Here is a 144179-nt window from a genome sequence, read left to right on the forward strand (position 1 = left end):
CTCTCATTTCAAATTCTCTAATTAGATCTTTCTTTCATTGATCTATAAGATGATCATCACTTGTTATTAGTAAATCATCAACATATAGTATCAAAATTATCATATCATCTTTATCCCTTTTATAATAGAGATTTGGATTACCTTCATTCTTGGAGAATCTTAAACTGGTGAGATACTTATCAATTCTTTCACACCCTGCCCTTGGAGCTTATTTAAGCCCATAGAGAGCTTTCTTGAGCCTGAAAATAAAGACTTTAGGGTTATAAGTTTTAAATCCTTTAGGTTGTTCCAAATATACCTCTTTTATAATCTTTCTATTCAGAAATGTTTTTTTCACATCCATCTAATGTACTTTCCATCCCTTCGATGTTGCAATAGCTAGAACTACTCTTATAGAGGTGTATCTAGCAATTGGACCAAAGGCTTCTTCATAATCAATTCCCTCATTTTCAGAGAATCCTCTAGCTTCAAATTTGGCTTTATATTTTTCAATGCTACCATCATTAGTATGCTTGATTTTAAATATCCACTTAGAAGAAACAACATATTCTTCTTCAGGCCTTGGAAAAATTTCCCAAACATCATCCTTAATAATGGATTGGTATTCTTCCGTCACAGCATCCTTCCAAGCTGTATGTTTAATAACATCTAAAACATTGGTTGGTTCTAATTTAGATAAATCACTCATGTTTGTTGCATAACTAGAAAATATTTTGGATCTTTTTCTTTCTCTAAAGGTTCTAGATGGTGCAGTGAAGTCTTGTGCTTTCTCTACAGTCTTGATAGCCCAAATTGGTATTTTCTCAAGATTTTGAGTTTCCTCAAGATTAAGATTTTGAATTTCACCTTCAATTTCTTCAATATTCTTCATTTGAAACTCAGATATATGATTTTCTTTAGAACTAGGTATATGTGTAGGATCTTCAGAACTTAGGGTTCTTTTCAATGCTAAATCTTCTTCAAATATTACATCCCTACTAAGTTCAATGTTTTCTGACCAGGTTGGAAAACTCTATATGCTTTAGATGTTTCACTATACTCAACAAAAATATCTTTCCTCCCAAAGGGTTCTAACTTAGTTCTCTTTTCCTTTGGAACATGTATGTATATTAGGAACCCAAATATCCTAAGATGACTTATATTTGGTTTAACCTTAGAAAAAACTTTTTTAGGATTTTTATCTCTAAGATGGGAGTGAGGACTTTTGCTCTAAATATAGACAACAATACATGAGGCTTTTTCCCAAAGATGATATTTTGAATTTTGATCAAATATCATAGCTCTTGTTGCTTCTACAATTTTTTTATTCTTCCTTTCTACTACCCCATTTTGTTGTGGGTTATAAGGAACAATATACTCCCTCTTAATTCCTACTTCTTTACAAAAATATTTAAACAAACCTGAAGTATATTCCCCTCCATTATTAGTCCTAAGAGTTTTAACTTTGTGTCCTAATAGGTTTTAAATTGAGGATTTGAATTCTTTAAATCTTTTAAGAATTTTTTTAATTTCTTTACATTTTAAGAAGTAAATTTATCTTTCCCAAGAGAAATAAATCTAAGTGGACTAATTCTAAAACATTGTTAGTTTTTCTAGTGCTATCTTGAAATGGACTTTTGGTGTTCTTACCTAAAGCACATCATTTTCATATGCTTGAATGATCTTTATTCAGCTTAGGTAAACCAATAACCATCTTCTTCATAATTGATCAGGCTTTAAAATTTAGATTTCCTAACTTTCTATGCCACATTTTGTTTATATCAGTAGCTTCATCAATTAAGACTTGAATACGTTCTATATTTAATTCATACAAGTATCCCTTTCTTTGACCAATCAACTTTGATTTCTTAAATGAAGACTTCTTTGACCAAGTCATTACTTTACCATCCATGAATGCAACATTATGTCTATCATCTTCAAGTGTTATAACAAATATTATATTCCTCTTTATTCTTGTTACATAGAGTTGATGGAGGGTCACACCACTCTACCCACTCACAATCAAGAATGAAACAATATGAAGATAGAGATGACAAAAATGCTTCATAAAACATCCATTAATACTTGAAAATTCACTACAAGAGCTTACACTTGAAGAGCTTCTATTTTCTGAACTTGATTACAAATGATAATAAGCCTTGCTTAAATAGGCACTTCTAACCCAAGACATTACAAACACAACCAATGTGGGATAAAAGGTAAATACAACTACCTTTAAATAAATATTAAATTCCCACCCAAATACAACTAAGCACCCAACAAATATTAAATACATGATTTATCCAAAACCTTCTAGAATTTCTACCTACACACCTCGATTAATGGAATGACAACTATTTTTTTTATTTTTCTATTTACGCCACCTACGCACCTTGAAAATAGAGATTCCCCTTTTCTTTTTCTTTTTTTCTCCTTTTTCCCTTTTTTATTTTTTATCATTTCTCCTCTAATTTTTGTCACTTTTCTCTCTCCTCCATTTATTTATTTTTATTTTTATTTTTTATTTTTTTTTTAATTTTAAATTTTAGATTCAACACGTCTCCCCTTTATTTTGGATGCAAGATGCTCCTGCATCAAGAGTACTCTTTTAAGATGGAGAGAAATACTTGACTTCAGTTTCAAGGTGCAGTTCCCAATTCCTTTGACTAAATGAGTGGAGTTATCACCTATGGTAACTTCATCATTAACTTCTTCTTATATTGATTCTAAAACTTCTTTATATCTTGTAATGTGCTAAGATGATCCACTATCAATTGCCCATGCTTTTCTTGATACTTCGTTTGATAGTGTAGAATACAATACACATTTCTTAGGATCATAGTTTCCCTCTTTCCTAGTAACATGTGCATAGTTTACTTGTTTCTTTGTATTCTTAGGGCAATTAGATCTATAGTGTCCAAAATTTTCACATTTAAAGCATTTTATTTTCGATAAATCTCTCTTAGGTTTGTCATTTCCTTGATTACCCTTTTCCTTCTTCTTGAACTGATTCTTCTTACCTTTATAGGAATTTGTGTTGAGAATATGAAGTTCTTCATCTTCAATTTTCAATTTTTTGCCTTTCTTGAGTTGCCTAGATTCTTCTTGAAGGCAATCTACTTTAAGTCTATTGAAGTCTAGAAGTTTGTCTCTAACACTTACTCCTTGTGAGAATATTTCCCATGAATCTGTTAATCCATATATTGCCATTAAAGTTAATTCTTCATCATCAATTATGTACCCAATGCTTGTAAGTTCATCAAATATTCCCATTAGACTAGCCACCCTTAGGCAGTATGAATTCGTAGATTCTCCCTTCCTTATTTTTATATGATTTGACTACCTTTTTAGTGACAGGTTTTTGATCTTATTAACAACCTCATATGCATTGATTAGTGCACTCATCATTTTGAATGTCATTTAATGTTTCATTAGCATAGGTACTATATCATTTTTTACTCCATCTAATATGATTCTTATGGCCTTTTTGTTTCCTTTGATCTAGCTAGTTTTATGAGGTTCAATATCAAGTTGCTTGGATTCCTTATCAATGAACTATGATACATCATTTTCATCAAGAGAAATCATAATTATGAATTGCCCTGCAATGAAATGGTCTTTACCATCAAATCTATTTTTGTGTCTAATTGCATTATCTGTTGTAGTCATTGTAGGTAGAAGAATGATGCTAGATATGAATTAAGTCTAACTACTAATTTGTAGAGCCAAGGTTTGACTACCAAAGCTCAAATACCATGTAAACTTTCTGCAAATTATGTTATAAATCAAATTGATATAATGTCTTTCTTTGTTGCTGAAGATGATCTTGAATATATAGAATTGTCTATGAAGTGTTACTTGGAGTATGATAATTATTCTGAAAATATTTTATTATTATCCCTACTATAAATCACATAAGTCAATAATGTAGAGGAGTGGATTTAATTGTATTTGTGTGTACTCTATCCTCATTTTTACCTCATAGTTATTTAACATGCAAGAGGCATGTCCTTACCAAGGACATAACTCTTTCTAAATCGGCCCTTATGTATAAACTAATGATAATATTCCAAGATCAGTGTCTCCCAGAATGCAAATTAGTTAGTAATTATACTAACAACAACTATACAAAATAGAACATTAGTAAATGCTCCCAAGGAAGCCTCTGATTAGGTTAATCATATAAGTTTATTAAAGAGGAAAATCTTATTAAGGATATTCATGCTTTACTAGATATGTGCGATATGTAGTTCAAATTAGTTATGATTATCAGGGTTATAGAATTAACAACACAAAGGACTCTTGTCTCTAGCATCCAAAGCACTTTTTCCTCCCTTTAAGCTCGTGTTTTTATCTTTTTCTCAGCTTGCATTTGTGTTTCTCAAACATTTGTGCCCTAGTCACATTTTTTATGCGTTTTATATAGACTTTATAGTTTTCTTTCATCTAATGCACACATTTTCTATTCTATGGATTTTAATTTGATTTGAATTATCTATTAAGTAAAGGATGGGAATTCATAAAAAATAAGAAGAAGAAAAATTTAACATCCATGAAACTAAACATAGCCTATGGGATAATCTGTAGAATTCAATAAAGAAATTTAATTTGTATACAAAATGATGATGAGGGCCCCAAACTTATCAAATTTTCATTTCTAAATAAGTTATTCCAAGAGAAAGCTGTTAGAAAATTCATTAATTTCACCTTGTTGTCCTTATAACCATAACAATTGACAATAATATGGTGCTTGGTTATTACATTTCCAAAATTTTAAAAGGGACAAACTATCCCATCCCATTCCTATTTTTCCCTTTTCCAATGCTTGGTCTCATTATGAAGCTGATGTAAGTTAGTCCTCAATTGAGTAATAAGAATTTTTTTTTTCTAAGCAATATTGGCTCTAATGTAAGGTTTATGAAGTTGGTCACATGTGGGATTAAAATCATTGATATGGTATTTTTTCTTCCTACCTATCCCTTTACCCCAATTCCTCTTATAAACTTATTCAAAATGAAGACCTCAATTTCTTTTTTATTTGTGTGACATGCGTTGAAATGAATATTCCATCCACTTGATGTTTTGATGCATCCATATCTTCTTCTCTTTGCACAAAACATCATTAAATGCAATTTTAGTCCATCTACCATTTTCTATTTGTTGGGTTCTTTTAAGATAGCATAAAAGACGAACTGTAGTCATAGCCTTAATAGGGGCAGCTCCCATTTTTCTTAGCATGGCATCATATAGGAGAGTGCACTAATTTTGAACTTGATAGTGATCAAATGCCTTTAAATACCCTCTATTTGCTTCCATTGGAAAATGGAAGAGCTACTAGGCCACACCTCACAAGCATATAGAACAATCGGTAACACTTTAGACCAAAAAGGGTTTGAGTAGCTCTACATCTATTTTGAAGAGCATAAAAGGCCTCCCAACCTCCCAAAATTCATTTTTATTGCAACTTCCCCCCTTTTGTTCTTGTTAAATTCCATGCTGAGATACTTACAATCCTTTACTTGTTCAAGATTACTTCCATTAAAACAAAAACTTATACTAATTCTATTTTTTGCTAGTGGAGAATGCCATGATTTTAGTTTTTCTAATGCTAACTTGCATTCCCACCATAGTACAAAAACCCTCAAGAGTATATAAATGCTCGTGAAAACCTTAGGAAAATTTGGAATCAAAATAAGGACATCTACATAAAGGAGCATCCTAATAACAAATTCCCCCAACTAAACACCCTCTCCATTTTGCATATTTAACCACTCATCTATTTTGTCAATATAAAGAGCAAATAATTTAGATAACATAGGACAACCCACTTTTACCTCAATAACACTCTTAAAACATTCAGAAGTACTTGTAGAAGTTCTAATTTTCACATTGACCTTATTACACAACCTATGAGTAGTATCTCTAACATGCAAAGGAATCCCAAGTTCTTCCATTCTAAGCCACTTTAGACCAAAATTCTTATGAACCTATGGACCTTATCAATCATATGGACCTTATCAAAATCCTTAATAAAATCCACGAAGTAGCAAAATAATTCATCCTTATCTTCCCATTTCTTTTTCCTTGCATAATCAAACCTTTGCTGATATAAAATGTTATTATCATCTTGCTTCTTTCTTACAAGTGTTGATCTCAGTTTGGTTTTGACAATTGAGTGTCAACACACTTAACCACTTTTCATATAAGAGTCGAGTATACTATGTATGTTGAGCATTATAAAGGTGTCGAGTCACAGTTGATGCCGAGAAAATCAGAACATTTCATATGCCAAGTGAGCCAGAGTCATACATGTGATGAGCAAGATAGAATGCAATAGGTGCGGAGCAAAGTAGGATAGCATATGTGCCAAGCACCAATAGTCCAGTATGTGTCAAGTAACACAGAATCAATATATGAGTTTGTCCCTTCACAAATTGAGATATAAACCATTTTTTTTTTAGCCGAAATAGGCGGATTTAGAAGGATAATAAGGATAAGAATTAATATTTTATATTTCCCATGCAATCACCATGCAACCAATCATAAAAATGGAGAAGGAATGCAACCAATGAGAAAAATGCAAGGAATGAGTAAGAAGTCAAGATTCAATATAGATCATAGATCCATACCTAACCCTAAGTCTAGAAGTCTTTAGAAGAACGCTTAGACCCCATGATTTTATGTTGTTGAAGAGAAGTTAAGGAAGTTGCTAAGTAGATAAGAAAAAATTGCAGAACAAGGCAAACAGTAGGGGTATCATAGACTTAGTGAATTGAGCAGCAATTACACATCTAGTTAATCAAAAGAGTACAAGGGATACAAACAGATATCAGATCAAGCAAGGATCACATTAGAATGAGTAGATCAAGTGCCTAAAATCAGCAATTGAAGATTGCAAGCAATCAGGTCAAAGGTTTCTAATACTCTCTAGCCATTGTATTAGATAGTGAAAATCCTATGATGATAGGTTAGCTTAACAGCTATTTTGTAGATCCTTTGAAGAGGTGACTAAATCCTTTAATAGGGTGACACTTCATATAAAGTGTTTGTAAATCTTTTAACCAAGTCACTATTGACACAGTGTAAATCCTTTAACAGGGTAGGCCTTTCATAGGGAAAACCATCAAAAGTGGTCAAACAATTATTGTTGCAGTAATTTTGTGGGTATCATCCCCACCCTAGTTTTACTTTCATATTCCTAGAGGCTTTCTGGGTTTCCAAATCTAGTGTTATGTGTGTTGATGCATGTGTTTATTTTATGTTCATTTAATATGCTTACATGCATGTAGTTTACTTTTAGTTATTTGTTTTAAAGGATTTGAAAAAGGTCAAAAGTGTGGTACTTTTGATTCACCCCCCCTCTCAGAAGTACTCTTCCCATTTGAATATTCCAACAATTGGTATCAAAGATGAAGGTTCTCACAAGAAGAAGTCTAATAGCTTAGAGGAAAGATCTGAAGATGGAAGTCCTTAAACCTAGGAAGATCATAGGCAATCAAGTGATTGATGTGCACCTCACTCTACACAAATTGGAGGAAGTTAGAGAGAAATTGAAAAAGTCCTTAAAAAGAAGGAAGGATATAGCCATAGCTGAAAATGACATACACTACAAGGATATTGATACCACACAAGTGTTTTCCAATGGAGATCCCAAAGAATTTGATGTAGAAATAGAAAAACTGATGGAGAAAAATAGAGCACAAGTTGAAGAAATCAGAATACTCAAGCTTGAACAAGAGTCACAAGCCATAATGCTTTGTGAAGTGACTAAACAAAAGAAGAAAGCCATTGAAGACAAGGCCATGATAGAATATGACAAGAGAAATCTTACCAATAGATTGGAGGAGAAGACAATTGAGTTTGAAAGAATCTCAAACATGTAGCTTGAAAACTTAAGCCAAATGATGAATGCTCATCATGAACTAAACATGAAAGACATTGAGATCTCTACATTGAAGTTACAAAATGATCAACTGCAAAATGAATTGAGAAGAGAGAAGGAGATAGAAAAAAGCTTCAACAAACCCAATGAGGCTATCAAGTACTTTGAGCAACTACTGAAATCACCAAGGGCTAGTAATGATACTTTAGGACTTGGTTACACTAGCACTGAACAAGGAGAATCATCCAAGACTACAGAAGAAAGGAGTAACAAAGGTAAGAACACTAAACCTACTTGTCATTTCTATGTTAAAAAGGGACATACTTCTAATTTATGTAGGAGCAAGGATAGTCATCAACATGATAAGCCTAAGAATACAAGCTACTATCATAAGTGCAAAAAGAAAGGACATCAAGCACATGAATGCAAAACCAAGACCATGAGGACATCAAGATTTGAGGGTCACTACTATAACTGCAATAAGTATGAACATAGAGCATTTGAATGCAGATCAAAGCCTATGTGGACACCTAATCAGCCTACAAGGAAAAACAACCATGCACACCACTACAATTGGGATTACAATACCAAGTATAGTTGTCACTATTGTCAAGAATATGGACACATTTTTGAAAATTGCATAATGACACATTTCAAAGGAAACTACAATAGATGGTTGAGCCAAACCACATATTTCAATTACTTGAAGATTGGTCATATCAATAGGAATTTCCCAAAAAATTCAAAGGCACCCAAGTTAGAAGTCAACAAAGGAAAAGAGAAGGTAGAGGTTGAACAAATCAGAGGGCAAATGAACAAGACATGGAAAAAGAAAGGTGAGAGCAGCACATCAAATGGAGGGATCACTTCACCCAAGAGGTCAAGTGATCACATCTCATCCAACTAAGCATGAATAGGTGTATGGGACTAGTATACAAAGTTATATCATACATCAGTCCCAAGACAAAGAAGTACTACAAAGAAGAAATCAACATGAGCAAAGATGCCAAGATGAAATTTGAAGTTTTTGCAAATACTACCAAACTATTCTTAGATACCGAGTAAAGCTCCAATGGATGCCGAGTTGCTAATAGCGACCAAGTTGATAGTTGATGCCGAGTGAAGTGAAAATCTAGTGGAAATCAAGTCATGTTGAAAACTTCAAGTGCCAAGTGTACAATTGTACGTACTAAGAATTTAATGCTAGGTTTTGAATGGTATAAGGTCAAATTTTGTTCATTTTTTTATGCCATTTGAACATAGAGAAAAGATAAAAAGAGTGCAGAAGCGATCAAAGAGAAACCTTGAAGCCATCTATATTGATTTCAACAGCGATTCAACATAAATTTTGACAATCTAAGGTATTTATCAAGTGCCCAGCTATGCAGTGTTGAAGTTTTTAATATATTAAAACCCTAGTTTGGTATAATGGCCTCTAGTTCTAAGAACCCCAAAGGAAAGGAAAGTCATGAGGTCCAACTTGTCAGTAATGAGATCAAACAACCTGAGTTTAGGCCAATCCCTGTAGTCACCTATAGAAACGACCATGTTGGAGTGTTGTCCATTATTCCACCAAAAGTTATCATGGTGCAAGACATAAGGAAGTTTTATAACTACAAAATAGGAGCAACAGGTGATCTTGAAATATTTCAAGCCTATGACAAACTCTGTGATAACAAAATTTTGAAGGACAAATATCAGATAGTTGAGAAGGACGGTTTTAAAAATGCCCTAGTTTACCCTACAAGTTTCAAAAAGAATGGATAAAGATTATTTTGAGCAAGATTTACAATGGATGTTTGTGCTTGGAAACAGGACCAATTAAGATTACCAAGAGGATAGTACATAAGGTTATGGGTTTTCCAATCCTAGATCGGCCTAAGACCTTGCACAGTTATTCAAAAGAGATCATTGAAAGGAATATAGGAGCTAAGTGGAATAAGAGGGGTATGACTATTGACACTGTAACTGATCCTCTTCTAGATTTTGCAGTGAGAGTGATATCTCACAAATTCTACCAATCCAGCAGATTGAATAGTGTGTCGTGTATAGCTATTGATGTAGCATACAAACTTGTGAAGAAAGATCATACATATGATCTAGTAGAACTAATATTGCAGCAAATAAATGAGAACCTAGGAGCAATAAGGAGATCAAAAGGTGCTCAATGCAAGTTTGGCTCAGTTCTTACGTGCATATTCTTTTATGTCATGGAAGAGTTTCTTTCTATTGGAAAGGTGAATTGGAACTTAAACAAAATTGCAATCACACAAATCAACGAGTTCATTGATCAGATGGGTGACAACTTTGAAGCCCAAATGACAAGCTATTTTGAGTATTTTAAGAAATCCATGAAGCAAAGGGTATGAATACCAGTTTCCCTAGTGGAAAAACACATCAATGACATATGCTTTTTGGTTGACATTGACTATACCTATATCTAGGCAGCAATTCCAAGGGTAAGATGGCTAAGGCCATCAGGTTATGAACTTGATGTGGATGAAGCCTCAGTAGAAATCACAACATTTCTTGTAGAACAGATTGATAAGGAGGCTCCTCATTTTGGCACATATGATGTTGTCAAATCCAAAGTTGAAACAGAATTGAAGACAGCCTCTATAATTAAGAGGAAAGATAAATTAGTGAAGAAGATAAAGAAGAAATTTGGTGCAGATATTGAAGGAGAAGTAGGTGCTGAAGAGAAAGAAGAAGAGGAAGGTGAGAGTGAAGAATAAGAACAAGGGCAAGGTCAAATGGAGTTGACCCGAGGCTTAGGAGAAGACAAGGAGGAAAGTGCAGAGGAAGAAGAAGTCAAGTCAAAGAAGAAAAAAGCTAAAACTCGGCCTCTAGCTTAGTCCAAACCCAAGAAGGTGACCAAGCCTGCACAAGCCAAGCTAGCACCAGCAACAAGAGATAGCACAAGGGCATCTACTCAAAAGGCCAAGGAGAAAGTAAAAGAAAAGAAAAAGGCCACTGAACAGACCGATGAAATGCCAAAGAAAAATAAGAAAGTATGTGGCACAACCAAACACTGATGATGAGGAGAGAACAAAATCATGGGATATCAACCAATTCATAGTGGTAAGGCATCCTCCCAAATCTGCCATAGATAAGATTTGTGAAAATATTAAGAATGCAGATTTGAATGATTTGAAAAATCTTGATTTCAACAAGCTAAGTAGAGAAGAGCAAAACAAAATAGAGGAATATGTATATACCATGATGGTTGAATTCAAAAATACACCTCTAGAGCTAAACAATACCATGCCTAGAGAACTATATGAGATAGTTGAAAACAAATGGCATTATTGTCTAAAAATGGAAAAGGAGATCAAAGAATCTACCTTAGCACAAGTGATGCCTAACTTGACAATAGGTCAAATAACAAAGGCTAATAAGAAACATGGTGGAAAATTTGCACCTAAATATAGAGCATTTAGCATCCTACAAAATAAGATTGAAGTAGTGAATAAGTCCACACAATTATGGAAGACGATCTATCAAATAACTGATGGCAAGGATGAAGAAGAAAATAAGGCAAAGGCTAGTGCCAAGGAGAAAATAGAGGAAAAGAAAGTGGAAGAGAAGCAAGAAGAAGAGAAGGAGGAGGAAGAGAAAAGAAAAGAAGATAAGGAAAAAGGAGAGGAGCAAATACAAGAGGGAGAAGACATGGCAACAGCTGAACAACAGCAGCAAGAGGAACAAAGTGTGCAAGACACACAAATGCTACCCCCTAGCCCTCCTCATGTAACCATCACACCTGCAGATACAATAACTATCAAGGATGTTCCTAAAAATTCTGCTTAGAGCATCAATCCCCTAACTGTAGAGGATCTCTCCAATATCCTTCACCAATCCACTCTACAGGCACAATTATGCACCAACCCTGTATTGGTGAGTGTAGATGAGCTACAGAAGGTAGTAGCAGAACCAAAAAGAGACAAGGTGAAACCACAAGAACCACCTTTCATCTATACAGCTAATAGCACTCAAATTTTAATGCTTCCACCACCACCTCCAACAATTGCAATAGCAACATGTGACACCATTCAAAAGCCAAGTGCAGAAGAAGGGAAGTCTAATGAGAAGGAGGAAACATCAAAGGAAGAGGAGCAGGCCGCTATTCTAACATTGGTAGAACTACCAAAAATAGACACACCCACAAAGACTCCTCAAAATTCGAGAACTGAAGCCATACCTTTGCAAATTGCCACACCAAGCTCGAGCTCAACCAAGGTGACCAGGGTACTTCACTATGGATACCCTGAGTTAGATGAAGAGATAATCATTCCTTATTATGACTCAAAGACTATCACAATGGAACAAATTATAGAAATGCAAAATGCATTAAATAGGAGGCAAAGACAAGAAATACTCATAAAAGAGTATAAACATAAGCAAGCACTACATGAGATTAAGGAAATCTTTATGGATGCCTTCAGCTTGCAATCACCAGATGAGTCAAAGCCCATAATGGAACAATTATCTGATACAATTGACCAAGTGACTAGTGAAGACTAGGATACAAATGTTAAACTTATGGAATGGTCTAAAAAGAAGTTTCAAGGGAAGATAAATGAGAAAATATCTAGTGGTATAGCACTTGAACAAGTAGAATTGGCCAAGAAAATTGACAAGGTCAAAACTGTACTTGAGAAAATTTTCTCACTGTACAAAAAGTTGTGTGATTTTTCCAACTTCACACAAGAGATAGGTCAGAGGATAATGAGCTTGGAAAGAAATTTGAAGATTTCCAGCATGCAATTTCCAAGTGATCTAGCTCAATGTGAGAAGCATTTTACCCAATCGCTTCACACTCAAAGAGAGTTAGCTACACTAACAAGTGAAGAGGCCAATATAAAGGCCAAATTAATGCAAATTCAATCCTCCATAACCCCACATCTAGAGGTCCTCCACAAAGAAAAATTCTATGTTGAAACTTTCTTAAAGAAAGATCCTAATCTTTATACATTAGATGGACTTGTACATCTTACTGCAGAGACTGCCATCCAACATAAGTCACTAGACATTGCTTTGGAGAATTGGGATGCAGCTCTAAAAATGATAATGGAGTTAAATAGCACATTTTTGGCTAAATATGGTATTAATCCTTAGAACCCTTTGACATAAGTGTCAAAAAGGGGGAGAAATAATAAAGGAGATAAGGAGAGAGATAATAATAAGGAAGATATGACTAAGGGGGAGATAAGACTTAAGGTGTAAATAGACATGGGGGAGAAATAATGTTTTGGGGGAGATATGAAAAGACAAAGAGTATCAGGCACATTCAGCATAGAATTTTGGTTACAAGAATAAAATGGCACAATCAGCTCAAGGGGAGTTATAAGAATTTTAAGGTATTTTGAACTAATTTTGAAATTTTGTACATATGTAGAAAAGATTGAATAGGGTACTCATAAGGTTAGATTAGCAATGTTTAGTTAAGTGTTTTTGACACTCATGTCAAAGGGGAAGATTTTTGGTCTTAGATTGGTTTTGACAATTGAGTGTCAACACACTTAACCACTTTTCATATAAGAGCCAAGTACACTATGTATGTCGAGCATTATATAGGTGTTGAGTCATAGCTGATGCCAAGAAAATCAGAATGTCTCATATGCCAAGTGAGCTAGAGTCATACATGTGTTGAGCAAGACAGAATGCAATAGGTGTCAAGCAAAGAAGGATAGTATACGTGTCGAGCACCAGTAGTCCAATATGTGCTGAGTAACACAGAATTAGCATATGAGTTTGTGCCTTCACAAACTTAGATGTAAACCATTTTCTTTTGAGCAGACATAGGAGGATTTCGAAGGATAATAAGGATAAGAATGAATCTTTTATATTTCCCATGCAATCAGCATGCAACCAATCAAAAAAATGGAAAAGGCAAGCAACCAATGAGGAAAATGCAAGGAATGAGCAGGAATTCAAGATTCAATATGGATCATAGATCCATACCTAACCCTAAGTCTACAAAGTTTTTATAAGATGGCTTAGACCCCACGAATTTATGCTATTGAAGAGAAGTTAAGGAAGTTGCTAAGCATATAAGAAAAAATTGCAAAACAAGGCCAATAGTAGGGGTATCACAGACTTAGTGAATTGAGTAGCAATTACACATCCAGTTAATCAGAATAGTACAAGGGATACGAACAGATATCAGATCAAGCAAGGATCACATCAGAATGACCAGATCAAGTGCCTGAAATCAACAATTGAAGATTGTAAGCAATTAGGTCAAAGGTTTCTAATACTCTCTAGCCATTGTATTAGATAGTGAAAATCCTATGATGATAGGTTAGCTTAACAACTATTTCGTAGATCCTTTGAAGAGGTGACTAAATCCTTTAATAGGGTGAAACTTCATGTAAAGTGTTTGTAAATCCTTTAACCAGGTCACTATTGACATAGTGTAAAGCCTTTAACAAGGCATGTCTTTCATAGGGCAGACCATTAGAAGTGGTCAAACAATTATTGCTGCAGTAATTTTGTGGGTATCATCCCCCCCCCGAGTTTTACCTTCTTATTCCTAGAGGGTTTCTAGGTTACCAAATCTGGTGTTATGTGTGTTGATGCATGTGTTTATTTTATGTTCATTTAATATGCTTACATGCATGAGGTTTACTTTCAGTTATTTGTTTTAAAGGATTTGAAAAAGGTCAAAAGTATGGTACTTATGATTATGTTGAATTTCTCTTTTTTTTACTTTCTTAAAAAAATCTATAGCCATTTTGCATCCCTCATCAAACTAGGCATTGACAAGAAAACAACTAGTTTTAGACTTTTGTTTTCTTTATCTTTTGCACTTTTAGAGAGCCCCATAAATCAACTTTATTAAATCATGACTATTGTTAACATGCATATGCATTGTCTTTTCCTTATAAATCTTATCAAGTGTAGCCTTGAAATTATTTCCATTCTTTTGAGTTGAAAGAATTGTGCACTATAAAAGTGGTTGTTGAGAGCATTTTGTTTTCACCACATACTACTCCTTATCTGTCCATAAAAATTAATATACTTTGGTTTATGATCTAACTTCAAATCCCACATGTAGTCCCCAATTATGACTTTCTCAATTCTCTCATATAAACTATGCGCACAAATTGCATAATCAACTACACTTGAAAAACCTAACTTTTACTGCTTAGCTAAACTATTGCAAATAATTAGAATTGAAAGTGTCACTTAAGCTAATAAAATCTTCACCAAAATGATTGAATCTTGTAGTGTCCACTAAGATTATTTTCCATTGTTTCTTTACACCTCCATGAGATAAATAGGATTATAATTTTCATTGTTGTTGACAATACTATCTTGATCACTTATTGTCCTAGCATTAAAATCTCTATCAAGGATAATATCATCTTGTTGCAAGAAAACAACCTCCTTTTTTAAGGCTACAAAAGGGTATTTGTTATCTAAACTATAATTTTTGTACATTTTTTAGACTTGATAGACAAAATAACAAGTTGCAATCCTGATCAATTTGCTATTTTCTGATATCTTGAACCAAGTAAACATCTTATTGATGTCTTATTTTTCCAACTAAATTATATGACCTACTTTTTATTTTACTAAAACCACAATAATCCCGTGTCCTTTACAATTATCTACTACTTCATTCCACCCTACAAACTTCAAATATACCTCAAATAGAGGATTCATATATCCTTCATTGCCATGTATCTTAGTGAGACAGATAATGTCTCTACCTTTTGCAATAGGCCCTAACCCAAAAATCCATCCCCAAGAATAATATTTACAATTCCAACAACTACATAATGAAACCTATGTAGAGCATAATTTCTATATATTTTTCCCTAAAAGACTCAAAATTGAATCTTCACACCTATGTGATTGATTTGAGCTTACATCATAGTAATCTACCAAAGATTTTTATGCCAAACCAATGATGCCTACTTGCTTCCCTGAACTAGAATGATGTCCAAAATGAGAAATCGCAACTCTTTCTTTGAACAACCATGCCCTTTTACCATCATTTCTAGTTTTTTAAAGCTTTTTCCAATTCAATCCTTCTCTCATCATGTTGTCTCATATTTAAATCTTCTTCTAAAAAGAAATGCAAACCTCTCAAGGTTTATTCTTTTCCTAATAGATTTTGTTTTTCATGAGGATTAGACAACACAACCTTAATAGAATTTTCCTTTTCCTTTGATAACTTACCAACCCTCCAAGATTGGTAGATTTGACCTTTCCAAGGCAATATATAACACTCCGCCAAGGGATCCAAAAGAATTAACCTAAAGTTTAACTAAGTTTGCCAAACATTTTTTTGTTAAGAACAAGAAAGAATAGCATACATGTCAAACATAAAGTAGCAAGCAATAACATACAATCATACATAAGCAAACATAATAGATTACATTCCTTAAGGATCCCAAGATGTTGAGTCACATTTAAATTTTAATTAATACTAAGTCTAAAAAAATACTACATCCACATGAAAGAATAATTAAAAGTCCAAAGTCCATTTAAATAAAATACATTTGTTCCAAAAGCCACTTGGAAATAAAATTCAGAATGCTCATTCATCCACTGTACATGTCACAAGGTATGAAAGGCTAAAAGAATATACATTTATAAAAAGTAGATTACATCATCCATTTCAATTGCATGATACAAAGTACAATACAACAAGTGAAGCCATCCATCATAAAGATATAACCATCCATTATAATGCACAAGGATAGAATGAAAAGAAATGCAGACAAGGAACTCCAGCCACAATATCATCAAACGGATCTCAATGGTAAGAGTAAAAAGCACTACCAACCAACCGCATGGTAACCCAAAATGGCCCACTCCCACAGCGCCGAGGAGATAGTCTCTAGTCCCAAATAGGATATCAATCCAAAATCAAAAGTAATCTCTAAGTCCAAGAAACCCTAAAAGTAATCTAACTCAAAGGTTCTAAGATACATCGACATCTAGACCCAGAGGCACACAAAGACAAGTAGGAAATATATACTAGTAGTAGGCAAGTGTCATCGTATGAATCCAACTCTAGGGTTACCCGGTGAGTCTTTTAATCCTCCAACCCCCTAGTGACCCTATGCGGCACGAGTATCCTTTTGTACTGACAAGGCATACTAACAAGTCAACTCTAGGGTTACCCGGATAGTCTTTTAATCCTCCTGCCCCTTAGTGACTTCCTATGGTACCAATATCTTGTTAATTCATTTTAAACCCATTTAATGAAATGTTATCACTTATTAAACTACTTACAATGAGTTACCCTGGCAGCCACTTTAGGCCCCGACCCCCATTGCAAGCCACTTCACAACTTAACATATAGATTACCTACCCTAAGCTAATAAAAGTATAAATCAAAGAATCATAATATATCACCTCAGTACTATACAAGTGACTAGAAAGCATCAAAAAGATAGTCATAATAACACATCAGTTCTCTATGAGCAACTGGAAAGCATCCCAAAAATATTGATCGAAGACTCAAATGATTAAGTCAAATATGTCATAACATTCACCTTAGCTTCACATAAGAACACTAGAAAGCAATAACAAACAATAAATACAACTCATCATAGAGCATACCAACACATTACCATGGCTAAGTTTTAAAAGATCGAGATCAAAACATTAGCATGACATCACAAACACATAACCCTTAAGCCTCTAGTAACATCCTAATATTGGTCAAAGCTAGGTCAACCCAAAGCCCAAACAACATACAAACAACAATGTTGGTCAAAGTTTGGTTTGATTTGAAAACACAAAGTTGAGTTAAATGTAAGGTTTTAGTTTCTAGTTTAACGTATGTTTTCAAGTAAAAATGTCTCACAGTTCACCCTTACGATTAACCCATTCTTTTGCTCGAATAAAATAAAAAATTACCCCCCTTTGATTTTACATCAATTTCCTAAAATAATCCAAGAGTAATTATTTACTTAAATTATTAAAATAATAAGTTATTGATTCTAAATAAAATTCTTTACAGTTTTATTAAAAATCAATCTTATTGATAATAATAATTAAACAAAAAATTTAAAACTTCATTTTATAAAATTCATTATTAATTACATTTAATTAAACTAAATTTAATTAAATTAATTATTAATTTTAAAATAAGAACTATATTAATATTATTTAATTAATTATTTAATTAATGAATATTAATAAAATTTATTAATATAAATTACTAATAAATAATAATTAAAATTTGATAACTTAAATATAATTTAATTTAAAACTTATTAAATAAACTAATATTAAATAATATTAATTAATTAATTGATTAACATTAAATAATAAATGAAACTTTTTTTTTTAAAAATTACAAACCATGCGATTTAAATCGTAGGCTTGCATACAGCAGGCTTTCGTACAGCCTATAAAGGCTACGGTGGCCTTTGTTGCCAATGCAGTATTGTGGGGGGGGTGGGGGTGTCACGGCCCCACCTCTCTTTTTCATATACTAATTTGTTTTTTTTTAATTATAATTTTATTTCTTTTTTTTAAAAAAAATATTTTGTTTAAATTATATGAAATTTAATTTAAACAAAAACCCCTCCTTATTAAAATTTTTAATTTTTATAACAATCATAGCAAATCTCTGATAGGGAAATTACGGCCAATCGGTCAAATTTTCTATATAAATTTTCAATTTCAATACAAAACCCTTCCCTGTTTAATTTTCACTTTTGAATCTATCGAAGGAAGATTATTTGATATATCGATCTTTCCGTATACAGAAGATTTAACATGCATACTAGAATTTCACCATATTGAAACACTCACCATAGAGAATCAATCTGAAAACCATTCGTAGACACGAAGAAGAGAGGAAAAGAAGAAACGTAATAAACTATGTGAATAATCACAAGCATCTACCTAAATTCTAATGCTAATTGCTATGCCCAAGAAGATCGTGAGAGAAATTTCTCCTCCCAAAACCTTCTTTCTTCTGAAATTCTTTCCTCTTCCCAAAATCGTTGTCCTTTGAAAATGAACCCTCAACTGGTGATAAGGAGTTCTCTCCTAAATTCGGGGCACTAATTGTGCAATCACCCGAGAGAACTCTCTACTCACCAGACTTTAACTCTTTATAAACTTTTCTTTATCTTTTCTTTGTCTTTTACATGCACGTTTATTGAATTATAAAATAACTTTATTTAATTTTCATTTGACTTCTCTTTTTAATTAATTTAATAAATTTTAATCTCATGCACACATCATGAAATCTTAAAACTTTTAATAAATTAATATCTTTTCACTTCTTAATTTATTTTCTAATGTTTAATTGATAAAATATTTTATTAACTTAGATAATAATAATAATATTTAGCATTTGTTTAAAAATGAACTATAAATATATTATTATTAAATTAAATAAATATTACCATGTTCTAAAATTAAACTTATAACTTTTATCCTTTAATTTAATTCTTTTTATTTAATTAATTTTTTAATTAATTAATATAATTAAAAATTAAAAATATCATAATAATTTTTCTTTAAATTAAATCGTTAATTTAATAATTTAATTTGACTTAATTAATAAAAAATTACCAAAGACTCATAAAATAAAATATGAAAACCCATCATAGAAAAACACATACAAGATCAAACTAGAGGGATATAATCATGAATTAACGTCATTCAACGCATTCAGAAAGTAAAAAACTTGGACACTTATCCTAATTTTTTAGGAAAAATGGCTTAAAGGTTTAGGATTTGGACTTAAGAATTTATCTCCCCTTTCTTACCATTGAGATAATGTGATAGGGTGTGCTCATTCTGGCAATTCAAGGAAGTCGATACCCACTACCTACAATCTGCATAAAATTCACGCATGTACAAACACAATATTCTAAGTTAAACAAACAATGGCAGGAAGTGGTGCATCGTGTAGATCCTGACTAGTAGGTGACTATGACTCCCTTCCTTAACCACATTAGAAATGTCATACATAAAGAAAACATACACGCACACCATACACATGCAGTATGGGGTAAGTATCCATAAGAAAACACATATGATAATCCATCTAACTAATCATCATCAATAACTGAAAACACTATAATAATCATCATACATACATGAAGTATAGAGTACCAAGTAATCTCATCATAAATCAACTGAATATGAAACAATATCTGATAATCTCAAACAATGCTACTAATCATCAAGCATAAAACTACCTTAAAAGAGTTCGGCGATAATAACAAAATGTAAACTACGGATAGGCACTACACAATACCTCACTTAAGACTTACTTGGTAATATCAAGAGTACATTCATTCACTGCACAATCCTTTACACCCTTGATAAATACATTTTTCACTCATGTTTGTCTTTCTTTGATCTCTTTATGAATGACCAGCATGCTTGCTAATTTTGTCCCAAGATTTGGTAACTTGTGGTGAGAAAATGAAACTCGTAGAAGATCTAATAATAAGTTTTTTATGAAACTTTCACTTGTAATGGCAAGTATAAGACTCGATTGCACTTGGCTATAAGAAACATCTTTGCAATTTGTTTACACTTGCAACTCAATCTTGATAAAAATAAATAGATACAAATGTGATCTTACAAGCATGGAGAATGTTTTCATACGAATTATAATAGAAAGAAAAACATATGATAGTCTTGTGAATTGATGCGATCATCACATAGGTTTCAGGGATGTTGTATATCACTGTCAGCACTATCAGAAAGATGAAAAACCTAATGCATAATCTTAATAATGAGCTTAATGCATAATCTCATCCAAAAATGATAGTAATAAGGAAATGTTGATTACATTTTTCATAATGGTCAAAGCAACAAACATTTTCATAAAGTCAAAGTGCTACAAAGCATACATAAAGCAATGTTTTAGAAGTTTCATACATTGTTCATTGATACTTTGAGTCTAAAAGACCTAACAAGAGTTCCATGAAAGGTTTTAGGAGCAAGATATGAACATGACATAAAGTGGAGATACTAAAGACATAAATATTTCCAAACTAGGTAAACTAAGGAGTGATCCTTGGTTTTGTAGTGCAACCATTTTATGGGTGATATTGTGAAAGTTTTAGTCAACCCTACAAACATACTTTCCAAAGTTTGGGCTTTCCCTAAGGAAATATACTACCCTAGGAGATGGAAGAATGATTTTCAAATTGAACACAAAAACACAAGCAGGCTCTTCCCCTCATTCGCAAGTTGCAACAAGTTTGTTCTTCCCCTCAATATTGCAAGTTCGTGAAGGTTCTTCCCATGATTTTCCAACTTTTGTTATGTATTCTAAGACTTGAATTATTTAGACATATTGATAATTTTGGGTTTTGAAAATATCATTGCATATGTTATAAATACAATAAAATAGTTCTTCCCAAATCTGTAATGGATCTTCCAAGAACTAAATTTGGCCTTGCAAGATATATTTATGCTTTAAAATATAAAGTACTTCCCACTACTTGTAATTCATGTTCCAAATCTAAGTTTGGGTTCAAATGTACTAAAATGTCACGTAAAATTGGGTCTAAGACACAATTAAAGTGCAAGTTGGTGTACTTCCCATAAATATGCGAAGTACAATAATATCCTCCCATTTACAAATGAAATGTACATGTTCTTTATAGCTTGCAATGTACTTCCCAATATCTGAAATTCATTTGTGATTCCATTTTTTAGCATCTCTACATTTCTCCCATTGATAGTGTGCAGTTTCTCTTCTGTTGGTGTCATGTAATTAAAGAAAGAAGCAATCAGTGGCTTGCTTCATTATTCAAGAAAGCAAGAATAGAGTTCCCTCCAGTTACATAATGATATCAAATTCATATTACGCAGGTTGAAGAAGTCTAGTAACCTAAGGAAGATCAAGCAAGCTTCTGCAGTTGTAAGTCGTGGAGCTTAGATCGAAGGAGAGGACACTATCGAAGAATTGATAGTCATCCACATGTCAGATGTTTAAGTTTTTTGGTTCAGATAGGGATTGCAAATCCATTTTGTGATTTATGGTATGGCTCTGAAATTATGTTCTTAATATGTCAAACAGTATAGGTTAGTTATTAGGATTGGCTTTGTGATTTAGACTGACAACTATGTTATATATAATCTAAAAAAAATTCTTTAGGGAAATTTTGTTTGTTAAGCTGTGACTTAATTTGGAATATATATATACTTGTTTTGATTACACTAGAGAACAGGTTTGTAATTAAAATAAGCCAATAGTATGGTGCATTGCTATAAGATTTTATAAGGTGTGGACTAGTTTTAATATAGTTAGAACTCCAGGGATGGACATAATATATTTTATATTGATGAAAGTAATTTCTTAATTATGATATTTGGTCTTTGTTACGGTAGTCGAAAGTTGAAAAGGTTGCAATATTTAACTCTTCTTGTTTCGCCTCATGAAATTAGATAAAATTTACAATTACTTACATTTCTTGATGTTTTTATTTTGATTTCTTTGATTGTTAATTGGTCTCTATAGTGAAAGAAATCATGGGCTTTGAACAAATACAGTTGATTTAAGATTTAAATTTTAGACTAATTTAAATTCAATAACAATAGGTGTCATATCAACATTTATAATAAATTTTATGATAGAAAGCCTCTATCGATTATTAGTAAGTTTGGGTATGTTTATTCATAAGTATTGTTCTGATTGGGGGTAGCCATTATTATTGCCAAATTTAGATAAGAATTTGTAAACTTTTAGAACAATTGCAAAAGAATCAAATCATTCAATTTAACTATATCAATTTGTTATCTTTAAAGATCTCAAAAAGAGTATATAATCAAACTGATCATTATTGCTTCAAATTGAATTATCTTCTCTTGAATTAAAATGTTTAACATAATCCCTTTAAAGGATTGATTAAAGATTCTTAGTTGTTATAAAACCAATATCAAATCATTATCCCTTCCTCTGAATGTTATTATTTAGATGTAGTTTTATCTTTCTAACACTCAGTTCCTTTTTCAGTTTCTTTAAAATCGTGCATTTTTTTTCTTATATCATTGCTTTTCCTTATCTACGGCTCTCATTTTTAGAAACTCTAGTTTGTAGTATTCTTGTCAGAAAAAACTAAATGTTGTTTTGGCAGTGATGCCCATTATCTAGTATAGTAATCTTGGCTAGGGTTTAGCATTTCTTTGTTATCCTTGACTTCTTATTTTTCTTTTTCCGGTCTTATTACAGAGTATTGGATCCTTTTAAGGGAATGAGGTTTTTAGTGATATCATATGTTTGAGAATCAAGATTTCCCAAACATTACGATATCCCCATAAACAACTTTGCCTTGGCCTCTAAAGTATGGCAATTCTTTTTGTCTTCATGTTTTCATGTTTAGGTTTAGTGTATTGACGATTCATTGATAGCTATAGGAGTTAGTCGTTTTGTTCATTTCTCTCACTTTTTGGTATTGTATGTCTTCAGAATTGTTTCCTTGTTAAAAAATGGGTTTGGCCTATATATTTTCCTTGGTAAGATATACTTTAACAAGGCTCCATTTGAACAATGAATTTTTTTTGAAGCTCCATTTAAGATTGTTTGAGGTTGTCTTTGTTGACAGATCGTCTTCGATGGGACAGCTTCCTCTTTTGTTGGTGTAACCTGTGAACTTTTCTTCTCAGATTACACCAAAAATGGAAAGGCTTTCTTTCCTAGACTAATCCTATTTTATCCTAGTTTTTACCTTCTTCACAAATAGACTTTTGGATTTGGAAATAGACTTATTGATTAATATGATGTTTTTTTAATTTAGTATTGGAGTTATATGTTGCTCTGGATATTTATGGTTGTAAGATTAAACTTGTACTTAATTCCAGAAAACCTTTTGAAGATCTTTTATTTTGCAGATATATAATATATATTTCTGATTTGAAGGCATATATAATAAATATTATTCATTTTATCAAACAATTCTTATTTAATAATGATAACAAAGTTTTCATTCAACTTAAGACATCTGACAAAAGATCTTAGTCAAGATTGCGATACAAGTTATGTAGTGAAGGATAAAATATTTAATCAAGGTTATCAATGAGGAGACAATTGGGGTAAAAAAATGTCTATCAAAAAAAATATTGTTATTATTTATCAAGCTCGGGTCTTGAACCCAAGACCTCCTAGATAAGAGACTTGCAATGTATTATTGTGGTGCATATAGACTACGGTAGATCTTACATTGCATTTATGCACTTTAGTTCATAACAATTCAAATATACTCCTGATTTGTGAGCAATACACACTTTTTTCTATTATATTGGCTATTTGTGGAGGTGAGAATCACCAAAACAAGGGGTTGACGAACAAAAGCCCCTATATAGCCACACACACAAATCCATATTATAGCCCTTTTTTTAAAAAAGAAATCGAGCGTGAAAATAGTAAAAATCAAGCGGGAAATTTAGAAACAGCCGGTCGGTCTGGGAAAGTTCACTAATATAAGAAACTCACAGCAGCATACAGCCAATCGGTCGGGAAATTTCACTAATATAAGAAACTCACAGCAGCATATCATTTAGAAACAACCAGTCGGTCGGGAAATTTCACTAATATAAGAAACTCACAGCAGCATATCATTTAGAAACAGCCAGTCGGTCGGGAAATTTCACTAATATAAGAAACTCACAGCAGCATATCATTTCACCTCTTGTTTATTTGAAAAAAAACTGAGGCGATTTTCCTTTTGTATACGTAGTTTTGTAAAAGCTTCGCAGTTGAACATGGAGAAGGTTTTAGAGGGTTATTTCAACAGATTTCACTGGATTCTGTGGATTCTACTGGTTAGACATACACTCTTCACCTATTTACATGTTAACTGCATTATCAACCGGTTTAAACCCCATATTTAAATACCGACCTTAAATTTTTCAAGAACATTGTACGCATTAACAAGTTTGTTGAAATGATATGGAATTTATGTTTTTTTACAGGTTATTGCTAGTGTTGTGTGGAGTTTATTTTCATGAAAACTGCTGTCTCAATCGAAGATTAGCAGAAAAAGAAGTCATTTGGCCAAAGAGAAGGAGCGTACAGAAGAAGAAGATACAGATGAAGGTCTGGAAAGAAGAGCCAAAGCAGCTGAAGAACAGGTTGTATTGATTTCACAAGAGTTAGAATCGATGGATTTGTATGAACGCACCGGATCCGATTCTATGAAGAAAAATGCAGATTTTTTGTGGAGAAGACTGAGAGAAGTATGTGAAGAAAAAAAGAACTTAGCAATTAGGGTTTCATCTGAAATTCAGAGCCGCAAAAAAGAAAGATCTCTGGCAATTGGTGCCCGCAGTTTGATTGAGAAAGAGTTGGAATCTCGAACAAAGATATTGGAGATTGAGAAGAATGATCTGCAGAAAAAATTAGAAAAGGAGATTGATAGGAGATCGAATGAATGGGCTTCTGTTCTGGAAAAAATTAGGGCCGACGAGAGAAAGATGAGAGGGAGAATAAAAAATTTGGGGAAAAGAAATGTGAAATTGGCAAGAGAAGTTTCTTCTTTGAATAAAGAGGAAATTCATGCAAAAACCATGGTTATGGATGATTTGAGAAACAAATTTAAAGATGCGGAGGATGAGATTATGAAATTAAGGGAAATCCTTTCAGAATCTGTCAATAAGGCTAAACAAGTAGAAGATGAGCGGGATTCAAACAAGAGAATCTTGAGGGAAAAGGAAAGGGAAAATTCTGAGTTGCAGAAATCGGTTGTTAGATTGCACAGACTTTGTAGAAATCAGGAAACAACAATTGCAGGATTGTGGTTACAATTAGACAATGATGTGAATAATAATCCACAAGAAAAAGAAAAAGATGTTCGTATTATCGAGCTACAGAAGGAACAACTCAGATTGGTTGGTATAGAACATGGGTTGCGCAAGGATTTAGAGAATTGCAGGTTGGAAACTGAAGCTCTGAGGAAGAACAATGGCAGCCTTCTTGAGAGGGTGAGAAGTAAAGAGAAAAGTAGTAGTATTGGATTGATCAAACTTGATCAAGAATTTTGGGATTTCCTTCATACTCTACAAGCTCAGGCATTCCCATTGCTGGATGAGAATGTTCAGCTTTCTTTCAAGTTGCTTGGTTTTGTTAAAAGGGTGTGGGAAATCAATGAAGGGGAACACTCAAAGGGTATGTTGACTTCTGGACAAGAAAGAGATCATGTCCTTGAATTGGACGTGATGGCTCAAAGTTTAAGGAAAAAGGTTGAATCTTGGAAGGAAAGTGTGCATAGGCAAGAAGAAATCTTGAAAGAAAAATCTCATATTTCCTGTGATGAATCTCTCAAGCAAGATTCTGTTGAAAATTCAGAGGCATATCAAGAAGAGCAACAACATATAGAGGTAATTGGAACTATTTCTTTTGTTATCTTGAGGTTTTTGCATTTTTATCCAGCTTTAGAGAGACTGGTGGCTTAGAGATAATTTAGCCCATAATATAAATTCAATAGTTCTTTTTGGAAAAGTTTAAGGCGAGCAGTCTTATGAATGTTTTACTGTGCTTCAGCTTAGAAGTTTTGCGTCTTAAATTTAAGGAAAAATCTTATAAATTTTATTTTTTAGCAAATCGTTTTCAGTTTTGGTAATGATAAAGTGTGCAGATTTTTGACATGTGGAACTAACTACAATGTATGGCTCAGACTATCTGTCCCTTTGATGAAACCACCATCTAGTATTCTAGTACATGGCATGGCTGAATTCCTTGTATCTATGCGTAACTCGAGTTCCATGCTCAGTTTCCCCGACCCCACAGCTTGTCTGGTTTCAGAAAGTTCTATAGAATTGTTCTCTTTATTAATTTCGATAGTCAACTTCACCGAATCCAGAGTTTTAGAGACAGAATTTGCTGGTTGAGTAGCAAGTTCACTCCGTACCATCATAGGATGAGATGCGAGGATATTCATATATCTATTTCATTCTGTTCAATTTTAGATTTTTCCAAGCTATCAGAATCCTCAGCATGACAGTTTTCATCTTTTGTGTTACCTTCATCATCTTTCAAAGGTTGAATAATCATTTGTTTCTTTTTCACCACTATGTTGTCCAATGTTTGTTTCCATCTTGAGCTGATCAATGACAGATAATGTCATCTTATTTTTGTCATGGTAAGGTCTGAAAGATACAACCAACGGATCATATGCTTCCCGTTTAAAGTTTTTAATGAATTCAAGAACCCTATAACTGCAAACACGGGCAGTCTGTGATCGTGGTCTGTCTTGGGTATGATATTCCCTCTTTACCAGATCTACAATATTATATACAAAGAAATCTTCACACAGTGCTATTCCTGGGTAATGGCACCACCTGCTATAAGAAATCTCCGAAGTATCCAGGAGGTTCCTGAACAAATGTTGATATAATATCCCGCAGAGTTACAACACCCTCTAAATTGCCATGACTATCAACAACATAGATCCTTTGAATTCTTGCATTATCCAACTTCAATATGACATTTTCAATAGTATCAGTCTTTTCGCACGTGATCACGTGTTCCAAGGGAGATGATGCCTCTTGCTTTAACCAGAGGTGAGATCTAACTGTCGTACAGAAGACCTTTGCTGTAACCGATCTGAATTCTTTATATATCTCAGGGGCCATCAGCAAAAACTGGATGTCCCTTAAACTTATGTTCCCCACAACTTTCTTTCCTTCTTTCTCAATAATTGGAAGCCCTCCTACACGCTTTTCACTCATCAATTTGAATGCTTGGAGAACAGGTTGATCTTCAATCAACTTGACCATTTGATCCGGTTTCATTACTGGAAGGCCAAGTTCTGAAAGTGTGTTGTTTCCCCAGGTCTCAAACCAAGGGAGTCTGACACACTTAGAAAGCATATGCACTACAGCAGACTGTGTAACAATTTTTTCAATCTTTCCCTCACCTATGTGAACCACAGGGAGGCTCTTCATCCTGTACTTCGAAAGCAAGAGAAGCATTGTAAAAAATGAGTCAGATGGCTGTACAGATAGGAATGGAGCCCAACGGAAGGATCCTGATATGTCTTTGACCTTTGTCTCCCCATAGAATTTTGAGGATGTCAACATTTCAAAGAAGTGACCTCCCTTTGCAGCATCAGCTTTAGGATATGAGTTTATTCCAAACACTTGAGACTGTTGAAGTAACCACGCAGAGATTCCTACAAACTCAACAATCTCGATATACTTGTCAATCCAAGTTGCATCATCTGGCGCATTTATATCCCTTACTGGTGCACTCAATATCTTGTTCTTGGCAAGCAATTCGACCACTTCAGCAAGACTGGCATCTGAATTGATCTCTACCACTGGAGATCTTCCAAATTTGCAGAGCCCTTAGTAACTAAATGTCTTTCTGGATTGCACATACTGCTTCATGAATCTCTGAAATAAGAAAGATTTGTATATCCTTTATCTAAGAAGGTCATCAATAAAACATGATATCCTTGCCGGACTAGGAGCTATCACCTACCCGACATGACAACACTTAAACCAACCCACCTGGCAAATAAATGAGAGGTCAAGAGAAAGGGAAACCCGACAAGGATGGCCTACCTATGAAGGACTTAGACCTAGACACCAAACTGACTTGACATTGAAAAATGATGGGTGACCAAAAGTCAGGCAACATACTGAAAAATAAAACTATAGACCCCCATTAAACTACTGTCTAATTACCTTTATTTCTCCTTTCCCATGTTCTTATTTCTTCAAGTTTTATCGTACATCTTCAAACTCTAATGCTAGATATGATGACAAACTCAGAATTTTAGGTTAGAGCTTATGTATATGTTTGGTTCCAATATTGTTGGTAGAAGGATGGTTCATTTAGACTTTGCCATCTCTATTTTTATGTACTCTTTCTTCTATTATCAGTAACATTTAGTATCTCAGCTACTTTGTCTTGATAACTAAGAGGTACTTTTACCATCAACTAATAATATTTGATTGCTATTTCAGAATGAGGAGGGGTTCAAACAAGTTCAACATGAACTAAGAGCAAAAAATTTGCTTGTCAAGATTCTAAGGGAAAAGTTATTTTCCAATGCAATTGATATAGAACAACTTCGAGCTGAATGTACAATTTTGGTAAGGGGTCAAGAGGTTTTGAGAAGTAACATTGAAAGCCTACAAGGTAGCCTCAGTAGCTCAAATCAGAAAGAGAAAGACTTGGAAAATCAAGTATGTGTTTTCATGCTTTCAATTGTTTCTATTTAGAATGTCAAAAGAAGATTATACTTACTTTTGAAGAGCATTATTATATTTAGAATGTCAAAAGAACATTATGCTTACTTTTGAAGATCAGTATGTTTCTTCTAGATAATGAATACTAATGCTATGATATATTTTATATATAGCTTGCAGGTAAGGGGAATACCATCAAAAGTTTACAAGTTGACTTACAAGAGTGTCTTAAAGAACTGGTAGTGGTAAGAGGAGAGATGGCCAAAGTTTAAAAAAGATGCATAACCAACTACCTGGGAAATCAATGAACTCATTTGAGAAATTCAATGAGGATGTATAGTTAGGAAAGCCGAAATGCATAATTTTGTAGTATTTAGATTCATTCGTCTTTCCATTGGTACCCATCTAAACATTCAACATTCTTGTTGGTTGTATTCTATTTCTTGAACAAGTGTAATATAGCTGATTTTCAAAGGTATCTAAACATATTAAGAGGAAATCTTTTATTATATAAAATTTCTAGTTGAAAGATGGCACTAGGGCATTCTGAAATATTGATATTTATACTGTTAAAATAAAAATTAATTTTTTTAATAGTAAGTTTGGTATTTGCTTAATTTTGTTTAATTTAAGTAATTTATATTAATGATTAAGAATATGTATTAATGTATTTAATCTTGTTTATTTGAATTTCAAATTTGTATAATTTAATTTTTGTTTCAGATAGTAACACCAATTGTCCTTGAATGATTGAAAGTATAATTCTAATTGAAAGATGACATTAAAGGCCTTCTCAGATTGAAATGTTGATATTAATATTGATTACTTGAAAATTTAAGTTTTTGCACCATTTCAAGTTCTCTATTGGATTAATTTTGTTATACCAAATATATTTAAGCTATCTATATTAATGATTAATAATAAGTACTAATGTATTTAATTTTGTTTTTTTGAATTTCAAATTTGCACCATTTACATTTTGGTTTCAGATAGTAACACCAGTTTACTTTGAATGATTGGAATCATATTTTTGTTTTATTTTAAGGATAGATTTGTTTGGTATAATTTTCAATACAATCATTAATCAAAGAGTAAAATAAATAATATGGAAGCAATTATAAAACTTGTGCAGTTATTGAAAACATGGTGCACAACCATTTGAAAAGGGTGACCAATTTAAAATAGAACAATTTTTATCTATTAAAATCTTTGTAACCTATGGGAGAAAAAGATTCACATTTTGATACCAAAGTTAACAAGAGCAAGCGTAGTGAAGTTTGTTGAAAATAAGGATCTAGTCAATGATTATCAAGGCCCCCTTTTGTCATAAGAGGTGTCTTATGTTCTTGCACCCAACTTTTCTTGCAGAGATATGGAGTGCAAAGATTCTAAGAGGCTGAATCTATCTTTTTTGAGCTCCTTTGAAGACTAAATAGTAAGTGCCAGCCTTTGTTGACAAAGTCACCCCATTTTTTTAATTCTTGTGTAAGAAGCTTGGACATGTACAAAATCAAAAAAGGAGGCAAGGGAGTTTGCAAGCAAACAAGACATTGTGGATGAAAAACCAAAAACCATCCAAGAAATCTTCTCGCCACATTCTAAATGAAGATTATGTCTTGGAACGTAAGGTGTTTGAAGGCGCATCACAAAAACATGTGCTGAGGAATGTTATTTGGGACTACAAACTGGATGTTGTTATGATTCAAGAAACTAAAATGTCTAAAGACAAATGGAAATGCTCTCTTTATTCAAAAATGGGAAAGTGGTTGGTTGTGACTCGAGGGGAGCTTCAGGTGTTGTTGTTTGTGTTTTGGAATGACTTCCTTATTCAAGGTGAGGTCATTTTTCTGAAAATAACATTAGTTGTACTAAGTTTACTCACATTAGAGAAAAATATCTCTCGATTCTTCCAAATATATATGCACCCAATACTAAAAATGATAGTTTGGGTTTCTAGGAAAGGCTTGGAGATCTTACAAAGTTCTTACTTAATGAGCCTTGGCTTGTTATGGGGGACTTCAATTCTCCTATTAATGTGAGTGATAAGATGAGAGACTAATGCAACAAGGATCCAAAGGTACCCCTACTGGAGGTAATCTGGATCCCTACAAATAACTACATAGTGGAAACATAACACCAAGGCAAGATTTGATAACAAATCACAACACTTTATTCATAAATAAACTGTTTCCATGTAATATGCCCAATTGTAAGGTCTTCTTGGTTAGTTCCAAATACAGAAAGAAATTACAAAGCAGTTCAACAAGATCCCTCATCAAGATCCAACTCCACACTAATCCCAACCAGTTTAAATCCACACTATGGCAAAAAACCTCGAGGAAATCTCAACTTGTGCTTGCAAGCCCACCAAGCAATCTTCTGGTTTATCAAGCCTTGGCTACTAGCCCTTCTCAAAATTTTCTCGTACACTTCATCCTCTTCTCCAAGTTGGATGATCTACCTTCTCCTCAAGACTCCACAAAATACCCCTACTTATACCCAACTAAGCCACAAGTAAGCCTAGCCCATTACAAATTAAAATAAAACCTTACATTAAATGTTTGCATAAGCCACAAGTTGGCTACAACATAAATTAAATACCCATACACAAATTAAATGCTAAAAGTCAGCTCACAAACAACTCGGGCACCACAGGGACCAAGACCAAACCGAGTGTTAGAGAAAACCATGCCGAGTGTTAGCATTTCACTAGACATAATCGAGTTCCTTCAGTAACCAAGCACCAGTATGTGTTGAGTCCTCCAAAAGTAGCCGAGCCCCTTCATAGACGAAGCTGACTCGGGAAACACTACTGTCAAGCTCCCAGTGCAAACCGAGCTCCCTGTATTTGCTGAGTACCCCAAGTATCGCCAAACATCTTCATTAACCAAGTTACTTGGTTAACACAACAACCAAACCAACTCAATATCAATTGATTCACACTTCATTCTTTGACCAAGTCCTCCAACTCCAAGGTCAAACCACACCAACATGCAGGAATGCAAGCCCACCAAGGATGCTTCTACATCAGAGTTTTCAGTAGCTAGAAGAACATCTTTTGGGATTCAACACATAAATGCCAAATTGGTTCTTCACATACATATCCTCTAAGTCCTCAACTTGTACACTCGTTCCCTTGATCTTCTTCTACTTCTTCACATCCATCCGCAGTGTACTACAAGTCTACTTTCCATGTTGATCTCCAACCTTACTAGAATCCTTTAACCCAACTCGGCTAGCAAAACTCAGGTTCCTCCTACCGAGCTCTTCATTTTGTAAAAGAATTAGGGAATTCTTTCTACCACCTTTCACAATGGAAAACAAATTCTTGACATAATCATGCACAACCCTGCAATCATAATACCAAGGTATACTAAGCAACACATGACAAATGTTCATGTCGACAATATCAGACAACACTTGATCCTTATACTTTCCAATCTAGAAATCAACAAGGCATTGCTCCCTCACTTCTAAAGCATGTTCACCTTGCAACCAACCAACTCTATAAGGATAAGGATGTTTCATTCTTTTCAAACTGAGTTTTTGAACCATCTCCTTAGCAACAAGGTTGTCAATGCTACCACCATCCATAATCATATTGTAGACTTTACCACCAGACTTACAACGAGTCCTGAACAAACTAGTCCTCTCACAAGAATCTTGTGTCCTTTGACAAACTAGTACTCGCTGAGCTAGCAAACTCTCTCCTTGCTTAGGTTGACTGGCATGGCCTTCAACGTCATTCACAACAACTCTTTTGTCGCCAACCTTTGGACATTCATAAAATATATGTCCTACTTCTCCAAATTTGTAGAAAATAACCTTTGCCTATCCTTCTCGTCTAGTCAATAGGTTATGGTTCATCTTCTTCACTCAGTTTAGCTTTTATTGAGCTATCCTGCTTCTCCTTCCCTCTAGAGTTACCTTTATTTTTCCTCTTCAACTTATCTTCTACCTTTAGGGCATATTGATAAGCATCCTCAATTGAATCAATCTTCAATATACCATCCTCATCTTGGATATTGAATCTCAAACAATTAATGCACCTAGCTACCTTCTCCTTTGACAATTCTCTATACCCAGAGCGAATAGTCAACTTGTAGAACTCCTTGATATAATCTTTCATAGTCATATCTTTCTGCTTCAAATTCTATAACCTCTTGAATAAATCAAGTCCATAATCAGTAGGAATGAACTTAGCCTTCAACTTAGTTACCATCAACCTCCATCTAGCGATCTTCATTTCACCTTCCTCCTCTCTGTTTCTTTGCATTTCTTTCCACCAAAGAGTAGCATGCCCTTTTAATTCCATTTATGCCAACGTTACTCTAAGTGGATATCCAATATCCTCTAACTCAAAGTAGTGTTCACATTCACCAATCTAATTAATCAGGTCTTCAGGATTCAACGTACCCAAGAAATTAAAAACCTCCATCTTATGCTTTAGTTTTAATTGAGATCTAGGTCTAGCAAACTAACCAACCCTATTTCTCATATTTCTCTTCACACAATCAATTATGTGCTCACCACTCGATCTAGAAACTTAAAAGTTTTCAGAAACTTCCTCATATCCAAGATACACCACCTATAACACTTACAATTTTGGTAATCATGTCACTCTTCATCAATGCAATCTCATATTAGAATTTTGCTTTAATCTTCTCTGAGATCCTTTCCTCCACAACATCACTAAGATCATCAATTGCCCTACGGTCCAATCTTCTTGGAGGCATCTTCCAAGATCCTTTGCAAACCCAAAGTAATGAATCCATAAATCCAAAAGATCGAACAGCTCCACGAGATCAACCTTATCTTCCAGCCTTCACCCAAGTCCTAGTGCAAACTGCCTCAACTTGGACGCTTGGTCTACACACTCAAGAACAACTGTGCTTTGATACCACTTGATGCAACGAGAATCCAAAGGTACCCCTTCTAGAGGTAATCCAGATCCTTGCAAATAACTACACAATGGAAACAAAATACAAGTGCAAGATCTGATACCAAATCACAACACTTTATTCATAAATCAACTATTTACATGCAATATGTCTGATTGCACGACCTTTCGGGTTAGGGAAAAATACAAAAAGAAATTAAAAAATAGTTCAACAAGATCGCTCAAGATCCAACTCCACACTAATCCCAACTAGTCCAGATCCAAACTATGGTAGAAAACCTCAAGGAAATCTCAAATTGTGCTCACAAGCCCACCAAGAAATCTCTTGGTTTACCAAGCCTTAGTTACTAGCCCTTTGTTATCCATTTTTTGCCTCTCGCCAAAAAATTTGAATTCGAATGCTTAATCCCACCCAACAGTCTCTCCCCCACTTTTATATTATTTAAATGGCTTGGAAATATCAAAAAAATAAAACGATAAAACCTTATTGTATTTTCTTATTTCCTAAATATGTTTTCGCTGGCCTGCACTTTCTGCGCCATCAGATCTAGCACAAATCTATAGTGGGTGCTTTCTCGCATTTTGAAAATGCACTACCTTTGCGTAATGCGGGGAAGCCCCTTTGCAACATGTGAATCAATGGGTCCAAGTTCTTCTTGTGGGCTGCAGAAAGGAGGAAGGTTAGTCCAACTGGCGATTCTATTGGCACCCGCTTTCCCACATTCAAAGTTCTGTCAAACTTCCTGACAATGCAAGTAAGTGCTTTTTGGCCGCGTGGTAGGTGGGTCCATCTTCTTTGAGCAGCTGTAGATAGGGTGGAAAAGGTGGCAGGGTGAGTTGGCAGTTCAATTGGTTCCCGCATTCTTGCATTTTGTCTTTTGTTAGGCTTTCTGACAATGCAGGCATGCCACTTTGTGACACATGTCCCATGACATCCCATGTTCCCAGTTGTACCTTCCACCATTACATCTATCGAGATCAATGGCTGGTGCATGCCCACAATATGAAGATGTGAGGTAGTTAAGGAATGCAAGTATGCGCCCTTGCAACGCGTGGCATGATGTGACATCCTAGGCCCGCTCTCCTCAAGAGGAATAAATATTTTTGTTGTGGCACTTGTTAGAACACGTGGGTTTGAAAAGGTGATATTCTATTCAGTAGCAAGATCCATTGTCTGATGCAATCATATCAGTGGCTAGTGCATGCCCGCAAGATGAAGTTGCAAGGATGTTAAACAATGCTGGCATGCCCCTTTGTGATGCGTGGCTGGTGGGCCCACCTTTCTTAGAAGGTGATGACGACTCATCCTTGGTGGCAGTTGTTAGGTGAGTCAGAGTACAATGGAGGCATTTCATTGGCCCATCTAGCTAACTAGGTATGCAGTCCAGCATGATTTTATGATCACCATAGATTTAAAGAAGATCAAGGGTTGGCGCTTCCCCACATTAACAAGATGCAAGGAAATTAAATAATGCGGGCAAGTGCCTTGCTACCGCATGTCTCTGTGGGACCAATTTATTGTGTGGGTCTCTAGGGTGATGCCAGTTAGGGCCGGGTCAGGTTGAGTTAGATGTCGATGTTTCATCGGCCCAAAATTTTGAAGAGCAAACACAGTAATATGGGGGTCTTTGACGATCGTTGATCTCACAGAGATCAACGATCAGGGCTTTGCCACATTATGAAGTTACAAGGAAGTTAACCAATGTGGGGAAGTGCCTGAGGGATAGGTGTCCTTGCGGGCCTGGGGAAATACATTACAGTTAAGGTATTAACAAATGAGCTAGTGGTTATGTGACTGTCACGGTCAGGATTTTAAGGAGGTAGCACAGTTAGTAAAGAAGATGTTGGTCAACCACGTGGAGACCTTGCGGGGTGGAAAAATAAAATGAAACTACTAGCCCACTTCGCTCATCCTAGTGACAGAGTTAGGTTGACCTATTGACTTCGCTGATTCATGAGCTAGAAACAGGGAAAATTGAGTTTTGTTGTGCGATCTGATCCTTGTGATCAATGCCAACCACCCTTGAATGACTGCTAATCCTAGGAGAACACTCCACCACCCTAGTTGATCTATCTACTTGGTCAGACAATTTAGTGGCATCATTTCTATCTTCTCAGGGCCTTGTTTCAACAAAGATCATATATCATTGCATCTGGATCTATGCTCAGATCAGATTTTCTTCAGATCTCCATGATTATTCTTTGTAAGACTTAATGGAGGTGGTTGTGGAGTAACTTTAGTTAGAGGACATCTCAGTTATGCCTGAACTATAAAGGCAATTTTTGTAGATTTTGTTCTAGTCGACTCTTCTCTAACTTCCCTGATATTGCTCTACAATTTCATGTGTAAATTCCCTTTTCCTCTGAACTATATGACATTCTACCTTATCTCCTTCAACCACTAATGTAAAGTGCAATAACTATTTTCCTCTCACTGGTGTATTGTAGATATCTGTAATCTTCTATGATTGTATCTCTTTTGGCCTATGAATAGTATATAAGTGAATCCTCTCTTTCCTTGTGTCATTCATTTGGGTTTTCTAATCTGTATATGATTTTTAGATTAAAGCAAGTTTGAATGTGTATATCTTTTGGTGTCATGATGGTTCAATAGTGCATGTATGGGCAGAGATTGGTTTGAACACTCTATTTTGGTGCATCACCCCTTTAGGTTAGAATAGGTAGATTTTCTTCTATGCATTCTTTCTCCCTTTTCCTCTCCAAGAGTAGTTAGGTGCACCCTAATCATAAAGGAAGTCGGCCTTCTCTAGAGACTCAACCTCATAGTTCAAGTCCCATAGCTTGGAGGTTGTTTCCATGTTTCACAAGGTTGTCCTTAGGTAAAAAATTTGGACGTGGGTGAAAACTTTTGTGACAACACCCTTCTCAAAATTTACTCCTACACTTCATCCTCTTCTCCAAGCTAGATGATTTACCTTCTCCTTGAGACTTCGCAAAACACCTCTACTTATTCCTAAGACAGTTCCAATTTTGTCTATCCCAACTCTAGTATTAGGGTACAAAATAATGTGGTTGTTATCTACGTCCAAGATCTAGGTCAAATTTAGCTTGTCGTTAGGTGTCAGTTGGGAGATCTCATATTTATAGTTACAGGTGTCAGCATTCTTCCTATCTTCATTCTAGGTGAACAAAAATCCCTCATAATTGCCATTTATACATTATTTATAGCTCATTAAGTTCATTTCTTATCTTGTTTAATCATTTGTATAAAAACATTAATTATCTCCTCCTCAATTCTAAGCAATAAATAAATAGAAACTTCGAGAGCATAAATATTACATTGGCATCCTTCAATCAAGTGGTGGTAATCATATTCATCTTATGGTGTTATTGTATTCCAAATGTTCCTTAGGATTGTGGGAACTAGAATCTTATGTGATCCCATTTTCTTACTATACAATTTCTAACATTGTTTTTCTTTGAAAAAATTATGTACTAGTAGTAGAATCATCAATGAGGGTTCTATGAATAGTAAATGGGAATCGAACCCCCATGGGGTATCTATATTAGGCCATAAATAAGGCCAAAGAGGTGGCTCAACATGTATATGGGTCAGGAAAATTAAATGTAAAGCCATGTGGCAAATAATTGACCAGAGACTCCACCAACAAATTCATGTTGTTGCCTACTTTTCAAACCCCAAGTTTTATATATTCCCTACTTTCAAACTGCATGTAGAGGTTCTTGTTGACCTAGATAAAATATTCAAAAATTAGTTGCCGACGAGAACCTTCGAGGCCTTATACAAGAAGGCCCAATGGACCATTGTTTTTTCCACATGATTGCATTTATAAAAGAGCCACTGTGTTGTGAAGTACAGAAAAATAAATTCAATATTATTTTACCATTTATTTCCCTCTTTACATTTATTGAAAATCTTTACCAAAAACTGACAATGTTTATCTTCATAGGTTGTGGTGGGAAGTTTAGTGACCCAATGCCTAATCTTCAAAGGCTTTTTATCCATATGTTATCCTAGCCTCATAAAGTTTCTAATTTTAAGTGCAACTTGTTTTTTACGCCATTCGCAAAAAAATGCACTATAAGTTGACTCAAAAGCACCATATATTAAGTCAAGAGTTCTTAAAAAATCTTTTCTATGTGTAATGCAACCTTCTATTGCATGAAAATAAGGTACAAGGTCAAGGTTCACATGAAGCACTAGACTTGAGTAGCATTAATCTGTATTCCTTAGATTAGATTGCTCAACCTAATTGTGTTGATATTGATATTGATCCATTCTTTACTTATAATCACTTAGTTTAGTTGGAGAGACAAGCAATTGAGTGAGAGGTAGGAGTGGCAACAAATGAGGAATAAGCGGGGTTTTCATTCAACATAGGGAATCCCCTCAATAAAATAGCCTAATCCACCTACCAGGGCACTTGTTCAGAATGTTGTAATTGCTCGCCCACACAACAACAAACTATTTTGAGCTTTAGTCATACACAACACTAAACATCCACACAACGACAACAAAGTCTTTTGAGCTTTAATCATAAATGAAATTTACAATTTCTAGTTTTCATTCATACCAAAATTTGGAACTTAATTTGTATTAAAAGGTAGTTCTCTTGTGGTATACGACAACGTATTGAACTCAAACTTATTCAAAGGTTGCACTTGTTTTTTTATCTATAATAAATATTTTAACTCAGTCTTTGATTATGTATGATGAAAATTCCTAATATGTTATACAAGTCCAATGTGTGTTTGTGTTTTTTAAGACTATTTATGAGAACATATTTTCAAAATTTTGACGACTTTGGCAAGTTATTGCCAATTTTCCAAAGCTTTTGCCTTGTCCTAATTTTTTTTTGAAAATTAGGTCAACAAAGTTGTAGAGTCCAAGTTGGACTACTATGGCTAGGATGATAAAGATGACCTTGATCATATCATCAATTTTTATATTGATTTACCTAGATAGGTTTTCCTTCCTTTTGGGCATAGTAGTCCTAGCTAGCATTGGTAGTCTATGTAACATCATTTAGGAATCTACTAACTCTAGGTCTTTGTTATTATTATCTAACATTATAGACTTTTTCTCTACTCAATATTAAAAAGGCTTTACCACTTTTATTTTCCCCTATGTGGTCTCTGTGCACATGCTTAAATGGTTGAGCACTTTCCACATTTCGATCAAAGACAACTTGGTTGTCTAAGACATTTACCTTGTTTTTTAGATTGTAGGAACCAAATAAAGCCTCTTATAAACTGTAGTGTGTTGAGAACTTTTTTTAACGTGAATAATGACATTAGCATGGCTTGTCCCAAACTTTACACAATTTGGTGGAGAGTAGATCTCAAGGTCTCATCCCTACCTAGGAAGCTCTCGCTAATCAGCCCTTTGAGACATTTACCTTTGCCCAATATCTTCAATCAAATAGCTTTAGCTTTGGCATCAATCATAAGCATGATTCTTTTGAGACGGGTATTAAATGATAATAAGGTTATTTACAACAAGGTAAGGGACAAACCATTAATAACACTAGTAGAATGGTGATTAACAAACTCAAGAATTGGTAAATAGCTCACTCACAATGTGGGTAGGAGAATGAAAACTTGAAGAATGATTTTCCTATGCCATCAAACAATTGTCCAAGCATATTTATTAAGGAAAATAGGTTTTGAAGGGTGTCTGAAATCCTTTACAAATCAAAATACTTTCAATGTAGCTCGAACAAAAGATACAATAGACCAAAGGAGAAACAGGTCACCAACCAAAATAAGGTGGCCTCACAGGTAACACAGTACACTTCTACCAACCAAGACAGGTTTTGAAATGGGTGCATAAAACCCCATGGTTGCAAAAGAAATAGGCATTAAGTCCTAAACCATGACAAACTACAAAGAAACAACAAGCCAAAAAGGCCAGGTGAGCCAAACAAAAAGGGACAGTGTCAAAAGAATAGGTGAGCAACAGGTTTTGAAAGGACCTGAAACCTAATACAAAACCAAGCCTCAAGATTTACATTTCAATCCCATCTTCTGAGAACATAAAGACATATCAAACGAAGGATTGGAGAGCTTGACTTTTTTTCCTTTTACTATTGTCCATCCCAGCAGCCTTCTGCCATACAAGGTCATCAACTCCGCAACCAACCCCCAACACCCTTGCGGCAAGAGAAGAAACAACACCACCACACGATTTCTAGACCATAGCAAAAGGGATAACAACACCAGCCTGAGACAAAGCTGCAAGAGAGGCATCAAATGAATCAATAGTTACAACAATCAAAGAAGGGACTGCTGCAACATTCTTGGTCACCACCATAAGGACATCATTTGAAACATCAGAGACAGCAACAGAATCCTTCATCAAAACAATTGTACAAGTGTTACTATTACTATAAATTTCCTATAGCAAGTGGTGGAACCCTCTTGGAGAGACTTTCTGATGTAGGAGCATCTTGGAGAGACTTTATCAAATGTTGCATCACCCAAAAATATTTCTATTTCTATTTCTATCTTTTCAATAAGGGTTATTTCAATGCAAAGTTGTTTGTAAAAACTTGCTAATTTTATTAAGTTGGTCATGTGAGCTCAAAATGTTCTAATTTCATGAGTGGAGGTTCATCTTAGATATATCAGTCTATCAGATGAGTTTCATTGTCATATCATATGTATTAGTAAAGTTATTGTAAATTTTCAATATGAATTTTTTATATCAAAACGTCAAGCTCAATTTTGAAGGCCTAGATGGCTCCAAAATGAGGTAAAACCTCAAATGACAAAATTGTGCACAATCAATCATTGTAGAACAGGAGCTACCATTTCCAAAAGGGGTTATAATAGCCAATCAAGGCATCGGTTTGCAAGTTATAGTCTCCAGAAGTTGGGCTAACCAAAAGTGTAATTTGCAAATTGTCTTGAGTTGATTCTATGTAACAAAGTGTAATAAAATAATATAATATTAGATTGGTCAGCGTCAAGAGTTAGGGTTAAGTTTTTAGATCCTTCCTGGATGGTGGAAATGCTTATATAAAAAAGGCTTCTCGGTTGTCTAGGCCAATTTTTGGTGGTGGTTCGCAACTTTGTCTTACTAAAGATTGTAAGGAAGGCACCCATGTGGATTTGCATATTGTATTTCTAAGTTTTGTAACTCCACACATGGAGAGATAATAAGCTCATATTTTGCTCTCGCAAATTGTTATTTTTCTATTTTTTATCGTGTGTGGTATTAAGGGGAGCACCCTTCATCACTTTCAAAAAGGGGCAAAGTGTTGGTAAATTGGCACATTGTCAACCAAAGGTTGCAGTCACATTGGAGTAGCAAACTAAGAAAGGTTCATACATTCAAATAAGGTTGCACCAACAACAATTAGGGTAGAGTCCACTAGGTTTTGGAAGACCAAAAGAGCATCCTCTTGAGGGGAGTCACCATCAACCTATGAAGAGTCATCAAAAGAAGAATTAGATGTCGAGACAATCAAATGACCATCATTAATGCCTTTCCACTAACTGGTGACAACTTTACAATGCAAGAGAACAATCTATTATTAGGTGACCTTTTGAAAAGCATTGATGACATCAAAAAGGGAGGCCCTCATTATCCATTAAGTACATGGTTTATTCCCAAACAAAGAACCACAACCCTCAAAAGAGACACAGAAATACCAATGTCAAGTAGAATGCATGCAAAACTAGAGTGAACCAAAAGGTCATAGTATCATCCACCTATAAGAAACGACCAATGGCCTCAAAACATGAACTATCCCAAAAATGTAGGGGAAGATTAGGAAGAGGAACTCACACTAGACGCACTCTACGTGGTTTTGTAAGAGTTTTGAAGGAGAGTCTCAAACATTTTGCGGAAAAAGGAGTCCATGAGTCCATAATTGCTCAACATCAGATCTTTGTCAACATAAAAATAAAAAATAGCAACAAAAAAACTCTTAACATGGGAAAAGCACATTGTTATCAGAAACCTAGGGTCTCTAAAAGAATCTATTACCAACCCATGAAGTTCCGAAAAAGAGGGCAATGAGGGGTTTTAGTAATAAGTCTTTTTATTACTACGCTCTCCAAGTTTGTGATGATACATGTATGTTAGATGTTAGGATATATAAATAACTAATTCTCACTTAAGTCGATTATCGGTTGAGAATAGACTATCATTAGTCCCAACCATTGTAGATTGAAAGTAACTGTAACATGTGCAAGCTAAAGTTGGAACCTCTCTTTATATTGATCTTGACGACTCCCAAAAATGAGCACCCCAACTTTGGCCCAAGCTTGTCACTCAACATGCACTCGAAGCTTCTGACCAGTGCCAATCTTGAAGCCACCCTGCACTACACACAGACAAAACACCTGTTTCCTTGACATAGAGAGAAGATTGGAAATATTCTTCGTTTTATTTATGTATTAGTTTCTGATATTCTTATGAATATTCACTATCGCTAATATCAGCTTAGCACATAATACTCTTGTTTTAGATAAATCTTTTGAATCTCAAACATTTATTGAACCAAACTTAACCAACTAAAACTTGTCTTCAAAAAGTAGAACAATTTGATACGCTTAAAATAATTATAAAGTTGCTCACAAATTCACTTCTTGATACCTTAAACGATATTTATTGATTTAATAAAATTTATTGTAGTGCTCTTCACTTGCCTTTAAGTCAATGAATCACATGTTAATCATAAAACACGGGAGGAATGCTCTTGAAATTGATTTGCAATAAACATACTGTGCTCACATGTTTAATCATAACACATATGAGACATGCTCTTGAACTTGATTTGCAATCAAAATAATTTTATGTAAGCGGTTGTTTTACGTTTCTTAGTTGACTTCCTCAAGATATTTATCTATTAGATAATGATTCTTAAAGAAACATCATGTGTGCTCCTCCTTCCTTAGAAGATGGATCTATGGCCGTTAATTGGGCCCATGAAATCTACACGTCTCTTTGGAATCTTACCAGAACGGAAAAACCAGGTCACCGAAAAAAAATCAAATTTCAATGAGTGCCAAATCTTAAAGCTATGAGATCTTGAAGAGGACCACTGTACACAACAAATAACTTGCTCATCCATCCTATTAAATGTCTTTATTCTTACCTGATCAACGAAAAATGACCAGGTAAGTTAACATTAAATTTGAGATGAGAAGTTATGTCTATTAAAAGGCCTGATTCTGATCGGAGCTCTTGCACAACTGTTACCAGTCATATATAGCCGCAACAGAACATAATAGAATACAAGTGTCAATCAAAGCAAGAGCAATTTTTCGACGTTTTGCTTCCCTCTTTTACACCATATATGATTTTATTGCCTTGCAAAGAAGCTGACATCAGTAAATACCTTCCGCAAGCTTTCTGTCGTTGTTTTTCTCAACAATAGTTGTTAGCGTTTGTTTGCTTGTCATTATCCATATAATCCAACAACTCTTCAAATTCTGGAGCGGTATGTTTTTTATTGCATACCCGGAGATGTGTATTGATTTTGACTGCTTTTCAATCTCGTCACACAAATCAATTATTATTTGCATCACTTATACTGGATACTTTGTCCATGGTGACAGGTTTCAGATCCATGACTGGTTCTTCTACAGGCTGTTTAGTGCAAGTTTCGATCTCTGCATGCATAGTGACCAAATTTTCTGGAAGATTTGGTTCTGAATGTGCACTTTCTGTTTTATCAAAAATGCAACCAGCATTATCCTCTTGACATTCTGCAACTTCTTTTCCTATTTCATGGAGAGGATCTGCCTTTGGAACATTTAAAGCAGATGCTTCTGAATTTCTCTGAGCATCACCTATTTCTTGCATGTCATTTGGACCTAGCAAGATGGATCCCTCATCCCTTTGCTGATGATGGCTCATGTCAATCTCCATACTTTCTTTTTGTTTATCCAGCTTGTCTGGTGTATGCTCCATGGCCACATTACACAGTAACAAATTTTTCTTTACATCCAAATCTCCACAGGTAGAGTTTTCTATTTCCTTCTCAATTCCACTATTTTCATGCTTATTGGCTTTCCTAGCTCCATGGACTATTTCACTATTTTCAGCCAATATGGCTGTATTATCAACATCTGTTTCAATATTGCAGATCCCTTGAGCCCTTGACTGAGAATTGATGATAGGAGTATCATCAGTTTCCATAACAGACACTAAAACTGGTTTATCTGAAGAACTCTTCGACTGATTATTGAGCTCACCGACAGAAGCTGGCACTGGTATAACTGAAGAATGCTTGGACTGGTCATTGGCTTCTATAGCAGAAGCTGACAATGGTGTACCTAAAGAATTCTTAAACTGATTGCTAAGTTCAGTAACAGAAGCTGACACTGGTGTATCTGAAGAATTCTTGGACTGGCGATTGACTTTATTAACATCAGTTGACACTGTTGTACATGAAGAATACTTGGACTGGTTATTGACTTCGTTAACAGAAGCTGACACTGGTGTACCTGAAGAATTATTGGACTTCTTATCAACTTCATTAACAGAAGCTGGCACTGGTGTAACCAAAGAATTCCTGGACTCGTTATTGATTTCATTTGCAGAAACTAAAACTGGTATAACCAAAGAATTCTTAAAGTCGTTATCAACTTCACTAACAGAAGCTGACACTGGTGTAATGGAAGAATTATTTGACTTGTTATTGACTTCATTAACGGAAGCTGACACCTTGAACTCATTATTGACCTCATTAACAGAAGCTGACACTGGTGTACCTGGAGAATTCTTGGAATCATTATTGACTTCATTAATAGAAGCTGAAACTGGTGTACCTGAATAATTTTCAGAACAGTTATTGGCTTCATTAACAGAAACTGGTGTACCTGAAGACTTTTTGGAATGGTTATTGACTTCGTTAATAGAAGCTGAAACTGGTGTACCTGAAGAATTCTTAGACCGATTATTGACTTCATTAATAGAAGCCAACACTGGTATACCTAATGAACTGCCCTCTGTACTGCATATACCAGAAGCTTTTGGCAAAAGAGGTGGAATTGGTACCCTCCTTGGTCTGCCTCGTCCTCGCTTTACTGGCACCACTTCATTTACACCTATTGCTGGCCCTGATTTAACTGCACTTTTGGTTTTACGATCTTTCCCCATATCATTATTTTTGGGAGAGTCTGGAGCTCCAGCTTGACAAAGCCTTTCAAACTCTTCCTCTGATAATTGATCACCATACGAGCGTACCTGATAAAGGCAGGAAGAGTGTCAATTGTCAGCAAATGATCAATTTATCAGTGATTATGACATGGCATGATAGAAACAACCAAGACTTCTCAACTGACCTCTCTAGCTCGTTTACCCCTTCCATAGTGTTGAATATCCAGGGCAGATGAAGACCTCTTTCTTCCACCATTATGTGCATTGTCATATGCTTGCATTGCCGCAACAAAAGGCTTCAACTCTTCTTCCCCTAACAACCTAGGAGGTATGGGCGTTCCTTGATCATCCCCATTTCCTTGTATGCACTTCAACCACTCTTCCTGGAACACATTGTTTCAAGGAAAATCACTAGTATCAGCAACATGCAACCCCATTTAGTGGTTGAAATTGAAATACTAAAGAATGACAGCACCATGTATATTTAAACATAAAATGCATTACTTGTTCAACTTGATGTCTCTGCTTATCAATAGCCTCGAAGATGTCAATCTCGGACTCACTGGCAGTAAGAAGATCATTTCATCAAGGTAGTCAATAGTGCTTCTTAGAACATTTTAAAAAGGTACAAAATAATATTCAAGAACAAAAGCTACATGTCAAACAAACATCACAATATATATGTTGATGTTAAGAGCTTTTGAAATGAAATCAAGAGAGAAGTATCAGTTGATTCAAATATTGCTGCCAAAATGACAAAGCAGACTATCACTTTAGATTTGTTGAGCTTAGAAAATTTAAGACTCCCAAAGAGAATGCCAAAACCCGCACAACCTGCGAGCTAAAAGATAATTTAGAGCTTCATCATCTGGCACATGGGTATCTTCTTCCTTTTTAGAACCCCTCAAAAGTTCTTCCAAGTACACTCTTCGGTCTTCCGCACTGCAGTGGAAAGTACAATAAAGCATCTTCACCATTCAAAATTTACAAAATCGATTTTCTATTTTCTAAATCAAAAGCATGACAAATAAATTTCCAGGGTAACTAGCTAATTGAATGAGAATAGACCTTGTATTATTGTCAAAGAATCCAGCAGTAATACTCTGATTAGCTACTCCGAGTTTATGCTCTGCTGAAGCCCTAACTTGTTCCTCTACAGTATGAACCTGATTTAACAATGTCAACAATGTGAGTACAAATATAATAATCTGTGAATGTTTTGACTGTTTCTAAAGAATTCTATACTGGTCAAATGTGAGAAGGAATCAGTACAAACAAAAAGATGAGCATGTCACATTCTCTTCTTTATTAAAAATGTACTGTAGAAAAGCCGCTCCATTTTTTCACATTAACAATGTATGTATCACAGAAAATGGAACTCCAGAATGCAAATAATAAAGAAATGAATAATCAATTAAGGAAAACTTTTCAGGCTAAAATATTTTTAAAAGCTTGAAATTAAACATACTGTTTTTTAGTATATTAATCTTTTCTTGTCAATTGCTTTAGTTTTGAATCACGTGATATTTTCCAGTGTTTTTATTCACTGAATACAGTTTGTTGCAACTATAATATGCATGTAATGGAGTAATCATCAGAAAAAAAATTCTCTTGCTTGGATTATGTTAGTAGTGCCAACTGCTGAGATTGGAATAGCAATTCTATTGCAGTAGTATATTCATACTTTCCAATCCTCCTGCAATGTATCTGTAAGGTGTGCTAGGAACACCTTAAATTAAAAAATTGACAATATATTTCAGGATTATTGTGCTGTATATGACCCCATAAAATCCATAACAATACAAAAATGAGAGGATAATGTATTCTTGTACCGTTTCCAAACGCAATACTAGTACATCACGTTTCTGGCCAATCCTATGAGCTCTTGCTTGTGCCTGTAGATCAACCTGAAAAACAGCAACTTTAACTAATAGATAAGTGTCCACTTTTAAGTTTTCTGAATTGACAGCAAAGATGTTCAAAATTATTAAAGAACCGTATAGAAAAAGATTAATTGTCCAGCATCTTTCTCCTAACTTGCCTGAGGATTCCAGTCGGTGTCAAATATAATAACTGTATCAGCAGCTTGCAAATTGATTCCAACACCTCCGGCACGGATACTGAAAACAAAATTGGTAGCATGAGCCATCAAACAAAAAGATGTTCCCAGGATGAGAACTATGAGATCAAGATCATCTATTTCATAGACGTTTAGATGTGCAATTCTAACTTGAGAGATATCATTACTTAAGGAATGTTCTAGAGTCAGTTAAAATATATGCAAATACCAATGTAAAGTTGAGAAGACATTAAACAGGCAAGACACCTGAGTAAAAATAAAAAGGCTTCCGAATCAGGTCTATTGAACTGCTCAATAAGAGCTCCCCGATCATTTCCACTAGTATGTCCATCCAGGCGAAGATACTGATAACCTTTCCATGTCAAGTACTCTTCCATTACATCTAATAGCCGAGTCATTGTAGAAAAAAGTAATACCTGTAAAACAAAATTAGAAATGATGAGATGTAAGTGAATTGCACAGCTTCCAGTAGTTCAATCATCAGAAACGTGAATGATCATTTTGAAATTGATACGTACAAAATTTGGCCTTACTTTTATATAGGAATAACTGCAAAGCAGCCAAAATATTTTGGGGAAATATTGGCAAACCAAAAGTTCAAGATTTGTTTAACAAAGTAGATTTGATCGGAAAAAAAATTAAATTAAATATGTAGAACAAACTAATAGAATAATAATAATAATAACTGCTGATCTTCAAATTCAAATGTATTTTAATAGCATAGATATATACAAAGAAAATAAAAATGAGTCTACCCCATGAATCATGAAATATAGACAAGTTAATGTATCCATTTGACGAATAAACATGTATGAAAATAAGGAATCTCCAAAAAATTATTCCTTGTCAAACACTTTTTCACTACAACGCATGTATTATGTAGCACATAGGTGCAGGTATATAGGGGCCTAAATCATTTTGTTCGTAAGAACCAAATAAATGTGAAAATGGAGCAGTACACATCCAAACATTTAAAGGAACACACCCAACAAAAAAATTTAATGTAAACAAAGACAATGCAAACCAAGGTTGCTAGGAAACTAATGTTGTTACCGCCATTTTCAAAGAAGAAAACAAGGACTTCAAGATGTCATATTTTATATACACACACACACTAAGATACCGCTGCAGCCTCTTGGAGGCTGGAGGCAGAAGCAGATATGGACGGATGCCCTCTGAGTGCCACCTGAATGCCACTCACAGGCACCCGGATCTAGACAGACGCCAGTGAGTGGCATCCAGGTGGCACCCAGGAGCATCCACAGGCTTCCTCGCCGAGAAAAGAAAGACTAACATTTTTTTATTTTTTTTGACATGTGGCATGATTCTGCTAGGCTTAAATCATGAGTAAAATGAGTGAAATAATTAAACAGTTGTAATGAAAGATAAGAGCCGATACAATAGATTTGAACAGCAACGAGACAAAGATAACTCAGAGAAACTATTTGTGGGTGAAAACTTCAACCAAATGTGACTATATGCTTAGTGCTTAAAAATAGCTTACAAAACTGATTTTACAGCTCCTTTGGCTGTCTGCAAAACTCCAATAATGTCCAACTCCCCACAAACCAATTAAAGTTGGATTCTTCCTTTTGAATTGCCATAGGTTTCTTTGCAAGGGTTTCTTCTGGGCTGCTGGCTAGTTGAGCATATATGGAAATGCATTTTGCAAAGCTTTTCAAGTTTGATGGCATTTTAGGTTGTCATTTTTGTGACAAATAGTGACAGGAAATTCTCTCTTCAAATTATAGGCCACGATTTTTTTAAATTAATCTATTCCTAAAATCTGAAACAAGTAAACAGATTGCAGAATATGTACCTCATAAAAATAACTTTCTAGGGTTTTTTCATGTAAACAAAATATATGAAAGAAACAATGTAGATCATCTTTTGATCTTGAAGGTAAGAATACCGGACTGAAATTCTCATTTATTTGCATATACATATACTCTCTCTCTCTCTCTCTCTCTCTCTCTCTAGATAGATAGATAGATACGCATTTGCATCCCCCCCCCTTAAAAAAAAAGAACCCACATCTTCTTTGGAATCCACATCCAAATCGGTAACTTTGTCTCGTGTGTGTGTATAATGGAAATCTTTCGAAATTTCACAAGGTTCAAGTTTGTGCTCATGTTTGGAAACAATAGAATTTGGATGAAGTTCAACAAGAAAAAAAATTTGCCTTATACAAAGTTGGTTGTAAACAAATTATTAAAATAATAAAATATTGCTAAATATACTTAACTTTTACAACTATACACAGATTCATAGTCTAAAACTACAAATTAATTTTACATATCAAATATATAATATATAATACTGTAATATCCTCCCCTGATTTGAACTTTGACTTGCAGAAATTTAACTTAAGGAATATTGTCAAACACTTTGTATGCAAACTCATAAAGCTGATTTCCTCAATAAATTGCTTTCCAATGAGTAGATTTACGAACAACTATGAAGTGACATTAAAATGCATAATACACATCATAACATTTTCACAAACACTTGGCACACATTCAATAGTATATGAAAAATCTGGAAACTCTTTCAATCTGCTAATAAAGGGTGATTTTTAAATGTAGATGTGCACTTACAGCTGCCTTAAAGGCTGCAACAACTATTCAGACTTGTATTCAACAATTATTATGCAAAATATCAAAATTTGACAGAAGAAACTTGGAATTAGTTGCCGTAGTATTTTGCAGATGTAGTCGGCCAGCCCTCCAAACTTCTAATCAGCCGGAAAAACAAGTAAACTTGATACCAACACTGTTCACGCCGTACTATAGAAAAATATTGTTTATGCCGACTGTAGCAAAATACTGTTCATGCGGCACTATAGCAATAACTAACTTCAGATCTGCACATCAAACCCTTGTAAATTTCTTTATGCAAACGCCCCAAATGTAACCCAGTGTGTTTTTTGAAGTGAAAACACCCTTGATCCTCCTGAGTGTGTCTTCCAACAGCGAAGAGAATGCTAGCAAAGAGGGATTCCGTCCTCCAAGCCCGATAATCAGATATCCAGCAACATAACATTAATCTTCATCCAAGCATACAAAAAAAAAGCTCTTCCATTTCTTTTATAGTGTTCTCACAAGAGCTCAATCCTTCGTTTTCTCAATGTGGGATAAAACATAACTCCCTTTATGTACCTTATGTCTCCAATGTGTTATAAAAATAAAGGGAACTCTTTTAATTTAAATATTTCCCACAAACTATAGTCTATGCATTAATAAAGTTAAATATTTAAATTTAACTTTATAAAATGGCTTTATCAATGCATAACAAATCTTATCAATGATAAATAAGTCTTCCTGTCGATTTTAAACAATTACCATCGACATACCACTGTGACTGAATGTCCGACCATGTCCAAGATGACTTACTATAAATAGTAAGTATGCCCAAAGTTGCCTCAAAACCCCTCAGAAAGACCTGCAACTGAAACTGTCTAGGCCAAATGGCCTCTAAGCCCCTTTAATGTCCTAGTTAGCCTACGGGACTATGGGGAAATAGGCTAACTACAACATCATGCTATGAATGCTGGAAAGGGGACATTACAGTCCGCCCTTCCCAAAATTGCTTGTCCTCAAGCAATTTCAGCTCTGGATGCTGCAATATCTGCTCATTTTCCCAAGTAGCATCCTCGACAAGTAGGTTCCTCCACTTCACTAGATACTCCCTGATAGTCCTCTTGCGAAGCACCCTCTCCCTGGAGTCAAGTATGGCCTCGGGAACCAAGATAAGCTTTCCCTCATCATCAAGAGGTGGCAATACTACTGAAGGCACCACATTGTGACCCAATGCCTTCTTAAGGCGTGACACATGGAACACATTATGCACTTTACTGTCTGCAGGCAACTCCAACTCATAAGCTACTTCGCCCACTCTCTTGATTACTTTGAACGGTCCATAGTAGCGTGGTTTCAATTTCTCTGCTCCACTCTTCTTGAGAGAGGACTGTCTATACGGCTGTAACATGAGGTACACCATATCTCCCACCTCAAAAGACCTCTCAACCCTGTGCTGATCAGCATATTGCTTCTGCTGATTTTGTGCCTTTTAAAAATTTTCTTTCAAGGATCGCATAATGTCCTGACACTCCTGCAAAGTATCCTTGGCCTTAGGCACCCTACTGTCCCCAAATAACAAATCCAAAAAATTAGGAGCATCATACCCGTACAGTGCCATAAAAGGGGACATTTGAATAGACATATGGAAAGAGGTATTATAGCAGTACTCCCCTAGATGTAGCCACTTCACCCAAGCCTTCCGCTCTCCTGCAATGTAGTTTCGAAGGTACCCCTCAACCCATTTGTTCACTATCTCTGTCTGCCCATCAGTTTGGGGGTGGTAGCTGGTACTCGGAGTGAGCTCTGTTCCACATAACCTGAACAACTCCTGCCAAAAGTGGCTCATAAATCTGCTGTCTCTGTCACTGACTATGCTCCGTGGTATCCCATGTAGTCTGAATACCTCTCGAAAAAATAGTTCTGCTGTTTGTGCTTCTGAATATGTAGACGAAATTGCAAAGAAATGTGCAAATTTCGTCAATCTGTCTACCACAACAAAGATACAATCCCGACCCTGTGCCTTGGGGAGGCCTGTGATAAAATCCATGGAAATGCTATCCCACTTCTTCTCTGGTATGGGTAGGGGCTGTAGTAAACCACCCGGAAAAGAATGTTCCTGTTTGTTCTGCTGACACACAGGGCATTCCCTAACAAACTGAAGCACCTCTGATTTGAATCCTTTCCAAGTGAAGCGCTCTCTCACCTGCCGATATGTCTTAAAGAATCTGGGATGTCCTGCCATTGGTGAATCATGAAATGCCCTCAAAATCTTCTGCTTCATAGCAGACCCGGGTACTAAATAAATCCTTTCCTTGTAGATGATCAAATCATTTACGACAGTGTATCGACTATCTTGAATAGCTCCCTCAATAATGCTAGATGCTCAACTATCCTTAGCATATTCTGCCAAGATCATCTCTCTCCAATCATCCATGACTATCCCAACAGCAAGCAAATGAGGCCTTCTAGATAAAGCATCTGCAACAATATTTTTCTTCCCTTTGACATAGGCTATGTCGAAATCATAGGCCTGTAATTTACTCACCCATTTCTGTTGCTTGTCATTAAGGTCCTTCTGTCCAAGGAAATGTTTCACACTATTATGATCTGTTTTTACTGTGAATCGGCTTCCCACTAAGTACTGCCTGAACTTAGCTAGCGCGTGCATGATTGCTAGCATCTCTTTGTCGTAGATACTGTAGGTTCTCTCCACACCTCGTAATTTTCTACTCTCATATGCGATGGGATGTTTGTCTTGCATGAGAATAGCTCCTATGCCCTCTTCCGAGGCATCACACTGCAGCTCAAAAGGCTTGGTGAAATCTGGAATGGCTAAAACAGGACATGTACTCATCAGCTCCTTAAACCTGTCAAAACAATCCTGAGCCCTCTCTGACCACTTGAAACTATCTTTCCGTGTCAAATCTGTAAGTGGTGCTGCTATCTGTGAAAATCCCTTCACAAATCTGCGGTAGAACCCACAAAGCCCGAGAAATCCCTTGAGTTGTGAAGTGTTCCTCGGTGGTGGCCAATCCAGAATGGCCCTGATCTTGTCTGGGTCAACCCGAACACTTCCTGCACTAATAATATGCCCTAGATAGAGCAACTCTGTCATCCCAAACTCACATTTACTCATCTTGGCATATAATGACTCCCTCTCTAGAATATTGAGCACTGTATCAATATGCTTCAAATGTTCCTCCCAGGTACGACTGTATATCAGTATATCATCAAAAAATATCAACACAAACTTCCTCAACTGATCTCTGAACACTCTATTCATGCAGGACTGGAAAGTGGTAGGGGCATTTGTCAACCCAAAGGGCATGACTAAGAACTCAAAATGTCCATAGTGGCATCTAAAAGCTGTCTACTCCACATCCACCTCTCTAACCCGTATCTGATGGTAGCCGGATCTCAAATCAATCTTGGAGAAGTAGCATGCACCATGCAATTCATCAATAAGCTCATCGATGCGCGGGATAGGGTATCGGTTCTTGATTGTCTTCTTGTTTAGCTCCCTATAATCAATGCACATCCTCATTGTACCATCCTTCTTCTTCACCAATACTACTGAAGAAGCGAAAGGACTTTTGCTAAGCCGTATGTGCCCCATGTCAATCAACTCCTTAATTGCCTTTTCTATTTCATCCTTATATCTCTTCGGATGGCAGTAAGGTGTGATGATAATTGGCTTAGCCCCTTCCTCTAATTCAATAACATGCTCGATTCCCCTATCCGAGGGTCTCCCTGGAGGTATCTCACCAAACACCTTAGTATGTTTGGTTATTATTTTTTGTACATCAAGTGGATACTCTAGTTTATGCTGCTCTGTCATCTCAGGCATTACTCTAAACTCTGCTGCCCACTGCACCTGATCATGTCTAAAGAAACTCTGCATCCGCTTGAGTGACACCACTCGAATTCTCCCATCTAACAAACCTCTGAGCACTATCTTCTTACCATTTGCCTCAAACCTCATTTCCATTTTCTCAAGGTTAAATGTAAACTCTACCAAAGACTTCATCCAGTTCATCCCAAGCACCATATCCTGATCACCAATGTTGACCACAAAGAAATCTCCTGTCATGTCATAATCTCCCAAACGAAGCTGCAAGTTGGAGATTTTCTTGGTACATTCAATTTTGAAGCCATCGGCAACCATCACCTTAAATCCCCTATGCTCCTCTGTATGTAGCCCTCTGCGTGTCACAAACTTCTCATCAATGAAGTTATGTGTCGCCCCTGTATCAATGAGTGCCACAACTCTCTGTCCATCCAAGGTTCCCCTAACTCTGAAAGTGACAGCCTCCTGTATACTTGACAACTAAGCTATCGTGCTATCACCGTGTGCTTCCTCCTATGAAGAACTATCATCATCTCCATCTGATTCGGATGACTGCTCTGAATCTCCATCTACTGACTCTTCGGTTGAAAAGTACTGCATCTGCTTAGCTTCTGCTTTCAATGGACACTTATGTGACAAATCCCAAGGCTCCCTGCAATGAAAACAAAGCTTCTTCTTCTTGACATCATTAAGTGTCTCATTGTCCAACCTCTTACTTTCCTCCTTAGTTGGCTGAACCTCTTTATGAAAAGGTTTTCTGTCCTTATCTTTCCTTGAAGGGAAACTCTTTGCCTGGAATTTATTTTTTGAAGATGAAGAGGAATCCATGTCACGAGCTTTCTTAATGGCTTCCTGCAAAGTGGGAGGGTTGAGAGCTTTAATCCACCCTCTCAACGGATCAGCTAACCCATCCATAAATAGAACTAGTATCCTTCGTTCAGATACATCTGTTACTAACACTGCAAGTTTCTAAAACTCTAAAATGTATGTTTCCAATGATCCCCACTGTTTAAGCTTAGCTAACTCCTTGAAATGGAGTTCTGGATCCTTCCTATCAAAACATTCAATCAGCCTCTCTGTAAACTCCACATATGAGGTAATGTGTGCATGTCCCATAGTGACCATACCATGATGCCACCACTCATGTGCTAACCCATCCAGATGAATTGCTGCATACTTAATAGCTTCTTCCTCGGGCATAGGGTTCAATTGAAAGTATGTGTCAAGCTTTTGAACCCAAGCTCTTGCTGTAGACTTTCCTAAGCCATCATAATATGTTAACTCAAGTCTCCCTACTTTCTTCCGTAGCTCATAGCTCTGGTTCCTATCATGTCCACGTGGCATATGTTTCATCCGCACATCCATATACTCCCTAAAGGTAATTGCAGCAGTAAAATCTGGCCCTCCGGCTTCCCAATCTCTCCTCAACTGGTCCTGTTTATCAGTAATTTGGGGCTCTAGTACGAGCTGCTCTGGAGCTCTAGGAGGAAATGTAGGAATCATGGGCCTTGAACTCACTGTCCTAGCTTGCTGGGGTGCATGACCGAAATTGTTCCCAACTTGTTCATCTCCATTATGTGTCCCATCCTGATCATTTCCATTATGATTGTTACCATTCTGATTATTTCCTCCACCCATGTTAGCATTCAACCCCATTTGACGAGCCATCATCTGCATCATAAGATCCAATCTCTGATTCTGTTCCTGTGCCCTTTGTTCTGCTACTCGCTGACCCTGTACCAAGGTCTCTAATAACTGTAAGAATCTTTCCTCTCCAGGCTCTGGACCGGCATTCCCGCCTCCACTTAATCTTGTATTCCTGTCATCTCGATCACCCATATTGCTGTCTTGATCAAAGAATACCTCCGTTGTGTCTGTATGACTGGATTCTATACCCCCTTGTACAGATGAACTAGACTGTTTGCTTTGCAGGTCTGAACTCCTACTTTGTCTTGCTCTGGTATTGCGAAAATTATAAGGCCCCTGTCGCATGCTCAAACATAAATGCTCTGATTTTAGTGTTTTGACATTTCATCAAACACTTTCCCCTCTATCCGCCAGTTCCAAATTTCCTATAAGACCTCCACAGGATGGCAGGACTTATAGCTCTGATACCACTGTAATATCCTCCCCTGATTTGAACTTTGACTTGCAGAAATTTAACTTAAGGAATATTGTCAAACACTTTGTATGCAAACTCATAAAGCTGATTTCCTCAATAAATTGCTTTCCAATGAGTAGATTTACGAACAACTATGAAGTGACATTAAAATGCATAATACACATCATAACATTTTCACAAACACTTGGCACACATTCAATAGTATATGAAAAATCTGGAAACTCTTTCAATCTGCTAATAAAGGGTGATTTTTAAATGTAGATGTGCACTTACAGCTGCCTTAAAGGCTGCAACAACTATTCAGACTTGTATTCAACAATTATTATGCAAAATATCAAAATTTGACAGAAGAAACCTGGAATTAGTTGCCGTAGTATTTTGCAGATGTAGTCGGTCAGCCCTCCAAAATTCTAATCAGACGGAAAAACAAGTAAACTTGATACCAACACTGTTCATGCCGTACTATAGAAAAATACTGTTCATGCCGACTGTAGCAAAATACTGTTCATGCGGCACTATAGCAATAACTAACTTCAGATCTGCACCTCAAACCCTTGTAAATTTCTTTATGCAAACGCCCCAAATGTAACCCAGTGTGTTTCTTGAAGTGAAAACACCCTTGATCCTCCTGACTGTGTCTTCCAACAACGAAGAGAATGCTAGCAAAGAGGGATTCCGTCCTCCAAGCCCGATAATCAGATATCCAGCAACATAACATTAATCTTCATCCAAGCATACAAAAAAAAAGCTCTTCCATTTCTTTTATAGTGTTCTCACAAGAGCTCAATCCTTCGTTTTCTCAATGTGGGATAAAACATAACTCCCTTTATGTAACTCCCTTTATGTACCTTATGTCTCCAATGGGTTATAAAAATAAAGGGAACTCTTTTAATTTAAATATTTCCCACAAACTATAGTCTATGCATTAATAAAGTTAAATATTTAAATTTAACTTTATAAAATGGCTTTATCAATGCATAACAAATCTTATCAATGATAAAGAAGTCTTCCTGTCGATTTTAAACAATTACCATCGACATACCACTGTCACTGAATGTCCGGCCATGTCCAAGATGACTTACTATAAATAGTAAGTATGCCCAAAGTTGCCTCAGAACCCCTCAGAAAGACCTGCAACTGAGACTGTCTAGGCCAAATGGCCTCTAAGCCCCTTTAATGTCCTAGTTAGCCTACGGGACTGTGGGGAAATAGGCTAACGACAACATCATGCTATGAATGCTGGAAAGGGGACATTACAAATACATCTACAATTATAATAAACAAAATCACTATAAAAGTTAAAATCACTCTATCTATCTATCTATCTATATTATAAAGTAATATTAAAGTTTAATATAGCATTATATATTAATAGAGGATGGAGAAAAATAGTAGAGTGGAGAATTGCAGAGAAAAAAAAAATGAATTGTAGAAAGAAATAAGATTAGGGCATGGGTGAAGGAGAATTGGGAAACACAGATTATCCTAAAACTTATTCCGAACGGATTCTTTGTTGCAATTTTCAAAGAGGGAACAAAAGTTAAAAATATTAAGGAGTGGGCTATGGCAGATTGGTCAACACCCAATTTATATGCAACCACGGATGCCAGACTTTAATCCAATCTCCTTGGAACCTTACAAATCCCCTGTAAGGATTAGATTATAGAGCCTACCGATTGCAGAAAATTGTAAGGAGAAAATTGGTAAGTCTTTGGGAATACTAAGTGAAATAGATGAGGAGCTAATACAAAACAATTCTTATTTATACACAAGGATACAGATTGCGGCAGCTAAAACGATCCCAAAATAAGTAAGATTAAGAGTGAATGACAAACACTGCATCCAAAAAATAGAAATTAGAAAGGAGAAATAATATTGTGGGATGTGTATAAAAAGGAATTATTCAGAATTGGACTGTAGAACAAAACAAAAGATGACAGAGAAATGGATCCCAAAAGAGCGAGCAAGAATGGAGGATCCGAATGTGACTGCATTGGATGGAAAGGTAGGGGGGAAAGTCTAAACACAGAGAACATGACCATTGAAAAGGAAAAGGAAGATCGAATGGAAGAAAACCAATTAAATACAAATGATGAATTGGCAAAATAGAGGGAATATGTGAAGGATTCAAAAGCTGATGCTAATGTCGGGGTACCAAAGTATGGAGGGTGATATGTACAAGGAAACAGTCAATAACAAATCAGATTCTGAGGAGATTCTGAGGAGGGAATTGACATAGAGGAGAATTCAATATCTTAGAAATTTAGAGTCAAGGAGTTTGAGTCAGCAAACAAAATCCTGGATAAGGCAAAGAGGGGAAAGGGCAGGAAGACTAAAATATAAATCAGGGAAGATAGAGCATCTAAGAAAGATATCATGAGTGTCATTAATTTCATGAAAAAATTCAAGGTAGCGAGGGCCTCCTTGGACACCAATGAGCATCTTTACATGGAATATCAGGGGACTCAAGGCCCCTGGCAAAAGGCACTTATTTAAGTGCGCCCTTGATACTTCTGATGATATAATTGTTGTCCAAGAGATAAAATGTACTAAAGAAGGTGAAGACAATTTATTAAGTTATTCTAACATGTGGAATGAACTCTTGCAAGATGCTAAGGGCACAGTTGGGGGGATGGGCATCCTGTGGAAACCACATTGACAGAAAAAATTGAGGTATTTGGAGGAAAAGATTTACTGTTGCATGGGAATTTAATGCAATATTGGAACTCGGAGAAAAAAGTGGAAGGACTGCAAAGATTAACAGAGTGATGGAAGACTTCAGAAACTTCATTTTCAATAACAAACTATGGATATTGAACCAAAGAATGGATAATTTACATGGACAAACAGAAGGCAGGATTTCACAAGAATTGCTGAAAGGCTTACCACTTCCTTGTAGATCAGGATTGGATGGAGTCAAATAACATGATTTCATCGTTCATGCTCCCAAATTCCAGATCAAACATTCATTTCCAGATTAAAGCAGTGGTGGGAAGAGGGTAAGTCAATACAAAGCATGTCCAGTTTTAAATTAATTGAAAGATTGTAGTTTATTAAAGAAAATTTGGAATTTGGAATTTAGAAAATTTGCTGACATTGAATATTGTGTAATGTCCCTTCTTTTTGGGGACATGGGACACATTTACAATATTAAGTTTGACTATGTGAGCTGGAAATTTATTATTAAAGGTCAAATTAATATTCCAAGTGGTCACAAGAGGACAAGGAGAGATAAGACAAAAAACCCAGAAAGGAAGTCAAAGGGTCACTGTTGCGAGAATAAAAGGAGAAGAGACCCCTTCCTTTTGGTATGCTTGATTTTATGATTCGGTTCAGTTTTCTCTCTTGTGAGAGTTTTCAGAAAGCTTCAACTTTCAACTAGTTTGAGAACGTAGCCCCCCGTGCTGGCAGACAGTGGACGCAAACCCATTGTCCTGGGAAACATCAGTTCAGGTGTTTCATTCACGCTTATAGGTTTTTATTCTAGCATTTCGATCTGACTATTAAATTTGTATTTAAGATTGGGTTTTTGTACTGGTTATTGTATTGCTGTTGTAAAATGCAATAACGTATTTCAAGGAGTTATAAGAGTTTTCTGGTTTTATCTTTTCTAGTTTGTAATACATGGTTATATGCTCGACATCATGGATATTATTATGAAATAACGGGTTATGTTCTTGTGGAGAATTCCTTGGGTTTTATTATAGCATTGTATTCCATTTTTGCCTACATCTGAGTTTGAATGTTAAAAGTTGAATAAATCCCTATTGAAATTTCTACCAGTTTTCGACTGTGCTGGAAACTATCTGCAAAGTTTTATTTCTAATTACATTGTTAAAAGAGAAAATAGCAAATATCCGATTAGGGATAGTATAGTGGTATCAGAGCTGGTCTTCCTGCCAGCCTGTGAAGTTATAACAGAGACAAACTTTAAGGATTTATCAGAAGACTTCGGTAAATGAAGGTTTAGAGAGAATGCGTGACAACCGTAGTTAAAGAGTTGCTGTGTGTTAACAGCATCTTCATCAGGCATCAGACGTAATATAACCTCCTTCTGCAGCACGAGTACTTCACATCCCTTGTTTTGGGTAATTGCATTGAATTCATCTTTTCCCAACAACCGAGTCGAGTCCTATCCATAGCTCGGGTTGGCAGAATGCACCCTAGTAACAGGTCGCAGACTGGTTAAACACCTGGAAGTGGGGACAGCTGAGTGTTGGTTGTTTTCTTCAAACTCTCTAGACGGCCTTCATCATTGTTACAACATCTACAAGACACCATCTTAAGTGGGACGGTAATTCCAATAGACAGACATTCTCAAAGTCGATGCATCTTGAGGAGTTGAATGTAAGTGTAATCCCTATCATCTAAGTTGTATATTGGCAGCGGGTTTCTAATTAGTCGTTTCACGGGATAGATAATAGGCACAAATCGGCAAAGGTTCATTTCCCGTAAATATCCTGCAAGCGTATATCTTTTGTCGAAGGTTGATAGTAAGGATTAAAGTAAGCAGATTGGAAGCAACGGTTGGCATCATATCATCATCCCACAATATACACACCACACAGAATTCCTTCCTAAAGAGATAACAGGTCGTAGATGGTATAAGGAGTAATTGGCATCATCACCGTCTGAGTAAGTGGTGAAGACAATTCATCCATCTCAACCCACAGGTGGCTTAACCAGAGAACAGGACAATGTGACCACCAGTATCTATCACGGGTAGTAGAGGAGAATTCATTTACAGACTGCCACGAGTCTAGACCAAGCAAACAAACCACAAACCGATCCCAGTCTGGCACGGGTGAAGTAGCACAACAGCCTCAGTGTTACCAAAATCTTCGTTAAACACTGTCGTGCGTTAGTCATCATTTGGAAGCGGTCACATATCAATGAAACACTTAAATAACCTTGCTGTCAAGCTACTTTTTATTCACGGAGGAGGTCATTAGAGGATTTCATCGAGATGAATGAGAAATCAATGACCATATGTAGTCTGCTCAAATTATCAGAGGGATCATTATCTCAGGCTCATGACAAGGATAAGGCGAGTGACAGTTCAACCTCATAGTAAGAAGAGGAATTTTGAAAGAGCGATTCTCAATACATCGCTACCATGTATTATGAATTGTAGCAGGCCCCAAATTACATGCGATCAAAGATTTAAGCATGGGATTAAATGATATACAATAGGAACCTATAATCGAAGATGCAAATACAAACTATTCATTGATTCGGGTCTTCCAACAAGCTACGGATATTGCCTATTCGAACTGCCTTCAAAGTCGGGCCTGAAGGGAATTTTTGGAATATGTCATGGGAGAGTTAAAAAAAAAAATTGTAACGGTTATCAGTTTCCATTCAGAGTTGGGAAATGATTTTTTCTTCACTTTTAGCAAGTTCTAACGATTAGCTAGAGAGTGGAAAGAAACGGCTCTCACACTTGGACATCATGCCAAGCAAGTTGTGGAAAGATAGAGATTGTAATAGTTCTTATTGAAGCAATTAGGAAACTTTCAGATAGTCCACTTGAAGTTGTTTTATCCAACAGGTTTGAATGTCATGTAGCCTCAGATTCAACAAAAGGATTGAATTTGACACAATATGGAGATTAGTTTGGTTCCTAAAAATAGTTGTCATCATCAAATTTCCGCATTGGTAATTACTGTTATACAGCAGGTTGGTAAAAGAAATAGCATTTGATTTTAACAGTGCTCCGGGATTTATGTGTTAGCGATTGATTGTGTATCAATCTCGACAAACATAATCCATGTATTCCTGAGAGTTTTTGGTTGATCCTAACACATTGAGAAATACATCTTCTGGAAACACTAGTTATTCGAGTCATAGTTCCAACAAGCATCTTCAGCCAATGTTAAGCATAAGTGTGTCAAATAAATTACAAGCTAGCGGTACAAGGCATTTGTTAAAAATTAACAGTCCATCTATACGACAACTAATGTTGACAGCATTGATTTAAATCACAGATTGAAAAGCAACAATTCTTTGTGAGAGTATGGAAAAACTAAATGATAAGACAGTGATTGAAAGGGATCTAATGGAACGCAATTCGGGAATTTCAAAATGAATATTCATTCGAGAGACTAAGTAACCACAGTTCTAAGAATATAATTGGAGTAGAAGAAGTTTATGCAGATATCAATTGCTAAAATTGCGGGTATTAAATTGCTCAATAAATTATGGAGAGATCCCAATTCACAGTGTTGTTGAATGTTACAAGAAAAGATACCCCCAAGAGGCTATTCATGCATCAAAGATGTATTATGATAGCAACATTGACTGAAAATCCCTGCACATCAGTTTCCTATTTTATTGAAAGAACATCCATCTAGATAGTTTGGGAAATTATAAGGTTTGGACAAAATCTTGAAAGGTACTATGAAACTACAAGAACAGTTAGCCCAAAATTTTGAAGCCGAAATAAGAGCAGAAATGCTCAACATTCATGGAGAGTATAAACAACTTCCTACCCAAATTCAGGATGAGTTATCATTCAATGATTACTTGAATTTTCATCTAGAGTGTCAAAATAAGACTGATACGGCAAAAAGGAAGTATTTGGAATTGGTTCAGGATCTTCTTGCAAGGGACCAGGGCAAAAATAGGTACAAGGAGTTTCCAGAAAAATCATGATCAGCGAATAGAGGTTCTTGAAAAAGAAGAGCAGTCAACTACCATTGTTTTACAGCCTCCCAACAACCATGTAGAAGATGTTACCCAGGGTACAAGTTTTTATGTTGGTGAATTGGAGGTTAGTGTTGACAAACAGGCGAATGAGGACGGTTGCACACGAGGTAATAACAGATTCGAATTTTTGTGTGATGAACCATATATTACCTATGCCCATGACAGAAGTTCAAAGGAACAAACCAAGATGACACTACATGACTATGAGTTGTATCAACTTGATAATGAAATGCATGCATTTAGAAATCAATTTAAGGTTAGTAATGACATGGTTGTGGCATCACTGGTTCATTATGACAGCACTCACAAGATGCTGGAAGATCTCTACAAAAAAGTTCAAAGAGGAGTGGAAGCAGATTGGCTTGTTTCTTATTTGCAAATGGTCAAAACAGCCCTTGAGATTATGAAATCAAATTACTTATATCTGTTGTCCGACAGGGATTATATTGTTAAGGTTGCTGAAATTTATGCAGCACAGTCAAATAGGGAAAAGGATGAGATTGAGGATCTCAACAGGACGCTTAAGTACGTTCGGGAGGCACTGAGTGAAACTCAATTTTCTCTACAGGGAGCAAAAAATCAAATCAAGCTCATGGAACACTCTCGGGAACATGACAATAGAATGAGGTAGGAGTTCTTCCAAGAAGTCATTGATGAACTTGAGAGCATTCAGCTGATGTATGACTTGGATAGCTGCCCCAAACGGTTAAGTAGCAAAATTTCAGAACACTTTCAGCTTGTTGAAAACCCTTCGTTTGAAGTTGTTGCTGATTGGACATCTGAAAATCCTCTTTTTGTGTTAAATGAGGGATCATCGGTTGTTTGCCATGAAGAGGAAGAGTTTGATTCAGACTTTGGAATCCTGGCTTAGATCCTAGCAGTGAATCCGGATCTCAGCATGCGAATGATGAAACAACTTATGTTGTTGATCATTTGATCAGCCCCAACATATTTTCCAATTTCACCCCATTCAGGAGTTGGGTGAATTTTCTTCATCAACCTTTGAACAGTTCTCGATGGAATATTTATGTGAGGCTTGTGATTAGATTCTCAACATCTTTCATATTCATAGCACCTATGCGCTTGGGAATTCTAAGTTTATGCCAATAGTATGAATTTTGATGTCTATGGGATGGTGGTTTCAGCTTTTGAGCAGCTCATTTCTTACATCATCCATTTAGGTCAGCTCTTCACATTCTATTGAATTATACATGGAGCCTGGATATATTTCTATCTCATCATAGCAACGAGGCAACGTAACAGAGTTTGGGATCCAGATGTTGGCAAATTGTAACTATGGTTGGACGAGGATTTTATTGTGGTCCTATTAGGTTTGAGGTTGAATATAATGATGACCAGTGTTAATCAGTTTACAGGCGCAACGTTTCTTCGTAGAGTAATATGGGATCTAGGGATTCAGTTGACAGGAGGTTTGCAGAGTGGTACAGTGCTTCACAGTTTGGTCAGGATTGTTGTCAGTTTAGGCTACTGGGTTAACTACAGATTTATATGGGATCCTGGTACATATTGCTTGAGGGCAAGCAATCTCGAGAAGGGGATATATGTAATGTCCCTTCTTTTTGGGGACATTAGAAATTTTAAGAAGGGACGTATTTACAATATTAAGTTTGACTATGTGAGCTGGAAATTTATTATTAAAGGTCAAATTAATATTCCAAGTGGTCACAAGAGGACGAGGAGATAAGATGAAAAACCCAGAAAGGAAGTCGAAGGATCAACATTGCGAGAATAAAAAGAGAAGAGACCTCTTCCTTTTGGTATGCTTGATTTTATGATTTAGTTTTCTCTCTTGTGGGAGTTTTCAAAAAGCTTCAGCTTTCAGCTAGTTTGAGGACGTAGCCCCTCGTGTTGGCAGACAATGGACACAAACCCATTGTCCCAGGAAACATCAGCCCAGGTGTTTCATTCGTGCTTACAGGTTCTTATTGTAGCAATCCAATCTGACTGTTAAATTTGTATTTAAGATTGGGTTTTTGTACTCATTATTGTATTGCTGTTGTAAAATGCAATAACGTATTTTAAGGAGTTATAAGAGTTTGTTGGTTTTATCTTACTGGTTTGTAACACATGGTTATATGCTTGACATCATGGATATTATTATGAAATAACAGGTTATATTCTTGTGGAGAATTCCTCAGGTTTTATTATAGCATTGTATTCCATTTTTGCCTATATCTGAGTTTGAATGTTAAAAGTTGAATAAATCCCTATTGAAATTTCTCCTGGTTTTCGATTGTGCTGGAAACTATCTGCAAAGTTTTCTTTCTGATTACATTGTTAAAAGAGAAATTAGCAAATATCCGGTTAGGGATATTACATATTGAGGAGCAACTGCAACTGAGCAAACTTAACGAGAAGGTAATACAAAATGGTATGAACAATGAGGATTATATAAGAGAAAAATAACTGAATTCCAGATTAGCTGATGTACTAGAAAGAGAGGAGTTATATTGGAAGGACAAATCAAGGGAGGTGTGGATAGATGCTGGGGGCTTAGATGCCAAGTTCTTTCATCCCTCAGTCAAAACCAGAAGAGTCATTAATGGGATAGATGCAGTCAAAGGAGAGCACGGGGACTGGCATATACAGATTCTGAGGGTATTGAAGAGTAGCGGTCTAATACTTCTAGAAACTATTGGGCGGTGGTGAACAAGGAGATTGCAGTTAATGGGAACCAATGCTGGAGTTGATTGAGAATAAAGTCATAAGTGAGTAGAGTCAATTTCTTTTGCAGCCATTCACATTGGATTAAATTAAACAAAAAGTATTTACAACGCAACTTTACAAAGCACTTGGGCCAGATGTTGTCACTGCAGATTTTTTCCAGAATTGTTGGCAACTCTTAGGAGAAGATATAATAGAAGTGGTTGAGAAGTTTAGAAAGAAAAAGAAATCATAAACACTGTTACAGCACTCACTCCTAAAAACCCCAAAAGTGAAACAATGGTAAACTATAGACTGATATCTCTGTGCAATAGTGTACAAAATAATAGTGAAGGCCCTGGCTAACAGGCTTCAGAGGAACAAAACAGCAAGATCTCAGAGGAGCAAAGCAGCTTCACGCCTGGCAGAAAAATCATAGATAGCATTATTCTTGCCACAGAAACAATTCATTTGATGGAAAAGGCAATAAGAGGGGTATCATCATCAAGTTCCACACAAACAAGGCCTGTGATTGGGTCAACAGGAAACTCATACAAATATTAAGGAAATATGGATTCGAACAAGCATGGATTGATTGTATACAACTATGCATTTCTTCTCCAAGGATGGAAGTGGCAGTTAATGCCTCTCTGAGAGGATTCTATGGACTAAGGCAGAGCTATCGACTCTCTCCACTCTCATTTGTATTGATGCTGGAGGCTCTCTGCACAAATATTAAGAAGAAAGTAAGGATGGTTCATGGAAAGGGATTTTGGTTCATGAGGAGATTGAGCCAATCTCACACTCGCAGTTTGCGGATGACACACTGCTATTTGGTGAGTCGTCTACAGATGAGGTTAAGGTTCTAGATTCCATGTTGGAAGATTATGCAAAATCATCAAGACAGCACATGAACAAGGACAAGTCAAAGATTTCTTCACAGTACCATCAAAAAATGTCAGAGAAGGATCTGGGAATCTTACGCTTTGAAATCTCATCATTACCAGAAAAATACTTGAGCACACATCTATTTACAGGTGAAATAAGACAGCATATTGGGAGGAAATAATCAACAATTGTCAAGTGAAAGTGCAGGCCTGGGAGAACAAGTGGCTAACACAAGCGGGGAGAGTTTAGATGATTAAGTCGATGCTTTCTGCAGTACCAATTTATGTCATGTCTTGCTTCAGATTATCGGCTAGAACCATAACAATTTTGGATGGATTCCTAAAAAAGTTTCTATGTAATATGCAAAAGAACAAAATAAGAATTCCTCTAATTAACTGGAAGACTGCATGCATGATAAAATCAGGAGAGGCGGGCCTGAGAAAAAATGAATCTGCAGAACCAGGCCTTCGGTGCCAAGTTGGTGTGGAAATTGTACAAAGATCCCAATAAAAGATGGTGCACTATCATGAGATAAAGGAACCTAGATTCAGATGAGCCTGAGCGAACCTCGTGATAGCCAATACAAGGAGTGGATCAGAAGTATGGAAATTTATATGGGAAAGTAGAAGGATAATCTATAATCAATCACATGGAAAGTGGGAAATGGAAGAAAAGCGAAACTTTGACTGGACTCTTCGAATGGAGGGGTGGGCGAGGGAGATAATAGCAGATGTATTTGGAGATAAGTTTTTGTTTCAGACTACATGCTGAATCCTGAAGAGAGTCATGCCATCATCAAATGGAAGCAGTCCAATGAAGGAATCAATGAAGATGAAAATAGGAGGCTCTCTGAAATACTGGACAATAGAAGAATGGTACTTTCTAGGGAGAAGGATGAGGTGATTTGGTGTGCAGCTAAGAGTGAGAACATAAAGTAAGTCTATGATATGTGGTGCAGAGAAAAAGAAACAAAGATTAGATTGTGTTGGGACAAGGCGGTGCTTCCAAAGGCTGGTGCATTCTTATGGATTGAATCCTTGCTGGGGAAAGACTCAAGGCAATAGGGATTGAGGGGCCCAGTATATGCATATTGTCTAGACAAGATGAGGAAACAGCTGATCGTCTCTTCTTGTGGTGTCCATTTAAAAAGATGTGTTGGAATTGACTGTGGAAATGCTAGATAGGTAACAGCTAGGGAGGTAGATTAATATGATTTTCTTACTTCTTGGCCAATGGATAAAAGGAAATTGAAATGGGCAGATTTATGGATCATAGGACCACCAATGATTATGGCACATTTGGAAAGAAGGCATGGAAGAATATTCTGGGATGAGATGAATCCAATTGAAGTTATTATTAGCAAGATAAAGGTTACCATTATGGAAGTTACAAACAGGAAATACTTAAACAAAAAGGTCACTGACTACATATATTAAGATAAAAGAATGGAAGACAAAAGGGCAGGACTAATTGCTGGGACACCTAGAATGGATAGCAAAAAGATGAATAGGAAGATGGTGAAATGGAAGAGGCCAAGCCCTGGTTGGTACAAAATGAACTTTGACAGGGCAGCAAAAGCCAATCCCAGGGACGCTGGCTATGGGGTTATTCTTAAGGATGAAGAAGGCCAACTGATATTGGCAGCTTAGGGATTGATTGGATTGGCCACATACATTAAAGACGAAATGGTGGCTCTAAACAGAGGGCTGGACCTATGCAAGGAACAGGGAATCTACACAAATGAAATTAATGGAGACTTCCGGTTTGTTTTCAATGCTATATCCACAAGACAAATTTCACATTGGGATCTAACACAATGGGTTCCCAGCATTCAAAATTCACCAAAACAACAAACTGATGTTTCGATGGCACACATCTACTGAGAAGGGAATAAGGTGGCAGATTGGCTGGCAAATGAAGGAGTACGGAGAAGAGGCAAAAGTGCAGTCATGGACGTATCTCTCATTCAGCAAGATCTAAAAGTAATTCTAGAGGAAAATATTAAAAGGGAGAACGCCATTCCGCGATGTGGAATAGGATGACAGTTAATGCCCATATAGGGGGTCTGAGATCTTCTAGATAGGGAATGAGCAAGTGGCAATAGCATACAGGCCTTTGGTGAGCAAACCAATCTCGGAGATGGGCATTGGCTGAACGGACCCATCCCTGATTTTTTGGGGAAGAAATAATCGATCGCAAAGAATAAGAAGAATGCTCAATTAACATTACTAATACTAAAACCATCCCAATGTAGCTAGCTGTTACATCCCAATTTCAACTCAATTTTAAAAAGTCCATATAGCCGTTGAGGTTTCACATGAAGTCAATTGATAGGTAAAACTAGTTATGTGAAATGTTAAGATGGTTAATCGTTATAATTTTCATATGAAGACAACATGTTAATCGTTATGATGCTATTATATTAATATCTTGAAATCTTAGGAAGTTGGTTATTCATCTTGGGAAGTAAAATGGTGGTTAGCCGTTATGAAGGTTATGAATAATAACTTGTTATGATAATTTTCATTTTGTTGAGGATTATGATATAATCGCAGAAAATTTCCACGTTAAAGGGGAGAAAAGCATTGCCAGAAAGGAACTCGGCATAGGGGCACCACCTATGACTTGGGCAAATAGGTACGAGTCTTGAACCACCATGACCAAGGATAAAGGACTAGGCAAGCAAGAGTGTATGTTGGACGACCATGAGCTAACCGGTTAAATTATATATCACTTAATAATTAAAGAAATCACTAAGCATAAATTTAAATATAATTTAAATTGTTACCTTTGATCATTGTGGGGTCTCTTGAGTATATTGACACCATGTTATTATACCATCCATACTTGCATATACATGTATATGTATATGTGCATATATCAATAGGATGATATAAAATAAATATATAATTGATATGCATGCACATGTGCATAAACATGTACGTACAATTAGAGATGGCACAACACCATGATGCTAATATATATTTTATATCATGTGGAAGGGGGGACCGTTATATTTATCTTAATATTTTATTTGATTCCAAAACAATGAGCGTTGCCATCTTTCGTTCGCATTGGTTTTAAAATTTGAACTTAAAGTATTCTTGTAACTACAAATCGAGTCCTTGTAACCACAACAGGAGATTATATTTCCCATTCCCTGCGCCTGAGAGAGCTCTCTCTCCATCGCGCTTTCTTTCTCTCCATTTATACGATTCTCTTTAACTCTTCTTGTTCGCGGCTTACTTCAGAAGCATATCACTAAGACAATAATACAATACTGAGCCGCTTGTGTGGAGCCATATCTTGCATAGTGTTTGTTTCTGCACCAGAACCTAGTCTTATTTTCCTCTATATCTAGGTCATGTATTTTCCTCATAATATTCGCATTATGAGTGATGCATTTTCGATTCAAGAAAGCTTCATTTTTCAAATGCAAGTTAGCATTGAGCACAATTAACATTTGCGAGGCTTGCCCGCTCCTTATTTTTGATCAATTATTTTTCATAAGCATCAACTGCTATAAATTTTGGGAAAAGGAATGCCCAGCTGATGGAATCCTATAATGCTTTATGTTGTGTAAAATCTGCCTTGAAATATCTTTTGTTTTTCTTTGCTATTTGATATGTACCAGATGTGACTGATTTCAAATGGTTTCACAAACATTTCTGATTTGAAAGAATCTCATGATTATCAGCAGTCTCCTAGAATGCACTCAGAGCTGGTAGAACCAAGTATAAATGGGTGAAGAGGGGAGGAATCCTGCAAGAGAAAAGAAAAGAAAACTATTATTCAGTGTCTTAAATATATGATCAATTATAAAAGACACTGCATAAGTCCAAGTTAGCTCATGGTAATCCAATGTTTAGATCTTGATGCCTACGAGTAGTGGAATTAATTCTCTAGTACAAGGATGCTCAGTGGTTGGACAAGTTGTTCCATGTCTATTTCTAGGTAGGGAGGGTCTTTCTCAGATGAGATTGTGTGGGTATATTTAAGGTCCATGGTTGGGAGGTTAAGCCCCTGACAGTGCCTCCCCTCTCCATCAGATGCCAAGATGTAAACAAGACAGAGATAAGTTATGCATTCAAACCAAAGTAACGAGTATCGGAATCAGCAAGGCCGAATTGAATCATGAATCAGCCATGAATCGGAATCGAATTGGCCAAGAATCGCCAAATTAAAAAAACCCTTGAAATTTAGTGAATAACTTATTTCATAAACCCTTTATCGCTGATTCAATTCACTGATTCACAAAAAATTGTTTGGCTTGAGTTGAATCGCCGAATTGCTTAATCACGTGAATCATTGAGATTCTCGTTACTATGATTCAAACATCATTTGGTAATAGGTATTTTACTTTTATGATATCTAAAATTACAAAATGAAGATATGTTTAGATAGATTTATATCGTTGCATTAGTTATTTCTTTCAATGAAATCAACTTTTCTCGTCAATGTAAATGGTAACTAGTTGTTAGATCAGTTGATCTTCCAATTGGACAATAATTATATCTATATGCTTGAGATAGGCCTACTTGATGGATGTTATAACTGTCCTTTCATGTGAATAATGAAAATGAACGTTTATTTTAACTATATGTTATTGTCATGATTAGCAATAGGAAAGAAAAAAGATGATAAGTGGTATTTGATGCCCTAGATGGAATTTGTCATTATGATGCAGTGGTACTTGATGCCCTAAATGGTAATTGACATTCTGATAGTGGTGTAACTATTTGTGCCCTAAGTGGTATATGTGTACTATCTGGGTTTTGCAGAGGCTGCCCTAGGTAGATTCCAGTTTCGGAATTTAGGGTATGGACTAACCTGGGTTTTGCAGAGGCTGCCCTAGGCAGACTCACACCTAGTTTTAATATTACATATATATTTTGCTCAGCCAACCTAAGGCATACTGAGCCCAGGTTTAAAAATTTATAAAAGCACACCCATCATAGTTGAATCGGCAACTTAGATCATAACCCTTACAGATTAGTCAGAATCCAGACAACTGCAAACTGTAAAAAGTGTTATTGCTTTATCACTCACTTTACCTAGGTTTAGGTAGGGAATATTAGGAAGAAGTGTGTCAAAATAGTATATTCTTGAATGGAATCACAAAAGAAAGTTTTAGCACATTACATTCCTGCAGCACATATGAAGTTAAATTACATCTCATTTGCATGAACCCCAATCTAAATACTGTTAGATCTCATCTTTATAAGTCTCTCAATATCCCTAGTGAAGACATTAGATTTATCTATGTCTTATGTGTTTGGTAATACTATTGTGTTAAGATTCTAGAGGTCAAGTTAGACACCAATGCTAATAAAAGATTTATCACAATCAATAGGGTTTCTTTACTGTATATAAAGAAACCATACAAGGATACTTGTGACTGGTGATCAAAACAAAAATAATTTGAACTCATTTTCTCACTTCATTGTAGGAAAGTGTTACTCACCCGATGGTTAGTTGCTTTAAGCTTAGGTAGTATACGATCAAGCATCTCAAGCTTTGCACAAAGTCTGATTACTGGCGGCAGGAAATGTGGAGGCAACATATTCTGAATCTGAAAATCATAAAAAACAGTATTTTCTTGCATATCAGAAATAAAACTTCATTAAATAACACACTTCCATATTTCAGAAGCACAAAAGTTCAGAATAGATCAAAGAATACAGACAATTTAACAGAATATTATACTCAATCTCATGCTAATGATTAATAAAAGTATAATAGCGTTGTCTGAGACAAACCTCATCTGAATGCAACTGGCTGAGATATGGATGGTTGCAGATATTGCGAAGCTCCATTACTGTATTATGCACTGATCTACCCTGAACATGCAATTTAAAATAAATATTATTAGAGATCTTTTCATCACCAATATATTTAGTTGATAACAGAGGCAGAACTTGTCAACAAATTTTTTGCATACCTTGGCATGACAAAGAGATCCAAGATTATCTTCAACTCTTTTCATGAGAAGCTTCTGATATGCAGATGCCTCACACCTTACCAAATGCTCAATCTTCTCTGGCAGTTCATTCTCAACCTTCAAAAGAAGCAACGCAAAACTCAACCAGTTCAAATCAAATTCTACTAATAATAAATCTTATAAATCATATCGGCAGGTGCTATGTTAGTCTCTTAGCAATGGCATTGTATTGCATTTACAGTGCATACTATAACAAAGAATATGCTATTGAGAAAACACATGCTACATGTCACCACATATTTGTTTCCTACATGCAAAAAAGGGAAACTTGGATTCAGACTGAAGATAAAATGCAAACCCTACTCTGAGATGTTAATTCCAATACAAGATGCTCACACAAGAAGCTCAATACACATCTTGCTACTCAATCTGAATTGTCCGTTTCGGCAGCTAATTATATAGTACTTATTAATCCTCATATTGGGTTCGCTAATGAACAGGTATCACCCAAAAACAATGCATCAGAAAAAAGAGTTTACTTGTAATGTCCCCACTTTAGCAGTTGACCAAGTGTGTGTGTGTGTGTGTTAGCTTAGCTCTACATGGTCTCGAGGGCTAATGAAGGGTTTAAACAGATCTTAGAGTGTTTTGGCCTAGTCATCTCCAATTTGGGCCAAAACGGAGTTGATTTACTCAATTTTAGGCATACTCACTATTTTTCGTAAATCAGCAAGACACAAGGGAGGCTTGTTTTGGTGATTGAAATTGATACTCCTTAGCGAGAGCTTTCCGACGAGCAATCACTCGTGTTGTTTGTAGTCTAATAGCTAATATATTTTTTATGCCTGAAGTATTATTAAAGTAACATTTAATTTAGTTGTAAAATATTAAAGTGTTACTTTAATATTAAATTTTATGGGAATGTGTGCAAATCAAAGGGGGCACCTAAGGGAGACATAATTGATTATTTTAATATGTTTTATATTGCATATCTTTTATCCCACATTGCTCATGTGAGTTGAACTGATCCTTGAAGAAAGAATAAAAGGGAGCATTAGTGGCTGCATTCGGCAGGTGGAATATGAGAAGAAAATTGATGTGTGAGTTGCAAATCTGTTCTTGGCATTAGAGGACGTTTATCCTCTCTTGTGACATTCTAGATGTCATTCCCTTGGGGTTTGGCCTTTATAATTCATTGCTATCAACTTCATTAACAGGCAGATTGAGCGCATTTCTAGTTGCAGGCAGATTGGGTGTTTACTCATATCATTCTCACTTCTTGTCTGATGCTTATGCCATTGTAAAGGGATGATTTTAAGAGGGTCTTGGACTGATTGAAGGCAAATCTTACTGTAGCAGCACTGCAACGCGGCACTATTCATATTAGTGTAGCAACAAGATGGGAAGTTATTACTGGAATATTATGTTATAATGCTCGAGTAATTAGTGAGTTGAAAAGTCTACTATGTATTTGATTTTATTAGTTTGAAAATTAATATTATTTCAGCAGTAGTTCAATCTTCAATTTACATATTATTATAAATTTCTTATTGTTCATGTTATGTGGTTTCAAATCTATGTAAAGACATAAAAACAGACAAACAATTTATTTCCCGAGCCATAAAGGGGTTTAAACATTTAACGGTGAAATTAAGAGTTGGATGCAAATTATTTGACTAAATTCCTATCAGCAGTTGGTTCAGTTTTTGGGTATTTTTAGGGTGTCCATTACATTAGTTTATGTTTCTCCTAGAGAATCCACTGAGTCAAAAAATTGGAAAGAGTCAAGTACGCTATGTCAGGCATGGGGTACCTTAAATTTGGCTTCAGTCTGCTAAAGAATGTCATCAAATTTTATGTAGATATTCGCCAAATTTCACACACATTGTAAGTATGGCACTTCCTTGCCAATGGGACATATTTGGAACTGGAAGAGAATCTAGCATCTCATAAGGTCCCAATTGTTGGAAGTCACAAAAAAATTTTAAAAGAAAGATCTCCTCAGAAAGCTTGATTATCCCAGGTGCCGACCATAAATATGTTGAATGACATGTAAATAGGTGTTCCACTACCTAGTTTACCATTGAGAGAACTAGAGAGCATGAACTACATTGTGATTAAAACCCAACTAGTTTTAGAATATCAAGCTATTGACAAACTGAACTAGCGAAGTGCAATTAACTACCCAAATGTTTGTCATGGCAAATTGATATTGTATTAAAAAGAGGAGATGAAAGCTCCTTATATAGATTAACAAAGTCATTTTTTTACAGAGCAGTACTGGGGTACGTCAAGACGTTGAAACGAGCTTTCGGGATGCAGGGAAAATGGGCCTCATCTTTGGGACAGTGGGGGGACAGCGGCATGGGTAGGACGGGGCAGGGAGGGGTGTTGTATTGTATACATATGAACTCGAAATGCTAGTTATGAAATGATGTTTCAGTAGAACATACCAAATTAAAATACTTTAAAATAGCAAAATTGCTATATGAAATAGAACCATTGAACATTCAACATAGTCGCATATTACATACCCAGTAATAACATTCAAAAATCAAAATTCAAGTACCCATCCTAGCAATGACATGGTTGTGGAATGGTGGAGGTGGGGGTGTACTTGAGTACTCAAGTACCCGGTGCGGGGATGGGTACTTCGAGGTTTGGGAGGAGGGTGTAAGTCCCCATGTCACGTTGTGTTTTTATAATGAAACAATCATGAACTAAAGGTGCAAATTAGAAACTACCAAATAAACTAAAGCCTAACTAAGATTACTATTACGGAAACACTACAATATTCTAATACCCTCCCTTAATGCTCATCATCTAATTGCCCTACAAAAGACTATACGTGTCTTGTGGTCATGAATTCTTCATAACATTCTACTGTTGTTGAGACCCTTCCTAGATCAGCATAAAAGAAGGATGAGGATTTCATTTTCAAGCATGCTTAGATATTGATTTGGTTTGAGATTTTCTCTTGGAGAAATCAAGGAAGCTTCGACTTCTATTCAGGATCCGAGGACGCAAACCCTCAGGTTCTTGGGTGGATTGGACAGAGCCTCGATTCATCTTTGCAAAAATTCATGACAAAGTTCACAATTACATTTTAGGTTCTTTCCTAATTATCCAATCTGACTATTATCACTATTTATACGAATGGATTGTTATTGCATTGCTGGTTTATAATGTTATAATGAATTCTAGAGTATTTACTGGTTAATGTTGTTGATTCTTTACTGATTATTTTCTGGTTATTATTATATACATTCTTGTTTACGATTCTGAAATTTATTTGAGGAAATTGGAGAGATTATCTAGGTAGGATATTATAGTGGATTCACAGCCAGTGAATCCTGCCAACCTATGAAGTTGCTTGAAGAACACAAATTGAAGTATCTAAAGCTCCGAAAAAAATTTATCTGTTTTGAAGAAAAGATATATTTTATTTAGGCAAAGACATATTCTATAGAATAAATGATTTTAATGTAAGGCTATAGCCGCAGTGAAATATTCAGAGAGATATTGCCGGTTGCGAAGTTGTGTTTTTTCTTCTTCTTTTTTCTAGATTTACTAAATCTATCGAGAGGGACATTTGAGCAATTATGTTAATGTGAAAGCGCTGGATAAAGGAGCTATCAAATTAAAAATGTCAGACCTGATATATATATAGGGTCTTCTCTAAAGTTTGTTTTTGGTAAAATATTTGAGCGCTACTATTGATAGATGTTGAATAATTAAGGAAGGGACTGTCTATTCTAAAGTCTAGAAGAAAAAAATTTCAAGAGCGTATATTAAAGTTATATTACTAGACCATTCATTTTCTGGTGCCAAGCGACTTTAAGTAATATTAATCGACATCTTATAGTTTTTGGTAATAAATATCTTCTTCTGGCAAAGTCTGTAATACACTTGTGTTTGACATGAAAAATCATTTGCAGAGTTTACAGGAAGGTTTGAACAAATATTGCAAAGTTAGAAGTTGTGACCGAATCAACAAATGGAAAAGAGGCAAAAGGGAATGGAAAGTGATCCTAAGCTGCTGATTTACAAAGGGTTTTAGTAGCCTTGGAGACTTTGAAATCAGATTACTTATGTCTACTTTCAGACAGATATTTCATCATCAAGGTTGTTGGAACATATGCTAAGCAATTGAGGGAAAAAGAAGATGAGGTTAATAGGCTCAACAAGGAGCCTAATGTTTCTCAGGTTAATAGACTCAACAAGGAGCCTAATGTTTCTCAAAAGGCATTGGATAATACATAGGTTGCTCTTCATGAAGCATAAAATCAGATTGTTGTCACCAAAAAATATAGGGAACAGGAGGATAAAGGAAGTTATGAGTTTTTCCAAGTGATTGAGGAACTTGATAGCATTCAGCAGACTTGTGACTTGCATAGCTGCCCCAAGAGATAACATAACAAAATTTTGGATCATATTAAGCTAGTAGACAATTCTTTGTTTGCAGTAGATGTTGATTGGACAATTGATAATCCACTTTTTGAGTTGAATACAAAAGATGTTTCTTATTTCCGTGATGAGGATGATCTTGACTGGAGGATATGGGACCCAGTCACAATTCCTAGTGGTGAGTTTTGTTCATAGGATTGGTGTGATGACCTGATTTTCAGATTTAACATTGTTTCTCATTCTCCAATCAGCTTAAACCTGGTTTCAGTTTCAGGCTTACACATGAGTTGGATAGACTCCTTGCTTCACCAGCTCAACATATCTTGGTTAAGAATTGATGGGAGTTATAATTTTCTCATTTTATACATGGTTATCTTATTTAGTTATATCTGCTATTTGCATTAATCTATAATCTTGGTGACGCGTTATCATTAGTTAATTCGGTTCTTACGTCCATTTCTATTTCAAAGATTTGGTTTATTATTGATCTGCCAACTGTTAAAAGTATTCCTCTGTTATTTGCATTCCTTTTATACCGTATTAATATTCTGTGGTTAGCCTTATTTTACTTATTGCTCTTGCCTATTTTGTGTAATGACCCTGCTCAAACCTGATCCCAAAATGCTGATAAAGGTTCAAGAAAAACTTTGAATACAAGGGTCATATGACTGATAAAATTTCAGTTTTCTTTTATGGCTTTTTCCTCCACTTAGCATCAATAAGAATGCTTGCAAGCAGACTCTGAATTGTCTAAACAATGACCTAACATGAATGTGCAACTGATTTTGGCGATATACGATGCATATATATGATTTAAACATGAGAAATGAACACCTACAGCCAACTGGCATTTTTACAAACAGTTGGTATGCAAACTAACTAGTTGATAAATAATGATATTGAATTGCTCAAATGACACCAGCAACTATTATCTCCTTAATTGCAATGAAATTTCTAATACAATGCTCATGAAATATGGCCAAGACTTTTGGCATTTACATGGATTACAAAAAAATGATAATGTTGGTATAATGCACACCTACAGCTGAAACTTATAACACCTAAAATGCAATGCTAACAAAGGAACCTGGCTCTAGACGGCTGTAATAATTTCCTCCAATGCTGCCTTTCTGCTTTGCTTTTTCCGATCTGCTTTTTCACTTGCTTTTTTGGATCTGCTTTTTCGCTTTGCTTTTTCGAACTGTTTTTTCGAATCTGCTTTTTCAGACTACTTTTTCGGATCTTCTTTTTCGAACTGCTTTTTCGGATCTACTTTTTTGGACTGCTTTTTTTGGATCTGCTTTTTTGGATTGTTTTCCAAAAAAACTCAAACCCTCAGGTAATCTGAGTATTCAAATTAAGCTCAACTTGAAATGGATGAATACCACTTCCAAAGTGCAACCCTTCAAAAGATCTTTCACTTCCTCAGTTATGCAATCTCTTGAGAGGTATCGTTCTCAAAGATTATGCTGAATATTTGCAGACCATCAAGCTCCACAAATGCTCATAGAAGATGTAGTTGAATTATCAAATCCCGTATATCCAAATGGGAGCCCAAGCCCTCTATTTATCTACTTTCCTAAAAAGTTACTAAGAACTTCTAGAAACATCCATTATAAAATCCCCTTATAATGCACTTTTTAATAATAAATAACTTTGTAAAATAAAAGAGCAACTCAACTTAGAATTATAACATGTAGGCCCCGTATAAGAAGTGATGATAAAATATAAATAAAATAATATCTCCAAGAGCATAATGAGCCATCTAATCACCAAATAAACGCCAGAATGACTCTCTCATCACAACCACCAGTCTATGAGAGTCCGTGATAGACTGATCCGGCACGCAAAACGATGTCAACCAAAACAGGGACATTACATTTTGCTATACATTCCCAACTTCTACTACATAGTTATGAACTACATACAATATATATTCTGCCAAAGATTCAACGTCGTTAGAAATTGGTAAACCATGTGTGGCATTCTGAAGTTAATAACACTTGTGTGTTGGCACTGTTTACATTTTAAAATGATATTTCGATGAGTTGAGATTTACATTTACCTTTTTCTTGAGAATTAGAGGGATGATTTGTTAGCAACCCGCTATCATATATATGAAGGTTGATAAAAAATAGTGTCTACTAAAATATGGGCTCGAGCATTCTAGCAATTTCTTCTTGACAGAAGAAAACTCAGATTCTGTCAAAAATTAATCTGCATATGAAACCTATATGATGGAACCTTCCTTATCCATGTCACAGCTACATAAATAATTGTACTTTAACCACTTCAATTCTTACTTGACAACATTTATATATTTCAAAAGAGATAAATCCAATTGGTTATAAAATAACGCCTTAACAAATCCTCAAAATCTTCATGATCAATTTGCCAGAATAATATTAAAATTGCAACTGTAAATGCGTACTTAATAATAAAATATCATGCCCATAGGCTATCATTGATATCAATCCAGGGACATTTTATGGAGAATACGTTCCTTCATTTTCTCCCGGCACTGTGGTAACTGGATCCAGTAACTCCAAACTGATAGCGGATTCGTACTCCCACACCCCTACCCTATCCTCTATTATAAATCTATCTATCCAGTCTACAAGGGGCAGGGAGTTGACATACATTAAATAAAATAAGAAGTACAGATTACGTTTTACTAATAGTAGCCATTCAACCAGCCTGTGCAGGTCCATAGTAGTTAGGATTGGATAGCTAGGGGCAGGCTGGTCACCAATCAGTGGAGTATCAGGTTGTCCTTTCAATGAAGATTCAATTTATTATAGCCCTGACTTCAGAAGAATCGTGGTTATTACGTAGAAGGGCCAATATATTTCTGCCCACCTCAAATATTGTTGGGTGATCTTCACTCTTAATGTAGGTAGTAGAGATTCCCTGACATTGCCTTCACACCTGCAACGCATGGAATCTATTTTTTTTGTTTTCATAAGATATTGATAAGATGTGAGCACAATCAACCATTCCTAGAACACAAGCTTTAGCAATATCTTTTCTTTGTTTGTGATATCTTTCCATTTCACCTTCAATTGTCCTATTTCGAAGTTGAAAGAATTGTAGAATATCTTTTCTTCTACAATCTCCTCTATAGTCCTTGTAAATAAAGCATTGTCATCATTGTTTATTATGTCATTCATTCTAATATTAAGCAAAGCACACAATTCTTCCTCCCACTCTCTATAAGTCTTTAGATTATGTTCCCTTTTGAAGGCCAAAGGGATAAGGTCAAAACTTTTATTTTCAGATTTGGAAAGATAAAATCTTACCCTTCTCTATAATAACTCCTTATTTATATCAAATTCTACCAAGGTTGCTAACAGATCATAAGTCTTTTCACTTAGATCCTCAACCTAGGGCTTATCTATAACAATTTCACATCTATCACCCAACTCTTCTTCTCTGTTGACCTATTTGTTCAGATTCTGTCTCAGCATATTCTCATTTTGACCAAGAGATCTCTCGATAGCTGCAAGTTTTGATATCCCATGGTAGAGCAATCTGGTATCCATATTAAATGCAAAGTGCAAAATGTTATCTCTTACATTTTGTTCATACCTCTGCATCACCTCCATTTGTGCAGTCTTGAGATTGTTCACATGGGGAGTTCCAGGAAAACCATACACTCTGAAAAATAGTGGAAACTGATAAGGGATAATGTCTCCCAATTATGGCTCACCTTCAGACCTATAGCGAACTCTTTTGGCCTAAGTAGTTTCAACAATGCCTTAGGAATTCTAGGATTATCAGGGGATAACAAGGCTCTCATCTTGGAGGAAAGATACCTATCAAATCTTACAAAACTAGCATCCTTCCTATCCCATGACATATTTGTACTCCATAAATGAACAAGCAATTTCTCTCCATTATGTTCCCTTACCAACTTCATTTCTTTTTCAAAATAAGAAACTCCCTTAAAAAGGCACATGCATGAGCATTGAGTACCATCAAAAAGGTTTGCCAACCTTTCCTTTATCAATTGATTCAATTCCGATCAAACCATTGTGGATCTCCTCAACAAGATAGGAAGCAAAATCAAAAATCACATCCACCCCATAGTGGAGAATCTGAACCATCATGTACATTAATGGGACAGGCATATAATCTTGCTCATCCTCACCCAACACTTTACACAGGGACATATATATGGCTTGGGCACGCGTATTGAAATATTTCTTCAATAATGGTTCAAGAGTGGCTGGTGAAACCAAAATTAGATTTCCAACCTTTCCAAAATGTTCCTTCAAGGGCCCACTTCTAAGATAAACCTTTTGAGCTTCATATTCTTCTTGTAATTTCTCAAAATCTATGGTATCATGGAGAACAGAAGGTGGGTCCAGCATGAAAACCTCAGAATCGCTTCTGATGTGATCTTAAACAAGCCAATTTCTAGCATGGTTTATCACTAAACAAAGGACTAGATCATAAATTTTGGTGAGTGGGATTGGTCTAAATCCATAAAAAAACCCTGGTACAACCAGTTTCCCTAAATCGAAATTTATAATATTCCAAATCAGATAATACTGGCATGAGCTCAATTAAATACAGTAATAACAGGGATATGTGTGTCTACGACCCTTGATGAGCATAAAAATTCCCTCACACCATAGTTGGATCAGCAATAGAATAATAGGAACATTCAGAATGTAAGCTTGAGTCTACAATGATTTTCAAGATACATTCAGTTAAGCCTTAGAATACTGCCTCAAGTTTCTTTACTTAATACCGATTTTGATAACCATATGAAGGCATTCCTTCATCCAAAATTACCACACAACACTACCTATCTAAGCAATAAGTAATATGCAATGAAGAAGGAAATCAAAACCTGGCATTCCGTGCATGCATGACAGTTCATGCGGCCATAGACTTTGTTGAATCTCGTCAATGGGTTCTTCATTGCCTACCACCCAATTTTCTAAGAGTTGCAACTGATGTCCAACACGCAGACCCCCAAACTCCTCACAGCATACACAGCTCGGGATATAATGCTGATTGCGGTGAATGTGCACTGGTTGGTGTTGTCCAATGAAGTCACTCCAACACAAATACCTTGGCAACTAGTCTGCAAACACTGCCAGTCGAGCAACCTATTACTATCGCATGACTGATGAGAGTGCAGTCGTGTCCTCCTGGTAACAAGTCCATTCAAGACATTAAATTTGTTGCCTTCTGCAATCCACTGCTCAATCTCGTATGTTGTTCATTGTAACACTACCACTACTCCTTTGTTGTTAGTGATCCAAACACCTAGTTTAGACCTTGCTCTTGTATTACTTTCCTTCTTATACCTATTACGCATTCTTCCCATAACCACTGGTGTAGACCAAAACCATACACATTTCCAATAGAAATAAGGGTTACCAAATGATGTTGTTACCTTTTGATTTTGCCTTTGGGATAAACTTACTGAACAAAATAGACCGAGATCTCGTACTTGATCTTGAAATTATTTCGAAGAGATACTGGGGCTACATCTAGTCTCCACAAATCTCATTAAGTCATTTTGTCCTTAAGAGATAACCAATCACATTTAAGCGACCTGTTTGTATTTTATCGGTATTAATCTAATGGTGTAAATCCCAATGCAAATGATTGCTTTTATAACTCGATGTGAGGGGAGATGCGAACAACTAGGCAATGTGCGGTAAAAGCCTGTTTTGTCTTTGAGTCACTTAAGTCATTTTTGTCATAAAGTCACTTTAAATGATAAACTACTTTATAAATCAACTTAATAAAATAAAGTGACTTAACCTTAGGAGTTCCCACTTAAATATCTCCCCCAATGAAACCAAATAGATTCCCGTGACTGGCTGGCATCCTCAAAATAAATGTTGTTAGCCTATCCAGATGGAAAGATAGACCAACAAGGCACCATTATGTCTAGTGCGAAGAAGGGGACATTATAGTCCTCCCTTCTTGGGATTGCTTGCCCTCAAGCAATCTTGGTGTCGGATACTTCAGGATTGATTCGCCTTCTCAAGTGGCATCTTCATATGGCAAATCCTTCCAGCAAATTAGATACTCCCTGATGGACCTGTTACGCAGCTTCCTTTCTCTGACCTCTATTACCTTTGCTAGAACTAATACTAGCTTCCCTTCCTCATCAAGTGGGGGCAATCCAATGGAGGATACTACATGCTAACCTATCGCTTTCTTGAGGAAAGAAATGTGGAAAACGTTATGAATTTTGTTGTCATCTGGCAAGTCCGTCTCATAAGCGACCTCCCCAACCCTCCAATTAATGTGATAAGGACCAAAAATTCTAGGCTGAAGTTTTTTAGACCCACTCTTCTTCAAGGAGCTCTGTCTGTAAGGTTGGAGACGAATATAAACCATGTCACCCAACTCAAAATTTCGCTCTGTCCGCCAACAATCAGCATACATCTTCTACTGATTCTGAGCCTGTAGAATGTTCTCCCGAAGAGATTTGAGAATGTCCTGTTGATCTTGTATCGAATCCCCAACTAGTGGTGCCCTTTTGTCCTGTAAAGCCAGATCTACGAACGACAAAGGCTCACTCCCATAAAGAGCTCGAAATGGAATCATCTGGATGGGCATGTGGTAGGAGTTGTAGCAATACTCCCCTAGATATAACCACTTAACCTAAGCTCTCTGCTGCCCTGCTACATATTTCTAGAGATAACCCTCCACCCATTTGTTTACTATCCAATCTGCCCGTCCGTCTAGGGTGGTAACTCGTGTTGGGTGTCAACTTTGTACCTGCCAATCTGAATAGCTCTTGGCGAAAGGTGTTGAGTAACTTGCTATCCCTCTTGCTCACGATGGTTCGCGGAAGACCATGTAGATGAAAAAGCTCTCGAAAAAATACCTCAGCTACTTGAGAGACTGACCAATTTGCTGCTATAGCAAAGAAGTGACCAAAATAAGTCAATCTGTTCACCACCACAAAAATGGAATCTCTACCCTGCACCCTCGGCAACCCTGTAATAAAGTCCATGGAGATACTCTCCCATTTTTGCATTGGAATAGGAAGAGTTTGTAATAAACTAGCTAAAAACTCGTACTCTAACTTGTTCTGCTGACAACTCTAGCATTCTCTGATATGCTAGAGGACATCGTCCTTGAGGCCCTTCCATGAAAACCTTTCCTCACCTGTTTATAGGTTTTGAAGAAACCTGGGTGTCCTGCTGATGGTGCAGCATGAACAGTTTCCATAATATTTCCTTTGAGTTTAGAATCTGGTACGAGGTAGATCCTATCCTTACAAAAAAATCACATCATCGATTACCTTGTCCCTGTTGTCCTGAAATTGTCCAACCATAATCTGACACACTTGAGTATTCTTAGACTACTCAACCCGCAACTAAGGCTTCCAATCTATCGATATCTTGGAAATAGCACAACATTCTACTACTGAAGGTCTCCTGGAAAGCGCATCAACAACTACATTGTTCTTACCCTTGACATACTCGATGTCAAAATCATAGGCCTGAATCTTGCTGACCCACTGTTGTTGTCTTTCATTTAGATCCTTCTATTCTAAGAAGTAGCGCAAACTGTTGTGATCCGTCTTAACTGTGAATCTGCCACCCACCAACTACTATCTAAACTTGGCTAAAGAGTGCATAATGGCCAACATTTCCTTGTCATAGGTAGAGTAAAATCTCTCACCATCCTTGAGCTTCTTGCTCTTATATGCTATCGAATGCCTATCCTGAATCAAAACTGCACCACTTCCACTCCCTAAAGCATCACACTCTAGTACAAAAGGATGAGAGAAGTCGGGCAGTGCCAAAACCAGGCATGTGCTCATCACCTTCTTGAGCTTATCAAAGGTCACCTCTGCATCATCTATCCACCTGAATGCCCTCTTCCGTGTGAGATCGGTGAGGCGAGCTACTCTCTGTGAGAAGTTCTAGCAAACCTCCTTTAATAAGAGCAAAGACCAAGGAAGCCCCTCAAATCTAATACGTTCCTCGATGGTAGCCAATCTAGGATTGCCTGAATCTTTTCCCGGTGTACCATCACCCCATCTACACCAATCACGTGACCAAGATAAAGAATCTCGGTCAATCCAAACTCACACTTTGACTCCTTCGCAAACAATGAGTGCTCCTCCATAATACAAAGTACCTCATCTAGGTGTTGCAGGTGCTCCTCCCAAGTTCTGCTGAAAACCAAGATATCGTCAAAAAATACTAACACGCTCTTTTGTAGCTGTTTTCTAAAAATATGGTTCATACATGACTGAAATATAGCTGGCACATTAGCGAGTCCAAATGACATAACCAAGAACTCGTAGTGTCCATAGTGACATCGAAAAGTTGTCTTATGCACATCCTACTTGAACCCGTATATAATGATATCCAAATCTGATTTCTATCTTCAAGAAATAAACTGCCCCATGTAGTTCATTCAGTAACTCATCAATGCAAGGAATAGGGTACCTATCCTTGATGGTCCTCTTGCTGAGAGCGTGGTAACCAATACACATGCGAAGAGTGCTATCCTTCTTCACCAATACAATTGAAGAAGCGAAGGGACTGAGTTGGGTTTGATGTGTCCCATGTCTAAGAGTTCCTTAATCGTCCTTTCTATTTCCTCTTTATAGTGCCTAGGATGACGATAAGGTGTAGAGATGACGGGTTTGGCGCCCTCCTCTAACTCAATGATATGCTCAAACCCTCTATCTGGGGGAATGCCCAAAGGTATGTCCTCAAAAACCCTCTTGTGCTTATCAAGCACCGACTGAATGTCAATATGAATCTACTACCTTGAGTCTAAGGTAGCCTTAGAGGAAATGAAACGGTGTGCTTCTCACTCCATGTCATCATGCCTCATAATAGGCTCCATATTGTGGGCTGAAATCAACCTGGGTTCACCCTCTGGCATAGCCTTGAGGATCACCTGTCGGCCATCCCGTAAGAATTCCAACTGCATCTTATCATGATCAACTCTATACATGTCAATAATCTACAACCACTATCTTCCCAACATGGCATCTAATCCATCCAAATCAACCACATAAAAATCTACCTCATGAATAAAGTCATCAATGTGAATCAGAAGTCCTGACACTTTCCCTGTGCACCTCAATCTCTCAGGTCCTGCCACTCTAACCTTGAACTCGAGTATACCATCAATCTATAACTTTCTCTTTGTAACCCAACGCGTGCTTATGAAGTTATGTGATGCACCTGTATCTAAAAGACACACAATACGTTGTCCTCTAACTACTCCCTTCAAATGAAAGGGGTGTCCCGAGGGATTGCTGAAAAGGGAAGCTATGTTAGGAGATTGTCCCTAAGTAAATTCCTTCTTTCTCTCTCTAGGTGGTTGTTCCTCACTTTCTTCCTCATCACTGCCATCAACATCGCTGCCCTCCTGCTGCTCATCCTCCTCCTCTGAGAGTACCTCGACATAATTTATTTTGCCTTTGCCAAGGCATCAATGATCCGGTGTCTGTAGCTCCCTGCAAGTGAAACATAACTTCTTCCTCCTAAGTTCATTCCGTGCCTCAAAGTCCAACTTGAGAGGGGTAGCCTTATGTTGGTTCTTGTTCTTCTAGAACGAAGTAGACCCCTTATAAGGTTTCTTAGGAGGTTGTAGTATCAAAGAAGGTGATCATCGGAATGGGATGCTCACTTAGTTCAGTCATCAGGATCAGTAGGTATGACCTTAAACTTCTTTGGAAAGGACACGACAACTTGAACACCGGATACATTAGTGGGACCTGCATGAGCTATTAAGAAAATAATCTAAGAAAACATAAAATAATCTAATTTAAAATATAAAACATACCTCAAGGAATTTTAATTGATCTTTCATCATATTACTATAATATATATTTATATACGTACATATAAATATAAAAAATGAAATGACACCATTATATTATAACTTAATTAAATGATGTCACCCCATTGATATACTTACATGAACGTATGTAAATATAAATAATAATAATAGTTGAAATTATAATTTTCTTCCAACCTTTTACCTTTCCCTTTTTCTTTTTAATCAATTTAACATTTGGCAATTCAAATTGTCATATAATCTTTTAAACTGGTGGAAGCCAAGAAGTCATGGCTTGTTCCTTATATGAAAGCCGTGAGGGGAGTCGGGCACCATATTCCTTTCTGCCGACTTCTTTCTGCTTTGCATTTCAAACTTCATTGCCTCCACACCTGACTTCTCCTCATCATATCTTCTGCTGATACCTGCAATACCATTCATTGAAGCCTTGTTCAAGCAATTCGAATTACCGCTCCTTGCCATGCAAGCAATCCAGCTAAAGATCAAAGACCATATGCTCTCCAAGTAATGTCTCAAAACAACTGGAGAGGACCAATCAGAGTTCAAGTTCTCCAAAATAATATCAAATTCTTATCAGGTCATGAGTTATCCTTCCAAAGTTTTTAAATACAATTCTATAGCAGCTGGCTAGGAACAGGAACCTCTTTTGTTATGTCTATAATCATGTTATTTAACTTGCTGAATAATCCCTGTGATTTATAACGAACTTTCTTCTTACTTTCATTGTATACAGTTGAATAGTATCCCTTAAAGAAGAGTTTCTAAATGTAATAAGAATTTGTATGAATGTTGCTGATCTCAAGAACAAGTTTTATTTTGCCACAATTCATGATAAAAGATATCAAGAGTAGAAAGCTCATAACTTTTCCAAAACACTTGGGATTCACCGGTAATATAGCCATGTAATGGTGAAGAGGTGTAGAAGGACAAAGTGCTCATAATCTATCAATAAACCTAGGAATCACCGGCTATGTAGCCATGTATGGTGAAGAGGTGAAATAAATCTGGAAGAAAACAGAACAGAAATCAAACATGAATAACCCAAATGAAATATACTTAATAGCTCATGCTCATCCCTATAATGAAACCTGTTGTCAAGTCAAGCGGTGGTGATCGGGTCGTTGAGCCCATCTGAAATCCTTGGTCAAGGTAGTTTATAGGCATGTTTGCCATCTAATAATCACTTGATGTCAGTAGTGCCACTTATGTAAGCATGTCTGTTTCATAACTGAGTGGACATTCAAGAATCAAAACACCCAGATGCTCAGGTGGTTGGACTAAAGAACATCCCAAGCCCAATCCTGAGGTAGGGAGGGCCATTCTGATTTAATAGAATGTGTGGGGATAAGTATGGTCCGAGGTTGGGAGATCAAGCCTATGTCAATGCTTCTCCTCTCACCAAAGTTGAGGCTTACACAACCAGCTAAAGATCCTTCGGATGATACTTGTATGTTCCATTCCTTCATTTTTTGATAAGCATTTACTTTACTTGTATGAAGAAAGGATAATTAATCGTTAATCTAGTTATTTCAATTGATCATGAATACAGTTATGTTTTAGTTAATTGTTAATCAGTTATTTCAGCTGAACATGAATACAATTATGTTTAGTTAATTGTTAATTTAGTTATTTCAATTGATCATGAATACAGTTATGTTTAGTCAATTGTTAATCTAGTTATTTCAGTTGAACATGAATGCAGTTATCAGTTAAAAGCTAAACTAGTTATTTTTAAACAAACATTGATGAGGTTATGGTTATTTCAATTAATTGTTAAAGGCAGTTAACGTCATGTGAAAAGGATTTCAGTTGTATATTTTTTAAATATTGGAAGTTCTCTATTTAAAACGTCTTTGTTTCCAATATGAAAAACCGTTTGTTACACTCTCCCCTTTTCGATTCAAGTATTAAACAAAGAACAAATTTTGCTTAACTGGATCAGAGAATAAATCTCATTCATCGTACATAGCCATAACGTTATCTGGTAGTAAGCCTGGTTCCGCAAGTGGTGCTACCACTTCCTTTGCATTAAAAATAGGCATCAAAGGCCTGTCAATGTTCCATGTGGGGGCCCTAGTAGCTCAGAGTGATCCTGCCACACTACCACCTCCACTATGATGACTCGGTGCTACCTTGTGAGGTGGAGCTAACTACTACATAGCACCTGAAATTATTTTTCCCATCTCTAATAGCCCACAAGGTTCCCTCACTTATCGTTCTCGTTCATTCTCATTATGATCCATTTGAGTGTCCTGTACTCGTTCACCCTGTTCAACCCGTAAGTTTGTCCCAAATGTTAACTCCTCGTCAACTGAGTAATTGTCCTCAATATCAATCTGGTCTTAAGATCTTGTCTGTTCCGAACAAATGTGACTAAACCTATATGGTTTCCTATTCATGCATGTCTGACATTATCCTTGTTAAATCCAGCCCGTTAATAATTTTTCCCACAAGTTGGGAGGACTTATGGCTCTGATACCACTATAATATTCCAAATCCGATAATACTGGCTTGAGCTCAATTAAAAATAGTAATAAGAAGGATATGTGTCTACGACCCTTAATGAGCATAAAAATTCCCTCACTACAGTTGGATCAGCAATAGAATAATAGGAATATTCAAAATATAAGTTTAAGTCTACAATGATTTTCAAAATACATTCAATTAAGCCTTAGAATATTGCCTCAAGTTTCTTTGCTTAATACTGATTTTGATAACCATATGAAGGCATTTGTTCATCCAACATTACCGCACAACACTGCCTATCTAAGCAATAAGTAATATGTCGTGAAGAAGGAAATCAAAACCTAGCATTCCGTGTGGGCATGACAATTTGTGTGGCCACAAACTTTTCTAAATCCCATCAATGGATTCTTCGCTGCCTACCACCCGATTTTTTGGGAGTTGCAATTGACATCTGATCATGCGGACCCCCAAATTCCTCATGGCATACACAAGTTGGGATATAATGCTAGTTACGGTGAATGTACACTGGTTGGTGTTGTCCAATGAAGTCACTCTCGACCCTAATACCTTGGCGACTAGTCTGCAAACACTGCTATTCGGGTAACCTGTTACTGCCTCTAACTGATGAGAGTGCAGTCATGTCCTGGTAATCACGTCCATTCAAGACATTAACTTTGTTGCCTTCTGCAATCCGTTGCTCAGTCTCGTATGTTGCTGATTGTAACACTATCACTACTCCTTTGTTGTTAGTGATCCGAACACCTAGGTCAAACCTTGCTCTTGTATTACTTTTCTTCTTATACCTATTATGCGTTCTTCCCATAATCACCGGTGCAAATCAAAACCATAAACATTTCCAGTAGAAATAAGGGTTCCCAAATGATGTTGTTACCTTTCGATTTTGCCTTTGGGATAAACAACTTGAATAGAATAGATTGAGATCTCTTCCCTGATCTTGAAACTATTTCGAAGAGATATTGGGGCTACAGCCAGTCTCCACAAATCTCATTAAGGGATTTCGTCCTTAAGAGATAACCAATCACATTTAAGCAACCTGTTTGTATTTTATCAATATTAATCTCATGGCATAAATCCCAATGCAGATGCTTGCTTTTGTAACCTCGATGTGAGGGGAGATGCGAACAACTAGGCAATGTGGGATAAAAGGTTGTTTTGTTTTTTAGTCACTTAAGTCATTTTTTGTCATATAGTGACTTTAAATGATAAAGTACTTCATAAATCAACATAATAAAATAAAGTGACTTAACCTTAGGAGTTCCCACTTTAATATCTCCCCCAATGAAAACAAATGCATTCCTATGACTGGTTGGCATTCTCAAAATTAATGTCGTTAGCCTATCCAGATGGAAAGATAGACCAACAAGGCATCATTACGTCTAGCGTGGAGAAGGGGACATTACAAAATTTCATACATTATCATGTGGGGCTCATAGATTTCTCTAAGAAAACCATTTCAAGGAAAGCTCCCAGCCACTTGTAGTTGTCTTAGCATCCCTAACCCAATTTCCCTTATCATACAATACCCTCACAATTTGTAGTCATGGTGAATTGGGAACAAATCTTTTATCCTTAGCAAAATCATTGGTAGACATATCTAACTGTTCTAAAAAATCATCATGCACACTCCTTAATTGATAATTTATCTTCCCCGAGAAATCTTTTCTAGGTGGCATTGTCTATGGTTTATTAAATATCTTATCCACAAAAGGCTGAAACTACAATGTCTTCTTTGAGAGTAATTCTACAAATTTTGAGGCAAGAATACTTATTGGTTCTTGACTCACGCTTGATGCAATTTCTTCTGTGAAACCCTAGCTTTTTCTGCAACCTTTTCTAGCATTGTATATTTGCCTCACACACACTCATACTCGGGAATTGATCACATTTCAACCATGTACCATTCAAATAACATAGGGACAAGAAAATCTCATAAGGCCCACATGCATTTTGAATTAATTAGCAATCAATGTCATAGACAACAGGCTTGAAAAAAGTCATGATCAACTTTAAAATTGGACCATTGATTAAAATGCAAATCTATGGCTCCAACTAAGTTTGTGCATGTTGAGTCACCTTTCTTAGGGTGACGGGGAAGTCAAACCAACAATATAATGACAACCGTAAGCCACCTCAACACTATGGACCCCTATCTAACCATTTAATTTCCCTAGACGCGTGGCACATTGTCGCTTTATCGCAAAAATTAAATAGTATGCACTTCTTGATAACGACAATGTGACCACCATAGATCTTCTTTTGATCTGACAATCGTGAAGCAAATAGGAGGCATCTACAACCAAGACCACTTTAGACACATGGCTCAATGTCGTTATGTCACTTTTGTTAAAAACCTTGCACCTTTTTATAGCGACAAAACGATAACCCTAAGACTCAATCATACTGGAAGATCCAGAGTACACCTAAATTCTCCTAGGTGGCTTTCACACTCGCCCTGTGTACAACACATGTCACACATTGATTTGTCACAAAGTTCAATTCTTTCTACGTTTAACAGCCCCCACCAAGAACATGTCTAAATGTCACTTCGTCACATTGGTTAAATGTTATGCATCTTTTTATAGCGACCAAGCAACAATCATTGGATCAATCTGATCTAACAATTATGAAAATAAATACTTTATGTATTGCCTATTCTAAAGCTGGCCCACACCTATACACGTGTCTGAATATGATTTGATCATTTCATCTTTACTGTATTAGTTTAATCATATGTTTGATTTGGGACACGTGGCGCACAGTCACTTTATCGCATTAGTTAAGAGCCTTACACTTTTTCAAAGCGACTAAGCAACAGTCCTTAAATCGACTTAAATCTTATGGTTGAGAAAATGACCATCCACTTACTACTTTCTTGTAGAACTGGACCCACTTGGATGCATGTTAGCATTTTGCTTGGTCACTTTCATTAAACTCCCTGCATCTTGTGGTAGCGACAATACGACAACCGTTAGATCTCCCATGATCCAACGATCATAAAAAATGAATACATTGTGGGTCCGCTCATTCTTCTGGGCATATTACAACAAATGGCATTATCCCACATAGGTAAAGAAAAGTATCTATTTAAATAATACCACTGGGCCCACATTATATATTTTATCAGGTTTTTTGGCATGCTATCATGACCCAATTTAAATGAATTGTTGTCTAAAAAATACACACCCCACACCCAAAAGACAAACACAACTTAGGAAAATGTAACTTTAGGGGGGAATCAATAACTAGCAACTTAACCGATAAGCAAAATTAAAAGGGTCCCCTTTCCTACAGTAACAAGACCCTTCCCTTAGGGCCCTTTTGGCTGCTGGAATATAAAAATGGGAATAAGAATACTTATTCTCGAATACTTATTTTTTAATAGAAAATGGGGTTACGTATTCTATTCTTGTTTGGTTCACCCAAAATTTGATGCGGAATTCACGCTCAGGTTGAGCTGTCTAATGATCAAGTAAATAATTTTGTATCTTGAGTGCTATTCTCTAGTGCTCATTATTTCCCTTTTGTAACACGAGTAGTGTATCAAGTGCCTCTTCATACACATACAAAAAATTGTTGTAATCTTCAAGTTCCCTTTTTGTTTCCACATCATTCTTCTCTGAAAACTCTTATAGAAATAGGGAATACTAAGGGGAGGTGAACTAGCATTCTACAAACTTTTTTTACCAACTAGATATTATTAATTACTTTGTAACATGCATAGGAAAGTAAACAAGTAATCTTGAGTAGAAATAGTAAAAATGCATAAAGAGAACTCATAACACCATATTTTGTTAACTAGGGAAACCCTAGCGAAGGGAAAACCCTAGTGGGAATGATACCCACTAGATAATATATTGATATATATATGTTCCTTGTTATAGGATGGACCCTAGTAGGAGTCAATGAAAAAATTTAGTATAGAGAGTCCCTGTTAGGAGATTCTAACCCTATTGGGAGTTGTAGTATAGTAGATGCAAGATGAGCTCACTACCCAAACATGCACTTCCAATAACAAGAAGAGCTCACTACCCAAACAAGTAATTAGCCTTTAGGTATATGGGTGTTGTAACTTCCTTCTTGAATAATCTCTAACCTTAGCTCAATCTTAGATCACAAAATTAGGTTCTCAAAAATTTGCATTTATTGCTTCACAGAAAGTTCACATATCACTTATCACTTGATACAATTGCACACTTATTTTCGTAAGATGTCCTTTTCATAAATACCATGCCTTTTAAAAAAAATTTTCTAGGTTGACTAAGACCATAATATACTTTTCAACTTAGATTAAACATCTAGGATGTTGGCTCTACTTGGTCAAGTAATTATTTTGTAAACAAAATAATTCTTTTACCTCCAATTATCTTGTTTTGTTTCACTGGTAAAACATGAATAACTCTTTTTTGTACTATTTTTACTAATGTCTAAGGCTATACACAATATCATCAACATTTATACTATCACCATTTAACTTCTCCTATCATAATATGATGTCAAAAATATTTTTCATATAAAACAATACACTGTTGTAAACCAATTTCATACTTAGACAATTTTTTAGGTACCAAAAGCTAAGTATCTTTATTTCTAAGGTTTTCTACAAGCATGTAAATCATGTGTTACCATAAATGACAACAATTACATATCGTTATTAGCCAATTGTTAACAATCTCCCCCTTTGGCATTGATGGTAACAAAATAGGAAAAATTGATTAAGTATGACAAACTTGTCCAAAACATTATAGTATCAATACATTAATCATCTTTTACAATTGATCCATCTTACACATGCTCCCCCTTTTGATATGATTTCATACCTTACCTTAAAATTTTCTTATGCATCTTCTCCCCCTTTGACATCAATGAGAATGGTTAGAATGTCAAAATAAACTGACAAAATTGTTCATCTGTTGTCATAAACTCTGTTCTGAACTATCTAATGATCAAGTAAATAATTTTGTATCTTAAGTGCTCATTATTTCTCTTTTGTAACTCGAGTAGTGTATCAAGTGCCTCTTCATACACATACAATTTTTTTTTGTAATATTCAAGTTCCCTTTTTGTTTCCACATCATTCTTCTCTAAAAACTCTTGTAGAAATAGGGAATACTGGGGGGGGTGGGCAGGTGAACTAGTATTCTACAAACTTTTTTCGCCAACTAGATATTATTAATTACTTTGTAACATGCATAGGAAAGTAAACAAGTAATCTTGAGTAGAAATAGTAACCATCCATAAAGAGAACTCATAACACCATATTTTGTTAACTAGGGAAACCCTAGTGAAGGGAAAACCCTACTGGGAATGATACCCACTAGACTATATATATATCTGGATATGTGTGTGTGTGTGTGTGTGTGTATGTGTGTGTGTGTGTTCCTTGTTATAGAATGGACCCTAGTAGGAGTCAATGAACAGATTTAGTATAGAGAGTCCTTGTTAGGAGATTCTAACCCTATTAGGATTTGTAGTATAGTAGATGCAAGATGAGCTCACTGCCCAAACATGCACTTCCAATTATAAGAAGAGCTCACTACCCAAAAAAGTAATTAATCTTTAGGTATATAGGTGTTGTAACTTCCTTCTTGAATGATCTTTGACCTAAGCTCAATCTTAGATCACAAAATTAGGTTCTCAAAACTTTGCATTTATTGCTTCACTGAAAGTTCACATATCACTTATCACAATACAATTGCACACTTCTTTTTGTAAGATGTCCTTTTCATAAATACCATGCCTTTTTAAAAATTGCTACTAGGCTAGCTAAGACCATAATATACTTTTCAACTTAGATTAGACATCTAGGATGTTGGCTCTACTTGGTCAAGTAATTATTTTGCAAATAAAATAATTCATTTACGTCCAATTCTGTTATTTTGTTTCACTAGTAAAACATTAATAACTCTTTTTTGTACTATTTGTACTGATGTCTAAGGTTATACACATCATCATCAACATGTATACTATCACCATTTAAATTCTCCTATCATAATATGATGTCAAAAACATTTTTCATATAAAACAATACATTGTTGTAAACCAATTTCATACTTAGACAATTTTTTGGGTACCAAAAGCTAAGTATCTTTATTTCTAAGGTTTTCTACAAGCATGTACATCATGTGTTACCATAAATGATAGCAATTGCATATACTCATTAGCTAATTTTTAACAATCTCCCCCTTTGGCATTGATGGCAACAAAATAGAAAAAATTGACTAAGTATCAAAAACTTGTCCAAAACATTATAGTATCAATACATTAATCATCTTTTACAATTGATCCATCTTACACATGCTCCCCCTTTTGATATGATTTCATACCTTACCTTAAAATTTTCTTATGCATCTTCTCCCCCTTTGACATCAATGACAAAGGTTAGAATGTCAAAATAAACTAACAAAATTGTTCATCTTTTGTCAAAAACTTTGTTCATCTACCTTAAGATGATAACATCTTCATGCAATTGTCAAAACTTACCTTGAGACTATTCAAACCTTTTACCCATGTGTCCTTGGTTGTTTCAATAGAAGTGAGAATTTAACATAAGGCATATGATACAATCTCAACTGAATTAAGATTAAAGGATAAGAAATTTGAATAGGTGTCCTTGTCCTTGACACATTCCTCCAACTATCTCTCAATAGTTGATATCTTCAGAGAAATAGACTCTCTAAATTCTGATAATCTCTTCAAAAATTGTTCTTTCTCAAGTTCTAGTTTCTCAATATCACTATGAACACTAACCACTTGTCATTCAAAGTCATCAACTTTGTTGGAAGATTGTTGTATTTGGCTTGTTAGAGCTTCTAGCTCACTTAGTGTTCCTTCAATCTTGTTGTCAAAATCCTTCATCAACTTATGAGATAAAGTACACTTAATGTACAATACCTTTCCATCTTGTAACTAACATCTTTGAAGTTCCCTGATATAAGTATCAAGACTTAACAATTCATTCTTGATATTCTAACAAATGGTTCTAAATAGATTAGCATCATGAGAAATTTGGGCCTTAGACTATGCAACATTCAACAAATTTGTAAATTCCTCATCATAAGACTTTAACACTGCTTGTGCCCTCTTTTCAGGATTTGCCTCTCTATGCTTGACTACTAGAGTACTATGTAATCTGTCAGTTACCTCCATTAAGGTTTTTTATAAGCTCTTTACTTTTTTTTTCTTCTCAATCAATTTTGTTAGAGATGCGATCAAGTCAGTTTGATCATCATCATCACTTGTTAGGCTAGTAAGTGAAAGTGGAGTAGATGAACTAGATAGTTTAGTTTCATCTTCCTTTTGCTTCTCTACTACCTCCTTAGCTCTTCTCTCTTCTTTCTCTTTCTCCTCCTTTCCTTTTCTTTCCTTCTCTTTCTTTTCTTCCTCCTCTACTCTTTTCTTCTTTTATGTTTCTACTCTCCTTTTCATTTCTTCTTCAAGAAATTTATGCTTAGCTTCTTTAATCTTTCTATTTTCTACCACTAATTGCCTCTTTTTTTCTTCAATCTATTTCAACTAATCTTGAATGACCTTGGCCTGAGATTCAAGCTGATTGAAATTTTCAAAAGGGTTAGTGTCATCAATGTTGATAGTAACATTGGTCTGGTCAATCTACATAGTGTCACCACTTACTGACACTTTCAAAGTTTTAGATGTTGGTGTAGGTATTACCTTTGACTCTGTCATCATCTAACTAATATTTGTGGCTATTTCACTCCTTATTGTATTCTCTCACCCACCATAAATAGAAATGGTTTCATCTTGTTCCTCAAGTAGGGTGCTAGCTTGTTCAACAATTTCTTGACTTCTTCCTCATCATCTATTTTGCATATAGTCCTTAACATAGACTTTCAAAGTTCCATATCCTCTTGCCAAGCTAGTGCTTTCTTCTCTATAACTTTTTCATAGACTTTCTAATTTACTGTACCTTCATTATCCTCAAGTTTCAGATTGTTAACAATCATATATCTCACAATAGAGATATAAATTTGATCTTTCTCAATATCATTATATAAATCATAGAATTTGTTCATCTAAACAAAGTTCCCTTTATTTACAATGGCTAAGTTGATCTTATCAATCTTTTGCTTCCAAGGTTGCCTTGCTTTTCCTATTGTCTGTTTAGAAACAGTAACTTTTTCTACCTATTTTACTTCATCTTCTTCTTCTTCTTCTTCTTCACTAGATTCCATAATTATCAACAATGAATTCTATCTTTTTTCCAGTCTAGTAGCTTGTTGCTTGAATTTTTTAGTCTTGGTAGTCACAACTTCTACTAATCATTTAGATTTTCTCTTTGACTCACATGGTTGTTCAACTAATACAACATATTAAATTCTTTTAAGGTGTTTCTGCAATTGACACACTAGATGGTTTCCCAACTAATAATGGTTTCACATACATTATTCCTTGTTTCACTATCTACCTAACTACCCATGACTCACTTTCTATCATATTGGCCTTAGTTAGAGCATTCTTCATTATTGTCTCAATCTTTTTATGAGATGCTTTCTCTAAGGATGCTTGATAAGCTAACTGGGTAATCTCTTCATGTGTCCCAAATCTTTACTCAACTTGATCCTAAATAGAATTCAACAATATATCAATATATCCAATTGCTACATCATCACTTAACTCATAACCTAAGGGATCAAGGAATGTTTCCCGAGGTACTACTACTTGATTATGAGTTGAATCTATATCAACCATAACACATATATCATTTTTGAATATTTCTACAATTGTAGGTGCGATTTTGAATCTTTATTTCATCTCATTCTAAAATGTTTTCATGATCAAATTTATATTGTCCAAGATTTTGTCTACTAGATGTCTTCTACATACATCTATAATCTTTTCCATGATACATCTCTCACTACTCATAATCTCCATAATTGATAAGTATGGATCTCTTAAGTACATGAAAGAATATATGATTGATCAATGACTGGAATCTAAACAAACCATTCTTGGTCCTCTTGATTTTCTCTAAGTTTTCAAGGAGTTGCACTCTCAAATTTTCACTTAGGTTAACTTGCTCTTTCTCAACACAAATCTTATAAGCTATATAGATGAATCCTGCTAATAATTCATTGATCTTAGAACTTGCACAAATAGAATAGGAAATGATTCTTCTTAAGAATCTTACATAAATTTGTTTAATGGTGCTAATCACCATGGCCTTCCCATTATAAACTACCTTAGTGTAGCTCTCAACCTTCTTCTTAACTAGTTTCTCACCTATAGGTACACTACCTTGTTTACTAAGACCATTTATCTAATCAATAAGGTCAGCTGAAATGTCAACTACATTTCCTAATATCCACAATTTTCCATCATTAATTCTACTTAGTATGATCTAAGTCCATTCTTCATTGTCCAATTCTTAGTAGAAGTGATATTTAAATAGGTCTAATTCTTTTAAATGTTCAAATCTGGGCTTTAGAACATATCATGGTTAAAGACAATTTCGATATCTTTGTTCATATACTTGCTCCCAATAGTTTTAAACTTTCTATTAAGATAACTTCATACATCTTCCAAATACACTATGTTGTTCAAAGTAATAGATAATGTTAAATCAAGGTTTCCTTCTATAGATTTCATGGAAACAACCTTCAATTTTGGTCTTTCCTCATTCTCAACACTATGAACTACTAACATATCCATGATTTTATCAAATATAAAATTTATCAAAGAAATTATATGGAGAAACAACAAAATGCCTCTTTCCAAAATCAGGTTTAGTTCAAAATTGCCTTGTCAAGTCGCTTATGAGTTCGCTATGATTTTAATGTGATTACAATGAAGTGGTAATCAAGTTTGTACTCCATTTTATTCAAACTTGTATTAATTGTGTACTTTGCAAACACAAAAATGTTGTCAATTACATTCTAAAATCAAACATCTGCTCGAAATCTTTCTTAGATATTTAAATGCTACCTGAGGTTTACCATAGCTTCTTTGCATCATGAAAATGCTCCAAGGAGCTTTGCTCCATGAAATTCACTATAAAAACATAGTTTTCATCTTCTACTATAGAATTAACTTTCTCTATTATAACAATAACTCTTAATTCCTTCATAACAAGTTTTAATAAGATCCAAATTACAATCAAGCTTAGCTACAGTCTAAAGTTATCTCGGTACACCTTTTCCTAACCTCATTACCCATGGTTCGATCTCTAAATGAAGTTTCAAATTCTGGTGTGGTGATTAAGATTAATTCAACTTAGTTGAATTAAACTCAATTACTAAATTCACATTTCTTGTCTCTACATTATCTAAATTTTCTTCAAAAATATTCAATCCCTTCACAAATGCATCATTAAGTTCTTCTTGAAGTTCACTAACTATATTTCTTTGCTCTTCATTGTCTTTGCTAGTTCCTAGGTTTCTTTCATGGTTCCTTCTATTATTTCTGATGTTTCTTTCATCATTTTTTATGCTTCTCAAGTTTCTTCCATTGTTCCTTCTATCTCTATAGTTTTTGTCCATTCTACAATACTTTTTTGTACATCCAAAGTTATTACATAACTAACATATGGGAGTTCTTCTTCTAGGATTCTACTGATCCATAGGTGCATGATAATTCTAGGCTATGTGTCCAAAGTTGTTACACTTATAACACACGATCTTCCTTCTTTCTTCATAAGGTCTTCCTTCTCTCGATGTCCTCTCATTAGATCCTTTTCTATCTACAAGATTAGTATTTCCAAACATTCTACTATTCTTTCTATCATTATCATATTTAGGTTTCCTACAATCAATTTTTTTATGACCCATATCATGACAATTATGAAAATAAGAATTCGTAACATGATTAAATGACTTATTTGTACAATCTCTTTTCATATAACTTATTTCATTACATGAAAAAACTTACCTCTAAATTCATACCTGGTTTCTTTAGGAGATTCCACTTGCTTTGGTTTATCCAATATCTCAACTTCCTTGTCTTGTCCAACTTCTTTAGTTTTATTACAAGATTGGCTGGATTGAATCTTATTATCAAATTTATCCTTTTCTTCTAGATCTAATCTATTTTTAGGTTTATTTATAGACATGTTAAATAGATAATCAAGAGCAGCCTTATCATAGGTAGGTACTTTTATTGACATTGAATCATCAAAATTTTCTCTACTAGAATAAAGCTTTCCAAGTTTTACTTTTCTTTGAGTCACTTCAGCTTTCACAATAGTGTTGTACTTTTGAAGTTCTTCATGATCTACTTTTAATGCTTCAAGCTTAGAGGTCATCTTTTCTAGATTGGCTCTAAGATCTGAATTTTCAGTCTTCAAATCATATTCAACTTTTCTAGGATCACTCTTCAAGCTCAACTTTAGATTGGTAATCTTCAATTCATACTTCAAGATCTTGTACTCTATCTTTAGTTTTGAATAATCATCATCAGTAGATTTAGATTCAGTAGATTCAGGATTGGATTTGTGATGTTCAATCTTGTCCTTCAATTATCCAATATATACTTTGGAGTCTTCATATCTATCTTTCAACTTATCTCTTTCTTTAGTAAGGAGATCAATTTTTTCAAGTGCCTCTTCAAGGTTCTTCATCAATTGTTCCATATCCATAGGGATCTTACTCAAGCCTTCAAACCTCTTTTGAGTAACTGTGCTTTGATACCAATTGTTAGAAATAGGGAATACTGGGGGGAAGGGAGGGAGGTGAATCAGTATTCTATAAACTTTAGTCACCAACTAGATATTATTAATTACTTTATAACATGCATAGGAAATTAAACAAGTAATGTTGAATAGAAATAGTAACCATGTATAAAGAGAACTCATAACAACATATTTTGTTAACTAGGGAAACCTTGGCCAAGGGAAAACCCTGATAGGGATGATACCCACTAGATAATATACTAATATATATGTTCCTTGTTAGAGGATGGACCCTATTAGGATTCAATGAGAAAATTCAGTATAGAGAGTCCCTATTAGGAGACTTTGAATCCCTTTTAATAGATTCCAACCCTATTAGGATTTGTAGTACAATAGATGCAAGATGAGCTCACTACCCAAACATGCACTTCCAATTACAAGAAGTGCTCATTACCCAAAAAAATGAGTAGTCTTTATGTATATAGGTGTTGTAACTTCCTTCTTGATTGATCTTTGACATTAGCTTGATCTTAGATCACAAAATTAGGTTCTCAAAACTTCACATATATCGCTTCACAGAAAGTTCGCATATCACTTATCACAATGCAATTGTACACTTCTTTTCGCAAGATGTCCTTTGCATAAATACCATGCCTTTTCAAAAATTTCTTCTAGGTCGACTAAGACCATAATATACTTTTCAACTTAGAGTAAACATATAGGATGTCGGCTCTACTTGGTCAAGAAGTTATTTTGTAAACAAAATAATTCCTTTACCTCCAATTCCATTTTTTTGTTTCACTGGTAAAATGTGAATAACTCTTTTCTATATTGTCCATACTAATGTTTGAGGTTATACACATCATCATCAACATGTATAATATCACCATTTAACTCTGCTTGTCATAATGCGATGTCAAAAACATTTTACATATAAAACAATACACTATTGTAAACCAGTTTCATACTTAGATAATTTTCTAGGTACCAAAAGCTAAGTATCTTTACTTCTGAGGTTTTCTACAAGCATGTACATCAATGTTTCCATAATTTATAAAAATTACATATCTTTATTAGCCAATTGTCAACAAACTCATCAAATCTTACATTTGCACTTTCAATCATCTTGTTGTTGGAATTACAAATGGAAAGAGTAAACTTTGAAGGGGGGGTGAATTAGTAGTTTAAACTTGGACCCATAAAACTTTCACCATTCATTCATCATATACATTCAATATGTAAATTGAAATAATATGTAAAGCATATACATCTAAATCATGTAAACATGTAAGAAACCATACACATAACACCAAATATGATTACCCAAAAACCCTCCAAGTGAGAAGGTAAAATTGGGGTGGGGATGACACCCACAAATCTTCATTACTATAGTTGTAAAGTGTATCCAATTGAAGTTACAATATTTTGACCATGAATCATGGTCTACCTTATGAAAGTTCTACCTTGTTAAAGACTTACAAATACTATTAGGTCTCATCTTGTTAGAGGATTTCAACACCTTGTTAGAAGTGTGCCTTGTTAGAGGACTTCAACTTACAACTAAGTAAGCATCCTATTAAAGGATATCATATAGCCTCTTAGGACTACTCTTCTTAAGAGATTTGACTGAAATCACCTATTAGAATGTCTTAGCATAGATCCTATGATTGGCACTTGTTTTCCTGATGAAAGATCACCTCTACACAATGTCTAATTGATCCTTCATGATCAGATGTCTTAATGTTGTATCCTTTGCTCTATCCTCTGTTCGTCTCTAACAGATTTTGCAATTGACTCTTACTTCTAAGTCAACTTGAATGCTCTAAAAACTATCTTGTTTGCACCTCTAATTTGATTACTCACCCATAAAGAGTTTAAGGCTTCATCGTCCTTAAGAAAACTTAGGTTGCTTAGGGTTAGGTATGAATTTGTGGTTGAGATTCGTCCATATTGCCACTTAAACCTTCCCTTTTTCTGATCGAATGCATGTAATTGCATAGGGAATCCAAATATAGATTCATCCTTATCTCCAAAAGATCATATTCTATCCTTAAGTTAATTAAAAAATGGTTTATATAGTTGTTTGTGCCATTATAAGAAAATATGTCAAAACTGTGTCACTCGGCATATTAAGTCACTGATGCTTGACATGCACTATATTTTTTCTCTGACTCAGCATTTGCACTACATGGCATCTTCTATTTACTCGGCTCCTGAATCACTTAGCATGGTTTATATGCTTGATATTTGAGTGACTCGACACACATTGGAACTCGGTATGGTCTAATATTTACATCATGTGCTCAACATGTATTACTATTTCGACATGAACTAAGGAAATGGCTTAAGTATGTTAAAACTCACTTGTCAAAACCCATTTGAGATCAACAATCTCCCCCTTTGACATGAGTATCAAAAAAACTTGAATATACATAATCAACTTCAATCTTCTAGAGCATAACATATCCATGACTCGACTTATATATTAAACTTCAAAATTTCAAAATTCTATAATGACCTATATACCTCAAAATTGATAAGTCCCCCTAAGTTAATATGTCTATTTTGTATCCAAAATCTTTGCTCCTTTCTAAGTAAATTTTGTCTCTGCTTATACTATTTGACTTCAATGTATTGATACTCTTTCGTGCTCTCCCTTAGCTGATATCTCTTCATTTTATTTCTTTCTCCAATGATGCATCTCCCCCATTCTTTATCTTCCTATGTTTCTATCTCCCCCTTTCTTTATTCTCCCCCCTTTTGACACTTATGTCAAATGGGTTATACACGTATAGTGTGTTTGTCCAAAAAGGATGTATGGACATCCATTATAATTTTGAGGGTTGCACCCTAGTTGTCACATGCAACATCTAATGACTTGATTTGGATTGCAAGCTCAATAGCAAGGTGCACAAGGCCATCTAAAGTAGAAATATTGGGGTCTTTCTTTAGTAGAGTCTTGGCATAACCTAGTTCCTTGTGCAATATCTCTATGTGTGGGGTGAGGGATGCCTAGATAAATGTCAATTTGGCTTTTATGCTAGCCTCATCTACTGTTTGTACAACTAATTGACTTTGTTTCTAAAGCAATGTTCTAAAATGCTTCTCACTTTGAGCTAGGTTCTAAGGTAGCTAAATGTCTAATATGTTGAGGTTTTTCTCCAAACTCAAAATATGACTCCTAGTTTCTTTAGTGAAGAGTGTAGGATCAAACATCTTTGTGTACAATGAGAATATATTCTCAAGTACCTTCTTCACTTCTTCAACCTTAGTTGCCAATGCAACTTGAGTTAGTGCTATCTCACTAGATATTTTCTCATTCACCTTACCTTGAAACTTATTTTCTAACCATTCTAAAAGTTTTGTAGTTGTATCAAGTTCTTCCTTACTAACCTTTTCCACTATATCTATAAGCTATTCTATCAGCAGCTTGGTCTCTTCAGGAGTTGGCAGGCTGAATGCATCTAGAAAGATGTCTTTAATATCTTGGAGTACTTGCTTCTACCTATGTTCTCTCCTAATCATTTCTTGATGCTTTTTCTTTTCTAAGGCTTGTTGTAAAATTCCTATTTGCTCCAATGTCATAGTGTCATAGTCAAATTTTGGAATCACAATTTCTTCATCAAGGCTTATGTCTCCATAATGAATTACCTTATCAACCTTTGATGAGCTAGGGCTTGGCACTAAGATTTTTAATGGAATGGATTCCATGTTTGGCTTCTATAGAACCTATGTAGAAGGAGTGACAGATGTTGGTAGGGCTACCAGTGCTTGGATGGCTTCCCATTTCTTCACCTTAGGTGTTAACTCATGCTCTTTAGGCTTACCCTGATCTATTACTATGAATTGGCTAGCACCTTGTTCCTATGATGTAGGTACAGATGAATCTATTTATCCTATTTTCTATTGTCCTATAATATATTTCTCTTCTACTTGCTTCTTTGCATTAGTATCAACTATAACACTTGTATCAACCTTAGTAGATGTATCTACTATTGTTTGAACTGAAGGTTGTACATTAGTAACTGAAGGGATGATAGAAGGTGGTTCTTGTAGATTTACCTTTTCCCTTATGACCTTAGTTACTACCTTTTTCAATTCTTCTACACTAACCAAAACTGGATTTTCACAGAGTTTAGCTTAGAGTATAAATTGTTCCAAAATCTTCTTGAAGGCTTCTACACTAAGTGAATTAATGTTCTAAGATGAAGCATCAAAAAAATCTTTTATAGTTATAGTCTCATCTATTACACTTGTGTTATGAGGAGGAGTGACATTAGGCATTTATGTGTCATGCACACTCTGTTCCTCTTGTTGTTGTTCAGTTGTTGCCATGTCACCATATTGCTTTTATGTCTCTCCCCCAACCGTATTGTCTTTATCATCATCTTTATTATCATCATCTTCCTTGTCATCATCATTATCATCATCCTTATCATCATTTTTATCCTCTGAAAGGTCAGCTTCTCCTTTCTTCAAAGTGGTCAGCCCATAGATAAGTTTCCATATTTGGGTTGATTTCTTGACCACATCTTCAATGTTATTTTGAAGAATTTTGAAGGCTCTATATTTAGGTGTGAACCTAAATTCATATCTCTTGACAACCTTAGAAATTTGTCCCTTTATCAATTCTAACATTATTTGGGCTAATGTTGTTTCCTTGATCTATTTTTCCAAATTCAGACAATAAGCCATTTTTGCTCAATAATATCATATAAACCTTATGGTATTGAGTTGGAAAATTCTAGTGGAGTATTCTTAAACTTTGACATCATGGCATATAATGCCTCTTCCATTTGGTTTTTCTCTTCTTTTCCAAGTTTATCAAAATTAATATGTTTCAAACCAAATAAATTTGCATTGCTTTTGACATTTTCACATAAGTTTTCAAGATCAAATATAAGATTGTGACTTACCACTTTAAATTGGTTATTTTCATCTAATTCTATCCTCTCTTCATCAAAATCTGGTTGTGCCACATACTTTCTTCTTTGTTTCTTTTGCACTTGACCTCCTTGATTTGTTGTCTTTGTCTTTTCCTTGGCCTTCTAAGTTGTACCATGTGTGTTGGCTCTAGTGGTAGGAGTGGTGGGCTTGGTTGGGCTAGGTTTGAAAATATTCTTTGCCCTTGCCACTATTTGTGCCTTAACCTTCCTCTTCTTTGGCTCAGCAGGAGTAGGTGCTTCCTCAACTTCTTCTCCCTTAGTACCTTTAGTTTCCTCCTTAGCCTTGTCTTCTCCTATGCCTTGGGTGAATGCAAGAGGTGCTTTAGTTTGTGTTTCTTCTTCCTTTTCATCCTCTTCTTCTTCTTCTTCTTCCTCCTTGGCACCTTCTCCAAATTTCGCTTTTAGTTTCTTCACTATCTTATTTTTCTTTGTAATGGTTGATGTTTTTTTCAACTCCATGGTAATCTTTGACTTTACCATCTCATAGTTACCAAATGTCCTAGCACTTTTATCTATTTCCTTTGCTAATAGTGTAGTGATGGCTTTTGAGGCTTCATAATTATTAATTCCATTCCCAAGTGGTCTTAACCATCTTACCCTTGGTGTGGAAACTTGCACAAAAGTGTAATCAGCATCAACAAGAAAACATATGTCATTATAGTGTTGTTCAACCAAGGAAACTGGTATCCTCATTCTTTCCTTCATTAATTTCTTAAAATCTTCAAAGTAACTTGTCATCAAGGTTTCAAATTTTTCTCCCATCTACTCAATATACTCATTTATTTGCACCACAACTAACCCATTTATCTTCCATCCTACATTACCAAAAGAGGGAAATGTATTTTATACATAAAAGAATATGCCAACTAGTATTGAGCCAAACTTGCATTGTACACTCTTGGTTTTCTTGATAGCTCCAAGATTCTCCATCACTTGTTGTAATTATAGCCTTGCCAGATCATATGTATGATCTTTCTTTACAATCTTGTAGCCAACATCCATAGCTATATAGGGCACACTATTTAATTTTTTGGATTAATAGAATTTATGTGAGATTACCCTTACAACAAAGTTCAATAGTGGATCAGTAATAGTATCTATTGTCATCCCTATCTTATTCCATTTTGCTCTAGTATTCTTCTCAATTACTTCCTTGGAATCACTTATGAGTGTCTTTGGCCAATCTAGGGTTGGATAGGCAGTAACCCTATGAATTATTCTCTTGGTTATCTTGATAGGTCCTCCCTCTAGCCATAAAGAACCATCATGAATTTAGCTTAGCATAATTTGTATCCACTCAATTTTAAACACATTAGGAAAATCTAGGGCTTGTGTTAAACCCTTTTTCTCAACTATTTTGAATTCCTCTTTCAAAACACCATTCTCACATAATTTTTTGTATGAATCTCTTATCTCCATGTCTCTTATTCCTCCTGTCTTGCAATTGGAGCACTTCCTCACATCTTGCACCATAATTATGTTTGGCGAGATCATTGACAATGCACCAAAAGGATCTTGTCTATAGGAAATGTTAGGAATGACTTTAAATGTGGGTTCCTTAACTTCATTACTGACAAGCTGAACATTCAAAACTTCCTTCCCTTCAACATTTTTTGAACTAGATACCATTCTGTCAAACTAGGGTTTATGTAAAATTAAATTATGTAGCTTGGCTTGTCATAAATACCTTGTGAAATTTGATAAACTGGTGTGAGATCATTGCTAAAATCTCTATAAATTCTTTGAACAGGTTTATGAATTTCCTTCTACTCTACTTGCTCTTGCTTGAATTTGAAATGATGAATAATGAGAAACAATTGATCATATACCCTTTGAAAACTTTGGATTTAATGCTAAGTGCTTACATAGTTATAAGCTTGACATCAACCAATTTCAAGATCACTCAACATCCATTTGATGTTTCAATCACTCAATAGCTACTACAAGTTCAACATCAACTAGCTAGATTGCTAGCTCAACATCAACTATCATTCCACTCGACATACATAACAAACATTTCATGCTCAACAACAACATGAAAAACTTAAAGATTTAACTCAAGTTTTCAACAACATCTTGCATCTTTATTCATGTTAATGTAGTCTTTTTAGTACTATCTCCTTCAAAAATAATGTATGATATAACACTTGAATATCAATCCCACATACCTCTTGATTGCCTAGTTTGATGAGGTGTGATCACCTGATCCATTGGGTGAAGTGATCCCTTCTCCATTTTATGTACTACAATCATCTTTCTTTTTCCATGTCTTGTTCATCTCATCTCTGATGTGTTCAACATCTACCTTGCCTTTGCCTTTATCAAATTCACAACTTGGTGCCTTTGACCTAGTTAGACAATTCTTACTTAAGTGACCAATCTTCAAACAACTAAAACATGTGGTTTGATTCAACCACTTTTTGTAGTTACCACTGAAGTGTGTCCTAATATAATTCTTAGGAACATGTCCATATTCTTGACAATAATGATAGTTATATCTTGTATTATAATCCCAATTATAAAAGTTCTCATTACTTCTTACCTTTGCTAGCATGTTTGATGACCACATGGATTTGGATATATATTCAAAAGCTCTATGTCCATACTTCTAAAAATTATAGCAATATCCTTCAAATATTTGTTTATGCAAGGTCCTGGTTTTGCATTCATGTTCTTGATGGCCTTACTTGTTGCACCTATGACAATGTGTCATATTCTTAGGCTTGACATTCTAATTTGTGTTCTTGCTCCTGGACATATTAGCAGTATGTCCTTTCTTACCACAATTATGACAAGTAGGTTTGGAGTTCTTACCTGTGATGTTCCTTTCTTCTACAACTTTGGATGATTCTCCTTCTTTAGTGCTTGGGTAGCCCAATCCTAATGTATCATTGTTTGATCTAGTAGATCTCAATAATTGCTCAAAGTATTTGATGGCTTCATTTGACTTGTTGAAACTTTTAGAAAATTCCTTTTCTCTCCTTAGGTCACTCTGTAATTTTTCATTCTACAACTTCAATTTAGTTATCTCAATTTCCTTGACATTCAATTCATAATTGGCATTCATCATTTGACTTAGAGTATCCAATTGCATGTTGGAAATCTTGGTTGGTTGTATTGACTTCTCTTCTAGTCTATTAGCCAAAACTCTTTTGTCTTCTTCAATCATGGCTTTGTCTACCATGGATTTCTTCTATTGTTCAACCACTTCACATACCAATATGGCTCTTGATTCTTTCTCTAACTTGAGATTTTTGATTTCCTTGGCTTGGATTTTGTTCTTTCCCATTAGATCTGCAACTGCTGCATCAAATTCATTTGAGTCTCCCTCTACAAATAGCTTAGTAGTGTCTATCTCTTTGTATTGTGTGTCATTCTCTGGAATAAAAATTTCTTTCCTTCTCTTCAAGGATTTCTTTAGTTCTTCTCTTTCCTCATTCAATTGATGTAGTATGAGATGTATTTCAATCTCCTAGTTTTCAATAGTCTTTCCCAACTTGTAGACTTCCATTTCAAGATATTTTTTCAAAGTTGCAAAGCTTCTCTTTTGTAGAACAAGTTTCTGATACCAATTGTTGGAATTACAAATGGAAAGAGTAAACTTCTAGGGGGGAGGGTGAATTAGTAGTTTAAACTTGGACTCATAAAACTTTCACCATTCATTCATTGTATGCATTCAATGTGTAAACTGAAATAACATGTAAAGCATATGCATCTAAATCATGAAACATGCAAGAAATCACACACATAACACTATATATGATTACCTAGAAACCCTTCAAGTGAGAAGGTAAAACTGGGATGGAGATGACACCCACAAATCTTCACTACTATAGTTGTAAAGTGTATCCAATTAAGGTTATAATGTTTTGGCCATGAATCATGGTCTACCCTATGAAAGGTCTGCCTTGTTAAAGGCTTACAAAGACTATTAGGTCTCACCTTGTTAGAGGATTTCAACACCCTATTAGAAGTGTGTCTTGTTAGAGGACTTCAACTTACAACTAAGTAAGCACCCTGTTAAATAATTTCATACAACTTGTTAGGACTACTCTGCTTAAGAGATTTGATTGAGATCACCTATTAGAATGTCTCATCATAGATCCTATGATTGGCAATTGTTTTCCTGATGATAGATCACCTCTACAAAATGTCTAATTGATCCTTCATAATCATATGTCCCAATGTTGTATCCTTTTCTCTATCCTCTATTCTTCTCTAACTGATTCAATAATTTAATCTTACTTCTAAGTCACCTTGAATGCTTTGCAAACTATCTCGTTTGCTCCTCCAATTCAATCACTCACCCATAAAGATTTTAGGGCTTTATCCTCCTTAAGATGGCTTAGGTAGCTTAGGGTTAGGTATGAATCTACAGTTGAGATTCATCCATATTGTTGCATAAACCTTCCCTTTTTCTAATTGGCTACATGTAATTGCATAGGGAATCCAAATATATATTTGTCCTTATCTCCAAAAGATCATATTCTACCCTTAAGTCAATCCAAAAATGGTTTACATAGTTGTTTGTGCCATTATAAAAAAATATGTCAAAACTGTGTCACTTGGCATATGAAGTCATTGATGCTTGGCATGTATTGTATTTTTGCTCTAACTTAGCACCTACACTACTCAACATCCACTATTTACTCAACTCCTCAATCACTTGACATGGTCTATCAACTTGGCACTTGAGTGACTTGGCACATGAGTGACTCAACACTCATTGCAACTTGACATGGTCTAATATTTGCATGTTGTGCTTGGTATGTATTACTAGTTTGACATGAACTAAGTAAACGGCTTAAGTATGTTGACACTCACTTGTCAAAACCAATCTGTGATCAACACTTGTTAGTGGCTTTTTTCAAACCCTTATTAAATTTTCTCTTAGATGAATAACCAAGGAATATACCTTTATCTCCTTTAAAATAAAATTTATCATTTCTTTCATCCTTTAGAATATAATATCTACTTCCAAATATTTTAAAATAACTCACATTCAGTGCATGACCATACCAAAGTTCATACAGTATCTTGTTTTTTCCTTTTTTACTTGAACTTGGTTGAGAGTATACACAACAATGGTAATTGTTTCTTTCTATAGTATCTGAGAAACCTACTTTTCAATCATCATTTTTTTGGCATAGTCCATAATTTATCTATTTCTCCTTTCAAAAATTCCATTTTGTGATGGTGTCCTCGGTGCAGACAACTATCTTTTAATATTATTCTTAGTACAAAATTTAGTGAATTCAATAGACATAAACTCACCACCTCCATCAGATCTTAAACATTTTAAATATTTTTCATTTTCTTTCTCAACTCTAGCTTCATACCATTTGAACATATCAAAAGCATTTAATTTCACCTTCATGAACATAACAACCATCATTCTTGAATAGTCATCAACAAATAATAAGAAATACTTGTAACCATAGTAATTGTCAACAACAATTGGACCATATGAATTAACATGCACCAATTCCACAATATCATTTAAAGTGTGTGTCTTTCTTGAAAAATTAGACTTTGTCATCTTACTGGAGGTGACATTCTTTACACATAGCATTTATGGTTTTTGCAAATTCGGTATGCCTCTTACTCTCTTTTTCTACTAAATTTTGTCATGTTCACAAAGTTTTAATGATAAAACCTTTTATGTCACAACCAAATATCCTCAAATTTAGAAAATAAGCATGTCTCAATAATAGGATCAAGATAGAATAAGTTATCTCTTGTTTTCATTCTTGTTCTAATTAGATTACCTTCATCATTAAAAAAAATTATAGCTTGTGGCCTAAGTTATTCAACTATGCAACATTCAAAAGATTTTACTTTAGCCCTTGTACCCAATATGCATCATCACATATGATCTTATCATTCAACATTGGTGGTCCTTTACCTTTCACTAGACATTGAACATCGTTACCTAGTTTAATAGTTCCACTATCATTAATTTCTTCATATTTGTCAAACTTACTTAAATCACCACTCATGTGATATAAGAATCCACTATCAATAGTCCATGAGTCATTCTTTCTAACATGTGAAATAAGGGTAGTTTCACTTTCATACCTTTATCCACTAGGATTTTCTTTGATTGCATTATATACCATCTCAACTATTTCCTTTTTATCATCAAAACTGGACTTAGTGTGCTCTTCTTCAGCAATGTAGAATGAATTCTTCCATTTTTCTTTGTAATTTATATTCATCTTGTACTTTTATTCTTTCTTTTCATTTCTATCATTTTTACTTCTATTAGGACATTTAGCAGCAAAGTGACCAACCTCATTATATTTGAAACAATCAAGGATAATTTAACTTTATATTTACCATTGCCTCTTGTCATCCTTCTTGTAAGAAATGCTTCAAGTTCATCCAAATCATCCTCAAATTCTAATTCACTTTCTTCTTTAATTTTATTCTCTTCCTTGGAATTTTGAATGGTTAGTGAAGATTTGAAAGTAATTCCAATTGTAACTATACTATTTTCATAATTTCTGAATTCAAATGTAGTCAACCGACCAACTAAATTGACAAGTATCAATACATTATGAGGAATAGCTCTTACTTCTCGAGTTGTAGAAAATTTGATAGTATAAATAAGTAGAAGAGTCCTAAGAACTTTACTTACAATCTCAGAATCAATGATAACTCCTCCAACAACTTCCATTGTGCTCACAACTTCTCTGATTTAGTTTATATATTGTGCATCATTCTCACCTTCTTTCATTCTCATGCCATCATATGTTCCTCATGGACTTTCAAAATTAGCTCTCCTATCATAATCATCTCCTCCATGTGCAAGTGTCACCTTATCCCACATTTTTTTGGAGGTAGTGTAATTATTGATATCATCAAACTCAACATCATTGAGTGTAGATGCAATCTCAATCATAAGGATATTGTACTTTCTCTTTTCATTCATTTGCTCCATAGTTAGAGGATCAATAGGGGTAGTGTATTCATGATCCAACCAATGTGTAACATTATCTCCAATCCAAGATAGATGCAAGTTCATTCTTTCCTTCCATGAAGAGAAATTATTCGTGTCCATTCTTGGTAGCTCTCTCTTACACATCTTTGATCTTTAACTCAAGTTCCTTTAAAATTCATCCTTTAAGAATTGTTCTCTGATACCAATTATTTGATAATTGGGGGTGGGGGGAGGCTGTGAATCAATTATTTATGGTCCCTTAAAAAAAATTAGTACCAACCAACAATCATATTATAAAATTTCACTCAATGTATTCATTCAACTTCACAATCTCATTCAATCACTTTAATCGAAACTATTCATTCACTATTTTGTTTTAACTAGTTGATTACAATACTACTTAGTTATTACTAACCATAAACCTAGTTGTTACCGAGTTGCAATAAAATGAAAATAATAAGAAAAATAACTTGCAAAACAAAAACATAACCAATATTTTAACATATAAAACTTCTGAAGGGAAAAACCACATGGGGTTGACAAACCAAAAAAATTCACTCTTTTGAAGTGAGCTTTGTTTGGATCCAACCTTTGTAAAGGCTACAAGAACATTTTTAATGTTTCCTTTTTCAACTAAAAGATCATCTAGACCTTATCACTCCTTGCTATTGTCTAAAGAGTGGCCTACTCTAAATGACTGAAAAATACCACTAATCAATGTTACCATATAGCATTTCATAGATTTGTTAGGTCCTTGATCTATAAGATTTTATGCTACAATTATTAGAAATTAGTAGTACAAATATGATTTATTTAGGTATAGCACTACCTTTCTTGTTTAGATCTCCTTTACATTTGGTCTTCATTTTAATCTCCCACTCTAATCTATTTTCAGTCTATTCTCTTGACTAATTGATTCACTCATTTTTCTCCTTCAACTCTTCTCGATTCACCTAGTTCAACTATCTTCTTTTTCCTTCAAAAAATTTGCATTCATAGAAATCTTATCATCACTTAATTAGCTTCCAAACATAAACCTAAAATAATTTTGAAAATCTCCTCAAATAGTCGTCTACATGCATCTAGATTCTTCTATTTATTGCTTCTTAACCACAATCATTGATATTAGATTCAATGTACTTAACCACATAGAAAATATAAATTTCATTGAACTTCATCTCCATCATTAGATCCTTATTGAATTTTCCTAGTCATTGGTCTTGCAACAAACTTTGACTCAAACCTTTGACTATCTCAAATATTTTATATTTCCATCAAATGTTTTCTTTAGATTCCATCCTTATAATCTTATTCCTTTAGTTGTTACTTGATGAACATAATGTTTCACTTAGGTAATATAGTACTCAGTTAATACTAGACTTTCTTGGGAAATACTAAGTTTCCCTCTTACTTTGCTAACTACTTATTGAAGATTGTAGTCACTCGACAAATACAATCTTCCCTTTTTAACTGTGTCACTTGGTTAAGCTTACATAGCTCAATACATTAAAATATTACATGATTATAAAATAATCAAGCCATCATTATATTATCACTATCCAACTCCTTCAAGTTCCCATTGTATACCATACTTATTAACTCTATCTTGAACATACTTTCTTTAAATCCTCTTCATCAATCATACTGATATAGAACTCTACTGAGTTAGCATAATGTCTAGCCAAATAATGCTTGACATCAATGAAAACATAAAAACTAATATGAATCTTTTACATACATTCATAGCATTAGTAATTATATTATCAATTGGGGCTAACAAAAGTCATTTCATTTTCCTTGATCTTGCAAGGTCTTCTCTTATTAAACACAACTTTACTTTCTTGAAATTTCCATACTTTGTTTCCTTCACATAATAATTGTGTAATCTCTCACTTTTCTTTTCAAATTTTTTTTTTAATTCATGATATTTCTATTGATTACATATGACACTGTACATGGAGGTTTTTAGTTTTCTCAAATTTGGGTTCAATTATCAGTTCTTATCAATTTTTGCTCCATTATTTTTAATGGCATGCTAAGTGGATAGACCATTGAGAACTTCTATACATCCATACAATAAATATGATTTTCTATGCATAAAATCCTCTACACTTTCACTCCTTGCATCATTATGAAGTGATATGTTTGAACCTTCAAACCCTAGATTACACTTTTAAATCAATGAATTTGTGCTTTGAACTTAAAACTATGCCTCTGTACTAATAGGTCATGCTTTTGAATTTGAACCTTGAATTTCTAACAGGAATCTAAATGTTTAACCTTGACCTTTATGTTTTGCAACTCAATTTCAATAGCTTTCATTGATGCTTTCTCTTCACAACATAAACTTTACAAAAGTATTGTTAATAAATCAATAAGACATTTTGATAATTTAGGAATTCTCACAATGAGACTCAATTTTCAAAAGTTTAAAAGTTGGGTGCCAAGGGAAAGATAACATGTAGTAAGAAGGAAGCCATTTTATTTTTGAAAGAGATCTAGGGCCCATAATTCAAACCCGAGATGTATAGATTGACTTGGTTTATCTATACTATTTTATGTTGACCAAGTCAACCTATACCTTGAGAAGCATGAGTTATAGGTAAAGATCCCTAGGTTCCCAAAACTACAAAAGGTTTGGGTTCAATTACTTAATAGATATAGAAATTAAGATCAAAGTTGGGAAATATGACATAGGAAGACAATGATGCATATAAATTATATCCTACCTCAATTTTTTCATGAGAGGAAAAGGAGAAATTAAGGAGGATGTGTTAGGTCCTACATCAATTTCACTTAGGAGAGAGAAAGATAAAGAAAGAGTATGTGCTCCAAGAGTAAGTGTTCAATACATTCACACTAAAGAGGAGCTAACATGTCATTAATTGAAGTAATTCCAATTTTAGATGGTATATTTAGTCCCCACTTTATTAGTATATGAAATTACATGCACATGCAAGCTAAATTAAGAAAAGCATATATATGTAAGAGATATGACTAGGTTCGCACACATATATTGTATAAGAAAATATTAGTATCTACATCCTGCACAACTACATGTTAGGGATAATCAAGATCACCTAGGAATTTTTAAGAAAATATGATGAAGTTCATAGGTATTTATATGGACCCCTATTTGGCTTGCTAATGCAAAATAGAGAAACATGGAATTGTGTTTACCACAATGAACTAAAAATGCATCATATTGAAAAGTATCCTCCAAAATAATTCAAGAAATTTCCTAAATGTTCTCAAAGGTACTCAAATAGAAAGGTTCTTGAATCAGGATTCCAATTCCTATAATGGTACTCAAATTTTGGCTTCTAATCTCAATATATGATCAAAAGAGTGAGAGATATTATTGATATCTGGGAAAGAAAAGTTAACTTTCTTTGAAAAATAGGTCAAAAAGTAAGCTAATGTTAAAGATATATAGATAAATTATCTTTTTAGAATTTATTTGTGACATTTCTTGTAAAAGTGAAGAAGACAAAAGAAGATTATGAGGAAGGAGGATTTTTCATCGACATGGATAGAGGTTCTTTGACAAGAAGTGATAGATGACATATAGCTGGATGAGGTGTGCCTCGATATCTATGCTCATTGTCCTTTCATTTTTTATGTTTTTTCTATATTTAGGAAGTCTATTTTAGATTTCATAAGTATTTATGTTCATGTTCAAAATAGGAAGTTGACCTATATGCCAAGTTCTAGTTCAACTTCTACCTAGAAAGTTGACCTATACTAGGGAAATTGATGTATACTTATGTATGTTAGTTTTTATGAAATTTTTTTCATATAGTGCTATTATAGGGCCATGCTATTGGATTTTATGGGGAGATAGGATGAGAATACTTAGGCATTCCATATACTAGAAGGGAGATGAACATCACCCTTGAGGATGTGTAGTAGATCTTATAACTCCTAGTTTGAAGACCGATGGTTAGATCATGGATCAACTAGATGATGGATGAGATTATGACTATTGCATGGGAATACCATATAGAGGAAGTGAGACACTAGCATAGATCAGTTAGATAGGTATTTATTGGTCAGGCTCCTTTTCTCAAACACCTCACACTACCCATGATTATCACATCTATGGTGATTCTCAACACAAAGGGTACAATATTCTACAACCTTCTAGCTCATGTGGTACAATGCATAGAGAGGGAGTCAGCTATTTATGCTAGGGGTCAGGGAATGCCCACACATTTCTATTGTGAGTAAGGGATATTTGTCAGATTCCAGAGGAGAAGGTAGTCTAACATATAGATACATCAAATTATACCTCACAAGTATCATCAATATCATTATATAATAAAAATTTAGGAAAATCAATAGGATCTAATGTAGAAGAAGGCAAAAGAGCCTCACCCAAATGTTGATCAATTAAAGCCTACCCTTTAATGAATTTCAAATCAAACTTTATTAGGAGAATGAACCATTTAGAAATTTATGCTCATAAATTAGTTTTTGATAAGAGATTTGTTAGAGGGTAAAATTTAACAAAAATATTAACTTTTGAAGTAAGGAGATAAGGCCTGAGTTTTTAACAAGTAAAAACTAAAGAAAGACATTGTTTTTAAATCATGGTATATCATGTCTCATAGTCAATAAATTTATGACTTATCTAATACACATGACATTATTTATCATTTCTTTCATGTTAAAATAAAATAGTGTTCAATGCTTCTAAGGAAGTTTCCATATGAAAAAATGGTTTATTAGGTTAAGGAGGTTGCAAGATAGGAGGATTAACAAGATAAAATTTGAATTATTCAAAGGAGTGCTTACAATATTAATTCCAAGAGAAAGTAATATCTTTCTTAATAAAGGAAGTGAAAGGAACGGTATGATTTTCTAGAAGAGAAAAAACTTATGTATTTCCTATATCTTTCCTTGTAAGATATGAAGTTGTGAGACATTTTTTGGTGGGGACATATTAATAATGACATCAATTTTATTTATATCAAAATAAATTCCTTTATTATCAATGATAAAATCAATAAGTTTTACACTATCAACCCCAAAATCAAAATTTTATGAGTTTAAGTGCATTTTGTACTTACATATCCTTTCAAAGATGTGTTTTAGAGTGGGCACATATTCATTTTGTTGTATGAATTTAGCAAGAGTTTCATAGACACAATCTTCAAGAATTTTGTGATTGTAATAATGAAATATCAATGTCACAATATTTTTATAAGTAGCACTTGCATTCCTTAATACAAAAGGCATAATGACCTAACAAAAGGTCCCCCAATATATAATGAAGGTGGTCTTAAATTGATGATAAGGAGTAAATAATTGAGTGTATCCTAAAAATCCATTTGTGAAGGATAATAATGCATGCCATGTAATAGAATCTAGAATCATATCAATGTTAGAATGGTGAAAATCATCCTTTAAGGAGGCCTTGTTTAAATCACAATAGTCTATACACATCTTAATTTTGTTCTCACCTATGGAAAAAACTACAATGTTTGAGATCCAAGGGAGAAAATAAATAGGATATATGAACGTGACATGCAGAAACTTTTCTATTTCAGCCTTGACAAGAAGAGAAACACTAGGATTCATCTTATGAATATCTTTCTTAACAGGTTTAGCATTAGGAGAAAGAAATATGTGATGAGTAACAATATTAGGATCAATACCATACATGTCCGAATATAACCAACCAAAGATATCTGAGAATTCAAGAAGAAGGTTAGTAAGTCTTTATGCTTTTACTCATTTAGGCAATCCCTAATTTTGATTTTTTTTTGGGGTTATTAGGGTCCATTTGCACATCAAGAGTATCAATGATTAAAATTTTACTTTATTGATTGTATTCTAAAGGTGGAGTAAGATTATAGCATTGTTCAACATCAACTTCTCCAAAATATGCCTCTGTGTTCAAAACAATATGCCTTTTTTATTATGATGGAAAGAGGGTAGTTGATCATATAATCCTAATAATTCTTCTATAGCATCATCTAAATAAAATATATCCAAAAAAGGTTTTTGATCTAATAAAATAAGATGCAAATTAAAAATATTAAGAATCCCACTACAAAGGTGATTACATTTTGGAAAAAGTGTGTGTTTCTTATAAGGACTAAATCCCAAACTATAAGTATATTCATGACCATCATTTACTAAGGGGGCATGAATCCCTTGTTCAAATTTTCCACAACCTTGATCATTAAATCCATGTTTAGTGAGAAGTGATAACCAAGACTATAACTAGAAGCAATGCCTGAAATAGTTAGATGAGCTTCATAGGTAACTATGTAATAAAAATTAGGACTAGTAGTTTTACTAGTCTCATTGGACAAAGAAAAAACTAAATTATTATTCAAATCTCCTCAAATAGGAGTGGGGATAAAAGTTTTAGTTTTAGTTTCATCTTTAGGTTTCATAAAGGTAAGGTTTGGAAACCTTGTATTCTCTAATGAAAGTAGGAGTGAATCATCTTCATAGAGAGAGGAAGAATAAGGTTCCTCAATCAATTGGGTTTTAACCTCAAGCTTCAATTATTTCTTTTCTTCACTAGGTTGAGAGGTCTTCAAAGATTTGGTGTTTATATAACTATTGGGTTTTTCATCTATGTGAAGAGTATGTATCACATTATTATATATGAATTTTACTTTGCGATGAAGTATTGAAGGAATACCATACATGTTATGCAAACAAGGTTTTCCTAAAATAAGAACTTAATTAAAAGGTATAGGAATCACATGGATTGGGGAATCTAAGATAACCTGGCCAGCTTTGATAAGAAAATTTATGATTAAAAAAGCCTTCTTAGAAATATTATCAAATTAAAAAAAAGGGAATTTTATTAGGTTAAATAGAGTCATATCAGCCTTAATGGATTTTAACATATCTAAATAACACACATTTTAGACAATTTTAATTTTAATTAACATTCTTTGAATGTTACTCCATTTGATGAGAATGAAAACCATAATGACATCATATTGTTTTTACACTTCTTCGGGAACTAAATCCTATAGGGTAAATATTATTTGTGGAGGAACAAGTATGGAATGCATACACTTTAAGAAAATTTAATGTTGTATTTATTCAAGGACAAACATGAAGAGTGGATAAAGCAATTTGTAAAGCTTTTTGATAAGTAGGAGAAGTTTGAAGAAGTTATCACATAGAGATCTTAGCAGGTGTGGCATGTAACTACTTAACTAAATCATGCTCTCTCCTAAACAAAGAGAATGTGGTTCTTGGAGAAGTATTGGTTGAAAAGGGGGTGAAGAAGTAGGAACAACTAGAATTTTAGGTTGAGGATTTTTTTGTGTTTGGCAAGTACGATATACCATAATATAGTTAGGTTTCCTTTTAAAAACAATGAGAGGTTTATCATTTTGAGGATATCCCTTAAGAGTGATGAAGGGTTGGTTAGTTAGTTAAGAAAGACCATGTTATAGTTATGGAAGGTTTATAAAATAGAACTAACCTAGTAGGTTCAATATTGTAAACAAGTTCACACAAAGGAAGCCACAATAAGAACATGTCATAAAGGTTGGTTTCGAAAGATGTAGGGGAAGATTATGGATGAATATGATCACTAAGGACCTTATTCATTATTATTGGAAGCTACAATTGAAATAATTTTTATGTTTTTATTGATGTCAAACCTTATTGGTGAGATAGTTGGTAACTGCATAGAGTGTCATATCAAGATGATTGATGAAGACAATTTGAGAAGGAGAGATAGCAAGAGGACCTAGTGAAAAGGTGTAGTTATGAGGAATTACAATGGGCATTTGAAAAAATCGAATTTGACAAGACAATATGTTATTTTAATTACAAAACTAAGTGAAGAAGATAGTTGTGTTGAAGCCTAGAAGAGATGATCAATAAAGATCATATACTTAGAATTCACCAAGCATGACTCTAGAAGATTAAGGAATGTATAGTTGAAGCCAAGATATGCTAGTGTTGATGAAGTAAACAATAGAAGCTGAAAAATTTTAGTGTCAATTGAGAAACAATAAAAGATAGAGTAATAGAGAAGTTAGACTAAGCACCATTATTTGGACCAAGTGAAGATAGTGTAAGCCAAGTAAGTTAGTGTAGTGATGATCAAGCTATCTAGTGATGACTAAGGCCAAAGAACACAGTTTTGTGTGAGTTTCACCATTTATTATTTTAAGAAGGGATATTATTTCTTAAATGACATAGTTGAATTATTTGAATATGTAAAGTGTGTTGAAGATAAGGATTGATGAGTTGGAACATTTAATACAAGGAAAATTGTGTTTGACTATTTCTATGTATGGATTCAAGGAGAAGTTTCTAGAGTATGAAGGAGGAAACAAAAGATAGAAGCATTTGATGAATCTAACCAAACCCTAAGATCAAAAGTGATGTTTAAGTGGAAAAATATTAAGTTTCCTATTTAAGAAACCATAAGGGCTAACCTTAGAGAGATTCAATTAGTTGTTGATGTCATTAATTGGCAAATTTGAGTAGAAGGCTAAATAATGAAGAGTTGAGGTGAAGAGTGATTGCTTGAAGGGTTGCCAAGTGAATTAGTGATGAAGATGATAATGGAGGCCAACCATTGAATCAACTATTGAATTGAATTATGATATATATTTGCAAAGTGAGTTATATTTATTTAGATCAACTTGTTGTTACTTTCTAGCCATTATATCAGTTTGAAATCCTTTAATCAAGGTTGGCCTAATAGTCATTTGTAAATCCTTTAATCAAGGTGACATTCTAATAGAATTTTATTAAGTCCTCTAACAAGGCCACTCATAATAGGGTGATTAAATTCTTTAACATGTTCACACCCAACAGTGTATATTGTAACCTTTAAGAGGGTTGGCTCCTCATAGAGCTCACTTTAAAAGAGTGAAATATTGATATCATGTTACTAGTGGTTTTTTGTAATTTGGGTTTCTACATTAAATCTTAGTGTTATACTTGTGTGGATGTTATCTGAGTTGATTTACTGTTAACGTTTTACATTCTACAATTAATTACTATTGGGATAGTGGATTGCAAGTTTATGTTACTAATATATTGCTATAGAGACTGAATGGATGAAAAGATAGATATAAGTTGTTTTAAAGTGTTTAAGAGTTTAATTGGTACATCTAGACTCAAGGATAACTAATTCACCTTCCACGCACCCCCCACTTGCCCCCGCCCTTAGTTATTCTAGATCATTCTAAAAATTACATCCACACCTTCACCGATAGACACCTAATGAGGCTCCCTAATGAATTTTATCATCAAAGTACTCATACAAAGAGTCATTAATCTTGAAAGTAAAATAAGCTTCTCATAATGAAATTCAATTATTTTTGTATTTTCTTTAAATAGAAATGAAATGATTATCTGACAAAGAAATTTTGTTGTTGTAAATTTATGTTTATAAAATATAAATATACAAACATAAATGTGATGCATACAAGGGGAAAATATAATGACTAAGATCAAACAAATGAAGGTTCACGTTGGGTCCACCAAGATGTTCTAGGGAAAATGACATCAATCAATTTGTTAAGGTAAACTAGATGAGATGAGTTCATTAGATAAACACTTTCAGCCTAATCCATTCAATATAAGAGAAGTAGGAGAATCTTAAGATACCTTTTGAATAAAATGTAAGTTATATTAGCACAATCCAAATGACATGAACTAATGCTAATACTAAACCTTGGGTAGCATTTGAAGATCGAACAAAGATCTCAAGCAAATATTTGATTTTAGAATGTAATTGATAGCTTTTTGTGTTTGCAAAGTACACAATTAATGCAAGTTTGAGTTGAATGAATAAAATGGAGTACAAACTTGATTACCATTTCATTGCAATCACATCAAAAGCATAGAGCACTCAGAAGTAACTTTACAAGGTGATTTCATACTAAAACCCTATTTTTGGAAAGAGGTATTTTATCATTTCTCCACAAAATTTCTTTCATTAAGTTTATATTTGATAGAATCATGGATATGTCAGTAGTTCATAATCTTGAGGATGAGGAGAGATTGAAATTGAAGGTTGTTTCCTTGAAACTCATAGCAGGAAACTCTAATTCAACATTATCCATTAGTCTAAAAAATGTAGTGTATTTGGAAAATAATGTAGTTGATATTTCAGCTGACCTTATTCATGAGGTAATTGGTCTTAGTAAACAAGGCAGTGTACCTAATAGGTTAGAAACTTGTTAAGAAGAAAGTTGAGAGCTACACAAAAGTAGTTTATAATGGGAAGGCCATGGTGATCAACACCATTAAACGAGATGATGTAATAGTTTTAAGTAGAATCATTGCCTACTCTATTTGTGCAAGTTCTAAGATTGAAGAATTGTTAGCAAGATTCATCTATATAGCCTATAAGATTTGTTGAGAAGGAACAAGTTAACCTAAGTGAAATTCTGAGAATACAAATTCTAGAAAACATAGAGAAAATCAAGAGGACCAAGAATGGTGTATTTAGATTTCAATCATTGATCAATCATATATTCTTTCATGTACTTAAGAGATTTACATACTTATCAATTACTAAAATTATGAGTAGTGGGAGATGTACCATGGAGAAGATTATAGATGTATGTAGAAGACATCTAGCAGATAAAATCTTGGATAGCAAAAATTTGATAAATGAAAACATTTCAAAATGAGATGAGACAAAGTTTCAGAATTATACCTACAATTGTAGAAATATTCAAAAATAATATATGGGTTTGGTTGATATAGATCTAACTCATATTCAAGCAGTAGAACCTTAGGAAACATTCTTGATCCCTTAGGTTATGAACTAAATGATGATGTAGCAATTGGATATATTGATCTATTGTTGAACTCTGAGAAGGACCAAGCTAATTATAGATTTGGGACATATGAAGAGATTACCCAATCAGCCCATCAAGCATCCTTAGAGAAAGAATCTCACAAGAAGATTGAGACAATAATGAAGAAAGATCTAATGTAGGCCGGTATGACAAAAAGTAAGTCATAGGAAGTAGGTAGACAATGAAACAAGGAATAATGTATGTGGAACCTTTATAAGTGTCTATTACATAAACATATTTCAAAATAGAGCATTCCATATGCTATAGTATCATCTAAACAACCAAGTGAGCCGAAGAAAAAATTAGAAAGATTAGTGGAAGTTGTGACCACCAAGATTAAAAGAGTCAAGCAATAGGCTATTGGACCAAGAAAAAGATGAAAGACATTGTTGACAATTGTGGAATCTAGTGAAGAACAAGAACAAGAACAAGAAGTAAAATAGGTAGAAAAAGTAACTATTTCTAAATAGACAATAAGAAAAGAAAGATAAAATTAGCCATTGCAAATGAAGGGAACTTTGTTCAAATAAACAAATTTTACAATTTATATAATACTATTGAGAAAGATTAGATTGATATATTTATTGTGAGATACATAATTGCTAATAATATGAAACTTAAGGATATTAAAGGCATAGTAAATTAGAAAGTATATGGCATACTTATAGAGAAGAAAGCACTAGCCTGGGAAGAGGATATAGAACTTGGGAAGTATATGATAAGGACCATATGTAAGAAAGTTGATGAGGAAGAAGTCAAGAAATCATTTAACAATCTGGCACCTTACTTGAGAAACAAGGTGAGACCATTTCTATTTATGGTGGGTGAGTAGGATAAAATAAGTAGTGAAACAACTATGGTTATCAATCAAATGATGATTGAGTCTAAGGCAACACCTTCACTAGCACCTAGAACTTTGGAAGTGTCAACAAGTAATGACAATATGAAAATTGACCAAACCAATGTTACTATTAACATTGATGAAAATAACCTTTTTGAGTGTTGAACAACCTAAATCTCAAGCCGGGGTTATTCAAGATCAATTGAATCAAATTGAAGAGGAAAAGAGGCTATTAGAGGTAGAAAAGAGAAAAATCAAAGAAGCCAAGTAGGAATTGCTTAAAGAAGAAATGAAAAGAAGAGTTGAGGAAGAAAAGTAAAGGAAAATAGAAGAAGAAAAGAAGAAGAGAATAGAGGATGAGGAAAAGAAAGAGAAGGAAAGAAAAGAAAAGGAAGAGAAAGAGAAAGAAGAGAGAAGAATTAAAGAGGTAGCAGAGAAGAAGCAAAGGGAAGATGAATCTAAACCATCTAGTTCAACTACTCTACTTTTTCTTGCTAGCCTAACAAGTGATGATGATGATCAAATTGACTTGATCTCATCTCTGACAAAACTTATTAAGAAGAATAGGAAATTAAAGAGCCTACAAATAATTGATAGATTAAATAGTGCTTGGTAGTCAATCATATAGAGGTAGATCCTAAATAGAGGGCACAAGCAGCATTAAAATCTTTTGATGAAGAATTTACAAATTTGTTGAATGTTGTAGAGTTAAAGGCCCAGATTTCAAATGATGCTAATTTATTTATCACCATTTGTCAAAATATCAAGAATGATTTGCTAAGTCTTGATACTTGTATCAAGGAACTTTGGAAATGTCAACAAGATGGAAAGGTATTGTACATTAAGTGTACCTTATCTTGTAAGTTGACCAATGATTTTGATAGTAAGATTGAAGGAAAGTTGAGTGAGCTAGAAGCTCTACCAAACCACATATAGTGCAACCTTCCAACAAAGTTGATGACTTTGAAGGACAAGTGGCTAGTGTTCATAGTGATATCAGGAAACTGGAACTTCATAAAGAATAAATTTTGAAGAGATTATTAGAATTCAGAGAGTCTATTGCTCTAAAGATATCTATTATTGAGAGACAGTTGGAGGAGTGTGTCAAAGCCAAGGACACCTATTCAAATTTCTTATACTCTGATCTCAATGTAGTTGAGATTGCATCATATGCCCTATGTGAAATTCTTACCTGTGCTAAAACAACCAAGGATACATGGATAAATGATTTAAATAGTCTCAAGGAAAGTTTTGACAATTGCATGAAGATATTATTAGTTTAAGGAAAATAAACAAAGTTTTTGACAATAGATGAACAATTTTTGACAGTTTTTGACATTCCAACCTTTGTCATTGATGTCAAAGGGGGAGAAGATGCATAAGAAAATTGTAAAATCATATTGAAAGGGGGAGCATATATAAGATGGATAAGTTGTAAAAGATGATTAATGTAAGGTTTTGACAAGTTTTTAATACTTAGCCAATTTTCTCTATTTTGTTGCCATCAATGCCAAAGGGGAGATTTTTGATAATTGGCTAATGAAGATATGTAATTGTTGTCATTTATGGCAACACATGATGTACATGCTTGTAGAAAACCTTAGAAACAAAGATACTTAGCTTTTGGTACCCAAAAATTTTTCCAAGTATGAAATTGGTTTACAACAGTGTATTGTTTTGTATGTAACTTGTTACTAACATCATATTATGATTAGTGAAGTAAGATGGGGATAGTATACATGTTGACAATGATGTGTATAATCTCAGACATTAGAATGGACTATATAGAAAAGAGATATTCATGTTTTACTAGTGAAATAGAACAACATAATTAAAGGTAAATAAATTATTTTGTTTACAAAATAATTACTTGACCAATTAGGGCCGACATCCTAGATGTTTACTCTAAGTTGGAAAAGTATATTATGGTATTAGCCAATCTAGCAAGAATTTGTGAAAATTCATGGTATTTATGCAAAGGACATCTTGTGAATTCAAATGTGTTGTGATATGTTGTGTTGAGCAATTGTGATATGCGAACTTTCTATGAAGTGATATATGCAAAGTTTATTTTGTGATCCAAGATCTAGCTGAGGTTAGAGATCAATCAAGAAAGAATTTATAGCACCTATATACCTAAAGAATAATCACTTGTTTCGGTAGTGATCTCTTCTTGTAATTGGAAGTGCATGTTCGAGCAATGGGCTCATCTTGCATCTACTGTACTATAACTCCTAATAGGGACTCTCTATATTGAATTTACTCATTGACTCCCAATAGGGTCCATCCTCTAACAAGGAACATATATATCAATATATCTTTGTGGGTATCATTCCCACCATAGTTTTCCCTTGGCCAAGGTTTCCCTAGTTAACAAAATATGGTGTTATGAGTTATCTTTGTGCATGGTTACTATTACTATTCAGCATTATTTTTTTATTTTCTTATGTATGGTTCAAAGTAATAAATAATATTTAGTTGGCAACTAAAGTTCATAAATTACTGATTCACACCCCCCCCTCCCAGTAATGTCTATTTCTAACATGGATAAGACCAAGACCTTTTCTTCCACCTTGCAATTTCTCTTGTATCATATTGGGATGTCCACACATGGTTGTTGAAGAAATTTTGGATGGCCTAAAGACACTCCCAAGCTACACAATTGTATTGTATTCAATGTAAATATTATGATACAACCTTCTTGAAACATGCCTAGCAAAAGACCTACCTACTTGTAGCCATATACATTCAAATTACAATTAACAAGATAAGGATCTTAGGCTTAGAGAAAAAAAATTATTACCTTCTTTCTATCCAACTTTATTTATTCTTTCTAATCCTAGATCTCAATTTATATATCCAACAAGACCACAAGTCATCCTATCAAGAAATATAGTACAAAATATAGATCCTTCCCTAAAGAAGAATTTAGTGACCTTACAATTAAGAAAAAAAACATCCATGAGTAACCAAGATAGATCTATACATGATCCAAGAAGAGATTCCCAAGGCCCTATAAAACCTTGATATCATATGTAACCTTGCAAAAGCCAAAACCCACACATTACCAAGTATGCTAGAAAATGAGTATGCCTTGAGAAATGAGAAGGATAACTCTCACATATGATGGAATTAATTTTTGAAAACATAGGATAAGAATCCATGATAGGTCCACATTAAGAAACCAACCACATGAAAAGAATGAACATGAACAAGGGTCATTCCACAAACATCAGACAAGAAAAAATAACATGAAATCCTTTTGGTTCATGCAAGATTATCAAAGTACCCAAGATTCTCCTAAATCACTTTTATATTTCATCCATTCATGCCCAATGATGCCATTTTATAGTGGATTCATAAGATTGCCCCTACATATTTGACTACAGTAAGTGAGAAACCCTTTAAATTTGAAATATAATCAAGGCCCATAATTCAAAACCCTAGGAACATAGGTCAACCCCATTGACCTATACTAGTATAGGTTGACTAGATTGACCTATACCCTAAGAAGCCTAACTTAAAAGGATAATCTCAAGTTCTTAGGACTAAAAATGGTGTAGGTGCAATTACATTGGAGATCGAGAAATCAAGATCATAATCAAGAAACATGACCCAGGAAGAGAAGGATGCATACAACTTATATCTTAGCTTGATTTTTTGCATGATAGGAAAAAGGGAATTTAAGGAGGATGTGTTAGGTCCTGTGTCAATTTCACCTAAGAGAGAGAAAAAGGAAGAAAGAGTGTGTTTTCTAAGTTCAAGTATATAATGTAGACATACTAAAGAGGAGCTAAAACATCGTAAATTGAAGTTCTTTCAATTTAATATGGTACAATTTATTCCTAGCTTCTTCAAACAAGATTCCCTAATTGGCTTAGTATAGATAGGTACTTCCTAAATGCCCCTCAATAAGAGTATATTGAAGTAAATGTGTTTTGAATAATCAAGAAGATCAATAATATAACCATCTTGAACTTATGGTATCTCTTCGTAAATTCTCTAAGGAAATGGAAGGTTATTGACTTTTTTGTACTAGACTTCATTAAACAAGAGGTTCAACTAGTTATTGTTGAGATATTTCATCAGGGGATACCTCCATAACTATATGTGTAGATGGTTCTTCTAGGATAGTTCGTAACCTCAAATTGAATATCATTGATGTTTATTGCATGTACAAGTTGTTGATTCATATCTGATGAATATACTTATTTCTATGGAGGCTTGGTATTTGGATCAGCAGTTGGCAATTGTGTAGGTTTGATTGGATGAAAAATAGTTTTTGTAGATGGGTTTTGTGGAATTAATTACAATTTTTGAGGTTGTTGCAAGATCTTAAATGAATAATTAGGCCATTACTTCCCACACCTCCACTAAGGTAATTTTTTCCAATTCCTTTGTAGTGGTTTACACTGATTCTAGGGCTACTTCCAATTCCCTTGAGGATACTTCCAATTGGTTTGTGATTTTAACCAAATATTTTAAGGATGTTTCCATTGAGGTATAGGATTTTATTAGTTTGGTCATTAAGTTTTTGGTTTATTCTAGGGTTGATTTTGGTATTTCCCAACATTATTGATTATATTGTGATTATAACTGATTACCAAAAGAATTTGAAAATGGACAAAAAAAAGTTGGCATAATTGTCTTTGATCCAATGATTTCCTTTTAGAAATGAAAAATAACTAATCATCCTCTCTTAGGACTCATTTGAACTAAGTGGGCCTCTTCTTAGCCTCCAAGTTAGCCACTAGTTGGCATCTACTTTCCTTATTATTCTATTTATAGTGGGAACATAATTCAACCAAAATAGCTTCAACATTTTCATGTTTATTTTTATCTTACATGTGTCTAGATGATTTCCCATGTTGTTTATTCTATCCTTATTGAATTCAGACAATAGGAGAGTGATCTTTGATCTTGAAACACTAATACCTTTGGATTTCCCCATGTTAGGCCAGTAACCTCTTCCCTTCTTTATAACAACTCTAGCGTAATTTAGGAAAATCTTATTTATCTCATCTTAATAGGTTTGTGATATCTCCTCCTACCATAAGATCCAATGCTTTTATGCATCCCTCATTTACTCCTATAAGGAAGAGTATCTTTTTTGATTACTCATTGAGCTCACATTGACTATTCTTTTTTAAGATGAACATGAACCTTGATACATAGTCTTCCAGAATTTTATCCTCGTTTTCTATCATTTTAACAATATAATATATTTTAAAATTATTTCCTCTATAATGTTATTTGTATTTAGTCATGAGATAATCTTCTATTTCACTCCAATCATGCACACCATTCCCCCTAATATCATAAACTATCTTTATGCTAACACTTTAAGAATTGTAGGAAAAATTTAAGTCTATGGGTATTGGTAGTGAATTCATAGATTCTAAAAAGGATGTAAAACTCAAAAATAATGGTGTCATGATCCTCTATCACTAAGTCATAATATTTGGGAAGTGTTGATGGTGGTATTTTCTTGAGGTTGTTATTATCACACTGATAAGTTATAGGAAATGGAAAGGTGGAAGAAACCATTCTTGGTGGACCTCATAGTGGGTCTCTTATTTGATATATGAATAGGGATTTCCTATTATCAAATTATTCTTTTTTGAGTGGAGGATTAGGAGGATTAATGTGTAGGTTGGACAAGATTTTAGCAAAAGGCTTTAGGTTAATAGATTCCTTAAAGATGTTTAGCCAAAAGTTTCTTCTTTTAAGGATTACTAGGAAGTTTGTAATTACTAAGAAACATCAACATAGGATTTTATGCTTATTATTCCTAATAGATGAAAATTTTGTTAGTCTAAATAGGTATTAAGAAGGGGGGGTTGGGGGGGCTGGGGGTGAATTAGTTCAACAATAAATCTGATAATTAAACTTAAAAAAATCCAAAGAAACCAATATACACAACTAGAAATAATGTGTAATACTATCACATTCAACATCCATAAAGAACATCACAATGCATCAAGATTTTTGGTATCATGGAAAGCCTTGTTAGAGAGGAAAACCATGGTAAGGATGGTGACCATAATCTTTCATTGAGCTCTATGAAATATGGCTTTCTAGAATTAGGATATAAAAATTCATGTTAAAGACTACTCTACTAAGAGGTTAAAAAACAACATAATGTGTTACCCTATTTATATAAATTTTGGGGAACAACAATTGAAATGATATGATAAATAGAAAAAATTCCTTTCTTGTAAAAATATAATTAAGCTCACACATATTCCTCACATGAAAAATAACTATTACCCTGAGTCACACTCTTTGATTCATAATTCGTTGCCACTACACACACAATCTATGTAATCTTCTTTATTGTGTCCTATACTTTCTTCATTCATAAAATGATATTAATGTATTCCATCATTTAGGGTTTTCCACCACCTTAATACTTCATAATAAATTCAAAATTCCCTCCTTATAAAAAAATCCATGTAAGTTGGAAATGATATTTGGCTTACACTGACTATAGGATCCAATTGCTCATCAATTTCAAAACAAAAATCAAAACGTATTACAATCCCCTACTTACATGCACTCCATCATGGAAATTTGATCAGATTAACCTATATAATTAATACCTAAATTTCCACATCAGAATGGACATATCATCCCATATCTTATAATTACTCATCAATTTTATAAACTATTTTGTCTTTACCAATTAACAATCTAATTGATTATTCTATTGTTTTTCAATCTTTTCTTTATCAAAAATTAGAATCCAATAACTTCATTTACTAACCACCAATAAATGTGTGGTTGCAATAGTATCTTAGTAACATAATATGTCCAACCACAAAACTTTATTTTATTCGTATTGATCATACTAATCAAATTATCTACTGTGTTCTTGCTCCTATTCTTGTACTATGAAATAGTTTCCTATATTCACCAAATTAATTATAAATGGCACCAAACATAGTATTATAATTTTTTATTGTATAAGAATCACAAAAAATATGTCTCGAAACTATTTTCATGGCAATGCACCATATTGAGCACTATAACATGCACTTCACCTAGTCTACATGAATTAGTACATTAAGAAATAGGTCAATCAAGAACACATAAGTTTTAAAATTGATTTGTATCCTTTCATCTATCCTTGTTGTAATGTCATTACCAATTTCTATATGGAGTAGGATTTGGTTGAGTTAGCAATTGTGTAGGTTTGACTAGAGGAACAATGGTTATAGGAGGTGGTTTTTTGTAGCATTAATGTTGGTTATTGAGGTTGTTGAAATATCTTAACTAACTGATAATGCTATTTCTTCCCATCTCTTTGCTAAGGTGACCTTTTTCCAATTCCCTTGTGGTGGTTTCCACTAATTTTAAGGGTGCTTCCTATTAGATAAATGAGGGGGAATTCAATTTTCCTACACTCTCTTCAAACAATTTTAGTACCAAACAAAATTCATAAACATCAAAATAAATCACTCAATGTACTCATTCAAATCACTCAACCATTATACTCCAAATTATTTATTTGTAACTATTATGTTATAACTGAATGAGAATAACAAAACTTAGTTATTACTAACCATTAACTTAGTTGTTATTGTTTTGTAGTAAAATTAAAATAACATCTAAATCAACTTTCAACATAATGACATTCACACATTTGAGACCAAAATCTTTAACATGGAAACCATGTAAAGGAAAAAACCACCTGGGACCAACAACCCAAAATTTTCACTCTTCTGAAGTGAGATATTCTAGAAGCCAACCTTGTTAAATGTTTACATACATAATGTTGATGTGATCTTATTAGAGGATTTACACCAAAAGATCATCTAGACCTTATCACTCCTCAATCTTGTCTTCTATAAAGGACTTATAAACAACACTAATCAATGTTACCATATAGGATCTCATAGACTTGTAAGGTTCACTCGATTAAGAGATTTATTTGCTACAATTATTAGAAAGTAACAATGTAAATGATTTTTTAGGCATATTACTACATTGATTGTTTATATCTCTTTTTTTCTTAGTCTCTTTCTGATCTCTATCCTCAAATATCTTACTTCGATGATTCACACCTTCTCTCTTTTAGTTTCTTTCAACTTTGTATGGTTAATCGATATCTTCTTTTCTCTACATCAACTTCACATTTTGATCTTCTTCCTCCATCAACTCCAGCAACAATCAACATCCAACTAACATCATCAAACAACACAATCAACAAGCAAAAAAATTCTCAACTTCTCCTTAAATATTCATCTATGTGCTTCCAGATTCTTCCAATTCTTGCGGCTAAATCATGATCATCAATCTCAAATTCATGCCAAATGCAATGAATTGAGACACTCAGAAAATAGAACTTTGTGTCCATCCTTATCATTCATCAATCTCCATCATTAAATCTTCCTTTTAGTTTCCTAGTTATTGATCTTGTAAAAAAATTTTACTCACTCCTTTGAACATATTAAACATTCTTTAATTCCATCAAAATTCAGTCTTTGATTCCATCTTTTAAAATTTGTTCTTCTTAATGTTACTCAGTGAACATAACATTTCACTCAAGTAATATAAGACTTGGTTAATACTGAATTTACTGAGGCAATACTAAACTTCCAACTTTACTTTTCCAATCGCTCGGTGAATATTGTAGCGACTCAGTGAATACTCTCTTTAACCTTGTCACTTGGTTTAGCTTGTATAGCTTAATACATTACAATATTACATGATTGTAAAATAATCAAGTCAACATGAAATTCTCATTGTCCAACTCATTCAAATGCCCATTGAATACTATGCTTATCAACTCTATCTTCAACATATTTTCTTCAAATCCTCTTCATCAATCAAATTGATATAGCACTCTACTGAGTTGGCATAATGTCTAAGCAACTAAGACTTGACATGAATGACAACATAATAAATAATATAACTCTCTTACATACATTTGTAGCATCATTAATTACATTATTAGTTGGGGCTAACAATCTCCCACTTTGGCATTGATGAAAATACATAACATATAATTTTGCATTAAACATTACACAAGATAATCAAATGTATGCATTGAAAATAATACAACTTTGTAGTTTTGTTTCTTCATCAATAGGTTCTATGTAACTTGGTCTATATCTTCAAAAACTTCAATCATCAAAAAAATTTCTCACCCATAGGATATGATCTTTCTTCTATTCAACTTCACTTTGATTTTACTCTCCCTTTCCATAGATTTTTTTTGATAATTTTCATCTTCATCCTTTTGACAACAACAACTCTTTTCCTTCTGATATTATCCTTTAGTGATTCTCTCCCTCTTTGATGATTGTCTTAATATTTTATTAATTCTCTCCCTCTTTGACAATAATGCCAAAGATCATTATAAGTTCCAATATGAAACTCATAAAACCTCGTAGTTATCCTTGTACCTTGCATATATAATATATATCAGTTTCATCATAGTCTTCTTCACAACTTCATAATTTTTCCTAAAGTGTGAAATCTTTTCATAAACTCCATAAAGATATTTATGTTCATCTACAAATTGATGTAGCATGCATCTCCACCTAGTAGATTTTGGATAGGGGCACAACCCCAAATTTACCTCTCAGATACTCAAAGTAGCCTTAGGCATTGTTTTAGTAAATATGCATGCAATTTTTTCTTTAGATTTCACATATTCAATCCTTACTTTTTTCTCTTGTACTTTCTCCCTCAAGTAATGATACTTGGTTGATATGTGCTTCTTCTTTTTGCATGCATCACCAGATTCTTTGATATATTTATTGCACTAGTCTTATCACACTTAATAGAAACATGCTTGGTTACCTCTTCATGCATACCTTCCAACAATTGCTTAATCCACACAATATTTGAAAATTTGATTGCAACAAAAGAATACTCAACTTTAATAATGGGTTTGGAAATACAACTATGTTTCTTACTTGTCCATTTTATCAACTTTTCTCCGGGTAAAAGCACAAACCTGTGTCACCTTTTATAAAGAAAAGTGATATCAGAATGTGACAGTTCAACATTAATGACAAAAAAAATGGTATTTGCATTTAAAATATGAAGATGATGTAAACTGATGAAATGTGTAGAATTGTATGAATCTTATGCCTATAATTTTAAATATTTTTTTGACTAACAATTTATTCATTTTATTTTATTTTGAAGTCCCTTTTTTAACTGTAAAAAATATAGGATGTAGTTCCCGTCAAACAAGTATGTGCAAATCATCTTTTTTTGTTATGATTTGAAAATATTTTATAGATTACATGTATAGATAGTGCACAAAAAAAGAAATAATTATTTTTGATGTATACTTTCTTTGTTATAAGTACTCAAGTTCGACCTTGTTAGAATTCAACAATTTTTTCCTCCAGTCAAAACTTCCCTATCAAATCTATACCTTCTTGAAAAAAAATTACATATTCATGAAGAGGATTCTCTCCTCTAGTGATAAATATATATTTTTTATTTTTTTGATATGATTTACTATTTTTTTTCATTTTTTCAGAGAGCATCTTCTTAAATGTTGAAATATTGACTTATAATATTTTTAGATTATAACATATTATAACTAATCAAAACACTCAAAAATTTATATAATGATGATATTGAATATGAAATCTATAAAAGGGGTTTTTTTTTTAATTTTTTAAATTGAGTTTTGATAGAGAAATGAGATTTGACCAAAACAGGTTTTTGTATCACAAAAGGTGACACAGATCTATGCTTTTACCCCTCCTAAAAAGAAATCTCCACCACCTATTATTTTTCTATCATCCATATTACTAGCCCAATTAACATTAGTAAAGACTTAAAGATTAAATTCATCATCTTGTTTGTACCATAGGCCATAATCTTCAGTTCCTTTTAGATATATGAATATCCTCTAGACAAAATTCATTTGTGTCTCCTTAAGATTAGAGGAGAACCTCACAACTATTCCAAAACGGTGTGCAATATATGGTCTATTATGCACAACATAATGTAGTTTACCAAATAGAGATTTGTATTGTGTTTCATTTACCTCTCTAGTAGTGTTTTCCTTTGATAGTTTAACTCTAGTCACCATAGTTGTATCGACTAGCTTAGACTCATCCATCCCAAAAGTCTTCAAGATGTCTTTCACATACTTAGATTGAGTCATATATATACCTTTCCTTGTTTGATGAAATTGTAATAAAATTAAATTTTATCTCACCAAACATTGAAATATCAAATTCTATACTCATTTGGTCAACAAATGTCTTACATTACATGTTGAATTTTCTCCAAATATAATGTCATGAACAAATATCTTAGCAAATTAGAGCTATCAAGGAAAACTTCAAGTCTCATAGAAAATTGAGTGATGAAATTATAATCAATAATCCTATGAAGACTAAAGGCTATAAAACCAAAATTGATGATCAAAGACAAAATGTTAAATGGGAATCTCCACCTATGGTTTCGATTAAAGGTAATTTTGATGGTGTTGCTAAAGGTAATCCTAGTAAAGCTAGTTGTGGAGGGGTTTTGAGGGACCATACTAGTAGAATTGTTGATGCTATTGCCATTACTATAGGGATATCTACTAGCCATAAAGTAGAGGCTACAACTGCTTTGTATACTATGAGGTTGGCAATGGGTTCTAGTTATTGAAATCTTCAGTTGAAAGGTGATTCGCTCAACATTATTAATATTCTTAATAAAAAGAGCATGGGTGCTTGGACTATTGAGGGAAGCATAATGGAAATTAAAAATCTTATTAATAAATTTGATAATGTTTTATTTTCTCATTTTTTTGGGAGGATAATTTATTTATTGATTGAATTTCCAACCAAGCTATCTATAGGGAAAGTAAGTTGAGGTGGCAAGCTAGCCTATGCAAGGAAGTGGAGCTAACGATGATAGCTAGTTATGAGAAGACACAAGCTAGAGAAGGAAAAGTTTCCTAAGATTGCAAAGTTTATTAAGGGGAGTGATGGGTTTACAAAGGACAGTATGAGTTTCCCTAGAAAGTACTGTGGTGCTATTCTGACTTGCATTCGACATGTATGTAAGGTTAATAGCTCCTCAGTAATCATAAAAAATTTACTCTCTTTTTTGGTTTCCATTTCTCAGGTGAATTGTAGGGGCAAACAAGATTTCAAGATGGGAGGGAACCTAGAAAGAAAGAATCGAGCAATTACAGGTGATGGAAGGCAAATGCTTTTGTGTGGGAGATTTTGTGGAAGGGGAAAGTAATGAATTACATTGAAAGAATCCATGGATATAAACCTCACATTACAAAGACCTTTTTAAAAATTGGTTTGAAGAAAGGGTCACTTTGCATGGGTTTATGGTGAACTTGAGTGAAGAACTCATTTTTGAGCTTATGAGGCTTCCTATGGAAGGGATAAAATTCAATAAGGAGACTAGTATCTAAAACATAGCTTTTAAGAAATTCCCAAAGAGGAAGCTAAAGAGAAAAATTTGGAAAAATGGTGACTTCTATGACCTTAGAAAAATTAAGGTCATTTGGAGGGACATGTCATGTATTTGTGAGTATTTTATTCTTGACGGGAGGGCAAAGAGAGTCCATAAATTTCACTTTGTTTTCCTAAATCATTTTACACATAAAGATAGGATCTCCTTACCATTTTATATGAAGTATTCTCTTCTTCAAAGCTGCTATGCTCATAGGAAGAAATATTCCCATCCTATGCTTCACGAAAGTTTAATATTACTTATAGAAAATTTTTGTAAAAGAAAGGCCAATAAGCCCCTTCTAGATTTGGAGAAGGGGAAAGTATCTGGAAATGATCCTTATTCTAATAGAATTAAGGTTTAAATTGAGATGGGTTCTATTGATAGCAAGATGGGTTCTACTGATAGCAAGAGTACAAAAAAGGTTTTTGAATGGGAGAGGAATAAGAAAAATGTGGAGGAAATCATAGAATGTAAGAATTATGACAATGATGACAAGACAAAAATGGGGGAACTTAGTTCCAACCTAGATGGATATTTTGGGAGTAAAGGCATGTCAACTGGCAGAGATAATGTGGAGGGTAGCAAGGATAGAATTACTAATTTTAATGTTGGTCAGAAGCCCTCGAGGAGGATGAAGAGAAATAAAGTGCTCAACCTTCCCACCCAAAGAGGAATGCCAGTTAGGAGAAAATGGACAAGGATACTGGCAAGGAAATTGAGGATAAAGACCCTACTACTAAAGACAAAATCCTAAGTAAAGAGGAAAAAGAGGAGAGGATAGAGAAGCAAGATATCAATATTGATATCCAGATCAATATAGTTACTATTGCTATTGATTCTAAGATTAGGGTTGTTGTAGATGGTAGGGATGAATCTCATGAAGAAAAATTATCCTTTCTTCAAACTTCTAAAATTAAAGTGGAGGCTTCCATTCAGGGCGACTCTTGGATTTACAATGAAATTATGGTATTTAAGAAGAAAATGGGAGATATGCAAAAAGATCTCAACGATGAATGCACCAGGAGAGCTTAAATGGAAATACAAATTGGTAACATCCCTGCAAAGCTCAAGGAATATGAGAAGCTCCATTACTTAATTATGGAAAGTGGTCAAAGAATGGTATAGGTCACTTCTAGTCTATGTGTAGTGGTAATTAGTCTAGGTAAGAAGAGAAATGAGGAGATAACGTCTCTAGGTAATGTTGGGATGGGGCGTCTAGGAGGACCTAGTAAGAGAACTAGGTAGGACAAGAGGAAAAAGATCACTAAGGCTCTTGAGACTCTTGTTTTAGCTTCAGCTAATATTATCCAAAGTACTATAGAAGTAGGTAAATAGGTGGTGAATATCATCAAAGAGCTATTATTGGTGTTGGTTGTGGGAGCTAGTGTGTTGGTTGCTGGTCCATGTGGATTTACTAGTTTTTCTTTTTATTTTCCAGCTTGTTTAAAACTCTAAGTTCTAGGTTCTTGTAAAACCTAGTTGCTTTTTTATGGTTTAAACTTTTGGTTTCAGGTCCCTATAAAACTTAGTTTCTTTGTTTAAAACTTTAGATTTCAGGTCCTTGTAAAACCTGGTGGTTCTTAATGTTTATCTTCAGTTTTTTGTAAAGGATTTTGGGTCCCTTAAAAACTTTTTTTTACCTTAATCTAAAACAAATATCTTAGTGATCAACACCATATTATCAGATTCACATTTCAAATATAATTTTCTCACTTGTTCTAGCAAATTCAATATTAATCAAATAGGAAAGTAACCTTTCATACCATGCTCTTACTGCTTGTTTCAATCCATAAAATGCCTTGTTCAATTTGCAAACCATGTCCCTCTAATCAAGTTCAATGAATTCTTTAGGTTGTTCATTATTGACTTTATTTTCAAGCATTCAATTCATAATTGCAGATTTGACATCCATTTTATAAAATATAAACAACTTGTATGTATCATAGGATAACAATGTTCTTACACCTTCCAATCTAGCCATAGGTGATAAAATATCACCATTATCTATTCCTTCTTCTTGTGCATAACCTTTTCAAACCAGTCTTGCCTTGTTTTTTACCACTTCTCCATTTTTATTCAACTTATTCTTGAAAATATATTTTGTTCCAATCACATTCTTGTCAGTGGATCTTGATACTAATGTCCATGTATTTTTCTTCTCTATCTGCTCAATCTCTTCATTCATAGAATTTATCCAATCCTCATTTTCTAATGATGCCTTTATAGTTATTGGTTCAAAATCAATAATCAAATAGGCATTATCTCTTAGCTTACTTCTTTTATGTACTTTGTCACTTTTGTCTCCAATAATTTATTTAGGGGAATGATTATTTCTCACACATTGGCCAATATAGGTTTATTTCTTTGACTTTCATTAATTTCTCTACTCAGTAGGGATTCAAATTCTTGCTTAAGTTGCATTGTCTAGTGCTTGGGTAAAGTATTATGTCACTTAGGTGATATTATCTTGTGCTTGGTGGTTCTCTGTTGTAACTTGGGTAGTGTGTCTAGTGCCTCTTTATACACATAGACACACTTGTTATAATCTTTAGGTTCTTTCTTGTTTTCCACATTGTTCATATCTGCAAAATCATCAATCCTTACATTTGCACTTTAAATCATCTTGTTAGTAGTTTTGTTCAAAAATTTATAAGATTTCCTCTTAGATAAATTGTGAAGGAACATATCTTCATCTCATTTAAAATAAAATTTACCATCCATTGCATTTGTGTGAATATAACACCCACTTCCAAAGATTTTTAAAGAACTTACATTCGATGTATGACCATACCAAAGTTCATTGGGTGTCATATTTGTTCTTTTCTTTAATTGAACTCAATTAAGAGTATAAATAGTAGTGATAATTGATTCTCTCCAACATATCTAAGAAACCTCATTTTCAATCATCAGTATTCTTGCACATTCCAAAATTGATATATTTCTTTTCTCAACAATATCATTCTATTGTGGTGTCCTTGGTGCAAATAATTTTCTCTTAATACCATTCTTAGTACAAACATTACTGAATTCAACAAACATAAACTCACCACCTCTATTAGATCTTTAAACATTTCAAAGATTACTAGTTTCTTTCTCAACTCTAGCTTTATAATATTGAACATATAAAAAGCATGTGATTTCACCTTCATGAACAAAACAATCATCATTCTAGAGTAGTCATCAATAAACAATATGAAATATTTGTCACCATAATAACTGTCAACACCTATTGGTCCACATAGATCAGTATGCACTAATTCCAAGATATCATTTGAAGTGTGTGTTTTTCTTGAAAAACTTTTTTTTTCTTACTAAGATGATATTCTTTACACAACATTCTCAAGATTTTGCAAATTAGGTAAGCCTCTAACTCTTTTCTTTCCATTGACCTTAGGGTATAATTTAGTGGCTAATATTCGTAAATTGGCTAATTTTAGAATTTTTTGGCTAGTATTTTGGCTAATAATTTAAGATTTGATACAACCTAAATCGCCATAGTTTTATAAAATTCAATTCTAGAATATTTAAAATCGTTCAATAATTTATTTTATTGAAAAATTTAAACTCAAATATTCGCCACAATATTCGTTACATGAATAGATTTAAGTAACCTAAATATAATATATTATTGGAGAAATAAAATTGAACTGACCAATAATTATCATAATTATTAGTTAATTTAGGGATATATCACCAATATTTATTATTCACTATTGATTTAAAGTATATGTAACAATTCTCATAACATTCCACAAGGTAAAAAAATGTTCAATTTTGATTTGTAATATTCCATGGTGATTAATGAACTTCCTATTATTACTGAGATTCGTCAATATTTTATACAAAAAAAATTATGATTCAAAAATAATCGCCAAAATTAATCATATTTAGAATAAAAATTTGAGAGTTTCGCCAATATAAATAATTTTGTTTTTTCAAAATAATGAAATATTCGCCAATATTTTATATCTTTTTTTGGAGGTGGCTTTCTTAAAGTTTACCTGATTGACCTTCACCATGTTCTCAAAGTTTACAAGACATAACTTTTTATCCCACAACCATACATCCTCAACTTTAGCAAATAAGCATGTCTTAACAGTAGGAACAAGATTAATTAATTTACCTTTTTTTTTCTTCCAACTTCCAATCAAATTTCCTTTATCATCAAAGATTTTGACTTTTCTTTCATGACATTACAACTTGTGACATGAATTATTCAACTGAGCAACACTCAAAATATTATACTTTAGTCTTTCTACCCTATAAACATCATCATGTTTGATCTTACCATTCAACATTAGTGATCATTTACCTTTTACCAAACATGGAACATCATTACCTAGCTTAACAATTCCACCATCATCAATTTCTTCAAATTTATCAAACTTACTTACATCACCAGTCATGTGATGCAAGCATCTAGTATCTATAATCCATGAATCAATCTTGCTAAATTGTGAAATAAGAGACTTATAAATGACCTATAAATACCACTAATTGATGTTACCATATAGGATTTCATAGAATTGTTAGGTCCACTTGGTTAAGATATTTTAATGCTACAATAATTAAGAAGTAACAATAAAAATGATATATTAGTTTCAAAACTACCTTTCTTATTCATATATCCTTTCTTCTTGGTCTCTTTTTTATCTCTATCCTCTGATCTCTTACTTTGTTGATTCACACCTTCTCTCTTTTACTTTCTTTCAATTCTTCTCAGTTCACCTAGATTGTCTTTTATCTACAACAACTTTTCACTTTGATCTTCTTCCTCCAACAATTTCACCAATGATCAACATCCAACTAGCATCATTAGCAACATAATCAATAGCCAAAAAAAATTCTCAACTTCTCCTTAAATAGTTGTCTTTCTGCTTCAAAATTCTTCCAATTATTACCACTACATCATGATTGTCAATCTAAAATTTATACCAAATGCATGAATCTAGACACTCAAAAAATAGAACTTCCATAGAATTTTTTGTCCATCCTTATCCTTCTTCAATTTCCATCATTAGATCTTCCTTGCATTTTCCCAGTCATGTATCATGTAACAAAAATTTTCTCGTGCCTTTCAAATTCTTGAACATTCTTAAACTCCATCAAAATTTTGCCTTTGATTCTATCTTTTCAAACTTGTTCTTCTTACTTTTACTTGGTGAACATAATATTTCACTTGGGTAATATAACACTCAATTAATAATCTTTATTATATCATGCTTAAAATCAGACAACATGATAGTGATCTTTAATCTTTAAAAACTAGTACAACTAGAATTCCCCATGTTTGGGTGGTATCCTTTGACTTTATTTACAATAGCTTTAGAGTAATTCAAGAAAATATTATTTATCTCATCTCAAGAAAATTGTGTAATATCTCCTCCTACTATAAGGTCCAATGCTTCAATAAATCCCCAATTTACTCCTCTTAAGGAAGCATATATTTTGTGATTCCTCATTGAGATCATGTTGAGTATTCTTTTGTAAGATAAACAAGTACCTTGATATGATTATTCCATAATTTTATCCTCATTTTGTGTCATTTTAAAAATAGCATCTCCTCTCAAATCATTTCCTCTACAATATCATTTGTACTTGTTTAAGAAAAAAGCTTCCATCATCCCAGTCATTGACATTACCCCCCTAATACCATAAACCATCGTAATGTCAACTCTTCAAGAGTTTTAGGTAGATAATTTAGGTCTATGGGAATTTTTAGTGTAGTCATAGATCCTCCAAAGGATGTCAAACACTAAAAGTCTTAGGTATAAGGATCCTCTATTTCTAAGTCATAAAATTTCAAAAGGGATGAAGGTGGTATTTTCTTGAGGTTTTTATGAACATGTTGATCAATTACGATAAATAGAATGGTGGGAGATACTATTTTTGGTGGATGACCTAGTGGGATTCTTGGTCAATATATGACTAGGGATTACCTACTATCAACTTATTCCTAGTTGAGTAGATGATGGAGGATTAATGTATAGGTTTTCCAAGATTTCAACAAAAATATCTAGGTTAATAGGTTCATCAAAGATGTTCATGCCAAAAGATCATTCTTCTAATGATGGTGAGGAAGTCAGTAAGTATTAAGAAACATCAACATAAAGTTTTTATTCTTATTCTTCCTTCTAAGAAAATATTTTGTTAGTCTGAATAGGCACTGGGAGGGGTAGGGGGGTGTGAATTAATCCAATGATAAATCTGATAATTAAACTTAATAGTATAGGAGAAACATAGGGTAGCTAAAAAACCCTAAACCAAATTTTGGCTTGATGATTCTTGTAAAATTTAAAGATGTACTAAAGGTTCTTAGGATTGCCCAAGTGTGTAGTTGTGTGCTTGTGGTTTGTTTTAGAAGCTAGAACTAAGTTCGGTACTTGCCAAGGTGGTCAAATAGGGCTTATGGGTCAAAGGGTTGGCCTAAGTGGAATTTTTTTTGATTTGAGTCTAAAATTCCTTATAATATATTGGTACATCATGTTTCAACTTGGGTTGACAATAAAATATTCAAAATTAAAAAGTTGCCAAAGTTGTCAATCACAACTTTTCAATTTTTACAACATTGTGACAACTTTTTGTAATTTTTGAAAAAACATAGCTAGGAGCTTATTCATGCATAAGAATCAGTTTGAATAGGAGGAATGGGTTCTTTTCAGCCCTCTAGACTCATTTTGGATGGTTGGCTGTACAAAACTAAGAAACTGAATATAAGGATTCCCAAATTTTTAGCAGAGTCATACTTGCAATTTGGAAATCTATGTTCTAATGGATTGAATTTCAAGTCTTTTTGGTGTGAATAGTTAGTTTAATTTATTTTCCATATTTTTACATATTTTTGAGGTCATTAGTAAAGTTTTGGCGTGCACGATAAAATTCTTTTGGTTTAGTACTAGTCTGGCCTATATAGAGTGAACTAACTCCTACTACATTTTCCACTGTTGAATTTGTATAGCTCTTGGAAGAATGATAGTAGGAAGGGTGATGAGCCTATAAAATTTCATATTTATATTCATTTATTATAACACTTTACCCATCATTTCAATATATTCTCAATCCATTTCCATACATTAACTTGATTTATGAAACATTAACTATGATAAATGTTTTATTGATTAGCATTTGCATGTGTAGCTAGTTGATGCTAGATTGTGATGATTTATTATTATAAGTGGTTATTATTAAAATATAATTATCTTGAGGTGATTAAAATATTTTTTGTGAGGTATTTGAGTCATTCGTGCATTCGGAAAAAAGGAGAAGCAAGTTGACTCTTATCAATATTCAACAGTTGCAGGAAATGCAAAAAAGGTCAAAAGTCAGTTTTAGAAAAATAGGCATATATCAATCAATTCTTAATAAAATTAAGAATTTATTATGGATTTGGAAAGCTGAAAAAAAGGTCCACAAACCCTTTTGAGAGTTTGAGTTGGTTTAGAACAGTTAATCAGCACCACGGATCAGAAGTTGACTAAGTAAAAGGTGGTACGTTTTCAGGCAACATAAAACCACTTTCAGTAAAATGGCCATAAGTTCCACATTTCTTAATGAAATATAAATTTTAAAAATTATTTGGAAAGATAAAAAGGAGAAGAATAACATGGTAAAGGTGTTTTATCTAATTCATAATAATGAAGGAGATACATGCATTTGAGTGGACTACTAAAAATGTGGAACATAAAATCAGCACAATAGTCATTAGTTTTGTAATAAATATCTTCCTTGTTTAAAGGAATGATGAGACACTTGTTAGATTTTTTTAATAGATTCAATAATTTTATATATTCAAAACTGTAATCAAACATTTGATATGCAAACATAAATAGAGATATAGACAGATTAGATAATATACAGTTCTTGCAGCCATTACTGTGCAATTTTCTCAAAGTTTCTTGCAACCATTACTATGTATTTAGATTTATTTCTAGCATTGTTATAGTTTTTATTTTTCAATTATAGAATATCTTAGAGATTTTTATAGTGCATATAATTTTCAAACTTGTTTCAAGTATACGTCCTCAGGTTGACAATTTAAATG

General features: G+C 34.4%; 3 protein-coding genes and 1 pseudogene across 4 annotated transcripts; 1 reads left to right on the top strand and 3 right to left on the bottom strand.

Moving 5' to 3' along the window:
* Positions 1-24568: 24568 nt before the first annotated feature.
* Positions 24569-26257, top strand: LOC149566976 (uncharacterized). The gene is made up of 2 exons (XM_089816590.1): positions 24569-24628; positions 24836-26257. The coding sequence occupies exons 1-2, from the start codon at positions 24569-24571 to the stop codon at positions 26255-26257; spliced, it is 1482 nt and encodes a 493-aa protein (XP_089672716.1).
* Positions 26258-27116: 859 nt separating this feature from the next.
* On the bottom strand, positions 27117-43295 carry LOC149566977 (SNF1-related protein kinase regulatory subunit gamma-1 pseudogene; annotated as a pseudogene).
* Positions 42562-81584, bottom strand: LOC149566978 (uncharacterized). Of its 2 annotated transcripts, XM_089820182.1 has the most exons (13): positions 81092-81335; positions 71827-71943; positions 71645-71725; positions 71350-71457; positions 47324-47493; positions 47039-47117; positions 46830-46904; positions 46066-46163; positions 45832-45939; positions 45502-45559; positions 45183-45380; positions 44775-45084; positions 42562-44666 (listed from the first exon to the last, which is right to left on the bottom strand). In XM_089820182.1, exons 1-13 carry the CDS (start codon positions 81161-81163, stop codon positions 43402-43404), a joined length of 2739 nt encoding a protein of 912 aa, XP_089676308.1. In that variant the 5' UTR covers positions 81164-81335; the 3' UTR covers positions 42562-43401. The 2 variants fall into 2 exon arrangements, with proteins under 2 accessions (XP_089676308.1, XP_089676307.1); XM_089820181.1 differs by having other exon boundaries at positions 42562-45084; positions 81092-81584.
* Positions 81585-82864: 1280 nt separating this feature from the next.
* LOC149566979 (uncharacterized) lies at positions 82865-84348 on the bottom strand. The gene is made up of 3 exons (XM_089816591.1): positions 84229-84348; positions 83899-84130; positions 82865-83208 (listed from the first exon to the last, which is right to left on the bottom strand). Exons 1-3 carry the CDS (start codon positions 84346-84348, stop codon positions 82865-82867), a joined length of 696 nt encoding a protein of 231 aa, XP_089672717.1.
* Positions 84349-144179: the final 59831 nt, after the last annotated feature.

Source organism: Cupressus sempervirens, chromosome 3 (assembly GCF_028749045.1).
Source record: "Cupressus sempervirens isolate cs-2001-9-10 chromosome 3, ASM2874904v1, whole genome shotgun sequence".
NCBI classification, from domain to species: Eukaryota; Viridiplantae; Streptophyta; class Pinopsida; order Cupressales; family Cupressaceae; genus Cupressus; species Cupressus sempervirens.

What these genes read in the sequence shown, in the direction of transcription:
- LOC149566978 (XM_089820181.1), bottom strand. Translation starts at nt 81,163, where the DNA reads ATGAAGAACCCATTGACGAGATTCAACAAAGTCTATGGCCGCATGAAC. An exon ending in ACACCGACTGGAATCCTCAG is followed by an intron (nt 46,905 to 47,038) that starts GCAAGTTAGGAG and finishes GCTGTTTTTCAG; the next exon opens with GTTGATCTACAGGCACAAGC. An exon ending in AATTATCTTTTAGCTCGCAG is followed by an intron (nt 45,560 to 45,831) that starts GTTGTGCGGGTT and finishes TCTTACTGCCAG; the next exon opens with TGAGTCCGAGATTGACATCT.
- LOC149566976 (XM_089816590.1), top strand. Translation starts at nt 24,569, where the DNA reads ATGGAGAAGGTTTTAGAGGGTTATTTCAACAGATTTCACTGGATTCTG. An exon ending in GGATTCTGTGGATTCTACTG is followed by an intron (nt 24,629 to 24,835) that starts GTTAGACATACA and finishes TCTCAATCGAAG; the next exon opens with ATTAGCAGAAAAAGAAGTCA.
- LOC149566979 (XM_089816591.1), bottom strand. Translation starts at nt 84,348, where the DNA reads ATGGAGGAGCACTCATTGTTTGCGAAGGAGTCAAAGTGTGAGTTTGGA. An exon ending in TACACCGGGAAAAGATTCAG is followed by an intron (nt 84,131 to 84,228) that starts GCAATCCTAGAT and finishes AACTTCTCACAG; the next exon opens with AGAGTAGCTCGCCTCACCGA. An exon ending in GAGCAAGAAGCTCAAGGATG is followed by an intron (nt 83,209 to 83,898) that starts GTGAGAGATTTT and finishes ACTTTATTACAG; the next exon opens with GGTTGCCGAGGGTGCAGGGT.